Here is a 138,114-nt window from a genome sequence, read left to right on the forward strand (position 1 = left end):
ATGTAAATCAATGTAAATTATTTAACGGTCATGAAATAAATTTAAAGTTATCATTCTCAGAGACCACAATATTTGTACAGGACATTGCTTAACTGTTATAAAACGCATACATTTGAAGAAGCTTTCGTTTTGTTATTTGTATATTTGCCAGCCAACTTGCCTTTAAAGCTGCATTCCTCCAGATGAGCCAAACCTATTTCAAGTAAAAAATAACATAATTAAGCAAAAAAGCACCAGCACCAAGAAAAGTAAAAATATTCAAGATTAAAGTAATAATTTGCATGCTAGGTGCAATTAAAGACTGATTTTGAAGTATTTATCACCATATTTCAACTGCGTGGCTAGCGCAGTAAGGCTATGTTGACCTCGTTTTGTTTTTGTTTTTTTTGGTAATTTACGTGGATTGCAAGTACCGTTTGCAATTTTAAAATTACTTTCTTTGTTTTTCTTCACAATATTTTACTTTTAAATACATTTTCCAAATTTTAATGAAAAATTAACATGAATCTGTAGGCATGCTGCTTTAACTTTGCTTATCAACAGTTTATTTGTTTTTTTATTATGTGCTATACTTTCGATTGATTTATTATTGAATGTCTGGAATATATGTTACTTTGTATGCATCTTTCTATAATAACGGTCGTAAACAGTGTATATCAAAATGTAAGTTAAACATATACACAATTCTATTGTTTATATTCATCGTATTGTATTGTATTTTAATAAGATATTATCAACAAATAAAGTTATGTAAATTATATTAATTTTAACGACATAGTAACCGATTCTATACCTTTGTCTCAGGCCGTTACTAGATTAGTTTTTTATTAATTAAATTTTGACTTGACATGTCAATATACTCTGTAATTTAGTGTACATTTTGTATAACTATTGACACTTAATCATTTGACATCTAATGTGCTGACATTTTTTCTTATTGATTGACGTAGCTACGTAATGATTTCAATGAAAAGGAGGCATAAATGCTTAGACTTGTGAATGTAAAATCACTTTTACAATAACGCTTTACTAAAATGGTCCGAGCGTGTAAATATATTACATGATGTCATGGTAATTATCCGAAAAAAAGTTATTTTTAAATTGTGACTGCAAAAGTGCATTTGCAAAAACAGTTAGATTTGATTATTCTTGTTAATAATATTTATCAAAAATTCGAATCAGCCATTTTGTCATAAGTGTACCTTTGTCATAAAATTATATAAGATATAACTATATTGAATAACAAGCAGAAATGAATGTTGCTCAACGATTTCCAATATCAACATTCAGCCTAGCTATACATGTTTTTTTTAAATGTCAAATAATGTTATTTTCTTTCTAAATGATCATTTGCGAAATACCTGCATAGAATAGAATAACAAACATCTCTTACAGTGACTTCTGATATCCTACCTACGACAGATGTCTTGGATTTAGATGGTAAATTTACAACAGTCGAAGGACATTCTAGTTTTGTTTCAAACCAAATTACTGAAACAGAAACACCCACGTCTGTTACAGCAGGAAATATAACAACAGCGAAATATTCAATATCAAGAAATCCAAATTCAAAAGCTGTATTATTAGCACAAGCTGCACCGCTTCTACCTATATTACGAAAAGGAACAAAGCCAGGTGTTGTAAACATGCTAGACACCACTACATCGACAGAAGTGCAAGATTTAATAACAGTTATGAATATGATAAAAATACCAGAAAGCAAATTACATCCAGATTCAACATTAGACACAACAACGTCACTGTACATTACAACCGCAGAAATATCAGAAACAACCCAAGAAGTAACGAATTCATCAGACGGTACAATAGAAACCAGAAAAGTGAAAACATATCCGAAAACAACAGCAGTGTATCCGAAATCAACTTCAGCTTTACTTGAATATTCTTTATCGCCGAATACATCATTGTTAACAACTTTGGAAACGGTAAACGAAACAGCAACGTCATATTCTAACACAACCAAATCTTTATCAAAAACGTCATCAATGGTGTCTGAAATAGATTATTCTTTTTTGAATACAACCAAAACATTACCAAACACAACAAATCTTAAATCAGAAACAACATCAAAATTACGGAACGCAACGACAACATCATTACCAGATATAACGACAACACCATTGCCAGATGAATATACATCTGTGTCTCCAACAACACAAAAGTCAGCTGTAAAACCCAAAGGTTTAGCAAAACTGAGTTCAACTCCATTTCAAGCATTAACAACGACATCAGTTTTGTCGGATTATAAGACAACTAGATGGAAAGCAAATCTTTCAAAAACAACAACAGAATTTCCAGAAATTACCACAACATTTACAGAAATAATCACGGCAGTTCCAGATAAACCAACAGCATTTTCAGAAACAACCACGACAATTATAGAAGCAACCACAACAATTCAAGAAACAACCACGTTATTTCCAAAAACTACTGTGAAATTAACAGAAAAACAAACGACAATTCCAGAAACAACCACAACATTTCCAGAAACTGTCGTGCCATTTACAGAAAATCCAACAGCATTTCCAAAAACAAACACGACGTTTCCAGAAACTACTACAATATTTCCAGTAACAACCAGAACAGTTCCTGAAACAACCACGACATATCCAGAAACAACCACGACATTTCCTGAAACAACCACGACATTTCCAGAAACAACCCAAACATTTCCAAAAACAACCACGACATTTCCAAAAATAACCACGACATTTCCAGAAACAACCACGGCATTTTCTGAAACAACCACGACATATCCGGAAACAACCAAGACATTGACAGAACCAACCACGACATTTCCAGAAACAACCACGACATTTCCAAAAACAACTACCACATTTCCAGGAACAATCACGACATATCCAGAAACAACCAAGACGTTGTCAGAAACAACAACGACATTTCCAGAAACAACCAAGACATTGCCAGAAACAACCACGACATTTCCAGAAACAACCCAAACATTTCCAAAAACAACCAAGACATTCCAGAAACAACCAAGACATTGCCAGAAACAACCACGACATTTCCAGAAACAACCACGACATTTCCAGAAACAACCACGACATTTCCAGAAACTACTACAACATTTGTTAGAAAACTACACACATTTTTGCTAGAAACGATCAACTACACTACCAGAGATAACAACACTGCCAGAAAACTATAGTAAGTTTTGAATAGATAGAAATATATGGACTAGAGGATCCTGCTTTATATAACATATACATTTAACTATTGATATAATCTTTAACCGAAATACTTATTGGAGTAGTATATATTAATCATAAAAACCGAAAATATATAGTTCTGATGTGCATTGTAAAAAAATAATCTCCTTTATTCACATTTTTTTCACACGACAGTTATTTTATAATTAGCGTTTAGTGGGTAAAATTTCGGCTTTAGCATCGCACGGCAGTCACTTGCAATTCCTACAAACAATATTAATATATCCTACCTACAAACTTCTCGGCCAATTTAATTAAGTATTATTGAGAACTCGTTTGTTAATAACATAAGCAATTGTTCATCTAAATTTACTTGTTGATACGTTAACTCCAATGACGATGCATTATATCAAAGTAATAGTTTGAATAATGTATCAATGTTCATTATTTTTGCAATAAATATCAATTGAGATAAAAGGAAATTCGCTATCTTTTTTAAAGATATTGTTAAGGCGTTTTGTTCACATATCTGAATACATGTATGTAATAAAGTGCATGGTTCATGTGGCGCTTACTACATTTATATGCATTATAATATTATTGCGTAGCATGTTCATTTTAGAATATATATGATGTATAGCATGATGATCTATATTACAGGTATAGGATTCTGGGTGTGTTTTATAGAAAGTCTCAAGTATATCCTAAATCCTAAGACTAAGGATAACTTTAGGACTTCAATAAATATTTTCATCTTTAATCAAAGACTTGGACTTTAATTAATTTCACTCTTCAGAGAGGAGTTAAGAAATACAATGGCACATGCTTCAACCCACAATTCGTGCTTATCTACATGACTATTAAGAAATCCAACAAGTCTTAACATAGAAGTCATATGTTAGGATATTTCTTTTAATCACAAAACTGTCTCTGTTTTGGTCTTAAGACTGATTTTAGACTAAGGACTCTCTATGAAACGCAACCCTGATACCTAATCATAAATCATGTTCGACTATTTTTATAAAATATATACATGTACATCGCAAACGTGTCAGTTGAAGATTCCATAATCATCGCCGTAATGATGATTTAAATTGTTTTCATAATTATGCATGAGCCGGTGCCTGGGTGAGGCACAGACAAAACCTTCAACTTTATGACAAAGAACCATCATATCTATCATTCCTTTTTATGCTTCTGCAGATATATGCTCTGTAGCATTATAAATTTTCTTTTTATCATTCTATGATATGTCTTAAACATCAATTAAGTATTTTACAATGCTATCAACTGTTGGAGTAACGTTATCACTATAGTCGTCGCTGATTTAAAGCGATAGCGTCTATTATGACTACGTAGCAACGTGATGTTATAGTAAGCTATAGTCAGTCCGCTGTCATACAATTTTCGGATGAGTTCACTCATTTGAGTTAACGTAAACAATAGCTTGCATTGTTTTTTTAAGTTGAAGATAAAACTTAATTTTAGTAGACATGTGTCATTCTTGCATTATTCTCTAAAATATATGTCCATATATAAAAAACTTGTCATAAAAAGCTTTGTCTGAAATTTATATGGGATTTGTATTTTTTGCAAAATCTTATAAGTGAAATTTTAAATCTCTTTGTGTAAAGTCCAGTTTTTACATAATTAAAACATGCATTTAAATGATTTACAACTTTTACTTTTTTGCTAGGAATTAAAAAAAATCCAACATACAATTGTGTTGTTACTTTTTCTCTTTCTGTGAACACACACTTAAAATAAAATATGTGTTTTTTATATCTAAAACTGTCTCTGGTGCTTAAGGAATTGCTTTTCATTACTTTGCAGTGTTTTTGTTGCGTATGCACGAATAAGTTATAATTGTGCATACGCTTACGTAACAGTTTTTTTTTCAGCTTACTGTAATTGTATTGGGAACAGGAAATTGCCTTTTTATAAGTTAATTGCACCCTTTTATAATATTTTATTGCATTGTTCATCTATACAGTTTTTATTGGACTACAATTTATATCTGACAAATTTATTGTCTGCAAAATATTAGCTTTATCTGAAAGCCAGAATGTCGGTTTTAGCTTTATCCTTATAACATTTATAGCATAAATATAAACTTAATTATAACATTTAATATAACAAAAGCGTTCTTATTACAAATTGATATGTGGTCTAAAGATGTTGTTGGGTTTTTTTATATTCAAAAGCAAATGATAGAAGTATAACAAATAATTAAACAGCATAAAATTGCACTTTGTTTGATCAATCTTTGTAGATACAGTTGAAATGTCTGATGTCACATCTTATACTTTCGACAAGGCAATACTGTGTTGTGAATGTTTTGACACGCAGTCAAATTTTGGAAATTTACTTTTGTAAAAATGATCAAGCAGGAACCGTTGAAGCATTTTTTTTCCTTTCCGGGGTTGTAAAAAGGGGAAAGAGCGAAGAAAAACAGGCCAAAAGTCCATGTTTGACTAAAAAAAGCACGGATGGGGAAGAAATAAAATTACGTTAAATTTGGATATTTAAAAGACGTCCCCAATGTCGGATGCAAAAAATTTTATTTGTAGTCTCAAGTCATCGATAGAAAATAGAACAGCAAGAAGTCGCCTTATCGTAGTGGGTGAGTTATTTTCTAATTAGGTGTACACTATGTACTCTTAAATTCGTTAGGCGTGATATTTTTAATGACTTATGTTTTCTCTCTTATGAAAATTTTGAACAAAGGTGATCCCCGAAAGCACTAAAAACAACAAAATTACCTGAAAACTGCAGGATCGATTTGGCTGAGTCTGTACATAAGGGATAATGAAAAATTGAAACATCCCTCATGCCCCCACCCTAGCACCGTCTAAAGAGGTACTCAATTTTCAACACTTAGTGTGCTGCATTCAATGATCCCGAAGGACAAGAAATATATAACAACATTAAAGTGTAGTGGGGGCAATATTTTACAGCTGCCACGCGGCATTTGAATGTTCAACCAAATCTATTAACATCATATTTCATCGTCAGTCAGTACGATCTTTATTGGCCTGTTTGTTAACGGCATTACTTTTTGCCTGCGTTGAACTTAAAACAATAAAAGGTTTAGTTAAAATAAATTTATTTCAGCTCGGTTGCGGAACAAATTCTTGCAACTTATAGCAATCACTTTCAAGTCCGCTCGAACTAACCACTACTAGTTCCATTTGACCCAAGAAGGTCTCAAACCAATGATCCCTGGGTTGAGAGGCAGACACCTTATCACTAGGCCATCGTTCCCCTTCAAAGATAAAACATATATTGAAAACACAACTGTATAAACTGTTATGGCATCTTTTCCACTGTTCATTCAGGGAAACCAAGCAAGAAGATTTCGTTGACACTAGGACCTTCTGTAATAGAGGACAGGGCCTTCCGTATAACAGCATCATGGCAAGGTGGCTACCCCATACCCTGGGCAAATATGTCATGGACCGCCTTAGATGCCAATAATAAAAGGTAATGAAATATAAATGTGATTCGTTGTACGCGGACACTAATGCTAATCAATGATCCTGACAAGCCTGATGTATTACAACAATGAAATGAACTAATTCGGACTAAATGGGCAAACCTTTTATGCATTTAACGGATATTCTTCATCCAAACATAGATTGAGATTCATCATTACTATGTTCAGTATCTTATTCAAACAGGCATTGGCCTGTAGGCACTGGTTTAAGTTGTTCTTGATGTTAAACACTGAAAGTGTTGAGAAATGATCAGAAAAAAAAATACACCGATAATAAAAAATATGAACTAAGACGCTATAAAGAAGGAAGTCTATACGTGTATTAAATTATCTTTTCTATCATATTTACATACTCATATATACATGTATTATTTTTTATTTACAGTTATAATTTGGCAGATTACGGTGAATACAGAGATTATGAACTACACGTGGATCACAAATTTTGTCAAACTACACTTAAGGTATAGAATACAATGGTATCATAACACAAATAAGTTCTTATGACAACATTTAGTCAGGTCCACTGTTGCATGATGATGATGATGATGATGTTGTTGTTGTTGTTGTCGTTGATGATGATGATGGTGATGATGTTATGATGATGATGATGATGATGATGATGATGATCTGCTTGACGAAAGCATAAATCTGGGCATATATTGTAATACAAAGTGTGCTTTTTAAATTAATATGATGTTTAACATTTAATACGTATGCAGTATACATGTTGTGTTTTTTTAGAAACATGCTTCCATTTTGTTTAAACTGAAGCTGACTTTAATTAGATATTTCAAACTTATACTGCGCAGTATAAATATTCAAAGGATTGATACGTTAATATCTGAAATATAACTTTAACATTGAAAATACATACTGATGATTCTATGCCATAACTTCCGCATGGTAAGGAATGCAGACTAGATAAAATTATGTTGTTTTTGTTAGTGTCTTATTCAGTGAAAATACTGGTGACCTAATTTGCATATCAAACTGTTTCATCAATAATTATTAAATACTACATTTTACATAATTGATGTAATCATAAAAACTATATTTCAGCATTCCATAGTGGTCTTTCCGAGAATACACTTGAATGACACAACCGTTATAGTGAAACCTAATATCGAAACTAAGAAATATTTTGTTGACAAATCAATGGAAAAATATCTCACACAAGTCCAGCCTGGTCAAGATAAAATTTTAGTTATACCATGTAAGTGTGCATACTGTGTTTGAGGTTATATATTATGTAAGTGTACATTCTGTGTATGGTTATATATTATGTAAGTGTACATTCTGTGTATGGTTATATATCATGTAAGTCTACATTCTGTGTGGATGTTATATACCATAAAAGTGTGCATACTGTGTTTATGGTTATATATTATGTAAGTGTGCATTTTGTGTGTATGGTTATATATCATGTAAGTATACATTTACTAAAGTATGGTTATATATCATATAAGTGTGCATTCTGTATGTATGGTTATATATCATGTATACGTGTATATCATGTATGTATGGTTATATAAATATTTTGATTGTATTAAATATGATAGGTAAATTTCCTTATTGCAGTAAGAGAAGCCCATCTATATTGACTTCAGCTGTAAATCCATAAGATAATAACAGCCTGTAAAATTCTTATTATTATTCTTTAACTCATAAATACAAAAACAAAATATTATTGTTGTTTGTTTCAAGTCAAGTTGTTTTACTGCAAATAATTTTTAACCCCCAAAAAAGTTCTGACATACATGTATAATTACTTCTCTGAAAATTAAATATTTTATACACTATATTGTTTTCAGCAGGTTGTTTTGTTTTTACTGCTATTGCTAAATGATATAAGGTACACAAATATGTTCATATTAAAACTACATGTATATGTATTTAGATTCCTTTTTATTAAACTTTCGTTTTGTGCAAAAACATGAATGAATGAAAATATTTTGAATATATTTCAGTGAATTATTGTAAGAATGAGGGAAAAGAAATGAGTATTCCTCATCCCTATACACCATGTCGAAAGTTTGTGAGATGTCTACCCGGTGACATGGTGATACAACTGTGCCCTCGTGGCACGTGCTTTTACGAGGGAAAACAGGAATGTGGTTAATAGAAGCATAACTATTTGTGTGTTTCAAATAGCGTCATACATTTTGATGATGTCATCCAGAGTACAAAACAAATAGTACCCGAGTGTCCGTTAATTGGACAGTAGTCTAGCAGAGTACAAGAGCAGTTGTTTGTATAGGAGTGATCATAAAAATAAATAAGCCGCCTCACGACAAAACCAACATAATGGGTTTGCGACCAGCATGGATCCAGATCAGCCTGCGCATCCGCGCAGTCTGATCAGGATCCATGTTGTTCGCTATCAGTTTCTCTACTTGTAATAGAATTGGTAATTATAAGCGAACAGCATGGATCCTGATCAGACTGCGCGGATACGCAGGCTGGTCTGGATCCATGCTGTTCGCAAACGCACTATGTTAATTGGTTTTGTCGTGACGCGGCTCAAATCTTGATATAAGTCAGTTTACATGTTAAATGATGTCATACATATGCAGACGTACTAGTATTATCTACTTAAGATTCGAACAACATTCTAGTAGGCGTCATGGCCTATCCAGTTCTGATGTCATACAAGGAACATGACTAATTTGCTGTATGATTGTTGTTCAATCGTTGATCAGATGATCGTGTTGTACTTATAGTGAGGAGTGACATTAATTTTGTTTCTTCTAAAAAAGGCAACGGTTATTGACAAGCAGAGTTCTTTATGGATCCAGCATTAAGACGTTATACACCTTTAATAAATGATGCTTGTTTATTGTGACTATGAATGTAACATTTCTTTTTGCATTGAATAAAATCATGAAGTGGTGGATTAGTTTTCTGATCCAATTTCAAAAATGAGATATTCATATTTCGTATAATATGTGTTTATCGGAAAAGATATAACGCATAATTAGCAAGTGCAATACTGTAAGCGGATGGGGTTATTATAGTCCAACACTAGATATATTATATAAGATAAATGAGCCGTTCTGTGTCAATATGGAATATCTTATAAAGATCTCATTGCATTGCAACAATAATGGCTATAAAATAATACCGTTAAATTTCATAATACGTCTATACCTCCAACTGTCTTCTGGTAACGTTTGTAAGAAGACACTTTTGAAGAAAAACTTGTAATGTATCCAATACATAAATGAATCGTTCAAATGTTATAAATGTTGCTAATTGGTGATATACTTCTTTGTTAAATTATGTTTTCGAGTTTCCTTTCAACACATGCATTACTTCAAAAGTATTTTACATGTTTCATTTCAACAGATATTTTTTTATAAACCCAATGTAGCCAAATGACGTTATTAAAAAGAACTAAGTAGAACATTCACCGCAGAGCGTTTGCTTGTTGACTTAAATTGTAACTTAAATTCCGACGTCCTCTTAACTGGTTTTCTTTTAGTAAATTTACAGTTTCAATTTCAAATTTACATTTGTATTTATATATTTACGTTTTTTGTATTTGCACAGACTCGATCCTGTTAACGAACAGACACATTTAATGGCATCGTCGGATACCCACGATTGATAAACATGTTACATAACATGAATGATAATGGTTCGGCCGTGGGTATCCGACGATGATTTAATGGTGGTTAACGCTGAACTGTATCTTTACTTTTAACTTTAACGCTGCACGCCTCCAGATGAGTCAAAGTATTTCAAGAAAATCAATATTGAGATAATGTACTAAACTTTTAAGAAAGGTAAAATCATCTAAGAACCATGTTATATTTTACAGTAAGGGCTGTTTTTTGCATATGTTGACTACTTTTGGGTAATTTTCTTGGATTGTATACAAGTACCGATTGCAATATATAAATTAATTTATTTCTTCACCTCACAATATTTTATTTTTAAATTCATTTCCAAAACTGTCATGAAAATTAACATGAATCTGGAGGTGTTCTGCTTTAAAGCATAAATACAGGCCTGAGGTGTGTATATGCGGTCCACGCGGGATGACGCCGAAACTCGTCAATTTACAAACATAACACATCGGAGTAAGTGGTCAAGAACTATTTCTACTTCATACATTGATCATATAAGCACAACAAAAGTGGCAACGTTTGACGCGGACACGACGCAACAGATGGTTATCCTTTATGTTGTAATTTAGGATGTGAACTTTTATATATGTATATAATTATTTTTCTAAAACGATTTCCAAACACCTAAGAATATGTTAAATATGAACTGCAAGTGTTAAACGCATTATAACTAATAATTGAAATATGTGCAATCATTTCTTATTGAAATATTTGGCTAAGCCTTTATCGGAAATAAATTTCTAATTACCTCCCTTTATTTTCACGAAATGTAAATTCTGTAAAATCTTTACAAATAATGTTTTTTGGAGCTTACAAAATTGATAAATCTTCATTTGAGTATCACATTTATGATATAAAACAATAATGCTGAATGACACCCATTGTCTTGTTAAAAAAAAAAATAACAAAAAATGTGAAAAGGTAACAAAATGCATTGCGATCGTTGGTATACAAGTGTCTGTACCAAAAACAATATCGTTTAATTAACCTTTAATTGTTTTACAAATAAATTAACATAAAATCTGAATTACTTAAAGCTTTTATTAATTACATGCTCAGGGTCTACACAAGCAGTGTTGGAATAGTGTAAAAAGAAAATTCAAGAAAGAAAAAAAACATATACTGTATATATAATATATAGACCGTGTCTATATATTATATATACAGTATATGTTTTTTTTCTAGAATTTCTTTTTGCACAATCCAAACATTGTGCTGAGTGATTGTACATGTACATGTAGCATCTCAATAAAGTCACTTTCTTCATAATTTCAAGACATTGACAATAATAAACAATCGTCCTTAAAACTTTATCATTCAGTCTTTTCAATATATATCAATTATGTTTAACCAAGATAACGTCGATTTGAGTAATAATCTACAAGTCGCCGGTTTTTCCGGGGACCGTCAAAGACCGGAGGCCGGAAACCGTCGATTAGTAAGCCCAAAACATGGAAAGTCAAAAGTTTGATACAATAATTATTGGAGCAGGATTAAGTGGCAAGTAATTTTCTGGCTATGGTTTTATACGTTTATACTAGAAATGTAAACTAAACTATAAAATATGTTTGAAAAATTATGTACAAATTTGAAAATATCAAATTTAATGTATTTTCGCGACATAAACATATCCAAAATTCATAGTGATTTGATCACAGGTGTTCGACAGTTAGGCACACTTGTCCTGCCAATCATGTTTAAGTTATCATAAAATAATCTTCCTTTGATTATCAAGAAGAAAATTGACTTCACAATATTATCTAAGTTTGCCAAATTATATAAGATTGCAGAAAGATAATATGAAACAGAATAAGGCAAACCCTCAAAGCAAGCTCTTTGACAGAAGTTATATTAATTATATATGGCTACACATTTTATGTTTTCAATACACTGAAACTGTACACTTTCGACCACACAATTCACTCGACACAACCACACACTATACAGCCATTTCATGTTTTATATATCTCAATTGAATCCCGAGACCCATCGGAGTACATACATGTATTGTAGATGGGAACCATGATAGGACATGGAAATAGATTATAGTTTGGGTAATATTAAATTAGACGAAGCCTATAAATGTGATTGTCAGTTTTAATAATCTTTCATTTTTAGCTCGACTATTCGAAGAATATGAGAGCTATTGTAGTCGCCCCGGCGTCGGCGTCAGCGTCCGTGTCGGCGTCTGCCTTGGTTAAAGTTTTTTGTAAAGTCAAATATCTCAATTATTACTTGAGATATTCAATTGAAACTTACAATACTTATTAATAGTAACAAGGTACATCAGATAGACAAGTTTGATAACTCTGCCTACAATATTGACAGAATTATGCCCCTTTTTAACTTAGAAATTTTGGTTAAAGTTTTTTGTAAAGTCAAATATCTCAATTATTGCTTGAGATATTCAATTGAAACTTACAATACTTATTAATAGTAACAAGGTACATCAGATAGACAAGTTTGATAACTCTGCCTACAATATTGACAGAATTATGCCCCTTTTTAGCTCGACTTTTTTTTTTTTGAAAAAAAAAGTAGAGGTATTGTTATAGTCAGGTCGGCGTTGCCGTTGCCGTTGCCGTCTCCGTTGCCGTTGCCGTTGCCGTCCGAAAACTTGTACCTGGATCATAACTTTTTTATTTCTTGGTGTATTTTCTTCATACTTGGCCACAACAACCCTTGGGACAAGACCTTTCAGTAGACCACACTAACCTTGACCTTCATCCATAAATGACCTTGACCTTCAAGGTTAAAAGTCCAATTTTTGCTTGTTCATGCTGTTATTGGCTGTTACTTTGTTATTTTTGAATGGATTGTCGTCAAACTTGAACATAATAATCTTCAAGGATATCCCTTAAAAATAACCAGTCAGACCTTGACATTCACTCATCAATGACCTTGACTTTGAAGGTCAAATTATTGAAATTTTCATTTTTTTGGCTATTATTGGCTGTAACTTTGTTATTTTTGAATGGATTGTCTTCAAACTTGAACATAATAATCTTCAAAGATAACTGTTAAAAATATTCCGAAAGACCTTGACCTTCACTCATTAATGACATTGCCTTTGAAGGTCAAATTATTGAAATTTTCATTGTTTTGGCAGTAACTGACTGTAACTTTGCTATTTTTGAAGGGATAAACTTCATATTATAACAGAACATTCTTAAGGACCAGACCTTGTTGTTTATCAAACCCAAATTTGCTTGGGCTCTTTAATGACCTTGACCTTGAAGGTTATATTACTGAATTTTCTCAGATTGTGCATTTATTGGTGTGTGTGTATGTATAGTATATGTATTATATATATATATATATATATATATAAATGTGTGTGTGTATATATATACATATATGCAGGTATATATATACATAAATATATATATATATATGCATGTATATATATATATATATATATACATATATAGATATATATATATATATATCAAATATATATATATATATATCAAATATATATATTATATATATATATATATATATATACATATATATACATGTATATAATTGCGTCATGTTTTTCTATTTTTTAGAAATTGCGTCATTTTTTCTATTTTTAGAAATTGCGTCATTGTTGCTATTTTTAGAATTTGCGTAATTTTTTTCTATTTTTAGAAATTGCGTCATTGTTGCTATTTTTAGAAATTGCGTCATTTTTTTCTATTTTTAGAAATTGCATCATTTTTGTTCTATTTTTAGAAATTGCATCATTTTTGTTCTATTTTTAGAAATTGCGTCATTGTTTCTATTTTTAGAAATTGCGTCATTTTTTCTATTTTTTAGAAATTGCGTCATGTTTTTCTATTTTTAGAAATTGCGTCATTTTTTTTCTATTTTTAGAAATTGCGTCATTTTTTTCTATTTTTAGAAATTGCGTCATTTTTTCTATTTTTAGAAATTGCGTCATTTTTTCTATTTTTAGAAATTGCTTCATTTTTTTTCTATTTTTAGAAATTGCGTCATGTTTTTCTATTTTTAGAAATTGCATCATTTTTTCTATTTTTAGAAATTGCGTCATTGTTGCTATTTTTAGATTTTTTTGTCATTTTTTTCTATTTTTAGAAATTGCGTCATTGTTGCTATTTTTAGAAATTGCGTCATTTTTTTTCTATTTTTAGAAATTGCGTCATTTTTTTCTATTTTTAGAAATTGTGTCATTGTTGCTATTTTTAGAAATTGCGTCATTTTTTTCTATTTTTAGAAATTGCGTCATTTTTTCTATTTTTAGAAATTGCGTCATTGTTGCTATTTTTAGTAATTGCGTCATTTTTTTCTATTTTTAGCGATTGCGTCATTGTTTCTATTTCTAGAAATTGCGTCATTTTTTTTTCTTCTATTTTTAGAAATTGCGTCATTGTTTCTATTTTTAGAAATTGCGTCATTTTTTTCTATTTTTAGAAATTGCGTCATTTTTTCTATTTTTAGAAATTGCGTCATTGTTGCTATTTTTAAAAATTGCGTCATTGTTGCTATTTTTAGAAATTGCGTACTGTTGCTATTTTTAGAAATATGCTTAATGTTTCTATTCATATATATACAAAATATATAAACAAAACTAATGTGACAAGACAGACCAACTAAATTTATAAAAAGGAAACATCAATATATGTTCAAACCTTTCTATGTTTGCGTTTAGAAAAAGTAAAAAGTCGAGCGTTGCCCCCGCCCGGCGGTGGCTCTTGTTAACTTAGAAATTTTGGTTAAAGTTTTTTGTAAAGTCAAATATCTCAATTATTGCTTGAGATATTCAATTGAAACTTACAATACTTATTTATAGTAACAAGGTACATCAGATTGACAAGTTGGATAACTCTGACTACAATATTGACAGAATTATGCCCCTTTTAACTTAGAAATTTTGGTTAAAGTTTTTTGTAAAGTCAAATATCTCAATTATTACTTGAGATATTCAATTGAAACTTACAATACTTGTTTATAGTAACAAGGTACATCAGATTGACAAGTTGGATAACTCTGCCTACAATATTGACAGAATTATGCCCCTTTTTAACTTAGATATTTTGGTTAAAGTTTTTTGTAAAGTCAAATATCTCAATTATTGCTTGAGATATTCAATTGAAAATTAAAATACTTTTTTATAGTAACAATGTACATCAGTTTGCAAAATTGCATAACTCTGCCTGCAATATTTGCAGAATTATTTGCCCCTTTGAAACTTAGAAATTTTGGTTAAAGGTCTTCAAAGATATTTACTTGAAACTTTACACATGCACTTAGGGTCATAATTGGAGGGTCATAATTGTATGTCACTGACCAAGTTCCATAACTCTATCTTGCATTAAGGCTGATTCATATCCCCTTTTCTACTTAGTCTCTTGGTTAATGTATACATGCAAGTTTTACATATCTCAATAACTATTAAAGATATTTATTTAAAACTTCACATATGCATTTAGGGTCATAATTGTAGGTCACTGACAAAGATCCATAATTCTATCTTGCATTTAGGCTGATTTTTCTCCCCTTTTTCAACTTAGAAATTCATTTGTAAGCTGTTATCTCAATAACTACTAAAGGGTTTGTGCCTTTTTGGGACAATTTTATGCATTCATAATAATTAAGCAGTGATTTACTTGATAAAACATCTTAATAACAAGCCTTTGTACCTTTTCTGTCAAATTTATGTATTCATAGGTAATTAGTATTATTATACTCAATAAAACACCCTTATGACATTACCTTCCGAATAGTCAAGCCAATACTGTTTAATTAGACTCTCTCTAAGGCCTATAACAAGAATTTATAAAAAAAAATAGCCCTTTTGCAAACTTAAAAAATTTAACATTTAATCAAGGCTCTTTTACTATCAAGCACTTAGAATAGTCGAGCGTGCTGTCCTACAGACAGCTCTTGTTATTTTAAAATTTTCTGTTTTTAAAGTGCCAGTAGGTATTTTATGCACTGCTTCGGTTTATTCTGGTTCCCTATCCTATTAATTATTATTCCCATAGAAGTGCGCAGGAGACTAGGCATCCATTTTCAGTCAGAATCCCTCGTTTTTTTATCCTTAACTTGATAGTAGAAAAGTTGGGATTGGTCTATTACCCATAATTTTGCGGTACTAAAGGCGAAAATTTTCAAAAACTTCACTTTTTTAATTTAGCAGGTACTCGAATAATGCCAAGTATAAATGCTTTTTGAGCTCAATATTAATATTGAACATAAATCATTTACAAAGTTGTAAACAGCCAGTTACCATTTCTGAATATATCATCTGTCCTACATTTACTTATTGAAGGACTACATGTAGGTTCACATTTCATGATAATTTACCCCTTTCCTGAAACAGAATTCTTAATGAGCTTGGCACCTTTTCCCAAAATATGATACTTAATGAGTTGGGTTTCTTAGACTTGATTAATATATACTTAGTTAGAATATGTTGTTTTAGTAAATTTGTATGTGAGCTTGCTTTGAAATTTTGCTTTATTCATATAATTTCATAATACTGCACAGTAATTAGACCCAAGAAAGTTTAATTCTAAGCACTATTCACACTTAGAAATTACACACAATCTTTAAAAATTATAATGAAGTCTAAATAAAATTTTATTATATTCTTATTTCTTAATCTTAATTAAGGTCTTTCTGCTGCAAGACAGTTACAGAAAAATGGTGAAAAGGTTTTAGTGCTGGAAGCCAGGGATAGGGTTGGAGGAAGAACATATACTTTAAAGGTAAGCTGCAGAAATGCTGTGGTTTATATGATGAATTTATACAGCAATGGGCTGTACATAATGCTGAATAATGGAAAATAAAGTTATAATGGTGGATAGAATTGTGATCCCAAGATTATTAGATGTGTTTATGAAAAGAACTCTTCTTCAAGCAATTATTCAAATACATTTCAACAACATAAATGTAAAGCTGAGAAAGAGTATATTAATTTTACATCAACAAACGACGAAGACTATAATTCCCTTTTCTCTATTGATGACTTAATTTATTCAATCAAAACTGCAAAAGATAGTGCTGCAGGCCCGGACGAAATTTACTACCAGTTTCTTAAACATTTACCACCCCAATCCTTAGACTTGCTTCTTGAAATTTTTAACAACATTTGGGTATCTGGTGAATTTCCCAATACTTGGAAGAATGCGTTGATTATTCCTATCCCTAAACCTGGAAAAGATTCAACTGACCCTACAAATTATCGTCCAATTTCACTTACAAGTTGCCTCTGCAAAACATTCGAGAGAATGATAAATAATCGGTTAGTTTGGTATCTAGAAAATAATGGAATTATCACTAATTTTCAGTCAGGTTTTCGTAAACAGCGAAGTACAAACGATCATCTTGTACGACTTGAGACTTTTATTAGAGAAGCCTTTGTAAATAAACAACACCTGGTATCAATTTTCTTTGATCTTGAGAAGGCTTACGACACTACTTGGAAATATGGTATCCTAAAAGATCTAAAGGATGCTGGACTTAATGGCAGACTTCCTCTTTTCATTTCTGGATTTTTAAACGATAGGAACTTTAAGTAAGACTTGGTTCAACTTTTTCTCAAGACCACCAACAAGAACAAGGTGTTCCTCAAGGAAGCATACTTTCTGTTACACTTTTTGGTCTTAAAATAAACAATATTGCTAGCGCTCTTACACCAGGCATAGATTGTTCTCTATATGTAGACGATTTTCTTATCTGCTACCGATCGAAAAGTATGAGAACAATTGAACGGCAACTTCAACAAAATTTAGATAAAATTCAGAAATGGGCAATAGAAAATGGGTTTAAATTTTCAAAGTCAAAAACTCAATGTGTTCATTTCTGCCGATTGCGAAAACAACATAATGACCCTGAACTTTACATATCTGGTTCTAAAATTCCAGTAGTTGATGAAGCTAAGTTTCTAGGAATTATATTTGATAAAAAACTTTCTTTTATACCGCATATTAAACATTTGAAAACTAAATGCCTAAAAGCTTTAAATTTACTTAAGGTTTTATTAAGTACAAATTGGGGATCAAATTCTTCCACATTACTGAAATTATACAGAAGTCTTATCCGATCAAAATTAGATTATGGTTCTGTAGTATATGGGTCTGCAAGAAAATCATATCTTCAAATGCTAGATACCATACATCACCAGGGTTTACGTTTAGCTTTAGGTGCTTTTCGCACTTCACCTGTAGAAAGTCTATATGCGGAAGCTGGGGAACCATCGCTTTATCTTCGTCGTTAAAAGCTATCACTTCAATATGCAACTAGAATTTCATCTAATAGGAAAAATCCAGCTAAAAATATTATTTTCAAACCAAGTTATACTGAAAAATTTGTTAACAAACCAAAGGAAATTAAACCATTAGGCCTTCGTTTAAAAAATGATTTAGATAAACTTAAAATTAATCCAGACCGTATCCTTCAAAATGACGATGAGGATGTTCCCCGGGAATAAATATTAACCTGTCAAATATAAAAAAGGCATCAAATTCACCTGAATATTTCAAAGAGAAGTTTCTAGCAATTAAGGAAGAACATGAAGATTTTATACATATTTATACGGATGGTTCAAAAGAAGGTTGCAAAGTAAGTGCGGCTGTGTTTGAAAATAATTTTACATCTAGTATGAGGTTACCAGATAATGCATCAATTTTTACTGCTGAAGCAAAAGCTATCGATTTAGCATTGTCATACATAGCACAGCATACCCACGATAAATTTGTGATATTTTCTGACTCGCTTTCTGTTTTAATATCCATTAAAAATAAAAAATCTGACAATATCATGGTAAAAAAACTTCTTTTACGATTTCATGATATACTAAAAACAAAATATGTTAAATTATATTGGATTCCAAGCCATGTAGGAATACGAGGAAATGAAAAAGTAGATGCTTTAGCTAAACAATCATTAAATTTTCAAAAAACTGACTTATTGTTACCTGCTTGTGATTTTAGACCGGCTATAAATAAACTCGTATCATCTGAATGGAAAGCAAATTGGGACAATGCCGTTTTTAATAAACTTCACGATATAAACCCATCTCTTGATATGTCACCATCTCTATCTCTGTCTAACCGCCGTGATCAAACAGTTCTTCTTCGATGCCGAATTGGACACACTAAAATTACCCACTCTTATCTCCTCACAAATGACAATGCCCCTTTCTGTGTAGGTTGTAATGAAAATTTTACTGTCAAGCATTTTCTTCTTGAATGTCATGATTTTTCACAAGCCCGTAATAGATTTTATTCTGTAAATTCACTCAAAGAACTTTTTAATACAATTCCATCAAAAAACATAATTGATTATTTAAAAGAGATAAATTTGTATTCTAGGATCTAATTGGCTCATTTCTATTGTCATTTACAATGTTTTACATAATATTTTAAGCCTATTATAGCATTCGGCACGATATGGCCAGTTATGTGTTGACGTGCCGTAAAAATCCAAACAAACAAACAAAAAAAATCATAGAAAAATCATGTTAGCACACAGTGAATATAACTAATGAATTTAGCATGATTTTAATGAAGCTTGGTCTGATATGAATTGCTTTCTAGTCCACTTAAAGCAGTCTTACTTTGACTGCTAATTTTTATGATAATTTGATTACATTTTATTTCTCTGCAGGATGCTGACCATGGAGCTATTGACCTGGGTGGGGCATATGTCGGACCTACTCAAAACAGAGTATATAGAATATGTAAAGAGTTAGACCTGAAGTTGTACAATGTTGATGAAAATGACTACACCGTTATGGATTTAAGAGTATACATTAAATTTTGTAGATTACAATGTTAAATTTGAAATGCATTTCTAAGGGGTAGATAATCATGAATGCTATCATTGCTTTATTATTTCTCTCTTTTTTTTTTACATAGAACATTTGCCATTTTCTCAAAAGGGTATTCACTTTAGACTTAAATATCTATTCACTTACAAGGGAAGATAAGCACATTTGCAGCATTATGTCCCCTTTTCTATGTTGCTTTATTTACTATCCAGCACTGAAAATAGTGGAATATGCTGTCCGCGTACAGGTCTTGTTAGCTTTTGGCCACTTGAATGTTTTCCTATGTTTTTTTATTTTAATTCCATTTTTTTTGTCAATTTGGATTTTTCTTTAAACATGTATAATGAGTTTATGTAAGATATACCTATGTATGTACATAATATATATAATATATGTATTTATTTACAGAGTTGTTGGGCAAAGTTTAAAGGAAGTGTGCCACCATTTTGGAATCCATTTAAACTGCTAGATATTAACCATTTTATCAGAACATTTGATATCATGGCTAAACAGGTAACAGAATATTCAGTTATTGTGTAATTTTATTACATAGTTCATGTAGTTAATCAAACTTCAATGCAGAATTTTATTAGTATAAACATTAGAATATATATTTTTATCCCCCGCCGAAAATTTTCGGCGGAGGATATAGTAATAGTCTCCGTCCGTCCGTCCGACCTTCCGTCCTTCCGTCCGAAATTTTTGTCCGGAGCATATCTCTAAAAGTATTTGAGTTATCAACTTGAAACTTCATAGGTGGATAGACCTCATTGAGGAGGAGTGCAGTGCACAAGAATGATAACTCTACCTTGCATGATTTTTGAGTTATTGCCCTTTGTTATTTTTCAAAATTGATTTTTGTCCAGAGCATAACTCCAAAAGCCTATGAGATATTAACATGAAACTTCATAGGTGCATAGATCTCACTCAGGAGGTGTGCAGTGCACAAGAATGATAACTCTTCCTTTCATAATTTTTGAGTTATTGCCCTTTGTTATTTTTCATACCTAATTTTTCACCTGAGTGGAGCATAACTCAAAAAGTGTTTGAGATATCAACATGAAATGTCATAGAAGAATAGATCTTATTGAGGAGAAATGTTGTGCGCAAGAATGATAACTCTTCCCTATACAATTTTTTGAGTTATTGCCCTTTGTTGTTGTTTTTCATGCTATTTTGTCCAGAGCTTATCTGAAAAAGTATTTGAGGTATCATCTTGAAACTTCATAGGTGGATGGATCTCATTGAGGAGGAATGCAGTGCTAAAGAATGATAACTCTGCCCTGCATTATTTTTGAGTTATTGCCCTTTGTTATTTTTCAAAATTAATTTTTGTCCAGAGCATAACTCAAAAAGCCTTTGAGATATCAAAATGAAACTTCACAGGTGCATAGATCTCACTCAGGAGGTGTGCACTGCACAAGAATGATAACTGTACCTTTTATAATTTTTGAGTTATTGCCCTTTGTTATTTTTCATACTTAATTTTTCAATTCAATTTTTTTCTCAAAAAGTATTTGAGGTATCAACTTGAAACTTCATAGGTGGATAGATTTTACTGAGGAGGGATGCAGCACACAAGGATGATAACCTACCCTGCATTATTTTTCAGTTATTGCCCTTTGTTATTTTCAGCCATCAGTATTCACATAGGTTTCAAATCTGTAATCACTATAGCCATCAGTTTTCATTACCAAAAGACCTCTTAAAATGGAATTATTCTGCTCTACTACATATACATTCTTCCAATGAGCAAACACATTCGGCGGGGGATGGCCATGTTGACATGGCTCTTGTCAATCTCGGAACAAATAAATCTATCAGATATATAAAAAATAACTGTTTCAGGTAGCAGCTACATTTATGTACATTGTAATAGGGTTGTTTTCAAAAGACATTCAAGTAGTTAAAAAGTTGTTGCATTGAGTACAATTTAACAATTGTCTTTTAGAAAAGAGTGATAACTAGTGACTATTTGTCTTTGAGCATCTGCAAATTTCCCAGTAAAAACAAAGAATAAAAGATCAATTTTGTGTGCTTCATATTTAAATTATTATTTTCAATCAAGAACTAGGAATTTGTTTCAGAAGAATATTTTAATAGAAAAACATATAGTTAGAAATATCTCTACATATTCAAAGTCATCTCTTTACAGGTATTAAATATTTGAATCACAGATGATTTATTTTGAATTTCTTTAATAATAAATGCTTTATTTATAAATCTATCAGGAAAAACTTTTATTGTGACAAATTCAAGTATAAGTTGTGTGACTTTTTGCAAAGAAATTTTGTTTTTACTAATCATTTATGCTAAACAGTCTCAACCTTAGAAAAAGTGCTCAGTGGTGAGCTTTTATGATTGCATGATATCCTTTGTGCAATGTGCATCAAATAAACACTTTCTTAAAACAAGGTCTTCTGCTTAACAACTTGATCCTTATGTTCCCCATTACAAAAGTTATACAAATGGTTCCAGTCTGATGCATATACATTTTGTAAGTACAAAATGTAGATCACAGAAGCTTATATTAAATAATAAAATAAAATCTTGAAAAATCTGTTAATGTTCAGATACTACTAATTTTTAAAACCTGAATTGTTACTAACTTGTTAATCATCTTCTCCTTTACTACTTGACCCTTCAGAAATACAAATGGTTTCAGTCTATCACAGAGCTAATTTTATGAATTTTATGTTTGAAAAATGAAATCATTGGAATTCTTGTTCTAAAAACAACTGATGATGATACTCACTTGGCTGTATACAGGTAGTTAGGTCAGTCATTGTCAAAACTGATGCTGAAATTGTTATGTTTTACATGTTTATAATTGTTATGTTTCACAGGTTCCATGTGAAGCACCATGGGCAGCCAAAAAAGCAAAACAGTGGGACTCAATGACAGTGGCACAGTTTATAGATAAAATTCTCTGGACCCAGTATGTACATTTTATTTATTTATTTATAATAATGAAGATATAACTAGGGCTGGGGCGAGTATCCAAGTACTCGGATAATCATGAACCGAAATGAATAATCCAGTATGAATATTCTTAAGTCCTGAGATCGTGGATCATGATATTATTTGTTTATATACATTCACTGTTTCTCACACACTACAAGTCGGGGAAAAAATACAATTTTAGTATGAATTATGCGATCTTTACCTAACTTCCACTAGCAAAATTTACTTCCAATGTTTTGAATACTTTTGTATTGTAGGTTGCTCAAATATACATTTAGATACTCATGCGAAGAATAAAAAAACAAAAACCTAGTTTATATTTGCATAATTTTATATGTTTAATGTTTAGAATTGTTTAAAGAAAAATAAACATGTTTTTAGAAATAAATGTTTATATTTTAAAGGGTGTCTTGATAACAAAAGATTTATGGTTTGATTTGTGAATTGTAAGTGCTGAATCGTGGATCAGATCTTCACTTATCTGACGATCCACACCCCTAGATATAACCACTTTAAAACTGTATGGCAAAAGTGTATTTCATTCAAATCTAAATTAAATTCTTTTTGATAGATTGGGGGATGAGAAAAGAAAGAAGTTAACATTTTCTGGTAATGCTTCTAATTATGTCAAATTAAAAGACTGCTAAGAGGAAAATACATTTGTATTGTAACTAATCATTATCTACAATAAATATTTCAGATCGGCAAAGGAAGTTGCAGGAATTCTTATGAAAGCTATATTTTGTGCAGAATTGTCAGAGATATCTCTCCTAGGTGCCCTATGGTACTTCAATTGTAGTGGGGGAGTACTCAGAATTAGCTCAATAACAAATGGTGCTCAGGTAACATTAAACTCTTCTGTCTTGTATTAACATTACCATAAACATCTCATACAAAAGAAAGAGTAATTAAAAGTTTTAAACAATATTCTTTGTCTCTGCAATTGCTCCTAGTCTTAAAGATACAGGTACATATATCTCCATGATTATGTCTGTATTTCCTGTTTCACTTATGAAAAGCACTTTGTCATCTGGGTATCAAGCTTAAACTGTTTAGTAAGCTTAGTTGGAAGAGCTTGAAATCGTTGGAACTGCTGTCTAGAATTATGTTTGATTAAATCACTATACAATTGTATTACAAAAATCTACACCTAAATTAAATTAATTAAATATGCTGTCTTTGGAATAATTCTTTTGTAGTAGTAGTTGCCAGTAGTAATCACTAAACAAATAACTAGTGTGTGGCATTTATCTAGTGTACTGAACACATAACTCTGTGCTTGCCAAGATACACTTTCTTGCTCACCCATTCCAACATCAACCATGTGTTCTCTATATAGACAGGATGTTTTTAGAATAGAGTCGCAGGTTAGACTGTAATCTTGTGAACAAGTTTTATACACCAATTTGAATGATAATTGACACTTTTTATGTAACAAACATCAATGGAAATAAAATTGAGATCATTTGATTCCCCTCTGATCTTTCCATAAGTAGATTAATTATTTAGCCAATTAAGTTAGGTTTAGTAACATTTATTTGTTTTATTGTAGGAAAAAAAGGTTGAAGGAGGAACTCAGCAAATATCAGAAGGTCTTGCTAAACTGGTAGGGGACTATGTGAAACTTAGTTCTCCAGCTGTTTATATAAAATATAATGATCATACAGTGATAGTTAAAGACTCTCACGGCAATGTTTATGAGGTAAATATACATATGTTTAGCTTACTTTGTAAATCATAATATGCCAGAAACTCTGTTTTTTTGGTAAACTGCAACAGACCATAGAAATGTACCAGCAAATCATGCTTTAATTCATTTTTAGCTCGACTATACGAAGTATATGGAGAGCTGTCCTACTCGCCCCGGCGTCGGCGTCCGCGTCCAGATTTTAGATTAAAGTTTTGGTGCAGTAAAATATTTTTCACTATAACTTTGTCATTTCTTAAGGTATCAACTTCAAACTTCAAATATATGTTCCTTATCATCAACCACATCTTATGTGACAAGGTTCATAACTCTAGCACCAATATTTTCAGATTTATCTCCCCTTGAACTTAGAATTTTCCTCAAAATATACTATTTCTTACTGTTTCTTCTTTATTTCTTAAGGGATCAACCTCATACTTCAAATATATTTACGTTATCATCATCCCCATCTTATGTGACAAGGTTCATAACTCTAGCACCAATATTTTCAGATTTATCTCCCTTTGAACTTAGAATTTTCCATAAAAATATTATTTTTTACTGTTACTTATATATTTCTAAAGGGATCAACTTCATACTTCAAATATATTTACGTTATCATCATCCACATCTTATGTGACAAGGTTCATAACTCTAGCACCAATATTGCAAGAATTATCTCCCCATAAACTTAGATTTTTTTACTAGAAAAATGTTATTTTTTATTATAACTTTTTTATTTTTAGAGGTATCTACCCCTAACTTCAAATACTTTTTCCTTATCATCAATTACATTTTATGTGACAATGTTCATAACTCTTGAAGCAAAATTTACAGATTTATCTCTCTTTGAACTTAGGTTTTACTTTAAGAAATATACTAACTTCTTTACTTTTTAAGGTATCTACTTCAAACTTCAAATATATATTTCTTATCATTACACAAATGTTGTGTGGCAAGGTCCATAACTCTAGCATGACTATTTCTAGAATTATTCCCCTTGATCTTGGAATTTATGTTATCAAATGTTATTTTTTTACTATAACTTAATACATAATAATACATAATTGGTTTTTCTTTCATAGTTTTGTCCTCCTTACTGCGTCCAGTATTTTATTAGTCGAGCTTCGCCGTCTCCTGTGACAGCTCTTGTTATGCCCCCGAGCATGTAGTAGTTGAACCGTCCATCCGTCCGTCTGTCCGAGCAAATATTTTGGGTTTAAGGGCTATATAACAGTAAAGAGAACAAAAGAGAACAGTAGGTTCATTCCGTGATCAAAGGGTTTATGGGCTAGAAGCACTTAAGAAAACAAAGAAAATAACAAAGAAAATAGCCCCTAAACCCAAAATGTTGGAACGGACGTCCGTCCGTCTGTCCGTATGAGGTTAACCTAGAACGGCAAGTTGGATTTTTCTTAAGTTCTACCTGTACCAATGGCTTCATAATTTACACACTTACTAATCTATACAAAGTATATGATCTGGGCAAGTTACATAACTATGGCTTCCATTTGCACCAAGTTATGGCCCTTTTCAGCACTTATAAAATGAATAATGGTTAACCTAAACCGGCAAGTTGGAAATATCTTATGTTCTATCTGAACTAATGGCTTAATAATTTTCACACTTACTTATCGATACAATGTACATGATATTGCCAAGTTATATAAATGTGCCATCCATTTTCCCAGTAATTTCCCTTTTTATCACTTTAAAAATAGGGCCTTGTATGGTTAACCTATTCTGCCAAGTTGGATTTATAAAAAAAAATCACCAAATTACTTTATTTATTTAATGATATCTTTCATATTTGGTAGGTGGATACCTTTAACGGTCCTCTAATTTTTTGTGGTGTTAGGTGTCTCTAGGTCAAGGTCACTTGTGTAAAAAAATAAATCTAAACATTTCTGCTTATACAGCCTTTATTTTTAAGTTAATGTCTTTCATGTTTGTAATAGTCATACCAAAGGAGGTCCTCTTCCTTTTCCTTTAGTAAGGGGTCATTTGGGTCAAGGTCACCAATGTCAAAAATAGATTTTTTACACTTTTACAGGTGTATTAACCTTATTCTATCGACAAATGTCTTGTATATTTTGAAGGAACATAAAATTGAGGTATTCTCATTTGGATGGAGGTAGGGGTCAGTTGGGTCAAGGTCAACAGTGCTAAAAATAGATTTTTACACTTTTGCTCATACAGCCTTTATTTATTGACAGATTTATTTCATATTTGGTGCATGATATTCTTCCTTTTGATAGAGGTAGGGGTCAGTTGGTCAAGGTCAAGGGTGCCAATTACAGATTTCTACACATGATTAGTTTTCTTCATGAACTGCGATAATTTGCTTGCATCTCTTAGTTACAAATTGTTCTTTCTTATCATTTAAAAAAGTGTTGAAAATTAATGAAGGCATTTACTTACCGAGTTTAATAGCTAAAGGCTTTTGAGAGAAATAATCAAGATGAAAAAGCTAAGATGGAAAAGAAACTGAAGGATAGAGTAAAACATGCTCAGGTGAGAAGACACATACAAATTAGCTACTTCACTCTCTAAAGTTAAATTATTGACAACAGTGAGCGCGGGGGCATTTGTGTTTATCAAACACAGATTCTTGTTTTTTTTTAAGAAATAGGTAAATTTCTGAATTTTAGTTACTATTTCAACAAATATTGCATCTTTATTTCATTATTTGATTTTTTTGTACTTTAGTCTTGTATGTATTTCCATACACATGAAACATATTTCATATAGTGTTTTGTAGGATTTTTTGCAAATGTTGGCTAGTATTTTTGCGTATTTGAGCAGTATGGAATTATGCAATTTGGTAAGGACAACACTTTTTTTCTGTAGCAAGATGTTCACGGTGCATGCTATTGAAAAATAAAAGATGTATAAAATTGAAGGGTAAATTCAATATTAATAAATACCAAATCCTTATTATTTGTAAAGCATAGGTATTTGCTTTATGACTTTTACAAGGACTAATATTAGGTTAACATGAAAATGTAAACAAGTCATTTTGGAAACAGTCTGTGCTGACTGTGCATATACATGTATTTCAAAATTTCTAAGTTAATTACTGGTGGAAAATATGTTTGTGCTGTTGTAGTAGAACAGACTTTGAAAAAAAACATCTAATGAAATTTCTTACATGTAATTCCAAATTGCAAAGTAAGCCAACCAATCCAGTGATTTCATTTATTACAGTAAACAATAATGTGATTTAAAAAGAATATCAGCATCAGAATAAAATTTTTACACAGTAATAATAATAGCTGTAAGAAAATAATAGATAACCAACTGTCTTAAATTCTTTCAGATGTAGAGATATCAAGATTAAAACAATAATTTGTAGACTTCTCAGCTGCAGACTGCTGTCCTGCATAAGATATTTTGCTGTGTTTAAATTATATCATGTCCTTTTGATGAAAAAGTAAAAGTATTTTACAATTAACATGTGTAAATGTTGTAAAAAAGAGTAAACACAAAACAACAAAAGAAAATTATACTTTACAGCATGAAATTTCAGAAAGACCAGTAATGTAACATATTTATTTTCTATTACTACATGTTATATCTCTTCAGTTCTTATACTTGCAGCAACGGGTTAGGTATTGTAAAAGTATCAGTATCAATAAAATACCCATATCGTTTCGTCAGTACCGGTATCGGTATCGGACCGTTTCGTGAAGAACGATATCCAACCCTATTTATTTGATTTTTTTGTACTTTAGTCTTGTATGTATTGTAGGCTAGGTATGTGATAAGTTCAGTGCCTCCACCACTTCTCAACCGGATAGAGTTTGATCCTCCGTTACCATGGGAACGATTACAATTAATGCAAAAAGTGCCGATGGGATCAATAATTAAAACAGTGATGTATTATAAAACACAGTTTTGGAGAAAATTAGGTAAATGTGAATGTTGTTCTTAAATGTTCAGAAAAATTGATTAGAATAGTTAAGAATGTCCAGAAAAAAATGAAAAGAAGTGAGCTACACTCGTGCTTATGAATTTGATTAGTATGATTATGTTGTTTTGATTGCCAATGGCTGTCTATAATTATTTGACAAAATTTAAAGGAGACTTATTCATTTGGGAAGGTGTTTCGTTAGTTTCCATAATTAGTTTGGATTTACGTATCTGCTTGAAAGGATAGTATAGTTCTTGATACTTAAACCTACAATTACAACCCAGTGTCCTATCGGTTAAGTACTACAGAATTGAAATCTCGTACATGTAGTTGCAAGTTTGAATCTTTGACAACCATTTTACAATTTTGTTTTTGTTTTATTTAACAAAAGATTTCTTGCTCTTTAAAGTCACACAATGACTTGATTCTTATGCACTATAACATATTTTAGTTTCCTAAAATATAATAAGAAAAAATGATATTGAGAAAATAAATATTTATACTTAATTTAGTCTAGTAGTTAGTTATTGGGGCAATTTGTGCACATACAAAATGACAGAAAAATCGGGTGTGAGTGTTCTGTCTCGTATAGCTTTTGTTAAAGACATTTAAAACTGACTTTAATAAATGAAGGAAAAAAACAAGAAAAAAGCTTTTGTACACTAGTAACTGGTCACATGATTTGATTGTAGATTTGAATGGTATAGCCATGTCCTCAGACGGTGTATGCTGTTATTGTATAGATGATACAAAACCTAATGGTGGTCATCCAGCAATAATGGGGTTTATATTGGCAGATAGAGCTAGAGCAATGGCTGCTGCAACACCTCTCGTACGGTAAGAAACTTGTATGGTGGCTGTAAAATCTACATAATTATGATGATAATTTATTTTCTGATTTTCTGCCTCACATCCATGTCCGAAGTTGTTAACTTTAATTTACTTCAAACCCCTTAAATAGCGTCCTTGGCCGAAGTTGTTAATGTTGTTTACTTCAAACCACTTGCCTTTCCTCCATGGCGGAAGTTATGTAACCGATTATAAAAATTTCTGCCTGATTTACATACATGTATGTATCATGCGTAATTTGGATTATTGACCTCTAACACTATTTTGTTATTACAGGAAAGAAGCACTATGTGCTCACTATGCCTGGGTGTTTGGGACGGATGATTTCCTACACCCTGTAGATTATAGAGAGTATAATTGGATGGCAGATCAGTATTCTGGCGGGTGTTACAGTTCAGTGATGCCCCCAAATGTCATAACAAAATATGGAAGGTATAATATAAGAAATTTATTTCTAAAGAATTGTTCTATATTGTTTTTGAAAAATAGATTAATGTGATATGTTTGTTGTGGTGTTGCATACTTGATTTATTACAATTGCTTAATTAGGGCATACCTCCAGATTTGTACTTAATGACACTTTATAAAAAAGTTCTTATACCATTTGCCAGTATATCCCCGTTTGTCTCTTTGGTCTACAGTTGGCACATTTTCTATAAGATTTTCCAATCTTGATATAAAATTAGTAATTTATCTTAAATGATTAAGTATGAATATTTTATGATCAATAATAATAAATATTTTGTTCTAGTACATTTTATAAATAAATATATGTAAAAATGTAATATCAAGTCTTGTATCTCACACAACACACATATATAATTCTTTCGTGGTTTGATTATATGTCAGATATCAAAAACTATCAGTGTAATTATTTATGTATTACAGACCTTCCATTATAGCATAGACCAATTCACTTTAAGGTCACACTTCCAAAAGTAAAATTCTGACAAAAAAGGCATGTTGTGTATAAACTATATTGATTTGAGAGATATTATAAAATGCCATAATATGCAAGAAGTATGTACAATGTGGCAAATATGTTTTTAAAATATTATGTATCCACACTGGCCATAGCTTTCGCAGAAGCAGTGGGTCTACCGGTGCGGCGATGGAGATTTCGTCGCAGATGCGGTGGAAAAATATGGCTGTCGGATAGTTTTTTGTTGTTGTCGGTAAGTTTATGACTTATTTGTACGTTATGTTTTTATGTTCTAGTGATAACACCTAGTGAGACTGGAGCCCACATATGTACTCTTCCAACTTATTACACGCATGGAGTGCAAATCATGACCAGTTATGCAAATACTTCTGTACAGTTTGACGAGGGGACGCCACTTTTGCTTAATTTTGTTTATAACACTACATATGTACTCAAAACTACCCCTAGATACACTGGCATCGCATCGTATGTATGATAATTACACAAAACAACCATATTTTGGAACTTTTGGAAATTGATATTACTATTTTAATAAAAGAATTGACAAAAATTGATTACAACGCAGACGGCGGTGGATTCGATTGCAACGCAGTGCGGTGGGCCCGATATCATTAGTGTCTTTTTTTTAACGTTAAAGTCACAGATACTTAGGAGTTGAGCTCCAAACGCCTAAAATACAAATGAAATATATAGTTGTTAATCCTAACACATATAGTTGTTATATATATCAATGAAAGTAAATATACGCTTTTTTGAAAACAAAATGACTCTCAGATATGCTGTATATAAATGCGCTTTGAACCAGCCTTGCTATAATCGGAGTCATTCGGGATAATGCGGGTTCTCACATTCATAGCGCACCGCAATTTAAATACGACAGAGCTGAGTGTCACGCTTGAGTTTGTTGAAATATTTTGTAAAATAAAAATAAATCGGCGATAGTTTAAAATTTTTTCTCATAGTGTGTTTGTATATTGAAGATGAAGTTTTGATATTTCTGAAAAAGAAAAATATGATGAAAATATATAATAAGTACCAGTAATATATGTTTAATAGATGACTCGTGTCACCTGTTGACAAAAGGATAATGCGAAAATATTGGAAATAGAATCAATTGGAAGGTGATTTGAAGGATGTGCGATTTTTTTCTAACACATTTTTTTATTTTGTGTATATTTTTGACGTATAAATATTTACTTTTTCTTCAAAACAGCATATATGTAAGTTTTATTGAAATATATGATAAGTATATGGGCTGGAATTAATAAATATACAATTATTAGGTTTTAAGGCCTCTATTTGTCAAGGCGACAATTTAAATTCTGACTTTAAGATTGCAATTACAATTTACAAACAAAAATATACGATAATTTGAACGCGTGCATGTGCAATTCGCTCATAGGCCAATAAACAACATTTTCGTCTACCTTTTTTTGTCAGGTATATTGTAATATTTTATTTCAAAATGCATTCTATAATTTTTTATATTACATGCAGCCTATTTATAGCTTTGTACACGTTAAATAAAAATTTGATATAATTTAATGTTAACATGTAAAGTTATATTAAAAAAATGAAATAAATAAAATAAGAAAATAGATAAAGCAATAAAGCTTAAGTTAGTGTCACTATCAACAGATCTCATCTCATCTCATCAATGTATTAAAATTTTATCACAAACTGTTCATAAGTAAAAATAAAGTTCAAAATATATTTATGACCAATGTGTTAGTAATACATAGTTAATGATGACTCTTGTGTGTTAAACTACAAAAACATTTTGATTTGTTAAATTGAAAGATTAAATTCAATATACGAGTTAAAGCTATATATAGTTAACATATACTTCAATATGTTGAACTAGTGTCCAAACTGGAATTTAATTTGTCAAGACATTTTATAAGTTAAATGAATGCATAGTTTGTAAAGAAAATACAAACTTTTAAGAATATTTTAATTCAATTTATAAGATAAAATTACCATTTAAGCACTTCATAGTTAACATACACCCCAATATGTTAAACTAGTATCTAAAAAAGGGATTGTTTTATAAAAACATATTTATAAGGTACATGATGCAAAAAAGCGTATATTTACTTTCATTGATATATATAACAACTATATGTGTTATGATTAAAGGGAGACACAGGCAAAATTTTAATTTCTTAGTTTTGGATCTTTCTTTCATTATTCTGTAAATGTCCTCAAAATGAATACACTAAACAGTCAAAGGAACAAAACTTTTCTCCATATAAAGAATAAAATGGTGTTTTCCTAACTTGACCCACGTGGGTCAGGTTAGAGTGCTAAGATTTCACAATAGTTGTCACTGTGTACTCTGGAAACATTAAAAAACATGTCGAATCAATAACTTAGACTTGTTTCAATCATACAATATCCGCAATACCTGTTATTGTAACTTCCAGGGTTTGTTCAAATCACATGACTTGTTTTTAAACTATTCGGTGATTCTGTTTGCGTCTAAATTTTGTTCAACATATATAGATATATTTAAGTTTCAAACCCAAAATATACAGAATTTATACAGAAATTCATGCTGGGATTTTAAGAAATGTCATTTTAGGGTGATTTGAGTACAGAAGATCATTTTTGTATTTTTGTCATTATTTTGCCTGAGTATCCCTTTAACAAATATATATTTCATTTGTATTTTTAGGTGTTTGGAGCTCAACTCCTAAGTGTCGGTGACTTTAACGTTAAAAAAAAGACACTAATGATATCGGGCCCACCGCACTGCGTTGCAATCGAATCCACCGCCGTCTGCGTTGTAATCAATTTTTGTCAATTCTTTTATTAAAATAGTAATATCAATTTCCAAAAGTTCCAAAATATGGTTGTTTTGTGTAATTATCATACATACGATGCGATGCCAGTGTATCTAGGGGTAGTTTTGAGTACATATGTAGTGTTATAAACAAAATTAAGCAAAAGTGGCGTCTCCTCGTCAAACTGTGCAGAAGTGTTTGCATAACTGGTCATGATTTGCACCCCATGCGTGTAATAAGTTGGAAGAGTACATATGTGGGCTCCAGTCTCACTAGGTGTTATCAGTAGAACATAAAAACATAACGTACAAATAAGTCATAAACTTACCGACACCGACAAAAAACTATCCGACAGCCATGTTTTTCCACCGCTTCTGCGACGAAATCTCCATCGCCGCACCGGTAGACCCACCACTTCTGCGAAAGCTATGGCCAGTGTGGTATCAGATAAGAACCAAGATGTGTTACATCAGAAGCAAGAAAGTATATCAACTTTTTATGCCCCCGCCATATAATGGCTGGGGCATATAGTGTTACCTTGTTACGTCATTCTGTCATTCCTTCATCATCAGTTTCCGTTTATTATCTTAGTTACAGTTGCACACATTCAACTAAAATTTGGCATATGAATATGTCATGAGAAAATACAGGTCAAGTTTGAATTTGGTCATGGTTCGATGATTTTTGGCAGAGTTATGCCCCCTGATGAAATTTTCAGTTTCCGTTGGTATTACACATTCAACTCAAATTTAACATATGGATACGTCAAAGGAATGCACAGGACAAGTTTGAATTTGGTCATGGTTCAATGATTTTTGGCAGAGTTATACCCCGGTCACATATTCACGGAATACGCCCACGGAAGAGCCACGGATTAATTCCGGCATCGTCCGTAGCTACCCGTACTGGTCTGTAGCTCTCCGTATTGTAACCGTAATCAATCGTAGTAGTCCTTGTATATCCGTAGCGATCCTTGACAATTTTTGAACATGCACAAAAATTTGCTACGGAAAAATCAACCGTAGCGTATCCCTACTAGTCCGTATTAAACCGTTCTGATACGTACTAGTCCGTACGGAAACCGTACTAGTCCGTACTGATTCGTAGGCCTCAACCTGCTACGGATTTCCACGGGTTGGAACGGAAAACTACGTATTTGTACGGTTACCCTACGTATAAGGTACGGTTTTAATACGGATTAATACGGCATTGTCACGGAAAGCTACGATCGTAATACGTTGTACTACGGAGAGGCAGGGATTAGCACGGTCTTATACGGTTTATTGCGTTGCAACACGAAACGGTACGGAATGGTACGGTCCACCACTGTTTAGTACGGATAAACACGGATTTTTATTACATACGTGGGATAGATTAATAGTATCATGTGCTTTTTCAAGGGTATAAATACTACCTTCTTGTTAATATGGACATATTTTCGTAAACATTCAATAAATGATAATTGCCATTTACTGGCTGCAACTTTATATTGAAATAGCTCAGAATGCGGAGGCAGTGGTCGAGCTGCTTGATGACATGCATAGAGGTAAAAATATAGTAATATCATACTACAATTCATAAGTAATAGAATAACATTTGATGTTACATATTTTACAAACATTAATTTGGATCGTGAAATTGGAGTAAATATGTACATAAAACAAAGTGTCTCATAAGCCTCGGACGCTGGCCCTTGAGTGATAATAAGATTAATTAACAAGCTTTTACATATTTTTAAAACATAAACATTCACAATAATTAATGTTATTGTAAAATGAACAGCAAAATTCAAAATCAAAAGATCAACATTTTTCTTTAATGAATACTACCTCATATCTAATCAGGTAAGAGGAGATGGTGGACTCCAGATGGGCTATTACGAAAACCCCTTCATGTTTAGTATGAGGCTCTCATGGCCGAACCTGTTGAGGATCCGGCGTTCTTCACGAAATTCATTTTAATCGGACCTGATATGTCTCGGGGTCGGACGCGATAAGGGCGAATCCTCTCCGCCAAAATCAAACTCTGCAATTCGTTAATATGTGAGGCATTTTGAAAATGAGCATGCAAGAGGTTGTGGACGGATATAATAGGTCCGTATAGGTCCGTGGCAATACGTTCTTCTCCGTATCAATTCGTTCTTCTCCGTATCAGACCCGTACTAATTCGTACTAACCCGTGCTTATACCGTAGCAGACCGTAGTGTATCCTTAGTGCATCCGTCCTGATTCGTGTCGCTCCGTACCAAAACGTGTCGGTCCGTAACAATCCGTGTCTCTCCCGGGGCTTTTGGTGGTAAATCCGTCGAAATCCATACTCATACCGTTGTGTGACCGTACTGGAACCGTAGCGGACTACGGAATTTCACATTTCCGTAGTAATCCGTGAACGATTAGACCGTAGCTCTTCCGTGGCATTATCCGTGAATATGTGACCGGGGCATTACAAATGTATGCTCCTTTCTCATTGAAAATAATATAAAATTTTCAGTTTCCGTTAATTATCTCCCCAATGGTATTACACATTCAACTCAAATTTGACATATGAATATGTCAAAGAAATGCACAGGTCAAGTTTAAATTTGGTTGTGGTTCGATGATTTTTATATGCCCGAAAGGGCATATTATGTTTTACCCCCTGGCGTCCGTCTGTCTGTCCGTCCCCCCGTCCGTCCATACGTCCGTCCGTTAGCAATTTGGTTTCCGGAGCATAACTTAAGTTCAATTTGGCCCACAATGTTCAAACTTCATAGGATGATTGTCCATATTGGGTAGAAGACCCCTATTGATTTTGGGGTCAAAAGGTCAAAGGTCAAGGTCACTATGACCTTAAAACTAAAAACAGTTTCCGGAGCATAACTTAAGTTCCATTCGACCCACAATGTTCAAAGTTCATAGGATGATTGTCCATATAAGGTAGAAGACCCCTATTGATTTTGGGGTCACAAGGTCAAAGGTCAAGGTGGCTATTACCTTAATACTGAAAACAGTTTCCGGAGCATAACTTAAGTTCCAATTGACCCACAATGTTCAAACTTCATAGGATGATTGTCCATAGTGGGTAGAAGACCCTATTGATTTTGGGGTCAAAGGTCAAGGTCACTATGACCTTAAAACTGAAAACAGTTTCCGGAGCATAACTTAAGTTCCATTCGACCCACAATGTTCAAACTTCATAGGATGATTGTCCATATTGGGTAGAAGACCCCTATTGATTTTCGGGTCACAAGGTCAAAGGTCAAGGTCACTATTACCTTGATACTGGAAACAGTTTCCGGAGCATAACTTAAGTTCCATTTGGCCCACAGTGTTCAAACTTCATAGGATGATTGTCCATATTAGGTAGAAGACCCCTATTGATTTTGGGGTCAAAAGGTCACTATATCCTTTAAACTGAACACAGTTTCTGGAGCATAACTTAAGTTCCATTTGACCCACAATATTCAAACTTCATAGGATGATTGTCCATATTGGGCAAAAGACCCCCTATTGATTTTGGGGTCACTAGGTCAAAGGTTAAGGTCACAATTACCTTAAAACCAAAAACAGTTTCCGGAGCATAACGTAAGTTCCATTTGGCCCTCAATATTCAAACTTCATAGGATGATTGTCCATATTGGGTAGAAGACCCCTATTGATTTTGGGGTCACAAGGTCAAAGGTCAAAGTCACTTTTACCTTAATACTAAAAACAGTTTCTAGAGCATAATTAAAGTTCCAATTGGCCCACAATATTCAAACTTCTTAGGATGATTGTCCATATAAGGTAGAAGACCCCTATTGATTTAGGGGTCACAAGGTCAAATGTTAAGGTCATTATTAATAACTTAAGTATTAATCAACTTACAGCTGTAAAATTTTATAGGATGAACAGCGAATTCCCATGTCTTACAAATGCTTCATCCTTACTAAAAAAAAAAACACTTTCGGGCATATAATGCTCCGCCTAGCGGTGCTCTTGTTGGCAGAGTTATGCCTCTTTCTCTTTGAAAAAATGAAATTTGCAGTTTCCATTCATTATCTCCTCAACAGTTGTACATATTCAACTCAAATTTAACATATGGATATGTCATAAGAATACACTGGTCAAGTTCGAATTTGGTCATTGTTTGATAATAGCTGGCAGAGCTATCCCTGTTGAACTTTGAAAAAAATAATCAGAAATTTTTAGTTTCCGTACATTATCTCCCCAATTATTGTACAAATTCAACTCAAATTTGACATATACATACGTCTTAGGAATAAGCAGTTCAAGTTCGAATTTGGTCGTGGTTCAATGATTTTGGACAAAGTTATCTCTCTTGAATGTTGGAAAAATTTTGATTTTTAGTTTCAGCACTCATACTTTTGTAGAAATGTATGTAGTTATTATTTTGGCTACAAATGTGCAATATGCAATTTACAAAAGGTTAACACTGAATAGTTTTAGTACCTTAAACTTTGTATAAAAATGGTTTGTGTTTACATTGAATAGTTTTAAGGACTTTGAACTTAAAATTAAAAACATAGTTTGTGCAAACAAATTTGGAACTAAATAATTATTGTAACATCTGAAATTTTGGCTGCATGACGGGGCACCTGTGGCTTGACAACACATTTCTTGCATATCAGACTGGCGTTTCCGTGAGTTTTACCCATGCCGGAAATTTCATCTGGCATGGGGGATGCCAGATGAGTCGCTTGCTGCACAATGGCACGCTTAGGATGACGTCATTTGACCGTTATGAATGAAGTTGTAATTCATACGCTGTTGTAAGAAAGTAGTTACGGTTGTTATGATATAAATTTCCTTTGAAATTAAAGATAAAGAATTTAAAATATAATGGAATATGGTAGAATATGCAAGAAAAAATATCTCACATATGTTTGCTGTTCGGATCGGAATATCCGTCCCTCACCTTGGGACGGATATTCCGATCCGAACCGCAAAATATGACAGATATTATTATTATGCCCCCATTTTGAAAAAAAGGGCAGGGGCTTGAGGTTTTATTGTTGGAGGGTTGGTCTCCTTGTGTTGTGTGTTTGTTTTTGAGCGAAGCGGTTTTCTTAATTTGCTTTGCACTTGTCGGTCCGATCGGTCTGTCCGGTCGCGTCGTGTTCCGTCGCGTCCAGTAGACCAACATGGTTTCCGAAGTGATAACTTATAAAGAACCCTAGGCCTAGGAACTTCAAAACTTGCATGGTGTCAGCATTCGGTCGCGATGACCAGTTAGATGCGACCCCTAATTATTTTGGGGCCAGGCCCGGCGTCCAAGGGGGGTCAAAGGTTTTTCTAAGGTTCACATTTGAACTTTGTAGGTGTAAAAAAAAAAATACTACCCGGCGTTTCCATATCACTAATATAAAGAATCCCTTTTACGGCCTTAGTACAGAACTCTTCCAAACTTGGATGGGTGATTGGTCATGACCAGTAGATGACCCCTATTGATTTTGTGGGCGTCAACGGGGTCAAAGGTCAAGGTCACATTGACCTTGAAAGCAAAAACGGTTTCCGATCAATAACTAAAGAACTTAAGGCCTAGGAACTTCAAACTTGGGTATGGTGATTGGTCATGACCAGTAGTATGAGCCCCTATTGATTTTGGGGTCAAGGGGTCAAAGGTCAAGGTCACATTGACCTTGAAAGCAAAAATGGTTTCGATCAATTAACGTAAAGAACCTTAAGGCCTAGGAACTTCAAACTTGGTATGGTGATTGGTCATGACCAGTAGATGACCCCTATTGATTTTGGGTCAAGGGGTCAAAAAGGTCAAGGTCACATTGACCTTGCCCAAAAGCAAAAACGGTTTTCCGATCAATAACTACAAAGAACCTTAAGGCCTAGGAACTTCAAACATATGGTGGTATGGTATTGGTCATGACCAGTAGATGACCCCTATTTGATTTTGGGGTCAGGGGTCAAAGGTTCAAGGTGGGACGGCTCACATTGACCTTGTTTATATAGGTAAAAAACGGTTTCCGATCAATACCTAAAAAAGAACCTTAAGGCTTAGGAACATCAAACTTGGTATGGTGATTGGTCATGATCAGTAGATGAGTCCCCTATTGATTTTGGGGTCAAGGGGTCAAAGGTCAGGTCACATTGACCTTTTAGGTAAAAAACGGTTTCCGATCAATAACTAAAGAACCTTAAGGCCTAGGAACTTCAAACTTGGTATGGTGATTGGTCATGATCAGTAGATGACCCATATAGATTTTGGGGTCAAGGGGTCAAAGGTCAAGGTCACATTGACCTTTTAATTAAAAACGGTTTCTGATCAATAACAAACAAAAGAACCTTAGGCCTAGGAACGTTCAAACTTGGTATGGTGATTTGGTTATGACCAATCAGATGACCCCTATTGATTTTTGGCGTTAAGGGGTCAAAGGTCAAGGTCACATTGACCTTGTAGGTAAAAGCGGTTTTCGATCAATAATGAAAGAACCACTTAGGCTAGGGACTTCAAAACTTGAGAATGGTGATTGGTCATGATCAGTAGATGACCCCTATTTGATTTTGGGGTCTAGGGGTCAAAGGTCAAGGTCACATTGACCTCTTAGGTAAAAAACGGTTTCCGATCAATAACTAAAGAACCCTTAGGGCCTAGGAACTTCAAACTTGGTATGGTTGATTGGTCATGACCAGCAGATGACCCCTATTGATTTTGGGTTAAGGGTTAAAGGGCAAGGTCACATGGGCGACCTTGTAGGTAAAAATGCTTTCCGTATCAATAACTTAAGAACCCTTATTGCTAGGAACTTCAAACTTGGTATTGGTGATTGGTCATGACCAGCAGATGACCTATTGATTTTGGGGTCAAGGGGTCAAAGGTTCAAGGTCACATTGACCTTGTAGGTAAAAACGGTTTCGATCAATTTAACAAAAAACGCTTTAGGGCTAGGAACTTCAAACTTTGTGTGATGATTGGTCATGACAGCAGATGACCCTATTGACGTGTTTTAGGTGAAGGGGTCAAAGGTTCAAGGTCACATTGACCTGTTTAAGTAAAAAACGTTTCTGATCGAATAACTCAAGAACGCTTTAGGCCTAGGAACTTCAAACTGGTGGTATGGTTGATTTGCTCATGACCAGCAGATTACTCCTAATTGATTTTTGGGAATCAAGGGGTCAAAGGTCAAGGTCACAATGACCTTGTAAGTAAAAACGGTTTCTGATCAATAACTAAAGAACGCTTCGGCCTAGAAACTTCAAACTTGGCATGGTGATTGGTCATGACCAGCAGATGACCCCTATTGATTTTGGGGTCAAAGTCGAAGGTCACATTGACCTTGTATGTTAAAACGGCTTTCCGATCAATTAATAAGAGACCCTTAGGCCTAAGAACTTCAAACTTGGCATGGTGATTGGTCATGACCAGCAGATGACCCTATTGATTTTCGGGGTCAAGGGGTCAAAGGTCAAGGTCACATTGACCTTGTAGGTAAAAAAAACGGTTTCTGATCAATTTACTAAAAACGCCTAGGCCTAGGAACTTCAAACTTTGTATGATGATTTTGGTCCCGTGACCAGCAGATGACCCCTATTGAGTTTTGCGGTCAAGGGCCGTCAAAGGTCATGGTCATGACCAGTAGATACTTTATAACCCTTATTAATTGTTTGATCACTGGGTCAGAAGTCATGCATAATAACCTTATCACATGACTAATTGGCTGCTGATAGGGGGCATACATGTTTTACAAACATATCTTGTTCTAGTTTGTAATGGATAAAGCAGGAAATATGATTTTATCATTTCAGATGTTTGAGGGAGCCAGTTGGTCATGTATATTTTGCTGGTACAGAAACTGCCACTATGTGGCCAGGATATATGGATGGTGCTATACAAGCAGGAGAAAGGGCAGCTAACCAGGTGAGATGTCTTACCTGCTGGAAACAAAAAGGGATGAGCATTTACCACCAGTATAGAGCCATGCCAGTGTGCAAATTTGTAAAGTTTGACAAGGCTCTATATTGCTGGCGGCCTAACTTAAAATTTTCATCTTGATATTTCTGAAAGTAATAAAGGACAGTTTCTACAATGGAAGCTGGAAAAGGCCACTTAAGAAATACACCAGGTTAAAGGTTATGGAACTTTTCCTTTCCTAAGTTATTCAATGGTGTGTTGTTGTTGTTTTTGAAGATGTTTCAAAAGTTTGTTTTTTCTATACTCCTTTGGATTCAGTTTAAAAGCAAAACTTTGATGTGATTCAGAATCACTATATTTTCCATTTTACAGAGGCATGTTTGTATAGCCATTTTAAATATATTGGCTATAAGCCTATATTTTAGCAGAACTGTGTAAAGGCTCGTATGTAAAGGGAAAAGATTTTATGTTTTTAAGATCATACATATTTTAGTAGGATTCATATCCAAAATTTTGTGGTGTCCTTAGCCAAGTGGTTAAGTTTGTTGACTTCAAACCACTTGCCTCTCACTGCTGTGGGCTCAAAATCTGCGATGGACTTTGGATTCTCTCATGTGAAGAAGCTGTCCAGCTAACTAACAAAATGTTGGTGGTTCTACTTTGGTACCAGTTCATGCCTGAAATAATGCACAGAGGGTCACTTGAGATCTTCCTCCACTTATAAAACTGTAAAACCCTCTTAAGTTAATTCTCATGGGGATTGTAACACATCATTATATATGTTGATTCTTTAACTTGTTGGCCTTAAATTGTTTTATTAATAAAACTTTTAATGTGCTATTTTCAGATTCTCTATGCAGATGGTAAAATTTCATCATATCAAATAGATACAGTTGAACCTGAATCCCTAGACTACCCAGCAAAACCAATTCCCTTCAGTTATATAGAACATTATCTTCCCAGTAACACGGCAGTCCTACGCTTTGGTATAGCTATCACGTTGGGTTTTTTCGGATTTAGTGCATATGTGTTTTTCTTCAGCTGGAAAGGTGCATTATTTTGGAAGTGGTTCCAATGGAAGTATGACCTTGATGAAAAAGACATGTGGAAGTTGTCCAAATATTTTAAAATACCATCTCGTTTTTACAGGCATGTTAAAACATAGATTTGACATGTTCATTAGAATTATATGTTGCCTGTATTTTTTGTTTCATATATTATCAAAAGAGTAATGTATCAAACTTTAATTTTAAGAATGATTACTTTGAAACAACATGTTTTATTATTTACGGAAAATTTTATGTTTGTTTAAAAAAAAAAAAAAGAAAAACCTACCCCATGTACTAAATGTACATGTGTCTCACATACATGTACTTCTGTTTTAAAAAAAATAAATTTGAACCTTTAATATGGTTCATTCAAGGCATAGTTTTAAAATATGTATTTGTTGATTTAGTTTACTAGTATTCATATTTTCTGTGTTTAACCTATATGCATTTCTTTATATACATCTATGTAGATTTTATGTAACAAACAAAACAAAACAACAAACAAACAAAAAAACAGTGCAGACAACAAAATCTTTTTTATACTACCCCTTAATTTATTATTATCAGGCTGGGAGATTGTGCCAAAGTTTTGAAATATTTTTATTAAAAAGGGGAGTAGGTGCTGTGACCGGGTCCTACCCCCACTTTGAATGGGTGGGGAGGAAATTTTTGAAGATGAATCCAGGTCAAGATACTGCCCCTTTTAACCCATGACATACGAGGGATGTCCGAAGTTATATACTTTTCATTTTTTATTGTATAACAATAATACGTTTTACAATTTTTTCAGAAAAAATACATATTAGGAAAAACCCTTTTTCGAAAAAATTACTGAATTTTACTGCGTTGTATTTTTAAAGATTTTCATACAAAATATAATCGATGGAGAAATTTGAAAGTCAGCGGTCAATTTAATGTATTTTTTCCCCCTATTCAATTTTTTCGTTTAAAAAAGCCCTGGAATTTGGCGTATCTTTTACATGCTATTAAAACTTGCTATTAAAAAAACAACAACAACAAATGTGTCACTGGTTCCCATACAGTGTGTGATATGTCTGTCTTTTTCAAGGATTGTTGTAACGCAATCATTATCTACGACATTTCGGCCATGCTACTTTTGGTAATCTGATACGTTTCTTATACAAAATACTGTCATCACCGCTTCTTAATCGTGTTTGACAATTAAACACATGTTGTCCTTAACAATTTATGGTTGATTTTGTTTTTCAAGTAAAGATTATAATCATTATAAGCATTGCTTTGAAGTAAAATAACATTACGTTGCTCCGTCCATGAATTTGAGGTCATTTTTGCGACACAAAACTAACGCAACGTCATTGCCCATAATCGTCGTTAACAAGTTGTTTCTTTGCGTATGACGTCGTAATTTTCACTAAATATCAAGCAGTAGTACCCTTTGATGTCACAACATTAAAACCAGAGTTTGCGTTAAAATTACAACTTTTAGCAACTTTTTATTCGAGTAGCTATTGTCATGAAATCAAAGTGCTCCGTGATTCGTTGATCATGTTGCCATGGTGATTGGCGATTTGCAAATACAACTTTTATCATGTTTTTTAATTTAGGAATTTGTAGCAGAATGAATACTTAAGCAAAATATTTAATCATCATATTAATATTACTGCTTATAATAATTTTATAGCCTTGTCTACGAACTTTCCGGACAGCCCTCGTATAACACAAATTAGAGGTCTAAATTTATAAGTGACTGTCATAATAGAAAAAGGAAATGAATTTTGAAAATTATAGATGCGAAAAAGGCACAGGTCCTTTCTTTCTGAAATAAACTCATTTCATGTACTTATATGCAAACAGAATGATAATATACAGTGAATCAAAACAGAATTAAATGGATATGCTTCATCGATTTGTTAAAAGTCCATGTTATTTGTTTCACTTACTAAGACACTTTTATATTTTTGCTCCAGGCTGAACATAACCCTGAAAAAGAAAACAATTGTAAGAAACAAGTATAAAACATTCTGTGTAATATACACGTAGTTGAAAATATTTAATTATTTTCGGAAATTTCGCATCTAAAGGGCTTGACAAATAAACCTTGAATGCCTGCTTTTACTAAAATAAAAAAACTTGTGCACTATTGCTGCCGAAAAATGTAACTCCCAATTATTTCTTTATAAGATCGAAATACTAAGCTATGGTGTATGATTCCGACAATAAATACATTACTTAGTGCTTTGATTTTGATACTTAGACCAAACGTTTTAACAGTATTTTTTACAAATTTAGCAGTTTTATAAAAGTTTTGTATGAACATAATTTTTTAGATTTTTTTTTTATAATTAGATTTTGATTTAAATTGTGTTATTGTGTGGAAGTGAATAGTGAGTGTATTGGGTCTTGTTATCTTGACTTTATAAAGAAAAGTGGGGCTCACCCTTGCTTCTGCCATACACTTTAGTTAAAAGTTCTGTATGCAACTTGTTGAATGTTGAATTCTGCTTAAGCTGGTGCTATTATTAACAGTACTGTCCATGAACAACGTCAATCAAACTGAGCCTGCAATATTTTCAATCTTGCCATTTTAAGCTACTTTGTAACTAAAGAAGCTTTAAAAAAAAACATATAATGAAGCCAATTGTTCAAATATATTTTTATGAATTTGTATTGTATTTGTTGATAAATTGTGTGAAATGTTTACTCAGTGATTTTATCTATTTGATATCTTTGTTGTTGATTTTTAAAATAAAACAACTACCAAATTCAATAACCTGGTTATGTTGGGTTTTTTATGCTCCCCGAAAAATTTCGGGGGAGCATATAGACGGCGCCTTGTCCGTCCGGACATCTGTCTGTCCATCCGTTGTCTTGTCCGGAGCATAACTTGAAAATCCTTGGAGATAATTTGTTTAAACTTCATACAGTGGTAGAGGGCATTGAGGGGGAGTGCAGTGTCGAAAGAACCATAACTCTAATTTGCCCGGTTTTTGAATTATCTCCCCTTATAGAAAAATCTTGTCCAGGGCATAACTCTAAAATTATAAGAGATAGCAACATGAAACTTTGAAGGTGAATAGATCTCAATGGGTAGATGTGCAGTGCATAAGAACAATAACTCTTTTTGTCCTAATTTTGGAGTTATTGCCCTTTGTTAATTTCAACACTTTGAACTTTGTCCGGAACATAACTTTAAAACTATAAGAGATATCAAGATGAAACATTGTAGGTAGATAAATCTCATTGAGTAGAAGTGCAGTGCAAAAGAACCATAACTCTGTTAAGCCTCATTTTTTAATTATCTCCCCTTTTAGAAAAATCTTGTACTGGACATAGCTGTAAAACTATAAGAGATATCAACATGAAACTTTGTAGGTAGATATATCTCAATGGGTAGATGTGTAGTGCACAAGAATCATAACTCTGCCTTGCCTAATTCTGGAGTTATTACCCTTTGTTTATTTTTACTTTTTGAAGTTGTCCAGAACATAACTCGGAAACCATAAGAGATATCAACAAGAAACTTTGTAGGTTGATAGATCACAGTGATTAGAAGTGCAGTGCAAAGAACAGTTACTCTGCCTTGCCCAATTTTGGAATTATTGCACTTTAAACTTTTTCCAGGGACATAACTCTGAAACTACAAGAGGTGTACTTTCCTGTGTCCAAAACCTATTTGGGGAGCATCACCCGGCTCAAACCGGGCTCTTGTTTCAGAGTTCAGTATATCATAGACAACTGTGTCTAATTGATGAACTAGTCCTATACAGCCATTGCAACAGGGTGATCTAGCCGAAGGAGATTTGGAAGAAACTATATGAATTTCTACAATCTCATTAATTGTCTGTCATGATTAGTTTAGTTTAGTTTAATATACTTATTTTAGCTTGATTATGAAACAAGTTCTTGCAACTTATATTAATTACTTTCCAATCCAGATCCTGGAACTAACCTGGTGTCATATGAGGGAATATTATTCTGACAAAGGTAGAGCTGACAGACACATGATCCCTGAAATGAGAGACAGACAACTTAACCACTATATATGCCACCACTCCCCTCTGTCATGACTGGGATTTTATCAGGAATTTGCTGTCCCCATAGTTAAAGGTAAAGTCTCCTGGCAACTATGTTACAAAAGGTTAACTTTTTTTCATCACTATGGATCATTATATTTTATTTTTTGCAAATGTCATTTTCACAAGAATAATGGTTAGTGGTTGGAAATCAGGGGAGATAACTAAATACAGCTGCTGTACAATATATGGCAGTTTATAGTCACATTTTATTTCTAAGTACTGGTTAGTAGAGATCAAATCCCTAGTTATTATCCAAGTCAAATATTTATCACAAAATTATTTCCTGATATATTTTGAAAAAACTCATTGATACTGTAAGTTATGGTCACTCTTTTTCGGTAGATGAATCAAACGGGGTGTAAACCTTTAAAAAACGTAATTGTTTTGAGACGCTCCCTACTTTCGTTCTCTATTATTATCATTTGAAACATGGCGGCTACTTTGAAAACACCAAAACATTTTCGCTCGTGGAAAAATGAAGATTCTTTTGATCAGAGTGATGTTGTAAGATTATTTGATGCAGAAAAAGTGAAAACAACAAAATCTGTAAATTGTTGGAAGTACTGGAGTATATATTGTACTCTTATTGGATTTTTTACTCTATTTTTCCTCGGAATTTTGATTGGATTTTTATTGAGGGTCGATTCAAAAGTAAGCAGTTGCTCGGATAAAGAGAAAAGAGCCGATGGATTCGACAGAGATAAACTGCAAGCTGTTCACAATAACATTGTATTTTACATGTCGGAAGAAAATATAGCAAAATATTCGCGGTAGGTATTTAATTCACTGTTTATACGGCTATATCCTGGATTAGATATATCTTGAACACTAAAATTGCTAAAACTAAAATTGCTAAATCTATTCAAATTACCTCTGAATTATCATATAAACCTGTGCCATAACTAATAAGTGTAGCCAAGTGTAACACAAAATTTTATTGTCAATCTTTAAAAAACGAAAAACATAACATTTTCAAAAAAATCAAATATTTTATTTTCATAAACCTAAAATGAGCTGTTACTCTCTCATTCATATCTGATTCTGAATGGTCAATTTTAAGAAGTTATAATATTTTCATGACATTTTTTTGTATTTTATTAATTTCAAATATTCATACTACATGTAGGCCTTATTCCCATTACATCTCTTAAAATTCTTACAAGAATAAATTATAATTAATGATTTGTTCATTTGATATTTTATCCTAATTTTTTTTATTGCTTACACTCATACTTTTCAACAATGTTAATTTTGTGTTATTATCTGTGTAAATGACCCTGTGGAATTTTTTTTAGTTGCTTAACCATATCAGTTCTAAAGATATATTTTACACTCTTAAGGTGACAACGGAGTCAATTATCACTGAAAAAACCTAAAATGAGATTTTTTGCTTAGTCGATTTATCAACCATTTCTGAACACATTCGTGATTTAATTTTGGAAGCAGTTAGTCCAAAAATGTGTTTTTAAACGTTTTTAAACGGTACCTGTACCATTTTTATCTGCTATTCGCGTAACCTGTCAATTATCGATAACGCTCCGCCCCTGTTGAGGCGTCAATGAGGGAAATCGGTAGTTCCATATATCCGTGAATTACCGGTCCATACTGGTCCATACTACTCGTAATTCATGTATTGTACAAATACGTACATCTTTTATGAATATCGTCTACCTTTTATTGAGCATTTTTATAAAATAAGAAATTGTCGGCCAATGTACGTAACATAATGTATAAAACATAAACAATTAAGCATAGCGGCAAATCGCACGACCACGGGGTTGTTTTAAAAATATGGTTGCTGAAATATCCATAATGTGTGAAATAATTTGTCTGTCCCGTTAATCTGATAGATATTACATTGAGTTTATGGACTTTTGAACGGATTCAATGGCTTGCTTTACATTCAACCTCGTTTTCTAACAATGTCAAGTAAAACAACAACAACAGACAACTTTTTTATGTGAACGTATATATGACTGGCGGAACGGTGTCCCTGACAAATTTCTAAACCATTTTAGATTGTTTAAGGATGATTATTTCTCTATGAATCAATAAAAAAAATATTGATATATATTATCAGTGTATGCTTTGAATAAATTGTTCGCCAGTAAATCGAACACAGTACTAATAAACCTGGGACAAAGTATGGAATTATTGTATACCCCAGTAGAAACTGGATCTCTATGCCGTGCGTAAATGATTTTCATGATAATAGATGTCAAAGAAGATCAGATCATAATTATCGAGTGATACCTTTTATTTCTATTAAAATATGTCAAGCATTTATATCAATTTGGAGGAAAAAATATATAATATCCCGTTCTAATTTGTACATCTACCATGGACTTTAAAAGACCGTCAGAAGCTAAGTTTTTTGTTATTTTAATTTATATTTTAACGGAAATTCATACACGAATACACAGACAGAGTGACACTGGTATATATAATATAATAATAATGCTGATGATAATAATAATAATCTTCAAACGTGAAACAATTAAATACCCCGCTAACGGTGTGCAAATACGTTCCATTTTCCCCCACCGAGTGCCTCAAATTTTACCGAAAGTCACGTGACATGTGAGACCGATACAGACGAAAAGTAAATCACGTTAAGATTTGAAGAAATTTCTGTTATAACCTGATATTAATCAGCAAATTTTTGATTGGTCAGATGACACTGGGTCATAAAATGTTTGTTAGAGTATGTTACCGCAACAATTGTGACCCTCTCTGGTGCGATATTTGTGTATTATGCAATTATTTAGCGTGAAACGTAGGGGTCCGAGAGAGAACAGCCGATTTATGTCACTCTTCGTTTGATGGGGGTCGGACTAACTTTGAATCGGCATAACTTTTTTAATAATCAAGCAATTAACATGCGGTTTAAAGCACATGAAAGGGAATTTATTTACGGAGGGAACCGTGTCAGGGATTTTTGTTTGCTCAATCAGCGACTTAATTATCTTTAATTACGTAATATGTATGGTGAAAAAAGTCGTATAAAATGTTTGACGTTACGTAATATTTTTTTGAGAAAAGATAGAAAAAATTTGAGACACGGTTCCCTAGATATTATAAGTATGTTTATTTTCCAAAAGTTTGATGACAAAAAAAATAAAAAATGACTTTGATATGACGATTTAAAATTTTAGGATTTTTATTAAAAATCAATCATTTACAAAGGCATTTTTTTCAAATATGTTATTTTTTATGATGATCAACGACATTTAATGCACAAAGATTAAATAAATAATAATTATTACTAAAATAAGTTGGTTTAAATGACATTTATGTGAGTACCACGGAAAGTGTCTGTTGTCACCTTAAGTTTTCAAGTTATTTTACAACTAGGCAATTAATTCAAATTCTGAGGCCAACTGGCAAGATTTATTTTCCTGAATCTTTCTAAAAAAATGTGTAAACTGTAATATTAAGTCTTGAGTTTGTTCAATGTATCCAAAGCATTTGAATTACAGTACCACCAAAAAAATAGCTTATAAATAAGTTAAGGCAATATAAAAACATAAAATAGGTAGTTTTCAAAGTTAAGTTCACATGTATTGATTAACTGTCATAAACAATACATTAAATATTTGACTTGCAAATGAATGACAGTTTCAAAAGATTATTTTACACTTAAAATCTTATCTTTTAAAGTAATCTTTAAACAAAATAAGGATTTAATTTAACATTTTACTTGTCGGCGGAATTTAAAATTGATTTTTGACTGTGTTAGGTTATCATTTTATGTATGAGATTTGTCCAGACCACCCATTTGTCATCGCTGGAAAAATATTATGGCAAAATGTTTATTTATATTGTACAATTTTTTTTTATTATAACCATATTCTTAAGGAATCTTTTTTTCTGAAACTTGTACAAAAACCATTTGACTGCTTGCATTCTTTTAAATTAATTCATGAACTGAATATTTATCAATTTAAATTATTCTTAACTAATAAGATCTTAAGATGGGGACAGGTAAAGGAACCTGCTAAAATTTCTTAGTCTAAAAGGTGAGTTCAAAAAAACTTTCAAGAATCATTTTCATCAGTTAACCAAATATTTTATTTGAACTTGAAGTAAGGCAGTCTCGAATTTTCCCCCAAATGCCAGATCAACTCAATTACACTGATTTATAAATATTGATCAATTGTCTGAGATCAGATATATATATATCTTTTATTCCTCCATTGAATGAAGAGCAGAACAAGCATACATATAAATATCACACATATATACAAAATTATGACAATTCAACAAACATAATACAGTAGTATGTCAACAAACTAATCAAATATCAATAACATTGTACTAATTTTTGAGAGTTCACAAATGTATTTTGATAACACGTACACATATTTAACAAATGCAAATATTTAGTGTCAGTAAAGAGGCCAAAGACTACGGACTGAAGTAAGATTTCATTACTTAGTAGAATATTTATTTAGTTACATTTGTGCTACCTATACCAGGGTAACATTTAATATAACTCTTCAATAATAATAGTCAAAATATTGAAGATAAGTGAGAACATAAGAGACACTACTTTTTGGTGGTAAATGCAAAGTTTTATTTGATAGAACAGTCTATTTCGAAATTATTGATCGAAACTTAATAGACTGAAACAAACAAAAATAGCGTCAATATAGTAATACCTTTAACAACAGCCTGCTTAAGTACGAAACGAAAACATTAAGCTGGACAGCAAAAGGATGGGATGTCTGAGATGTTTCTTTATATGAAAAAATTTCGACAAACATAATGTATATCAGAAAAAGAAACTTAATATAGCAAAATCATAAATGCAAGATCGTTTATCTGTTTGTGACAATGACATTTAAGTTTATATAAGCATACATCGTTAATTTTAAGGCATAACAATACAGACGCAAAAATAAATCAGACTACATGTGTGCACTCATAGCACATTGTAAACTCTAACATAAAAAGAAAAAAAATTGCGTAACTACAAACTAAGTTTGAGACTTAAGGCAAACAGAGGCAAAGCTAAAAGTACAATTTACAATTACAGCATACCTAAAACATGTAAAATAGAATATATTATAGGTTGTCACATAGTTTCACTATAGAACCTAAGTTAATGTTTGGGGTACCATGGCATTGATATACCTCACTAGCCAACAATTCAAGAAAGCGTTATTACATACCATTATTGCCGATCTGAGCAAAGTAATACATTGTTCACGAGGGCTCTGCGACCTTAGATTTGAGAATAGACCTAGCCCAAACACAGTAATGAAACGATTTAACATGGCACTCCGTAAATTTTCATTTGCATTACAGAAGATAATAAAATGTACAATAATATCATCTGACACACATGAACATTTAGAACACGTCTGTAAATAATTCGCAGAGTATATTTTTCCAGTGATAGCTATCATTTTTTTACAGAGTATTGTCATATATGAATTTCCTCTAGCAGTTTGCCATAATAAGCAGTGACTGTTCGGTTTCAAAATTTCGCACAATAACGCAAATTCATCCTGTTCTACAAGTCTTAGATATCTGTTTTGAACATCAGGGTTAATTACATGTTGTAACAAAGTTCGCTTCCACACATATTTTGAAGGAAATGTCCCTTCATTTAGATAGATCTGGAGTACATGAGACAGATTATACTTTTGCAAGAGTCTGAATATATCAGGAATGAATCCCAGATAACAAGCATCAAACTTCATAAATCTAATAAGTCTGTTGTTAAACACATTCTTTGCTAAATATCGGTTAGAAAGCCGACATAACTGACCAAGAAACTGTAACTTCCTATATTCAATTATTTTTTCTAAAGCACTTAGATTTAAAGTACTTAAAGCAAAGTCTGTACTTATACTTATATGTAAGGACTGCATGTATTTTATACAAAATCTGTGTGATCTTTCTAATTTTATCATGTCAGTGTCTGAAATGCAACTCCAAAGCTCACATCCGTATAAACTCTTCGGAATGACTATTGAATTATACAATATCTTAGAAGAAACCGGATTTAATCCATCTGGATGAACTCCACTATTACATATATTCAAAAAAAGTCCCCCTTAGTTTATTACATGCATCTGCAATACAGGATTTCGTAGAGAGAAAAGAGTCACATTTTATGCCGAGATGTACATAACTATCTCCTTGATTAACATAATTGTCACCGAGCATATAATGTCGTATTTTACTGTCAGGTTGGCGTTCATTGAATACTATCACCGAACACTTGTTAGCATTGTATTGGAATCTCCAACGACTTGCGTATGAATAACAAATATCCAACATAGACTGCAAACCATTTGAAGAGAATGATATCAATACCATGTCGTCTGCTACTGTGGGTGTTCCTAGGTCCAGTCCGTACATACAAATACCTAAACCACTACCCTGTAATTCGTTGATAAGTCCATTTATGTACGCAAGATAGAAAATTGGCGAACATTTGCCTCCCTGCCTTGTACCTTGTAGAACATCGAACCACTTAGAACGTAGACCTTGATATTTCACACAACTTTGCATGTTTGAGTACATAGATTTGATCGCTCTAAACGAAGTTGAGTCAATTCGAATCTCATTTAAAAGTTTAAACAGCAACCCCGAATGCCAAACAGTGTCAAAAGCTTTGCGGCCGTCCATAAAACAAACATACACTCTAGAGCCATACTCTCTTGCAAAGAAAATGCTTTCCCGTAGAACGAATGACATCATTAAACATCCTAAACCATCTTGAAAGCCGCCCTGTTGTACATTGATAGTTTCTAGAATATTATCTTGACATCTTTTTAAAAGTACCATTTCAAAAACTTTCATTATTACAGAAGTCAATGTAATTGCACGGTAGTTATCAGGGTTGTCTTTTCTTTTGTTTGACCCTTTATGAAGTGTGACAATTACACCTCGTTTCATGTTATCGGGTACATATCCATGACGTAACATAAATGTGTATACGTTAGCTAAAAATAGGCGATATAAATTCTTTTGCCAAAATTAGGTGTTCATATTGTAGATTGTCATCTCCACCCGCTTTTCCTCTTGGGCATAAACTTATGGCATCATTCACTAATTCCGGCAAGACGACGACATCCGGATCCGGAATGATGGTATTTTCAGTTGACTGAATTTCCCGATCAACCATATTTTTCCAATTTTCATCAAACATCGTATTCGAAGTTGGCATATACAATGATTTAAAATAATTTCCCCATCCTAGAGTTATTTCACTACGATCTCTAACTGTACACCCCAGCACATAAAGAAGAAGATTCAATGTTTTTTCGTCTGGCCTTGATTTTTTTCCAAAAAGTGTCTGAGTCCAGTTCTGCAGTTCGATCTAACTCCTCGTTCTGTTTCATGAGATATTGCTTAACAACTTTCCTATGAATTCGACGGAAATTACATTTGGCTTTTTTGTAATTATGGAACGCCGGGTGAGAGTCATTTCGCGGTCTACCTTCTTTTGTAGATTGTAGACTCTGTACATAGTGATTTCAAATGTACAACTCACACTCTCTATTATGATAGTTCAATTTTAAATTATTTGTATAAGAACAGTGTCTCTTAATTACATAGAAAATGTTCAGTATTTTTAAGTGTTTAGTTTATTAATACTTTATTGTACAAATTTATAATTTAATTTTACACACATAATCATCAAGTGTACATACAAAAGAGTTCCAGGGTCAAATGTTCTAACAACATTATCATGGGCCCTTCCCTGGTTCCCTTCACTTTAAAAATGTTTAAAATACCCTGTCTGTCGGAGCATTAGTTACATGTAGCAATGAAATAGAGAAGAAGACAAAAATCAGCAGTTAGGAATCTGTGTAATGGGTCATCTATAGTATTTAATATATGCAGAATCCTGGATCAGGTGGACTTTTTGTTTTGTTAACCACTATAATTGTCTCCCTCTCCTTCTGACAAAAAACATCTTCATTCCATTCAACATGGTTTCATTTGATAGCCCTCTATTCTTGTCAGTCATGCATTTTAATTTAAAATGTAATTTCAGAATTTAATGAATGTCATTACAAGTAGAAGGGACCACCTGATTTGTACTCCCCTATCATCACCTGTTGTGGTTTAGAAATAACTTTAATGGGCTTTATCCCTTAAAGACCAGTTTGACTTTTATAGGGGTCAGGACTTGGTGGGAAAATAGGGGCTTCTCTATGAAACTGCTGTGCTGTCATGTTATTTGAATATCAACTTTGACCTTTTGTTGGATCATGCTGTTATAGCTGTATTAACAAAGACGAAATTAGAAAATAAAATAATGTGCTTTAAAGTTTGACATTTTAAAATTTCCTTTTTGACGTTTTGTTCCGATTTCCTGTATATGTTTAGTAAAAATTTCTACAAATTACTTAAATCTTATGTCATTTTGCTATGGTTTCAAAACAAATTACTTAAATCTTATGTCATTTTGCTATGGTTTCGAAAAAACTTTGCATAAAATTTACAGAAAAATATTTGTCCTGACCCTCAGAGCTTTAAATGGATTCATCAGTCAGAACTTTGTAACTGCGGCCACATCACCCCTGTATTACAACTATTGTCGAGTAACCCCAACTATACCAGTTATAACTGGTCATTGTTACTCGGTATCGAAAAAAAGATAAAATAAAATAAACAGGAACTTGTGTCTTTTTCATAATTGCTTTGAGTATTATCTAAAATGGGTTTCTTAACTATTTTCACAGTTTTTGTGGTATTTTATCTCAATTGCTTTAAAACCTCTAGTCACTTAAACTGTTACCACATCTCATTTAAAACACCTCAGAACTTAAAATGTCACTTTTCATGTCCTTCAGCAAATTGTGGTTTTTGGTATTAGTTGAAATCATTATAAATTAAATTCAAGTAGTTAATTTTTAAAAGGTTTAATTTAAGTGGCAGAATGTTGAAAACAAGATTGGTAGTACTGTTCTAAAATGTGTTCAATATATAAATTTGTAACATTAAAAATTTTGAAAACAGTATCTATAGATTGACTAAGGCATTAAAGTTATCTAATACAGGGATAAACAGTGTGTATAGGACTTAAAGCTACAGATGTATGACACATTTCTATAAACAAGAATTACAAGATCATGAATAAGTCTGGTTTTCAAAAACTTAACAAAATGTATCATTTTATCACACAAGTGAATTGTAAAGACCCATCATTCTTTCTCTATGGCAATTTTTACCAAGTACTGTCTATTTTTTGTTGATAAAATCTAATTTATTGTGCTACCTCTTTTCATGCTGTATAACACTGTTTTGTTAAAGTTACAGTAGTTTGTTTGTTCAGACAAATCAAGCATCATCTTTTTAATCTTACTGCCCTTTGAAATAAGATATATAATTTTTGGTCATTTGAAATTCAAGTGTTTAAGCTTGACAGGGTACCTTCAATAGGATAATTGCCTTGCTGTCCAGTATGTGTGAAGATGTATAAAATAATTATAGATAAAGTCTGAAATAAATAATTAACCACTTACGGCCTTACAGTGAAACATCCATCAGGGCTTCTGTTTTCTTTTGAATGTTTCTTTTTCCAATAGCTAAGTGTCATTATAGGTGTTCATGAGAACAAAGTAAATTTATCAATTATGTACAACCTAGAAGCTGTCTTGTACATGATCAAAGTAAATTTTAAACTAGAGCTATCACTGAAGGTGATTAATACCCCCACCAGCAACTTTGACTTTTTGAAAATAAGTGGTCTAAAGAAATTTCAACATAACCTGTAAAACTGTGTATAAAGAATTATTTCAATTAATTGCAATCCCAACCTGAGAATCTTCATATAAGCTTGCTATACACCAAATTTGATTACAACATCTCATTCCTAACTCTAGTAATTCCTCGGAAATTTTTTTCTATTTTTAGTTACAGTGACCTTGACCCCAGGGGGTCCAAATGCAATACCAGCTGGGGTTCATATATAAGCTTGCTATACACCAAGTTTGATTACACTCTAGTTATTGTCCGGAAACCATTGTTCTATTTTAAGCAATGGTGACCTTGACCCCATGGGGTCCAAATGCAATTTCAAGTGGAGTTTCAATATAAGGTTGCTATATACCAAGTTTGATTACAGTACCTCATTCAAAACTCTAGTTATCATCTGGAAACGGTGATGTAGACCGATCGGTCGACAAGCTGACTCCTATATACCCCCTAAACTTCGTTTTTGGGGGTACAATGGTCATTAGTCTTATGATGCATGATTTTGACATCTAAAGTTCAAGGGATTTCAATATGAACATGAAAGTAAATACAAGAATTGAGCAGACCAGTCAGGTTAAGAGTATGCTTGACAGGTTAAGGGTTATTGGTGTTAAAATACAGTAATTTGAGACTTGCATGTGTTAGCATTTTGTACAGTTTTATGCAAATTAATAATGCCGCAGCATACATGTACCATTGTATGTTATATCTGATGAAACAAGTGATTCATTACAGCCTGAATCTGTGCAATTACTTATTTATGAAACCATTAATGTGGATGGACATTAAACTAAATGCTCTAGCTTGACTGGAAGAATTTAACCAGATGTATTATCATTGTATTTCTTTATTTATATGAAGAAATTTAGGCTCTTAACGCTCACTGAATATTTGTAAAATAAGTCCATAATTAACTCTGATCAATAACTTCAATGAACATTTTAATAATTTGGCATCAAAATAAGATAAGTTATTCTAAATACATACTTTAATACTCTTAAAAAAGAAAGGCATAGCAATAGAATTTAGGCTCATTCTCAATGTACAAAAATATGTACAGAAAATTGTTTTGTGTCATTATAATAAATCTGTAGTTACGAGGGGTTTTTATTACAGCATATTTTTTTATCTAATACTCTATCTATATACAAGGGAGGGACAAATAAACCCATTATGTATTCAATAGCTTCTAGAGCCTGTAATTAATTCTTTATATAGTTTGTTTACAGCCAAATAATGGCCCGAATAATAGCTGAAAAACCACACAACAAAGTGATAATTATGTGTAAGTTCACACCAATTATTTTCACATTTACAAGTTAAATAGAGAACATTATTGTATTGGCTACCCCACAATGCACTTCTTTCCGCTGCTGTCACCATGCATTGATGATAGCTCTATTACCAGTAGAAAGTTTTACCCTATAATTATCTGTGAAAAATCTGATTAACATTTTGACTTTATTACAACATGGAAGAAAGCCTCGTGTGTCATATTTCAATAATTAAGAGATTTTTTTTCATCACCATGAAATACCTTCACTATATCGCAAATATAAAATGTAAAAAGATTTAATAGATTTGTTCATGTAAGAAAATTTGCTTGTCATTCTCATAAATCGTGCATATATCACATTAAAATTTTAATTTAAAGCACACACAATAAATCATTAAAGGGACTTGAACAATGATAGATGTTCCATAATGATATGTTGGCCTATAGACTTAATTAAAGCTGCATGCCTCCAGATGAGCCTATCTTTTTCAAGAGAATCAAACTTGAGAAAAATGTGCTAAGATTGAAACAAAAAAACCAAAAATATTCATAATTCAAGAATAAATTTATATGACTTGTTAGATGCAATTAAAGGTGATTTTTAGTATTTATTACCATATTCCTACTGCATGACTAACACAGTAACGGCTTTTTTGCATGTTCTGGCATATTTTTTGTAATTTTCATAGATTTTAAGTGCCGTCTGCAATGTGTTAATTTCTTTGTTCACTTGACATTAATGTTAGTAAAAAGGTACCACATAGTTTTTACTTTTAAATACATTTTAAAAATTTTCATAAAATTCGTTTGAATTTGAAGGCATGCCTTTTAAAGGTAGTGTGTACAATGATGACAGATGTGTTGACTTAAACAGTGCATTCATATTTTGTACATGCTTGTCTTCCTTATTTTTGCTACCTGCCTTGAAATCGTTAAAAATACTTTTAACTTAATAATTTAAGGACTTATTTATTTTGTCACTTCCAACTTTGTTCTATGTTACAGAAGGCAGAAAAACTTGACATATGACGCAATTCTCAGTAAGATTGCTCCTAGACTGGAGAGCTTTTTTAATTTTTCAGGGAGTTATCTGCTCTTTCATCTGATGGCTTATCAGCTAGTTCTGACAGAGACACAAATGACAAGAAGTCAGCAGAATATGTGGCGAAAAAGTTCCGACAGTTTGGATTTGACACGGTTGAAACTGAAGATCATGAGATAGTAGTAACCTCCCCTGATCCCCTACATCCAAATAGACTAGAAATTATGTCCGCAGACGGCAGCAGTAAAAACAACTACACATTTCATGGCAGTTTTGAAACAAAGGGAAGTAACTCTGGTAAATCTGAACCTCAAGAAATTGAACTGGACTTTTTACCACCAGGCACTGCAAAGGTAATGGAAATGAACGTTAGTTGTCTTGATAAAACAATTGACAGAAAATGTAACGGTGAAATATATTAACAATAAAACATATATATGAACCTATGGTTCAAATCCTTGCTCTGGTTTATGAAAATATATGCAATTTAGAAATTGTGTCTTGTCAAGATCATATATTAAGATCCTCTCTTTTGATTGTATCTATATTTCTAAATTTCATGAAAAATGTTAGCAAATTTGAGTTTTATCAAAATGTAGATGAACACTGGTCACTATATCTTGATATCTTTTGAGAATCAGTTTTAGAAGATGGGAATATTAATCATATTTGTAAATTTGTATGCCATACATGTATTTAATCATTTGGATAGCCTGTACACTTCTGACCTGGCACAAACAATGTATCTTCACCCTATCTGCAGCATCATTAATCATATTTTTAATGTGGTTTTTTACAGTCCCATCATAATTATAATTAACAGGAAAAAGTGAAATTATTTAGATGATGTCCAGCTTGTCAAACATAGAATAAAGATGTAGTAACAAGATAAACAACTGTTACAAATATGAACCTTTGATGGATATTTCACATGATGGGGATAGAGGTTTGATAATTAGTTTGTGATTTGCTTACAAGGTGGTGCAGATTTGTGATGATGATGATTTAATTATAAAATGATTTCATTTCTCTTTTTGTGTCGCCTCTACGGAGTAGTGGTGACATATAGGGATCACTTCTCCGTCGTCTGTCTGTCTTACCGTCCGTCACAAAACTTGTCCGGACTACACCTCATAAACTACTGGTGCAATTTCATCCAAACTTTACAGGAATGATCAGTACCAAGCCTAGTTGTGCACTGTCTGTCCGTCTGTCACAAAACTTGTCCCAACATGAAATTGCCCATCATGAGGCGACACATGTGATCACTGATCGCTCTTGTTGTATCAATTGTAGGGACCTCTGATGTATGGAGGCTATGGTAGAAATGTAGATTTTATGCAGCTAGAGGCCAGTCGTATTGTTGTACAAGGGTCAGTCTTACTCCTGAAAATTGGTCATAATTCTATTGCTGAGAAGGTAAGATTCTTGTGAGATTTATATAGAAGGTTGGATCTTATTACTACATGATTGTGTTTAAGGGTGTTGATGGTTCTACATGGATACCTTAGATGACTGAACTTATGCATGGAAGTGCATATTTGGGTCTTAAAGTCCGAAAGTAAAAAAATGGCATAAAAAACAATATTGGTACACATTACACAATAAAAACCCATAATTATTTTTAATAATGTTAAAGATCAACATGTTCACTATACACTGTATGAACCTTGCCAGCCAGCTGATCATGTTGTGTTAAAAAGCTCAATCTTAAGATTTTGATAAAACATGAACACTACAGACTACTATTAGACTGTGTTAACTTTGGAATAAACAAAGTTTTTGACACAATTTCATCTGGGTAAAAAATAACATTACACAATGTAACCAGGAACAAGATTTAAAGAAGTTTGTTGATTCTACTCCGTTGATTACTTGTACCTTAAAAATAAAACACCACAACTTAATGGAGGAAAACATTTTTTTTCCTTTCTTATTTACCTTCTGTTATTATCTATAATCATCTATGATATATATATAGTGACAGAAAGTTATCTATTTTGTAAGAGTGTCAGTATTTGGTGACAGCGTAATTGATATCAATTGGCCCATAATCCCACGATCAAAAAGTCTTCCAATTTTACGTGAAATTTAAAACGCTTCAGAACGATAGCCAAGGTATGCGGGTAGTTAAATCATAACCAATTTTAGCTACTTTAATGCATTTTAATAGAATGCAATCTGTTTATGTGTAATAAAATATTGAATAACACCTTTGTTTCTTTGTCCTTTTGTAGACCAAGAAAGTGTTGACATAAGTGCAAAGTTTTTTTTGTAAATTTGTGAATTATTAGCATGACTTTCCATAAATTATCCTTGAGTAATATTTTTGTAGAGGGTTTACAGTAATTGAGTGCATGAGTAAAATAGAACTAGCTTGATTGGCAGCATGGCCAAGTGGTTAATGCTTCAGACTTGTAATCTAAAGATTGCTGACTGCGTAAGTTCAAGCCCAATCAAAGCAAACTGTTGTTTTCTTTAGCAAGAAACTTAACACTCATTGCTTAGTACTGGTTTGTCCCAGGAACGGAGTTGAGTGTGTCTATGCACTTATTATAAGCTATTATAAGCTTCCTACACAAACAAAGTGGGAAAAAAATCTACAGAAAATAAAATGAGAGGAATACATAGGTGCAGATTATGCACTACCCTTTTTTCAAGATGAAATAAATTTGTATAGGCTATTAAATATAAATACATGTAGTTCAAAATGACAGGAATATTTCTACCTGTACAAAGTCATCGTGGTTAAAACTCATCAACAGTAAAACTATAGGACACTTTATCACATTTTTGCAGTAAGGCGATGGATGATAAAGCTTTGTTTATGTCATTTTGTCTTCTAAATCAGAGGTCAAAATTTTTGTTTTAGTTTAAAAAGGATTTAGAGAGATTTATAACTGAGCTTAAGGTTAGCATTATAGGTGAGATTTACAGGTACGTCACTGTTATCTGCTATGTGTACCACGTGATACACATTTTCCCAGAAGGTCGTACAAACAGTTGTAAACAATGGCAGCTTCTGATAAGATGTATGCGGTAAAATTGACAGAAAATGATGTACCTGGAGCTAAATTTCGCTCATGTGATATATCTGAGCATTCAGTTGTTGAATTACAGAGATGGTTACAATGTCGAGGATTAAAATTGTCCGGAAATAAACCAGAACTAATTGACAGGTAAGATATAGATCTACACTAGAGTATATAAAAGTCATGTACTCTGTATATAATACTTTCTTAATTAATAAACATAAAGGGTATGTTAAAAATAAATACTGTATGATATTTTTATTTATATATAGATAATAAAATTTGTTCTGAAATAGGTTTATCCAAATTCATTTAGTGTTATTAAACAACTCTCCTAAGTGTAATAGTTTGACTCCTATAAGTTAGAGGGATAAACCATAAATAATCAGACACAGGTGCAGGTCATAGATTTTATCTCATCTTTATAGATCTTATGCACATTTTACCTCTGGTGAGAGGGATATTGATTATTTTTGTTTCTTATTTGCCAGTATAACAATGTTAATGGGTCATTTACTTAATTTTTTTCAGATGCAAAGCCTGTCTTGAAGCTGGGGGCAAGAATGACATTGTGGTTTCAATTGATGAGGGCAAATGGTTTCAAAAAAAAGTCCAAGAAGTATTAGCCAATGTCCAAAGCACAGACACATCAACAGTTCCTGTTCTGCCAGTGACTGGCTGGAAAGACTTCCCTTCTGCAAGTCTTCCAGAAGGATATTGCTATGGCACTATATATTATCATGTCATTACAACAGCTAAGGTTGACTACGGCAAAAATGAGAGTGAAGATTTAACAGATTTTAACACATCAAAACCATTAATGAAAGGAAGACAATACTTTCGTAGTGGACATGTTAAAGATATAAAACACATATCAAAAGATGGCATTCAATTCATTAAATGCATAGTGCAAGCTTCATATTCTGTTAAACAACACTACAATGTGTCCATCACCCTACATGGAAATTCCGGGAAAGTGCTTGATGCCTCATGTGACTGTAAGGCTTCTGCTATGAGTAGATGTAATCATATTGCAGCTTTATTATTTGCCGTTGATGACTACATTTTGGAATATGGTCATCACATAGCTTCAACATCTAAACTGTGTAGTTGGAACAAGGGGAGGAAGAACAAGCGTGATCCTCAGCCTTGCCACACAGCCACATATAGCAAAAAAATGAAACCAGACAGAATTATCCACTTTGACCCAAGACCTGAACAGCAGGATGACAATTCCTTTATCAATAATTTTATTACAACACTACCTTCCTGTCATTCATCAACTATGTTTCAACAAATTCTTGAAATAAATTATGAAGACTATGAGGTGGATAAAAGTCAGTTAACATTAAGATCTGAATCTGCATTGAAATTATTTAAATCAACAATAAATGGCAGTGAACCCTACCAAATATGTAACACACAAACTCAATCTGAGTCAGAGGAATGGCACCGAAGTAGACTGTTACGCATCACAGCATCAACAGCAAAGGAGGTAGTACACGTAAAAACTGACCGTGGAAAGTATCACTTATTAAGGCGATTACTCTGGGGTAATACTCTTCCGGACCTGAAAGCATTGAAATATGGAAGATCAAATGAGCCAAAAGCGTTGCATCAGTACAGGGCAAGTCTAGATAAGAATAAAACTGTGGCAGCTACAGGACTCTGGATTAACCCGAAATATCCAGAGCTTGGATGTAGCCCTGATGGCATTGTCACAACTGATGGAAAGCTTACCAGTGTTGTTGAAATAAAATGTCCTCTGGTACTTGAAAACATCCACCCATATGATATAGATGAATTGCAACCAAAACAGAGATATGCTCTCTGCTATACTGTTACAGATGGGAAAATGAGTGTCAAGAAGACTCATGCTTATTTTTATCAGGCACAAATGCAAATGGCAATTTGTGAGACTGATACATGTGATTTTATCGTCTGGTCACCGAAAGGCATAATTGTTGAAACAATCAAACGAGATGTTGAATTTTGGGAAAAAATACTTCCTAAAATGATTGCTTTCCATAACAACATCCTTTTACCAGAATATTTGGAAATGAGGGTACCCCGTCGTCTTATGCCATGTGAACTAGCTTTAGTGTAAAAACTGAGAACAGACATTGTGTAAATAGGTTTACAATGTTTTATTTAGTATATAGCATTCACTTTTTGTAAGATGTACACAATATATACATAAACATATATACAAAAGTAACTTGATCAAGTAGTATAAAAATTTGTATTATATAATATTCAAGGTTTAAATGAATTATACATACACTATTTGTAATTTTAATTAATACTTTTTCATTTTATATTGAAAATATTCTATTTATGATTAATAAATATGTACATGTTCCAGAAACACTTTGTTTTTCCCTTTATTTTACTTCACTAATGGTTCCTGATAGTTAACAAGAAAGCCTATTATTTTTACAATCTGTGTAGCCATTGGTTTGAAGCATAATGGCAAAGTTGTGCCAATTATCTTAAATTTTTTCATGCGTTCAATCGCACGTTCCACGTGTATTCTCACACGTGCAATTCTTTTTGTCAGTATTTCTTCTTGTGGAGTTAATCTATCTCTACCACCTAAAAATGGAGGGATGTTTAATTCGACTTTGTTTTTCTGCAAAATGTCTTTAATAAGGAATCCCCTGTCAGCTATTACTAAATCCCCTGGTTCCAGAATTTCAGCAAACTTTGAGGAGATTACAATATCCCTGTCACTTTTGCTCCCTTCGTATACATCCGATAAAAAGGTAATTGCACCAGTGGGGGCAATGCCAACCAAACATTTTAAAGTTGTATGGTTTTTATATGATGAATACATATTTCCTTGTTCTGCGAAGTCACTTGAAGATTGCACAAATATCTCAAAACAATCGATAATTACCCGCACATTTTTAAATGACCTAAATGTGGCAGGTAAATGTTCACGTATCAGGCTTTTTGATGGGAACATCCTTTTCCATAATGGTTCTATAGTCTTGTACAAAAACTGAATCCATGTGATAAAAATTCTGGAAACCATACTTGCACTTATCCCAAACCTGTAGGCCAAATCTTTGTTAGGAAATGTGTGTCGTAATTTCATCAAAGTAAGTAGAAATTGATTGTCAGGGGTAATTTTTTTTATTGTTTTTCCTTTTCTTTTTAATCCACCCCAAAATTTTAATTTATGCACAGATTCACCAAGAGACTTGTATAAATGATTGAATTGTTGAGGGGTAACACCCGTGTAGAATTTAAATAACTTTGCATCAGTCTGAAGCTGATAGCAGGTGATTTTAGATTCCAGTTTTGTTGGTTTATCAGAATGCTTTTTCTGTTTTTTACTCAAAGCTATTGATGATTTATTGCTCTTAATGCGCCTTTCTATTTTATTAAAAAGCTGGTCACTGCATGTGAATTGAGTTTGGGTTTCCTTATCATCTGTAGATCTAATCTTTGTGGCAAAGTATATGTCTTGGTCCTCGAGCACATCTGGCTGAAATTATATAACGTGTGATATTATGGAGGCATTTAAATGAGATTTTTATCTGCAACAACAAATTAGATACAACCCCCCTATTGACCCAATATCAAATTTATCAAAGAATAAAATTAATACAATAAATGCGAACAAATATTTTGAAATGTATTTAACAATTAAGGCATTTACCTGTTTATTTTGATCTCTTTGGTTTTCCTCATCAGAGTTTGCATTCTGCACTGAGTTGTATTTTGTATCCTTTAACTGAAGTAGAGCCTCTGAAACCTCAAACAAAGTTTTTTTAGATACAGGTGCTGCCCTTGGAGTTGGTGCCTTTCTTTTACGTGAATACTTTTCTACCTGTAATAAATGTGTGGTTTTAAAAGTTCATATAAAAACACAGAATAAAATTGTAAAAGACAGATTTATTTAGAACAATTTCTTATCACAATAAAAATATTTACTACAACATGAGCATTTATTTATAATTTATATGGTCAGTTCCCAATTTTATATACAACAAATAATTATTATCATAATGTTCATACCTGAAGTGGTGTATATGTGGCAGGGAACAGGATCTGGATGATTTTCTGTAGGTCCTTTACCTCCAACAAAATGTTTGCTGCATATGTAAGTCCACTTTTTAATGTGGTTAACAGTAAAGTCTTTTCGACCACATGCATTTATCCACTTATTACACTTTAATTCGTTTGATTTTGGTTTTGGAAATGGTATGAAAAAAACATCTTGCATATGTTCTCTGTCATTGTACCTTGAGTCACTATTACATACACCATAACAACAATGTTTTGTTGTACCAGAGCTTATTTTTGAAGATGTACTAGGTAAATCCATACTCAAGCATGTACAAATCTATAGTGTATCAGTGGGTAGTACAAACACAGTTTGTACGACCTGCAACAGTTGCTATGGTCAGTGCTTATCAGTAAATCTATTTTTAGCATATTGACTACCTGGTAAATCTCTCCTATAGTATCATGATAGTATAGGAAAAAGGTCAGAAAGAAGTAGAAAATAAGGTTGTCGTGTGTTGTTGAGAAAAATATTGTGTCTCATATGAGTTAAATTATACTTTTTAGGAAAAATATACACATCCCTGCTTTAAGGTTATTTTCATTCTTTATCAATGATATATTCTATACATGTAAGCAAAAAAAACACCAAGTCTTCGTGACTTTTGGGACATATACAAACTCTTATAGTTTTTCAATTGTCCTGTGAAACATTGAATGACATGGGTTATCAAAGACCCAGCTTTACAGGGCATTTTCACCATATCATCAGGGTGGAAATAAGGCCCTATTCCCAAAATCTTAGATTTCTCAAAAGGTCGAATATTTTTGTTAAACAATTTATGCTAGGGGCCTTTTCCCAAAATAGCTGTAGATTAATAAACTCCTGAAGAATATGCTGCCAATTTTGAGCAGTCACCATGATAATGTATGAGTGAAAATAAAAAAAATAAAATAAAATCAAGTATGATCCAGTATACCGGTAGGTGTCCTGTACTTGCTGCCAGGAATAGTTACAATGTATGTGACATAGATATAGAATCTGCAGAAGCTAAAATGTGTCAGAACTTCACAAATAAACAATATGTTGTGTGTACAAAATAAAATAAGGATATCAAGGCATGTTTAAACATTGTAAAGAAAAAAAATTGAATAAGATGAGTTTAGAACATATTTTGATTATGATAATATCATTTTTGAGTGACACTGTTATAATCTTGTCTAGTTGATTGACATACCTATAGAATATCAACAAAGATATACAACTTAACTCTTTACCGGAGAAGGTAAAAATAGTTAATTCCATTTGGCAAATTTACTCTTCATTGGAGAAGATAAAATAAGATGATTCGATTTGACAAATTTAACAGAAACTTTTACTAAAATGATTTTGAATGGGGCTTAAGATTTAGAAAAAAGATATTTTATTGAATTTCTGTACCGGTCTGTAACAGTTTGTTTTTGAAAAGTATCAAAAATAATCTTTAACAAGATTAAACTACACTAAGATTTTTTTAGATATTTGTAAGATTTCTGTTATACCAGGTAATAGATAATGTAAGTTATAATTTATGTTGAAGAATGGAGTGTTTAGAAATCATATATTTCAGAAACAGCTTTGGTATTGATTCATTCAACAGGAAGAAGTCATTAAGATTATCTAAGTTAAATATTGGTACTCCAGGTTTTATTGTACAATTAAACACTCCTGATGATTTATGACGGTTGTATCTAAATGTTGAATTTAATATCACATCAACAATATTCAGGTCATATATGGTAAAATTCGAACTTTATTGATGGCAGGAAATTACCTTTGTTTCCCATCTTTAAGATACATGCATCTGTAACTAGGAATAGCAGAATTCTTGAAAAAAATATATAGAATATTTTGTTGTGAATAAAAATGGACATTCATTTATTTGTTTGAGTTTTAGTCACAAATATTCCTACATTATAAAAGTCATAAGTATTGGGAACTTCTAGCTTTACTGGTAAAGGAATACTTAAGAAGCCCCTCTGTGTCATATTTCAGGCAAAGTGGGCACCTAAATAGAACCACACACGTTTTGTAAGCTGGCTGGATAGCTTCCTCACATGAAATAAGTCCCTGGTAGACTGGTGGGGATTCAAACCCACAGTGGTGAGGGGCAAATGTTGGAGATCAATTAACTTAACTACTCAGCCACATGGGGCGTCCGTGGCCAAGTGGCTTCAAACCACTTGTCCCTCACCGCTGTGGGTTCGAATCCCAACAGGGATCTTTCATGTGAGGAAGCTATCCAGCTAGCTAATATGGAACATCGGTGGTTCTACTCAGGTGCCTGTTCGTGCCTGAAATAATGCACGGAAGGGCACCTGAGGTCTTCCTCCACCAGTAAAGCTGGAACGTCGCAATATGACCTATACTGTGTCGATGTGACGTAAAACCAAAAAAAAACACAAAAAAACACTCCGCCACATCAATGTTATAAATAATAATATAAAGTGACATGTACCAAAATTAAGTTCTTTTGCACTTATATGCAGTCATAGATAGATTGACGCCAAGTGCATGAAAGCTAAAAAAATTATCTATTCATTGCATGATAATGATTTTCAATCCAGAAGAAATAAAATAAAAAAGAAAGCCATGATAAGATACACATAGTGTTTTTTCTCCCTGTTTTTCAGATATTATCTATATTGTGAGAGGTCATGAGTATCATAATTGTTATGCATCAAATGTCTAAAGTTGGTTTTTGTTGGGTTTTTTAGCTCACCTGTCACAAAGTGACAGGGTGAGCTTTTGTGATCGCTTTTCGTCCGGCGTCCGGCCGTCCATTGTCCGTCCGTAAACTTTTACTTTAAATGACATCTCCTCATAAACCACTAAGCCAATTTCATCCAAACTTCACAGGAATGTTCCTTTGGTGGTCACCTTTAAAAATTGTTCAAAGAATTTAATTCCATGCAGAACTCTGGTTGCCATGGCAACCGAAAGAAAAAACTTTAAATATCTTCTTTGAAAAAACCCAAATAGCTAGAGTTTAGATATTAAGCCTGAAACATCTTCTAGTAAGTGTCTACAAAGTTTGTTCAAATAAAAGCCCTGGGGTCAAAATTGGCCCCGCCCTGGGGGGTCATTGATTTTCCCTATATGCATATAGTAAAAACTTAAAAAATCTTCTTTTAAAGAACCAAAAGAGGTAGAGCTAAGATATTTAGCATGAAACATGTTCTAATGGGTGTCTACCAAGTTTGTTCAAATAAAAGCCCTGGGGTCAAAATTGGCCCTGCCCCGGGGGGTCATTGATTTTCCCTATATGCATATAGTAAAAACTTAAAAAATCTTCTTTTAAAGAACTCAAAGAGCTATGGCTAAGATATTTAGCATCAAACATGTTCTTATAGGTGTCTACCAAGTTTGTTCAAATAAAAGCCCTGGGGTCAAAATTGGCCCCGCCCCAGGGGGTCATTGATTTTCCCTATATGCATATAGTAAAAACTTAAAAAATCTTCTTTTAAAGAACCAAAAGAGCTAGAGCTAAGATATTTAGCATGAAACATGTTCTAATAAGTGTCTACCAAGTTTGTTCAAATAAAAGACCTGGGGTCAAAATTGGCCCGCCTAAGGGTTCTTGATTTTCCTTATATGTATATAAGTAAAAACTTAAAAAATCTTCTTTAAAGAACTCAAAGAGCTATGGCTAAGATATTTAGCATCAAACATGTTCTAATAGGTGTCTACCAAGTTTGTTCAAATAAAAGCCCTGGGGTCAAAATTGGCACCGCCCCGGGGGTCATTGATTTTTTTTATATGTGTATAGCAAAAACTTAAAAAATCTTCTTTGAAAAAAAACCAAATAGCTAGTGTTAAGATATTAAGCATGAAACACCTTTTAGTGAGTGTCTACAAAGTTTGTTCAAATAAAAGACCTGGGGTCAAAATTGGCCCCGCCCCGGGGGTCATTGATTTTCTTTATATGTGTATAGCAAAAACTTAAAATCTTCTTTGAAAAAACCCAAATAGCTAGAGTTTAGATATTAAGCATGAAACATCTTCTAGTAAGTGTCTACAAAGTTTGTTCAAATAAAAGCTGTGGGGTCAAAACTGGCCCAGCCCCAGGGGTGTCATTGTTTTTAACTATATATGTATAGTAAAAACTTAAAAAAAATCTTCTTTTAAAAAGCCCAATGAGCTAGAGCTTAGATGTTTAGCATGAAACATCTTCTTATGGGTGTCTACCAAGTTTGTGCAAATAAAAGCCCTTGGGTTAAATTGGCCCTGCAACGTTGGGGTGTGTGTGGGGGGGGGGGGTGATGGGGGCCTATATACAGGTGAGCGACCTCAGGGCCATCATGGCCCTCTTGTTTTTTTAATGACTTATTTTAGAAAAAAAACTGGTAGGAATAAAATTATATTGCCCAAGTATACTAAGTTCAATTGATCTTTAATTTTTGCTTTCCTGTTTGTAATATATGAGATTTTTGTGATTTCAACACGTCTCACAAGCCTGGGGGGTTTGTAGTAAAATACTGTAACAATTCATTTTGACAGATAAAAAATCTCCGATCCTTTGATATCTAGTGCATTGTACTTGTTACATACCTGAGGATTTTGTTTTTATATCTCCAATCTAAGTGTTTATTTCAGATTTTGATAAATAATTAAAAAAACAGTGACACATATATTTTCTTTAGTTAAAGGTACAGATCAGATATAGTTTAAAGGTAGTTTTCTGTGATAGTCATATGATTAGCTTGATATGAGATAGTTATTATGATTTACCCTTTAGCTGTTGAGTACAAAAAAGGGAGGTAATAAGGTAGTCAGTCCTTTCTGTAAGTAATCATCTCACTTTGCACCTTTCCAATAAACATGTGTCTGATTGTCCTGAGGATATGCATACAATAGGTTTTATGTTGTTAAATTAACTAACTTGCCCCTTGTGAACTTTAGCTATATTTAAGTTTCGAACAGTCCATTAGTAGGTAGTGAGATTTGAGTTCTGGTGAGACTGCAGGCATGTGCACTAAAATGGTGTCATAGTTTGTTACTATTGGAGCTCCTGCTGGAAGGGTTACAATTTTATGCTTGACAAATGACCAGACATAGTATATAATGGGTAATATTAGACATGTTTTTTCTGTTTCAGGTGAAGTTGGCAGAGAGGCATGGCTGTGCTGGGGTGTTACTGTTCTGTTACCATGCAGATGCATGTAACTATAGCAACAGTGGCAGACATTTTGTGACAAATGTTAGAGATTTTACAGGTAAATTTGTTAGCATTTATAGGATAAAGGTCATGTTTTGGGGAAGTTTGAATTTTCGGGCTTAAAAAGGGCATATGTTGTTTTTACGAAGGTTTTTAAGAGTTTTTCTCCTTTTAAAAATAGTAAACCACAAGAAAACCTTATGGAAACCCAATTTAAAAATAATGCCCAATTTGATATTAGTAGAAACCCTGTCCTCCGATTTTCTATTCCCCTTTGACCATAATTTTCATTAATTTTTATAAATTTATAAAACTTACTAGACCATCTCCCAAAAAGACCCCCTTTTCTTTTTTAATTTTAAGGCTTGTTAAAAAAAAAACCCCAAAAAAATTTTCCCCTTTTTTAATGTGGTAATTAGTAACATGGTTAAATTTGGTAGTCACCCCCTTTTTTTGAAAAAGGATTTGAACCCTTTGTATCTAACCTTTTTTTGTTACCTGCCACCTGACGTACAAAGATTTTATGACCATTATAAATTACTTTAGTAGGGATAATAAATTTTGTGAACTGCAATGAAAAAAGTATAATTACATCGCAATAAAATTGTCTCTGATTATACAGATCGTGGATGTTTGAAAAGAGAAATATGATAAACTAAAGATAGGACATAGAGAGTGTAATTTCAGCTCTATACATTAATAAATGAAATTAGATGTACTCAAAAGCTGATGAATAAATGCAGTTGTGAAATGATTTAGTGTGTCACATAATTGAAAAGAGAAATTTTAGAAAGTATTTTATGTAATTTATTGTAAATATGCTTGTGAACTCGAGCTGGGAAGAAGAAAACATGCATAAATTAACTTAATTTTTTATTTTCAACTTCTAATCTTTTCATATTAAATTCATTTCCTAGTTGGTCTTTATTTACAATACAGTGTATTAATTTCATGAATAAAAAGGGACGTCCATGGCCGAGTGGTTAAGGCCGTTGACTTCAAACCACTTGCTTCTCACCATATTCAGACTCTTTCATGTGAGAAAGCTATCCAGCCAGCTTATGGAACGTCTATTGTTAATCTCCACCAGTAAAGCTGGAAAATTGACATAGGACCTATACTGTGTTGATGCGACATAAAAAAAAACCAACCCCCCAAAAAATATGATTCTTCTATCTTAAAAAATTTATTAAAATATTTGAGTTACACATGTAATTGTTTTAGGCTCAACTATGTTCTACTTGCCTTAGTGTCAGCTGAAGTATTAATATGTGGGTGCAAGTATTCAAAAATGGTGTTACAATGATAAGACCTAGCAATATTATTAATTTATTTAACTTCAATATGTCTAGCCTGTATATTATTAGAATTAAGGCCCTTTGAAATAAGAGTGAACATTTAAAGGCTGGTTAAAGATTTGCAAGTTTTGTATTCTGTTCAGTGTTGCATCCACTAACATGTATTGTAGGTCACTGGTCATGACCCACAACTCTGGCATGCATTTTTCATTGAATTGTTCCCCTTTGCTTAAAAAGAAAAATGCATTCATGGGGTTTAAAATAATCTAGCATGCTGTCATAGGACAGGACTTGTTTATAGTTTCAGTTAACCTTTAAACCACAACAACACATCTATTTATTTGAGTTGAACATTTTTTAATAGCACTGGCTATCTGTGATATAGCATGTTTATGGAATTAACACTTCTATACAAGTGGGTTAACCAGGACACATTAAGACAAGCTATGTACACTTCTTTTATTGTGTCTTGTTTGCATAAAATTGTAATAAAAACTTTTATTAACTATATAAAATGGAAATGATTAATTTATGAGGTGATATTTTCAAGCTTGAGAAAATTGACTGTCAGAAAATAGACATAATGTCACTCACTTGAAATTTTCCCAACGTTCAAATTAATACAAATTTTAAACTATTTATAGCTTTCTCAACTTAAGTAAGAAAATAATGTGGACCTATGTACATAATTGAGCCGTGTCATGACAAAACCAACATAATGGGTTTGCAACCAGCATGGATCCAGACCAGCCTGCGCATCCGCGCAGTCTGATCAGGATCCATGCTGTTCGCTATCAGTTACTCTACTTGTTATAGGGTTTGTAAACAAACAGCATGTATCCTGATCAGACTGTGCGGATGCGCAGGCTGGTCTGGATCCATGCTGGTCGCAAACGCATTACGTTGGTTTTGTCATATTAAATTCCTTAGTGGCATCAGCGTTTTCAAAAATCTTTTTTTATTTGCAAATTTATTTCTGCCCTCTTACACTCATTGTCCTACTCTTGTGAAAGTATTTATAGTTTACATGGAATTTAATTTAAGTATGAAAATGTAGGAAGCTATAAACTTAAATACACACTCTCAGATCTGTTACTGGAACCTGTCAGTACTAGGCAATGAGTGTAAAATTTTCCTGATCAGGGAAACAACAGCTTTCCCCTGACAGGGTTTGAACCAATGCAGCCAGCAATCATAGAATATTACTAGTATGACATGTAAACCACTTGGCCGTGCAGCCAAGATGTTTGGATATTAAATTTTATCTCTCAAAAACTTCTCAAGCATTTTGATTTCAACATTGCACAATATGTTAACTTTAATTGTATTAATGAGAATCTGTTGCAAAACAAAGTTCTTTCTAAACTTTGTGACTGTATTACAGACAGCTCTACTTCCCAGATACCTTTTATAATCAGATTTTGATTTGCTTTGAATTTTGAACATTTCAGTAGTAGTTTAAAGTGTTTTGAATGTTAAAAATGCGAAAATTTAACTCCCAAAAGTATAGTAGGGCAAGTATTGTGCTGGCAGGCCCAGTGGTTCTATTTTGATGGCACCCTGGCACCTCTTAAATACATGTATGTTACAAAGTAAGTGTTAAGATCTTTAAATATATTTATACAGTTTAGCTGTGCTTAAATTGTCCTAAACTTTCACATAAAAATCAATTTTTGACTAAATTCTTTCACAATGAAGACATTATAATTCTATAATTTATTATTATGTTTTTAAAATATATCCTGTTAAAATCTTAATTGGCCATTATAGAGAAATATAAAATGTGTGAAATGAGCTTTGATATGTAAAATGATATTTGCTTGTTGTCCTGAAAAGACATTTTTTATATCAGATAAAACATAATACAGCAGATCACATGCAGAAAATACTTTCCATTGTGTAAGTGGTGCATACACTTTAGAGAACGAAAATGATTTAGGGGGAAGCTTTTATATAAAATATATTCATGCATGCATGTTTGGAGATTAGCAAATGCATTATTCTGTTTGTTCAATGGTTTTATGGCTTGTTGACTCGGTTATAGGTTTTTATCACTCTGCCTTGGGTTATAACTATTAAAGAGGATCAAATGAATTTTCATTTTGGGGGACCGTCTCAAAATTATTGATATTTAAAGGGTTTGGATTTTCAGATAAATTGTTACATTTGATGTAAAAGAATGTTGTAAGGGTGAAAATACTTTGAAAAACCTTGGAAATATCCTCAGCACCAGTGTAATGAAATGAAAAAAGATAGACACAATGGTTTTATCATTCAGCTAAAATATGTGGCTAAAATACCCTCAATTTATAATACAAAAACTTTGTTTTATATTAAATGTACCTTGATGGGATAAACATTCCATTAAACTCTTTTCTTATGTAAGAAATAAAATTATAAGGATTTTAATGTATTCTGATACAGTAAAAAATAGGATTGTAAAAAAAGTACAATAGTTGATTTTTTTTCTTCCATTTTAGTAGAACTATTATATTCTGTAATTCAAGTACTACATAGAGTCTGGTACAATAGAAATAAAGAAAACAAGCTGTGTTCAAAAATGTAAGAAAATCTCTGATTTCTATCTTCTATTGTTATCTTTGTTAAAGTAAACATACGCAAAAATGCATTGTAATGGTTGTCTAGAGAAATAAGAAACCCCGTCAAAATTGCAACGGTCCTTTGAAGTATTTTTTTTCCTACTCCTAAATATAAATCTTGGTATTATAAAGTGACATTTAATCATATTTTGCTTAACATAAGCCTGTTTGACCTCATGACCTGACAACTCAAAAATGTTATCAGGAGCTGTAATCTTAATTGAGTAATCCACTGCCATTAAATCACAGATAATACTTTAAGATCAAGGGAATAGTAGAACAAATCGCAGGCAATTATATTACACAAAGTATCAGAAATTTAAACAATTGTTGATAAATTAAGGGCATGACTCTTTAAGCCTAATACCTGAAAATATCTCTATTTTAAGTGTTTGTTTTCCTTAAAGGTACTGTCAAAGTTGATCATTTTTAGCTCGACTATTCGATAACAATAAGTAGAGCTATTGCAGTCACCCGAGCGTCGGCGTCCGCGTCGGCGTCCGCGTAACCACTTATGTTAAAGTTTTTGTAATAGTTCAAATATTTTCAAAGTCCATTGACATATGGCTTTGAAACTTTGCACACTTGTTCACCATCATGACCCAAACCTGTAGACAGGAGGAGGTAACTCTATCAAGCATTTTGACAGAATTATGCCCCTTTTTCGACTTAGAATTTACGTTAAAGTTTTTGTAATAGTTCAAATATTTTCAAAGTCCATAGACATATGGCTTTGAAACTTTGCACACTTGTTCACCATCATGACCCCAACCTGTAGACAGGAGGAGGTAACTCTATCAAGCATTTTGACAGAATTATGCCCCTTTTTCGACTTAGAATTTACGTTAAAGTTTTTGTAATAGTTCAAATATTTTCAAAGTCCATTGACATATGGCTTTGAAATTTGCACACTTGTTCACCATCATGACCCCAACCTGTAGACAGGAGGAGGTAACTCTATCAAGCATTTTGACAGAATTATGCCCCTTATTCGACTTAGAATTTACGTTAAAGTTTTTGTAATAGTTCAAATATTTTCAAAGTCCATTGACATATGGCTTTGAAACTTTGCACACTTGTTCACCATCATGACCCCAATCTGTAAACAGTAGGAGGTAACTCTATCAAGCATTTTGACAGAATTAAGCCCCTTTTTCGACTTAGAATTTACGTTAAAGTTTTTGTAATAGTTCAAATATTTTCAAAGTCCATTGACATATGGCTTTGAAACTTTGCACACTTGTTCACCATCATGACCCCAACCTGTAAACAGGAGGAGGTAACTGTATCAAGCATTTTTTTTACTATCAAGCACTAAGAATAGTCGAGCGTTGCTGTCCTACCGACAGCTCTTGTTGAGAGATGTTTTGCTCTCTTCTACACTCTGTTTATATATTTGAGCCGCGTTACGACAAAACCAACATAGTGCGTTTGCGACCAGCATGGATCCTGACAAGCCTGCGCATCCGGGCAGTCTGATCAGGATCCATGCTATTCGCTGTCAGTTTCTCACCTTGTAAAAGGGTTGGTAAGCGAACAGCATGGATCCTGATCAGACTGCGCAGATGCACATGCTGGTCTGGATCCAGCTTGTCGCAATCGCACTATGTTGGTTTTGTCATGACACGCTCATTTATTTAAACTGAAGCATTCTTGACTAGTGGTAGAGAGGTCAGGGAGTGCAGCATAATGTATAAGGTTGCTATAGTTTGATCCTCTATCAGCTGATGCCAAAGGAAGCTCCTGATCAGGAGGCACAGATGTCACATCGGATGGTTCCCTTACCGCCAGCAAGCTAAAGTTAATAATTTGAAGTATTTTAGCTAGTAGTAGAGCTCCCTTTTCGTTCATTCCAAAATAATTGTGGTCTCTTTTAAATCACAATGAAAAAGATCAGGATTATTCTGTGTCAATACAACAGTACTAATGTAGATGATTTATCATAGATATTGACAGAATAAAATGGTGGAAAACATTCATTTTATATAGCTTTAACTATGTCATTACCTAAAAGTTTTCAATATCCTAAGTTTACCTGTGGTGCTACAATGAAAAATCCTGCTCAGTACAGAAATTGATATTATACCCCACCCACTTGCTCTTTACTTTTCTTAAAATCTTAGTACTATTTTCTCAAGTTTAATTTTCTTGAAAAAGTTTGGCTGATCTGAAAACAAATTGTCTGCCTATCATAGGTGTTCTAACATGTAATCAGGCCAGGTTAGTTACATAAACTTAGGGGAGAAAGATGAAGTGAATTTAGTTATGAATTAAATGGATAGTTACTTTAACTGTCTGGCAGTCTGTGTCCAGCATTAATAGAGATAACATTACTATAGTAACCTGGTAATATTACATTGTAGCCTTTGTAAAGTCTAGTCATTTGATCCTGACCAAACATTGTTGTTAGTGTTTTATTATGCTGTTTATAATGATATCAGAAACTTTAATCCTCACTAACATTTGATTTTTATTTTGTAAAAGTTACCATGGTTTTAAAGTTGTATAATAGAAACATTATAATTGTAAGCCTTTCTTTGTGTCATAAAGACATGTTGCAGTGACATCTGTTTGATGGTTTTGATAAAAGATAACAAGTAATCCCCCTGCCTTATTTAACACTTGACCAGTTGAATTTTGAATTCCATGTCAAGGAAGTATCAAATGTTTTGTCTTATTACTATTATTACTAGGTGATCTTTAAGAGCATAATTATTATGCCTCAAAAACAAATAAATTTTACCTTCTGTAGAAAGGGCAAACATGAATCTTAAAATGTTTAAATAATGGTTTTAGAGAATGTTTAACTTGTATTCACTATAACTGTACTTAGTTATTGCCAAAATGCAACAAATGAAAAAGGATGGTTCAGGTAATTGGCCTCTGAGTTTTTTTGGATACTATTAATTACACCAAAATAAGAATAAAAACTTTTTATAAATTAAAGTAAGAGCATTTTTGAGGCATAATGAGCAACAATTAAGTCTGACACAGGATGACTGAAACATTCGAAAAATTTATTCCCTCTGAGTCCTTATTTTATGACCAGTCTACTGATTTTCAAATTTGACAGAATTGAACCTGTTCCTAAAAGAAGTTTATTTCTATTGTGGGTAAGTGATCTCTTTGAACGTGTTTAATTAAAGTTCCATTTTGTACTAATCATAATTATCAAATATTCTTTCTCTTTCAGATTTGAACAATGATGGTTTACCCACAATTCCAGTACAGACTGTGTCCAACAATATAGCTATGAATCTTATCGAAAGTATTCCTGATTTCAGTCTGCCATCACCTTGGCAACAGCATAAAGAACAAAATAATAGCAAAGTTTATGGTTAAATATTTTAGCAATTATGTTATTTCAAAGCATATTTTAAAATTATGTTTTACATAAGGAAAATTCTCAGTTCTTTACCTGTATTTAGACTTGATTTATATTACTTTATACTTCCTCCCATTGGATATGTAACATAATACATTTTTTTTTTCAAGATATGAAAATATGGCAGAGTTAATTTTCTAGAATTTGTAATACATGTACTTGGTGCTCCAAGTAGACAGTCCAAATTGAAAGTCAGCAAATATTGTTCTGTGAATTTTTTTTAAAGTTTTGTGATGTAAGCCTTTCTACTGATAATATTTAAATAATCAACAGCAAATACAAAAATAAGCCTAACGTTAAAAGAAGGAAAATTGTTTTCCATTTAAGATATAAAATATTCATATAATTATTTTTCATGTCAGTATAAAAATGAATAAACTGTTCAATCATTCTATTTCTACATTAATTTTGTAGATTCAGTTAGTGTATACCTGCAAGTAAACAACAAGAAAAGTACAAGGACAATCAATAATGTGATTGCTACAATATATGGAAGCAACGAGCCAGGTAACGTTTCTATAACACAACAATTTTATTTTGTCCCTATTCTTCAACAGACAGCAGTTTTCTGCCTTTTCCAACAACCTGACCAACTTATTTGAGTCATGTAAGGTTAAGTACAATTTGTGAGACAATAGGAGCTTTTCACATGGTAATCATTACCTCCCCTGGCTGCCATTTTGAGAGTCATTTCCAATATATCATATGCTTAAAGTGACATTATGCCCATCCAAGTGTAAATGGTTTTTGCAGAGGGGAAAGTCAAATTAACATTAAATTTTGCCATTATTGTGTTAAATTTTAAATCTTACCATGTTAAGTTAATCAATAATACACAAGACTCACTGAAATTTCAAAAAATATTGTTCGGAATGTATCGGTAATGTTCAATTTTTAAAAAGAGTGGGGCAGTCTTTTTGAAATTTAGGTAGTTTTTATATTTTATCCGAAACAATTTTCATTACTAATAACTTGTCAATCACCATTTTAAAAGTCTTTTGAAATATATTACTAATTCAGCGCAACTTGACAGAAACAAAATGAGCATGATGTCACTTTAAAATAAAATCTCTCCTAATTCTATCATCTTCATGAAAACTGAGACAAATTTTAAACATATTGGTGCTATGATAATATATACCCTCATATATAACAAATAATTTGAAAATTTACCTCAATCAGCAATTTATTTTGATTTTTTCATATTTTGTCAATTATATTACCCAAAATGACTGCCACTTTTGGCAAGGGAGGTAAACATTGTAAAAATAAGAAACTATTTGTGCATGTAGTATTCCAGTTGTGTTTGCATGGGAATTAAAAAAAAAACAATGCTTCAAAGATTTTGTACTTACACTGTACAAACTTTCTTGCACTTTAATTAATCTCAGGAATCCAAACTTTTGAGGAAAAATGACATTAAACATTTCTTATTCCTACAAATCCTGTATGTATAAAACGTGCTACAATTAAGAATCCATTTTACCATATCTCATTGTGTAGTCATATTCTTGTTCATACTGCTTTGTATTGAAAGGCATCATCAATAAACTGAACTAGCTGTTAGATTGAGGTAAAACAAGAAAATGTAAAAATACATGTATATTATGCCAATAGCAAATTACATGTACATATAAATACATAAAGCCAAAAAGAAGTCTATATTCACATACATAAAGCCAAAAAAAGTCTATATTCACCTGCCAATAGCAGGTGTCTTTTTTTCTAGAAATTTAAAATGTCAGATGTCTGGATCATTGAACAGGAATAAAAAATACCAATAGCAAGTGTCTTTATTTATGTACAGAAAATATATAATGCCAATAGCAGGTGCCTTTATAGTTTATTTATATACATGTACAGAAAATATGAAATGAAAATAACAAATGACTTTATAGAGAAAATAAATAATGCAATACAAATAACAAGTGTCGGGATCTAAATACACCAATTTATTGTCACACATAATATAAGTTATACTGACCCGGTAATTGATGTGTACACTCTTGTGTATCACTATCCAGTTTATTTGTTTATTTTCAAGTGCATTTGCTCTGATTTGTAAATTTGTGACAACTTACAATGTTGTTTTCTTTTAACACCAGATCGTCAGATATTACTTGGTAGCAGACGACATACAGAACAATCTGCTGAAAGTGACCTTGACCCTGCAAGCAGTACTGGTTCCTTGCTTGAGCTAGCTAGAAGTATGGCATATATCAGACAGTGGGAACTATGGAAACCAAGAAGAACACTTAAGTTTGTGTCATTTGGAGGTCATTCCAGAGATGTGGGAATGTATAACTATATTAAGGTACTGTTTATAGTTACAAAACTTACTATATCTAAACATGTTTAATTAAACTGAACTAAGATGAAAAGTTCATTATGCTCCCCCTAAAAATGTGGGAGTGTACTGTGATGATGTTTTATATGCATATATGTATGTCACTTTTCCCTGTTTTGATTAAAAAATAACTTGAGGATGAATAAGTTGAGGTTTATGTTACTTGGTAGGGACATTACCAATAGCCGGTGAAGAACCACTATTGAATTTTATGTCAGAAGGTCAAAGGTTAAGGTGACTTTATTGTTTGACCTATAACTAGGGAAGGCTTTGGCCTGCAGATTTGGGTGCAGAGGTTGGTCCATCATGAAGATGGGTTGGCTCAAAAGTCAAGGTTTCCTTGTCCTTGACCATTCAAAGCTTGTCTGAGAATTAAGATTGAGAATGGTTTGACCTACAGTTTTGACTGTGCTTACTACTTGCTCTTTGTCTTTAGACTGATTTAGTATAGCAATATTTGAAATAGGTAAAACCTACTTTGTAACAATGGCCCATTTGTTACAATGTCCCTCTCCTATTATTTATACATTACTCTTAGATAACTTTCAATTAATGTTCGTTGTTTCAAGTGAAAAATATTTATTTTCCTGAACTTTCGTAGCACTAAATATTGATGGCTTCTGTTGTTAAGTAGTCAAGGTTGTAGACCTCGAATCAACTGCCCCCTACTGCTGCAGGTTTGAATCTCTGTAGGGATGAAAACAACTGATAAAAATGAGTCACCAAAAACTAGGCTAGCTAGCTTATGTACATTTGAGATTTCCCATGCATGAAAATATACCACAGTCAGTACTGGGGTAAATTAAAACCAAACAAAATTTGATGGTTAGCCTTCTGGATCTAGACACAAAGTCTTAACTAACAATTTCAGCAAAGTAACTATTACACTGCTCTATAATGTATTTTTCAACTATGTTTTCAACAAAAAATTGTTTGAAAACAACATAAATGCTATACATACAAATGTAAATATTAATTTTCAACAATTTGTATTTTCAGCACAACAGACATATCCTTACTCAAGAAGCTGTGACCTACATTGACCTTGATGCAGTATCTAAAGGGTCAAAGGTCATGGAGTTTAGGTCAAGTCCTTCTGTAGCGAATCTTTTATTGAGGACCTCAGATATGGTATTTATGACTTATCAGAATCAGTTTTACAGTAAATATGTTTAGGCTATAAACTTGTTCATGTTTTGTCCAAAAAGAATGTACACAATTGCAGAAGTTTTAGGAGATAATTGCTGAAGTTTAGGAGATAATCTGTCCATTGCTCTCAAGATATTATTCCTTTCCAGAATTTTGATTATAATTTCATGTAGATGTATACGTATTAATTAAGGATGGGAAAATAGAACAAAAATATTGGAATATGAAAGTTGTATTGAAATATTCATGTTAAAAAGGAACTTTGTATCGGAATTCTTTTTTTTTTTTTGAATTTGAAAAATTATATTTTAACAATTCATCATATGCAGGGTATTTTTTCAAACCTGATGTACACATGCAAAACTTACATACATGAGACAGATTACTTTTTGGATTTAGCTCAATACAGGATTGGAGCAGTACCTCTGGACGCTTGCAGAAATCATGATCACAAAATAGACAAATATCGTTTTTTTCGCCGATTTTTATATTTTTCCTTCATTATCGTACTTAATTCGGTGTGAAAAGATGAATTAGACCTGTTTAAGTTCATTCCGTTGGGTAAAAAGGCGAGATTTTAGCATTTTATCATTCAAGCCCCTTGTCCAGTATATACCGGAATACGGTATTTAGTGTGGTGCTCCAATCCTTTTTTAGCTCGACTTTTCTATGAAAAGGGGAGCTATCCTACTCGCCCCGGCGTCGGCGTTACACCTTGGTTAAGTTTTTCGTATCACCCCACTTTATTTCAGAAGTATTACAAGTATGGCTTTGAAACTTACCATACTTGTTCACCATCATAACCTCCATCTACAGACAAGAGTACATAACTCTGTCAAGGTTTTTGACAGAATTATGGCCCTTTTTTGACTTAGAAAGTGTATTGAGCTTGGTTAAGTTTTTTGTACCACCTCACTTTATTTCAAAACCATTGGAGGTATTGCTTTGAAACTGACCATACTTGTTTACCATCACGACCTTCATCAACAGACAAGAGGACATAACTCTGTCAAGGTTTTTGACAGAATTATGCCCCTTTTTGACTTAGAAAATACATTGAATATGGGTAAAATCCACTTATTGCCTTAACCCTTTGAGATATTGCTTTGAAACTTTTAATGCTATTTCACATCATTACCCCCATCTGTACGCAAGAGAAGGTAACTCTGTCAAGGATTTGTTTTAAAAATTAAGGCCTTTTATCGACTTAGAATCTTGGTTAAGTTTTTAGTACCAGTCCACTTTTTGACTGAACTGTTTGAGATATTAATTTGAAAGTTGGAATACTTGTTTACAATCATGATTCCCAAACATGTCCAGGAGAAGGTAATTCTGTCAAAGATTTTATTTGAATTATGGCCCTTAACTGTCAATGTTTTGTATTATAGGCAAGCACTAAAAAACTTAAAAAAACTAAAAAAATTCATTCCTATCCACTTGTTCACTTTACCATAAATTATGTCATAATAAAATAATTCTTCACTAAATATCTTAATGCTCATGGCCATTGTTCACTTTAAAAATACAGAGATTCTTGTATTGCCTTTTACTGCAAAAACTTTTTTTATTGGCAAGCAATAAAAAAGTCGAGCGCGCTGTCTTACGGACAGCTCTTGTTTAGTCACAGCCTTACTTTTTTATGACATAGACATGGAGGATGTTTTTCATGTCCAATAATCAAACCTGACAAATCTGAGGTCAGTTTACTTGTCACTGCTGAGCTGATGTATGAAATTCACTCTCCATTTATCTTTTCATGGTACTAAATATATGTATTTTATTTTTAGATTCCAGATCCTTTGAATCCTGAATTTTCATTGGTCGAAAGATGGCCCAAACTGTCACATGACTGGTATTTATCTAATGAAAGTGCAATAAATATGTACAGTTCGGGAGAGTTTCCATTATTCCACCAACTTGGAATTCCATCAGTCTCTTCACATGTATTGCAATCCATGGATGCAGAGGTCAGTTTTCCATACTGTATTCCTAGAAAAGATTTCGCGCATTTTATGTTAGCGCTTTTCGCGGTAGGCATGATTCCGCGAATCTTTATAGCCGCGAATATGTCACTTATAACAAATCCGCGAACATTTCTAGCTTCAACTAAATATAACATAAAAAGTGCAGAATATTTATTATAATCTACTGATACAAAAAAAAACAAACATAAAAACACAGGGGCTATAGAAATGTGTAAAGAATTATTTATGTATGTTATTGATACTAGTTTGCACGCTGAAAAAGAAAATATCAATTATTAGTAATTATCATGCTTATTGACGGTTAGTCACGGCGTTGACAAACGCATTTACAGTTTGTGAACATTGAATGACTTGGATTTTATTTGCTTGGAGTAGGTGTAATCCTTTGTTAAAAGTACAATAGCGATCAAGTGCTACATTGATAAACAACTGTTATGTTGTTATAATGAAAGCGATGCACAGCCCGATAATGTGTAAAAATTACGTATCGACATTTTGAAGAAAAAGTCAGCTATGATTCAAATGAGAATAAAAGCTAACGGGTCTGACTAAATCTTACTTAATCACATAATGAAAAAGGTAAGGAAACATGAAAGTAGTCAATAGATGAAAATGTATCGAGTAACGTTGCGCTTTAGGCGCGACTTGTCAAAAAAATAAAATAATTAAAAGCACCCAACAGGCAAGGTCATGCATCAAAAACGTAGCCTCCAAAAACTGTAATTTAGGCCGTAGCGACTTAACATTCGCGGAATTCGCGGTTACTACATATCCGCGAAAGTTTGTCTCCGCGAAAATGCCGACGTTGTGAAAAACGCGAAATATTGTATCCGCGAACATTTCTAGGAATACAGTAATAAAATCTTCAAGCTATACTTTTTTAAGCCATGTATTACAGTAATATTATTGAGTAAATGGGTATGTTCTTTCTTTCAATATTTCAATGTTTTTGGGGTTTTTTTCTGTTAAATATTAACTTTAATGTGTTGTAATTAAATGTTTATTAACTTTAATGTGTTGTAATGAAACAACCTTAGTTTCAAGACAAAAATGAATATGTTGTAAGCTTATTTCTCTGTGTAATACACAATGTTATATTTCTCTTTTTCAGTTGCAAAGGGAAAATACCATGTATAACAGCTATCAACTAGCATCAGCAAGAGTTGTTTCCTTAACCACAGTAAAACTGTTGGATGATTTGATTATTCCAATCAACACAAGTTTCATATTACAGTTTATTAATAGCTCTATAAACCATTCAGTTGATGTATTACAACAACATATTTTGGGTTATAATTTAAACACAGGTAAATACTCCATGATTTATCATTTTAATTCTGAATTTTTTCTATATTTTTAGAATATTTCACATTTTATTCATGTGTGGAAAGCAAAAATTTAAGCAAATTACCTTTGTCAGCCTTTCATCACTGAATTCCTTATGGTCTTTCCATTCTTGAGTCTTGTGGTCAGTTGATTTAATGTGTTTTAGGTAGTAAAGTCTAAAATAATGACTTGATGATGATATGAATTCCTTTCTGACTTAAACGCCAGTCACACTAGAGCTTACAATTACTTGTGACCACTGGCAACTTGTAAAACTGATGATCATCAGCGATTGTCTTTGACCAAAACCATTTTTGCATAGATAAATTTACTTCTGCGACTATCGTAAGACAAGTCATCATTGACAATCGCACAACAGGTCATAAGCAAACATACCATGGTCTCAAGATTGTGTGGGATTACTTACGACTACTTGGAACTGTCATGCGATCACCTACAACTTGTCCTACGACCATCGCACGATAACTCCAGGTTACTCAAGATTATCGGTGACTAGTGGCAATTTGTATAGACTGTCGTCAGATTGTCTCACTTCTGAACGACCATCGTACAACAGCCTAAGACCTTATAAGATCACTAGCAACCTGTTTGATCGCAAGGAGGTTGTTGTGCAAGCTCAAAACCTCTTTACGACTGAAATTGGTTGTGGGACCTAAATAAGATAACCTGCGACTATCAAAGATCACCGATGACCATCATAAGATGTTTAAAAGATTGTCTGTGACCAGAGGTCACTGGTGATCATGAACTGGTCTTCACTGGTCGTAAGCTCTTATGTGACTGGGGCTTTAGTTTATACAAATTTATTTAAGTTTGATAGTTAGTGTTGGAAGCTATAAACTTATTGAAACACTCTAGAACTCTTTCCTGGAACCAAACAGTATTAAGCAATGAATGTAAAGTTTCTTGCTCAAGGAATCAAATGCTTGCCCCTGACAGGGTTTGAACTCACGCGATCAGCAGTCTTTAGATTTCTAGTCTGAAGCATTAACCACTCGGCCACACCTTCAAGTCATTAAGGACAATCCTTTATGTCTAGCTGTCTCTAGTTACAAGAAGTAGTTATTTTTTGTAGAATAAGATATCATTGTGTAATTTCTTTTTGTTTTTTATTATATTTCAGAGAAATTATTAACAGTGTTGAATCAGTTAGTCCTGCTGGGAGATAACATAACACATAATGTTGAGGATTGTTCTAGTACAAGGCAGAAAAATGATTTCCTGATGAGATTTGAAAGTGTATTCATGGATGACAGGTATTTCTTTTCTTTTAGTTCTAGCTCACCTGATTTATTTACAGCTGTTGGTCCACACCTTTTGACCTTTTGTGTGTGGGGGGGGGGACATTTTTTTATGTCAATTTAACAAACACCTGTTATGAATTTATGAATAATTACTTTTATTGATGGATATATTTTTCTTATCAGATGAGATGAGTGGTACAGCTTGAATATACATGTAATAATTTCTGTGTCAATATAACATCAGTTCTCCGCAAGAAAGAAAAAAAGAATCATAATTGTTACATGAAAAAGTATATATTCAATGAATCCTTTTGTCAAATAAATCTTAAAAAGGGGAGATGCAATGAAAAACAAAATTTATGTTGCATTTAATTACTTTCTTAAATGCTATTCTGCTTTGTATTTCAGTTTTGGTGATTCATTATTATCAGTTTCCAGACAGTCTGGTTCATTATCAGCATTTACAGATGTGGAAAACATGTTCCTACTGACAAATAATAGAGACACAGTCAGTTTATTTCTCAAGAGAGTTATGGAATTGTTAAACGAAGCTATAAAAGAAATACATACACTTAAAGACAGATAGCTATGATTGGAAAGGGAGATAATACAGTTTGATCTCTGGATGTGCAAATACAATATGGTGCAATTAAAACAGTATTATACTTATTATGTTAGTCAAGTTGAAGTTGAAAATGTTATTATGTTAGTACTGGAGAGACAAAGATGTTATTGTGTTAGTCAGGATGTGAGGGAAAGATAGTATTAATTATTAGTGTTTGAGAGAGAAAGAAGATTTTGTGTTTGGAATTATATGAAAAAGTTATTATGATTGAAAAGAAGTGGAAACATGTAATGGAAAATGCTAAATGTTTCTTTGTTCTTTGATAAAATGTTAAACAGTCCTAAAAAATGTAATGGATTTAAACAGTGTAAGGGATGGACTTTAGAAAAATTTCATGAATGAGTCTCTATTTTGATTGAAAAATTATATTTGATTCTTTTAACAAATGAGCCGCGTCACGACAAATTCAACATTATGTGTTTGCGACCAGCATGGATCCAGACCAACCTGTGCCGCGCAGTCTGATCAGGATCCATGCTGTTAACTATCAGTTTCTCTAATTGTTATAGGGTTTGTAAGCAAACAGCATGGATTCTGATCAGACTGCTCGGATGCGCAAGCTGGTCTTGATCCATGCTGGTCACAAAGGCATAGTGTTGGTTTTGTTGTGACGCAGCTCATATATTGATTCAGGTATATTTTCCTTCTTTGTCATGCTCATGTTGTTTGTATTTTAACATTACATGCCTTGAATTATGAAGGAAAACAGAAACATAATATGGAATATTTAAAAGATGTTCAGTGCTAAATTATTGTAATGAAATACCAGAAAAATGTTTTTTTAAAGAAGTATTCTTTTTTTGTGAATATTTGGAAAAAAAAAAATTTTAACACAGTAAAATATTTTGATGGAAACAAAAAAAGTGTTTTACACATTGCAAACATCATTCACAATCCATGTAAATTACCAAAGAGGTCAAACTATGAATAAATAACCACATGTTAGTCACGCAGTAGAATGCGGGAGAAATATGGTGACAAGTACTGCATTAATCCCACAAAATATGTAAATTATTACTTATATCTTGAATCGTTTCACTTTTCTCACAAGTTTGATCTTATTAAAATATTTTTGTTCGTCTGGAGGCATGCAGCTTTAAATATGAGAATGATTGATATTGTTTATCTGTTTATAAATTTTGTGTTTGTTGTTTCTCTAGTCATCATGTACAGAATCTTTTTTTTCTCAGTCACTGAGTTTATTTGTTTGTCCACTTGTAAATAGAATAACACTACATTTGTATATTTGGCCATATTTGATGTTTTCATATAGAATTTGATAAAAAGATATTATGCTTTGGATTATTTTTTTTCCATTATAGTTCTTTGGTATGTCTTATTTACTGTATAAGTGGTTAAGTTAGCAATGCAGAAAAGTTGGCGAATTTCATGAAGTCACAAAAATCGCTAAAATTTCCTCAGGCAAGTGTAACCAAAGTTGTTTTCAGTTTTCAGGCCACTCTGAGATCAGAGATTCACTATTTCCACTCGCAATTGTCTAAAATATTAATTTCCTAACTTTTCAACACATGTAAATATCCACTTATACAATAAGTTCTTTGAAAAACATTTGAAAAAAGGCATCTGTGAGCTGTCCAATTAGCTTCTAAATTAAAATTACTTGGTGTTTACTGCTGTAGGCTATAAAGAAAAGAAGGTTAATGACTTTTTCATGTTAGGAAATTATCCAGCCATCTTATCAAGGAATGTTATTTTTGACGTAAGATTTGTTGTTTGGGTACTAGGCATTTTGTTGTTGTTTTTTCCACCAACAGTTGCAGCTGAACATTTGCTGCTTCACATCACAGTGACAGTATGGTTTAAAACCATTACTGGTAATAATCTTGATGCTTATGAAAATGATCTGACATTTTTGAAAAACAAACAACATTCTTTACATTGATAGGACGAGTTAATTCTGTAAACATTTTCTGCTATTTACTTTGAAAACACTACAACAGGAATAATGATAATCTACTGCAATGTTATCTTTTCAATAAAAAAGTATGTTTGTACTATTTGTCAGTAATATCTGGTATGATGTATAATGTATTGAACATTGTTATAACTACATGTAATTTATAGAGAACAATATAAAGCTGATGCACTTAAGTGTTATCAGATATATTGAAAATATCAACACATGCTAACCTGTTGAAAAGTCTTTTGTCACAAGTATAGGGTCAGGCCAGGCTGAACAGTTTTGCAGTCTTTGTATTGTTGGTAACTGGTAACATGTTTTTTTTATACTGAATTTCCCTGGACTAAATAAGGTACTGCTCCAAATTATAGGAAAAATTCATTGCCAATTTAGTGTAGCATGGTTAAGTCACAGTTACTTATCAAAAACCATTTGATTATCACCTTTTACACTTATTTGTACTTTTGTAACTATTTATACAGTGAAATATTAAAAATGACATTTCAGTAAGCAGTCGTTTCTTCTCATTCACGAAATGGACCTTAATTGCTTGCCTTGGTAAGGACAGTGTTACTCTGGCATCGACTTCGATCATCAAACACCCTAATTGTTTGTTTCATTTAACGCATTTTTCCAACAGTATTTCAGTCATATAGGCGGGTAATTTCCTAACCATCGTTCCTGGAGAGTTACACCAGTACTAGACTACCTTCCACCGCGCTAAACTAACAAAGCTTCGCCCTTTGTTGCGACCAAATTAACTAAGTGGCGACATGGCCATGTGGTTATAGCTTACTTCAAAACAGAAGTTGAGATCTAAAATAAATTCTGTTAAAACTTAATATGTAGCAAACTAAGGATGAAGTATTAAGGTGTTTTTAAGAAAGTTTGATCGCTATATGAACATTTGTTCCTGTCGTGTAGAGTGAACTAAAATTAAAACTAGTATGAAACGGCTTCCATGGTAAATGTTCATATTTCACTTCAGTATTGTGAAATTTTCTCTGGTCCTTCAGGATTATTAACGCCATCATGTTAGTGTTTGACCATACGCCGCTTATCATGGAGTGGCACTAACGTTCTGTAATGAACACGGATGTTTCTAATTTCAAAATTTCACCATTTTCATGTTTGGATTAAACCAGCGATGAAGGCGTGGACAGTAAATTATATTTTCCTGTACCATGAGCACATACAATTAAAGCAGCACGCCTCCAGATTAAGGTTTATTTTTATGAAAATTTGGGAAATGTATTTAAAAGTAAAATATGAAGAGATAAAAAAAAAACAATTTACATATTGAAATCGGCACTTACAATCCAAGAAAATTACCCAAAAGTGGTCAAAATATGCAAAAACAACCCTTACTATACGTTAGTAACGCAGTAGAAATATGGAGATAAAATACTGCAAAAGCAGTTTCAAACCGCACATAACATGCAAAATATCACTTGGATCTTGAATGTTTTTACCTTTCTTAAAATTTTAGAACAATTTTCTAAACGTTGATTGTCTTGAAATATTTTTGCTCATCTGGAGGCGTGTTGCTTTAAACTAAGCCTGCAATATTTTCAAGTTAGGGTATTTTGCATTTTTACAACAGCCTCAAACCGAGTCTGCATTTTCATACAATCTGATTAAAATCAGCTCTAAATAACGCTCCGCTTTTAGATCTGACTGTGACCAATCTGACAAAAGGTCAGAACTACTTAGATCTGATGACGTTCGGATTTCCCCTATTTTTAAGGTAACACACCTCTAATGGACATCATTTCAAACTTGTTTTTCCATATTATTCTCATAATCTGTCATTTCTTACTCAAAAATGTTGATATTACCACCAAACTTAGTATATATGAATCAGAAAGGGTCATTTTATCATCAGGCTTAAAATGAATCTTGATGGACGAAAAAGAAAGAAAATAACTTGTACAAAAATGGCCGCCATCAGATCACGGATTCATATGTACATGTACTATAAATCCGTGATCTGACTGAAGACAAAAAGCTCCAACTCCCAAGTATAGATTTTTTTTCCAAGTACATATGTTCATTAAAACTTTAGCGCTTATTTTTCTTCAACGCCCTATTACTAAGGGAAAAAAAGGCCAAATAACTGCATATAATTCAGACTGTTTATGGTTAACCAATACGATGACGGGGAGCTTTATTCGCCGAAGTGACCCATCATTTCTAAATCGATGCATGTTGTTGAGTAAAACTCCTGGGAGCTCCAATCGGTCGTGCTTCACGAATATAGCTTTACACCGGAACGAATAAAATATGTTCGTCGAGAGCTATATGTGGCGAAACAAACCGGTTTAATGAGAGTTAACAACTTGAATATATTATGCATATTATCTCAGATTACTGCATAATTAGGGTTTAAATTTTTACAATTTAAATCAGTGCAGACATATAAGTGAGAGGGGACATTGAATTTTCGTGATTTAAAATTTCATTTGACTAATTAAGGTCATCACAATTTTTATCTTGTGTTCCTTGGATCATCCATACCATATATGATGTAGCAGGTTTGGTGAAGTAATGCATAGTAATGCACTTTCGTTACCTGAATTTTGCATTCCAGCACCATTACAAGTAATGCAAATTGACATGCAGTCAGTAGGTGCAGAAAACTTGCCCGGAAACGAAAGTTTGACGGACGGATGGAAGGGCGGACAACAACAAACATCATTCCCCTCTCGATTTGGCATGCATCCTTTAACAATTTTAGCAACGGTAGAAATTGTTCACTATTCCAAAGCAATTTAATCCCGGGCAAACAATTTCTCAAACTTAATAAACCAGAATACATTACCTAAATTAGATTATATGACCGGTAACCATTACTTTCCTATAGAAACAGGAAGATGAAATCGAATAGATTTACACGGCAGAAAGTGCTTGCTCTGCAATACTAATGACATGGGTGACGAATATCATTATCTCCTGAAATTTTAACAAAACAGGAAAATCAAGCAGGATTACTGTAGAAGACTCAACATGCTTAAATTTAAGAAACATTCATCGAACAGTTTCATGCATATGCTTGAAAGAACATGTAATATACATGTATATAAGAATTCTAATTAAAAGTAAAAAAAAAAGTTAATCAAAGATAGCTTAAAGTTTTTGAAAGCAATGTCGTAGCTCTGTATTTCTCTGCGCACCAGTAAAAAAAATCCTTTTTCTGATTTGTTACTTTTTACATTGTTATTTTAGATTTTGCTTTCTTCACATTATATTATAAAGATGACAGTCATACTTACTTAGCCTTTCTATGCTTGTTTTATCAGGGCCGGGGTCTAGAACCTTTCACCTGCGGAGTAGGAACGATCAAACTCCCCCTTTTTAGAGGAGGCCCGGGGTCCCCTACAGATTAAAAGAAATGAAAAATAAAATTCACATGTTAAAAGTGGTTTCTGGTGCAGTTTTTGTGTGATTTTGAAATATAAGTATTGATATATTTTTCACAAAATTGCAGACTTAAGAACAATGCTAGGGATTTAAAAATTCCAGTCGATCTCTTCGAAAATAATCTTCAAATAAATTGGAGGTTTCTGGTGAATTTTCACGTACATTTAGAATTTATGTTTCTATAACATATCTCAGAATATTCCAGAGGAAGAGCGTTAAAGCAACACGCCTACGGAATTATGCTATTTTCATGATAATTTTAAAATTTATTTGAAACTAAAATATTGTGAAATGAACAGCAGAAAAATCACATTGTAAACAGCACTTACAACCCATGTATAATGTAAATCAAGAAAATAGGTCAAAATATGCAAAAATTGCCCTTACAGTGTTAGTAACGCAGTAGAAATGGGGGAAATCATAATCATAAATCGTACATACTAAGTAAGATGGAAATAAATACTTCTATCTTGAATCTTTTAACGTAAAATATAATTATTCTTATATCACAAGATCAAAATAAGTCCCATTTTCATAGAAAAACTTGAATTTTCTGTTTATTCTATACTTTTTTACTCTTCTATAACCTTATGATTAATTTTGTGTATTGGCTGAACTTAGAAGAAAGTCCGGCAAGACACTAGTGAAAAATATTTTTCATCACATTGGGAATTCGGAAAATGAAATTATGAATTTTATTTCATTGATATTTCTCAGCATTTTATTAAAATAAGTTTACATTTACAGCAGATAAAGTGTTCCGGAGCAATAAATATTATTATTCATCATATATATGTTAATACTTAATCACTTTAGAACTCTATAAAAATTCTGTATACAGAAATATTCATTAAAATATCGCTCTTTTGATTTTAAAATCTTTTGAAATATATATATGAAAATATGCCAACTATAGGACAGTCGACTATAAACAAAAGAGCCGGTAGGTAACACTCAGTTAATGAACTTATCAGTATCTGGGACTTAAGATGTCCAAGTTTGTGTGTACCAATTGTCAAACATGAGAAATGCTCATGTTATGGCAAAAGGTGGATCTAAATATAAAACCTGTTCATCTAATCAATATTTTTGTATCTTACCATTATTAAGGAATAGGAAGGCGACATAGCAAGTAAGATTTTATCATTTATAAATTTCTCGAGGAAAATGCAATTGTACGTTTTCATATTATTATTATAGTCTGGCATTATATATGTTTTGTATATTAATTACGCATTAAACTCTTCAAATAAAATTGTTCATCTTCTTCTGTAATAGTGTTATTGGCTTGCGGCCATTTGTTATGGAAAAAGTTGTTCCGGTCAGGTGGTTTGTTAGTGCATGATGGAACGGGAAACCAGTCTAGATTTCCGTGACAATTTGGGCGATTCCGTCATTATGCGGAATCATACGAAGTAACTTTACGGAAATCTAAGCTATTTTGTAATCCCAGTTTGCTTCTATAAATAGGATTTCTACTTTTACTTGATTTATCGGTTTAAAGAGTAAGTAGAAGGAAGAAATGAATAATAAAAGAAAATGTTCAGTTTTAATTCGTTTTCAAGACGCAAAAGTTAGTTTCTTTTTTGATTGATTTTTGTCTTTATATTAGTTTTATACAATAGAGAATGGCTACTGTAGTAGTATTCCGTCTCCAAAGGACGGTCCTATTTACCAAAAGATCGTGACCGAATCACACAGAAAATAAGTGCGAACAAGTTAAAATTGCATAGCTCTATCAAATTTGTCTGCGATCGAGTTATATTTAGATCTACTGTGTCTTATATTTAAATGCAATTCTAACGTGGAGTTAAAAATACAGTATAACGTCTTGGTGATCGGTAGTCTAAAATAGCCTAAGCATATCATTAACCGTACAACGTCCTGATCTACATATAGCGCATCCTGTGTTGTCGGTATATCGGTGATCAATAGACAAGTGACATAGATATTTTAGGTGTAACATAGTTGATAGATGCATATTGATTGGTACCTTTAATGTTTATTTATTTGTTTCATTTTACGCCTTTTCCTAACAGCATTTCAGTCATATAGGCGGGTAGTTTCCTAACCATCGTTCCTGGAGAGTTACACCAGTACTAGTACTAGAGTACCTTCCTCCATACTAAACTACCAAAGCATCTCGCGGGGATCGAACCCACGCCAGGGAGGTAATTGGATTAGAAGTCATCGACTCTAACCCCTCGACTACAAAGGCGGTTTAATTGGTACCATGTAACGCACGTAACGAAGTCTTTTAGTGCATTTACTTGTCCATAAAACTGCTATTTAAATAAAAATAGCAACGACTTTTTCTGCGAAAAAAATGAAAAATAAAATGTGCACACTTGTTTCCCTTCAGTTTGATATAGAAAGATACTTTTATTTCCTCCACGTTGGGGAGCCAATGTTAGTATTTTTACGATCGATTATTTTCTTTACTAGTTTTATACAATAGAGAATAGATTTCGAATCGTTTTTGACAAAAGTATATGCGTTTTTACAAAAAAAGTTGCTACTGTTATCGTCAGCATGTTCTGGTTCAGTTATAATCAGTGTACTTCTGGTCCTTTTCTGTCGCAATTTGCACCCATAACACTGGTGGCACAAATGGGCACAGATGCTCGTCCAGGCTTGGGGTTACCCTACCCTCCCCATTTGAAAGTGAAACATTTTATGGCACAACTGGGCAAGTCTTTCCTTTTAAAAGGAAACTTTCTTTTTACAATAGGTTTATCTCGTGCAATTTAATTACGCTTGTTTTAGTTGAGTCTATTATGTTTTGTTTAGGGGTGAGTTGTCATATACGCATATTGACAATTTATATGATATTATATTTTATGATTTTGCAATGATTTTAATTATTTTTTAATGTTTCTGGGATAGTTTTCTTAAATTTTTTTGTAAAAAAAATTGTTATATGTCCGATTAAAGGCCTTATTTTAATGACCATATGAAATTAGTTAACATCTTCATGTGAAGTAATCGCTTGATTGTTTCAGCCAATGAAAAAAATCAACAGAGCCGAGCAGAGAAAAAGTTTGCAAATAGTACTCGTTGATAATCTTGATGTAGCAAATAAACTTTGAATTGCAATGATGGATTTTTTTTTGTCAATATCATTTCTTTTATCTGTGACTATGTTTTACAATGAAATTCTACCTTTACTATTTTCGAAAGTTTTTTTTATGCTCTTCAAGATAATAATAATAATAATAATAATAATAATAATCATTATAATAATAATAATAAACGAAACCAAAAAACACAAACAAACAAAAAACGATCGTGTCCATGTTAGCTATGTTAAAAATAAAAAGGTGATAAGACTTACGAGTTCAAGGAACAAAGAAATTTATGGAGGAAAAATGGTTTTTATTGTTTTTATTTCTATTTCTGTGAGTTTGCACGATTTTCGTATGTTCTGTTCAGTGGAAGATGTGTATCTTTTTTGTGTTTATATTGGTCGTGCATTGTTTGTTTTAATATTTGATTTCCTTGAAAACGTTGTCTCATCTGAAGGCATGCAACTTTAATATTATGATACATTCCATAAACATGTTTAAAAATATAAAATATCTGATGACATGTTTGTTCATTTTACATTACACATTTCATGCAGCAAGCATAAAAAGTCTTCTCTAATCGTGCCTGTGTTACATACGTATGCCAGTAATAGTAATATTTTTCTTGTTTAAAGCATGTTCCTGTCTGTGTTTTCCGTGCTGGTTTACACCGGATGGGTGGTACAAGGTAAATATTATTTTTTTTACGTTTGAAGTATGAATTAGTAGAGAATACTTTTTCCTTGTATATTGATAAGTCTCCGCTAGGGGGAGTATGATTTTGCACGAGATTTTAAGTTTGGCGGGTTATAGTAGTCATTCAGCGACCAGTAAACACGTTAATTAAGTTTCAACTTTAATTATTTCCAATTCGTAATAGCATGTATATTTTGGAATAATTGTAAATTAAATATTTTCAAACAGTATCATGTGACTAAATGCTTCATACATTTTGAAATTATGAATTATATGTTTAAATATATGATTTGTCATCGTGATTTGTGAATGTGAAAAATGGTTAATTTAAAATGAAATATTTAAATAATGCTTTGACAATGTTATGAATTCACTAGAAGGTACTTTTTGAAAGACAATGAATTATTATTTGACTTCTTGAATAAGAAATAGTTATATTCTATTTCGAAATAAGACTTGAATAACAAATAAATAAATCTATTCATAAATGATAAATGTTTTTTAAAAAGGGGAGCTATTAATATTCCAGTTGTGTAAGACATTGAGCACCTACAGGAAAATCATTGTCCGATGAGCAGCCTCACACTGCTGAAATCTCCAAACAGAAGGGACACCATTCATGATGAACGATTACCTCCCTGTATTAATTCTTTAGAACGACTCCGTCTTTTGATCATTCGTTCATACAAATGTTACTGTATATATGCTTTCTTTTGAAAAATACACTTCGCCATCTATTCATACTCGCACATAAACAATTCACAATTAACCAAGTCAAAACACTTCCGGTGTACGATATCGACTGTACATATAGCAGTTTAAACCATGAATTACTATCATAGGTACCTAGAGTAAAATCGAGAACATCAAATAAAGTTTTACAATTTTTAAATGAACACATTCATATTTTAGGTGCAGAAATATGGAGTTGGAGTCATGAAAGTAGTAATAAAGACATAAACTCCGTGTTGAGAGACGCCTTTGACTATCATGATCATAAAGGACAGTTCGGTATCGGAGCTGATGACTCATTGTCCCTGGCTGAGGATCCTGAAAGTTCGGGACAGTTCGTATTAAGGGTATTTTATAAGAAAGGTAATATAATAAGTATTAAGGTGCTGAAATTTGTTTCATGCCAATTCAAGATGCTATAAAACATTGAAATAAGTAGAATGTATGTCACATTCTGGAATTCACGCAGGGGGTGAACTACATATGTATCTCAAAATTTAGCATCTGTTGATAAACGTATGTGAATTTCCGTTGATCCAGATGTGCACTTAAACCCCATATATGAAGGCAAAAGAAAGTCATCCACAGGGTAAGTTTTCAACTATTTCAATTTCGAAGCTTTTTTGAAGAAAATCGAAATGCTATGCTATCCTCCCGACTTTCCTCTATATTTACCATTTTAATTTTGGATTTTCAAGCAGTCTTTGTGGGGTATTTTCTCTGGCGTGAGTCTTGGTGTGTCTTAAACATTGAATACGTGTGAAGAAAATGTTACAAAAAGGTCAAAACATATTTTTTATATATCTAACAGCAGAACGATGCTAAACATACAAATAAATCCTTATTTAAACATATATTTATATTCAGCTTCAAACAAAGGAATCGGCAGTTAAAATTCCATTTGAGCTTCATGTGTGCTGAAGAGGTCCATAGGTGCATGATATGAAAAGGCATCCACATAAATACGGACCACTTAAAACACACGATCTTTAATTCTGTTGTGTATCATTTTGTAATTTAAACTAATATTTGAAGAAAAAATCATTTTGATCGATTTTCTTTGTCACACTTGAAATATCTATTTTTTTATTAAGGACACGGCATATTTAAGATACTGATTACAACTATCGTGGATAGGACATGTCAATTTGAAACGTTCTAAGTATGTGAGCTTGGTTGGATATCGTCACTTAATGCCGAGATTAATTGCTTAGAAGTAAAACATTTTCCATTATAGCAAAGATATTCAGTTGATGCATGAACTGATAAACAAATATTGTCTGCTGATGAGAAGGTTATATCGGTTGTAATTAGACATTAAACAAAGATATATATTTGAAATATAAATAAAGTTAAATACAAAGTTAACCTGACACTCTGCATTTGACACTACAATATGAGGTTCAAATACACCTTGAATCAGCGGGAATTTCACATATTTAGTGCTACCGATGCTTAATTTTGTGATCCATATGTAATTCAGCCCATTCATAAGATAACAGAATAAACAGAATAAATGTGAGTCTGAACGTAAACCCGAGTCTCGAATCTGCAATTGCGCATTTTTTTTAAAATATGAATATCTTAAGCTAATCTCAAATTATTTTATACAATTAAATTATGTAAAAGTTACCATGTTCGAATTATTTAAATGTATGAGAGCATTTTAAATGGAATTGTGTAAAGCATTAATTTACGAGTCATCCAGGATCAACACTTACGGAGCATAGTCTCTACCTATACGATATTATGCTTTGTAATGGTTCAGTTTATAAAAGATTGAGACGATGAATGTTATGTTTACGTCAATATTGATGGAAACAGATATTGAAAGGAAAAGACTATTCGAGCTATGGATAGGGTGTATGCTACAATCTCTTAGTATATGATATTAAAACCCCTTAATTGACACCATTGACACTTTTATTTCGTAATTACGAAATAACTTTTGTAAAAAAAAACAAAAACAAAACGAAATTATGTTTCGTGAAAACGAAATTATGTGTCGTTAGAACGTAATAATATTTCGTGGAATGAAAACTAACATTTCGTAACAAGAGCTGCCAATTAATGGTTAAACAGGAGTATAGGCATTAACGAAAGGAAGATTTCATTAAAGATACATAGCAAAGACTAAACGTCGAAAGCTTAAGAAAAGCGTTTGTTTTCATTGAGCTGATTATATATTGAAGATAGTTGTGTGGATTGGAAAAGAATGTTCTATGTTCAGAAAGAAGAAAAAAATCCACGTCAGGTCTGATGAAACTCCCTGTTAAGATACTTGAAAGAATATGCGATTAAAGTTTCGAGGAAAATTTTCGCTATTTCTAAATTTTGATGTTGAATACAATACTTTTAACAAGAACATGTTAAGTTTAAAAAAAGATTAGGATTCCACGCCAACAGTTGTGAGCTTGGAAAGTTATCACCAGTCATAGCCATTAAAACATGAAATTAAAATAGAACAAAAAATCTTCTGCACTTTCAAAGATTGATGTTGCATGCTATAATTGAACGAAGAATTTTGTAAGCACACAAATGGCAATAATTCAGTCAAAATCCATGTTGGAATATATGCCTTGGAGAGTGACCCCCATTTGTGATCCTAAAGGCATTTATAAAGTTTCAAGTTGATACCTTAAGCAGTTTTGAAGAATGATTTTTCATCAACAATTTTCTAGTGTAAAATAGCTATAATTCAGTCGAAATGCATGGTAGAGTTATGGGTCTTGCAAGGTGACCTTACAATATGATTCCGAGAAGATTATTTATGTTTAAGTGAATATCGTCAAAATGTTTAAAAAAATGATATTACATACAAAGCCATTACAAAGAATTTTCTATGTTCATAAAAAAAGATGAAGATTTACAACAACAAATGATAATAATAATTATTATAAAAAGTGACAAACAAATTATAGGATATTACAAACAATTCATTATGTACGATTGCCCTCTGATTAGTTCGAGCTGTACTTACAAAACAAAACTCCCTCGACAACAACATCAATCACGGGGTTACCGCGGAGTAATCAGAACGACTGTGAAACAACACGTAGGCAAACTTGTTTATCCACAATGTTTTTATTTTTGGTTTAAATATTTATCAACACTTTGATATGGTATTTTGTCGATGCGTATAGGTACATGGTCCGGACACAGGAGTGATGGTCACTCATGCAGCTCTGGAGAAAAGTGTCATAGAGGGGCACAGTTTTATGCGTCACCAAGTGCCATGTCTCACCACAGCTACACTACTCTCACCCTACAATACGAGGTATATTTCATGTCACTTATTACATTTTGCTTTAATCTAAAATTGTGATTTTGTTTGTTAGGGTATCATATAATTTTAAAGATTTTTTTCTATTATTATTTTTCTAAATAATTGTAAATAGTAAAGGTGCATTGTCTAGGCAGATTTAAATTTAATAAAACTTTAAAGAAGATAATGATTATATTTTTAAAGCGTTACATTAGAAAATATGGTTTTCACTTTAAAATTGTTACCTTATAGAGATATTTTTACGTAAAAATCTATCATTGTACATGAAGATAATTAAGTAAATTTTATTTACCTGTATAAAGTATCATGCTCGTATACAATAATAAATCATTATGCAATTTCAGCTTATGTTGAGTAGTATTATATGTACATTTGTTATTTATTTTCTCAATTGCCGTAAATTTTTGTTTGAGTGAACGTTGTAAACTACCAATTCTAATTTTTAAACCTCAAAACTATCATTTATTATTTTTCCAAGGTGTATTTCCCCGATAGTTTTTCATGGAACCGTGGTGGAAAATTGCCAGGATTATGGGGAGGCACGCGTGATTGCTCTGGAGGGAGAATTAGAGACACGTGTTTTTCTACGCGACTAATGTGGCGCCCCCTTGGTGACGGCGAGGTATATGCATACGTTACACACAATCAAGAGGGTTCTTGGCACGATTGGTGCTCTAAATACGACACATCAAGCACTGAATCATACCGGCACATTCACTGCACTCCAACTTCAGGTATAGAAATGGGACGGGGAGCTTTCAGGTTCCATCACCATAAGTGGCACAAAATACGCCAGGAGGTACAACTTAACAGAAACGCGGGCGAGAAAGGCTACATCAAGTTATGGGTGGATGACCATGCAGAGTTACATGTGACCGATGTGATCATGAGAGATAACACTCATTTCGACATTGACGGCATCTTCTTCTCCACATTTTATGGCGGCGGAGATTCAAGTTGGGCGTGTCCTAGAGACACTTATACCTATTTTAGAAACTTCCGTCTATCAACAGATACAAAGACGCCATCACACAGCCAACTTGTCGGTTAATATGCATGTGATGTATCATAAATAAGAACGAAAATAATAAACGTATTTTCCTTCTCAATTTTTTTTCTTATCTTTAAATACTGATAATTTTAAAATGTCACTTATACAAGTAAAAACAAAAGTAGTATATAGAAAATTTAGATCTGTTTTAGATAAAGATATTCTAATTTCATCAAGTGAACACCTGGCCAGAAAGTAATATTTTCATTAAAGGCGGCACATCTGCTTGAAGTATTTATCTGCTTGAAGTATTTTTTCTGGTGTCCATATACATGTTTTAGTTTGTAAATTTAACCTTACATGTAGTCATGTTTCAGTCTATGCTCTCATTTATATCTCTTCTTTAATTTTATACCCCCTCCCCTCCAAAAAATCAACAACAAAAAAGCAAAAACATAACAAATCAAAGCACTGAATGTACTGATGGGGAGGCTATGAGAGAATGTTTCAGACTTATAGTTTCTTTTCTTTTTGCTTAAAATATGCTGTTATTTCAATTATTACCAAAATAAAAAGATATGCACATTGCGCTATTTATCCTTACTGTTGTGTTCAACCATTCATATATATGGTTCCTTATCAAAATATTCTAGGACTGTTCATCATAAATACTTTATGTCATTTTAATATTATTGAATGATAATAACAACTGCAAGTGATGCAACATTTTTATTGAACATAAAAATTATACACGTTTAGATGTACCATAATTGAGATCAATAAGATACTGTCTTGTAGTGAGTATTAACATTCATGCTCTACGGACAGAAGGTTGTCTTCTCCAGAAGCAAATCTCGAATAAAATCACGTTTCAGAAAATTATTCCCATTTCATTACTGACGGCGTCAGATAATATTAAAGCTAAATATTTCTTGAAAAAATACATATCTGCAAAGCTTATTCAAAACTGAATCAACCTAAGTGAAAATTGATCAGGAAGTTATATCTTCTTTTTTTACCGCCAACACTCAACCAACTTATGGTAGTTAATCGATAGATTCTACGTGTATTTTTAAACCTCACTAGCTTGAAATATATACTGCGGAAAATCTGTTGTTAACAGGGTGTGCGGTTATTACGTAGGGTTTTCCCTGTCGACCATTTCCCGCAAATAGATGAGAACATCGAAGCCGTCAGTGCTATGAATGGTGTTATAAATGGCGTGTTTTGGAAGTTTTTGTTGAAACTTCTCCAATTTCCTCCAGAGGCGTGCACGTCGCGGAGAAGTCACACGGAAGGTCATAGTCAAGTCATCATAAGTACCAGAGGTGATTGGTTGACCTGTCGTGACTTACTCTGGAGGTTTGGCGCTAATAGATGCCGTTTTTGTTGTCGTCAGTCAGAAAGTTGATGCCTTGACGGTATTGTCGTCTCCTTTACCACCAAAGAACGAAGAATGGGTTTCCAGGAAGAATCTGCTTGAAAAAGACGTCCCAGATGCTATAATCTCGGACATATGGTTATTCCGGCGCCGAGTATAAATAAACTTAAAACACACTCACTTTTGTTGAAAACAAAACAAAAAAAATAACAACACATTTTCTGTAGTAATTTTTCAAGTGTTGAATAAGAAATTCCTCTTATGCCGCCGATTATTTTTAGAACACAAACATAAAAGTTCTTTTTTTTTATTTTTCAAATAAACATTAATCACTTCAGCGCGCGCAAATATCGTTTTCAAATTAAAGTTTCGTAAGATATGTTAATGACTTCCCGATGCTCGACTGTAAGTAATTTGAATATGTATGCAGTTTTTTTTTTGTTTTTTGTTTTTGTTTTTTAATTAAAGCTTCTTATTCTTTAATATTTTTTATGTATCTCATAATCTGTATTGAAAATTTGAATTTTATTACACATGGACTATCAAATTATGATGTATGCCCTAGAATTGAATAAACTTTCTTATTACACAATACGGGGTCATACTGATCTTTGCGTCTTTCTCTGAAATAATTATTTCCTTGTTAAAACATATTTGACCACATATTTCTGTCAATTAACTGTTCACTTTACTTCCGATTTTTGTTGTACGGAAACACATGTTTCTATTTGTGTTTTCTAATCAATTCGAATCTATAATCAGTTTAATGGGATCACCACCGGGTAAACGACTACTAGGTACTTTGGTCATGTTTTTTACCCCAAATATTTGAATGTTTCTATTGGGATTAAAATGAGCATAGTTAAGTAAACAACTGGTTGTATAAATCCCTGACCTGTCTAATTCTAATTATGAGATCAGTGAATATATAAGACTTTCACTACAAAATATTCCTAAACAAAAGAGCACATGTTTAAATTTATTCCTATTTGATTTAAACATATTTTATTGCCAAAAATAAGACATATACATACATGTAGACAGTTACAATACAATGACATGACATATTTGGCAAAAGGGTTGACCCACAAGTTCTCTCAACATTAGCAACGGGTCTTCCCTGATGCAATAAATTACAATAACTTATTTTACAAGAATGACTATCAGTTAGATAGAAGTAACAAAACTCACACATATATAGTACTTGGCTTTAAAAATGATTTTAGGTAAGAAAGAACTTATTAATGTATTCCTATACAAATAAAAGATCAGAGTAGGGATCTGTCAATTGCCAAATATACTTTTATGTTAAAAGTTTGATTAATGAATTATGTAAGATGAAAATATAAGTATTGCTTTTCTTATTTTGCTAATGTAAAATGTAATATTGTGCTGGAATTTTGTCGGAAGGTCCTTATAGGGGTTTTGTAAATAAATAGTTTTTTTTTCGGCGATAATGGTTCAAAAATATAATGTTTTCAAACTATATGTTCATCACCATCAGTGAATTTTTAGTTAAATGTATGCAAAATATTTACTAACAGCTATATGATATAGCGGTTTATGACCGTTTTCCGCGTACAGCCTCCTGGGGTGTACTTATAAGTTAGTTTTCCTTAGTTATCACGCAAGCATGATCCATGTCTCTGATGTAAGCGACAGTTTACAATTATTTGTCTTTAAAAAATATTAAATACTTTTAATGGTTTATAACAACAAAAGAACATGCATGATATTGAGAATACGGCATTGTATATACACCGGTCTCAAATATCGTCAGTAAGACCGGTGTACACAATGGAGAATACGGTGTTGCAACGTTCTAGTTAATGACCCGTCATAAACAGTTGGTCGCTGCGTAGTAATTGGAAAATTGTTATCAAAAATAATAAAGAATATTTGCCACTAAATTAAAGCATTTACTTATAAATTTTCATTTATGCTTTTTGTTAAAAAAATATTGATAAAGTTATTATTTTGAAGGGTTTTCATACCAGAACTATTTATTACAGACGTACGTATGCCTAAACCTGATTACCGCGGCAGTATGACGTCACGGAGTAGTGATTTAAACAAAAATCAAGAATCGTAGTCTCAATATCATGCATGTTCTTTTGTTGATATAAACCATTAATAGTCCTTAATATATTTTAAAGACAAATAATGGTAAATTGTCGCTTACATCAGAGACATGGATCGTGCTTGCGTGATAACTAAGGAAAACTAACTTATTAGTACACCCTAGGAGGCTGTACGCGGAAAACGCTCATAAACCGCTATATCATATAGCTGTAAAGTGAACAGTTAAATGACAGAAATATGTGGTCAAATATGTTTTAACAAGGAAATAATTCAGAGAAAGACGCAAAGATCAGTCTTCAATCAAATGAATGATCCCGTATTGTGTAATTAGAAAGTTTATTCAATTCTAGGTCAACGCATCATAATTTGATATGTGTAATAAAATTCAAATTTTCAATACAGATTATGAGATACATAAAAAATATTAAAGAATAAGTGGCTTAAAAAACAACAACAAAAACAACAAAAAACGCATATATATACGAATGACTTACAGTTTAGCATCGGGAATTCATCAACATATCTTACGAAACTTTAATTTGAAAACGATATTTGCGGGCGCTGAAGTGATTAATGTTTACTTGAATAAATCAAATAAAAAAACTTATATGTTTGTGTTCTAAAAACAATCGGCGGCATAAGAGGAATTTCGTATTCATTTTACAACACTTGAAAAAATACTACAGAAAATGTGTTGTTGTTTTTTTTGTTTTGTTTCAACAAAAGTGTGTGTGTTTTAAGTTTATTTATACTCGGCGCCGGAATAACCATATGTCCGAGATTATAGCATCGGGGACGTCTTTTTCAAGCCGAATCTTCCTGGTAGCCCATTCTTCGTTCGTTGGTGGTAAAGGAGACGACAATACTGGCAAGGCATCAACTTCCTGACTGACGACAACAAAAACGGCATTCATTAGCGCCAAACCTCCAGAGTAAGTCACGACAGGTCAACCAATCACCTCTGGTACTTGAAATGACTTGACCTTGACCTGCCTTGTTCCTTCTCCGCGACGTGCACGCCTCTGGAGGGATTTGGAGAAGTTTCAACAAAAAACTTCCAAAACACGCTATTTATAAATTATAACACCATTCATAGCACTGACGCTTCGATGTTCTCATCTATTTGGAAATGGTCGACGTAATAACCGCACACCCTATTAACGATAGATTTTCCGCAGTTATATTTCAAGCTAGTGAGGTTTAAAAAATACATGTAGAATCTATCTATTAACTACCATAAGTTGGTTGAGTGTTGGCGGTAAAAAAAAAGAAGATATAACTTCCTGATCAATTTTCACTTAGGTTGATTCAATTTTGAATAAGCTTTGCAGATATGTATTTTTTCAAGAAATATTTAGTTTTAATAAATATCCGAAGCCGTCAAAGTCAGCGACGAGTAATGAGATGGGAATAATTTTCTGAAACGTGATTTTATTCCAGATTTGCTTCGGAAGAAGACATCTTTCTGTCCGTAGAGCATGGATATTAATACTCATCACAAGACAGTATCTTATTGATCTCAATTATGGTACATGACATGTAAATATGTATAATTTTTATGTTCAATAAAAATGTTGCATAACTTGCAGTTGTTATTATCATTCAATGATATTAAAATGACATAAAGTATTTATGATGAACAGTCCTAGAATATTTTGATAAGGAACAGTCAGTTGTAAAATGTTATTGTTATCTTTTAATGAACAGTCGTCATACTTTCTGGTATGTCATTTATTATTGACAGTTTAGGTTTTTCAAAATTTGCAGGATTAGCAGTCCGAATGTAGACCTCAATGAAATGTTCTGGAATATTAACAAAATGAATAGTCAACCATATTAACCATATATATGAATGGTTGAACACAACAGTAAGGATAAATGACACAATGTGCATATCTTCTTATTTTGGTAATAATTGAAATAACAGCACATTTTAAGCAAAAAGAAAAGAAACTATAAAGTCTGAAACATTCTGTCATAGCCTCCCCATCAGTACATTCAGTGCTTTGATTGACTATTGAACTAGAAACTTCTAGTGGTGCCTGACGAGAATATTTCAAATTACATTCACTAAAAAGCTGATTCATTTATAGCGCCTAAAATTTACCCGCGAGACCAAACAATCAAATATTGTGATAGATACAAATAAATCAGTATATCATAGTCTTTTGAAATAGTTAATTGACTATGTAATTTTGAAGGTTTAAAGATTACTTTAAATATTGATTAAGTTTGGTAACGTGCCTGCATTCAAAATATTTTGTATCTAAAACAAATAATGTCGATGTACGTATGTTAGATATAATAGACCTTCCAGAATAAATCATTTATAATAGATCTTCAAATGTTCTTGTAATACAGATGCTTCTGAACCCACGTACTACTTGGTTTTTATCTACATAACGCTGTTGTGGGTTCGATCCCCGGGAGGTGCTTTGGTAGTTTAGCGCGGAGGAAGGTAGTCTTGTACTGGTGTAACTCTCCAGGAACGATGGTTAGGAAACTACCCGCCTATATGACTGAAATACTGTTGGAAAAGGGCGTAAAATGAAACAAACAAACAAACAAACAAACATAACGCTGTTAGTTAAAACGGGTTGTTTTCGGAATTTATACATGTATATACACGTGAGAATATACGAGGGGTGTTCAAAGATGAATGCTACTAGACCAGCATCTCGCACCACGTTTTGTACGAAATATGTACATGTATCGCACAGATGGTTGTGTAAGCTCTCAATTGATACAATACATGTGTAAATCAGTTCAGTCTAGTTTTGACAATATCTCAATTGACGCTATCTACTCGTGTATACTAAAGCTTTCACTGATCAAATACGGTCCTATATCAAGAAGCTCTGTATTCTTGGTTTAAGGCGAAAGATATATTTAATGAAATATGTTGTATTTATTGTATTGTTTCAATGAACTTTATTTTTCGTCTGTCCCACAGTGGTGTAAGAAATCTTAAAGTGGTGCAGATTCAGTAAAAAATACAACCTCATGCACACCGTCCGACTACTGCAACTTCGCCAAAAAAGTTGAAAAAGTAAAGGATTTGATTGCTGCTAATGCAAGATTTACAACTAAGTATATCGCTAAATGCGTTGGTATCTCTGTAGGAGCCACTCTTACAATTCTCAGACGTGATTTGAAAATGAGAAGGATATGTGCCAGATAAATAACCCATCTTTTTACAAAAGAGCAAACGCTTGCTCGGGTAAGAATCCATAAACAATCTCTAAATACAACAATCGATCTTGCGCAAATATCATCACTGGCGATGAGACGTAGATTCACTTTTATAAGCCCAAGCGAAAGATAAATAACAAAATATGGGCAATATTGGCAACCAAAGGAAGTCGAAGACCTTGCAAACAAAACGCACCATAAGCGTCAAAAAGGTCATGAATGTAATTTACTTAACCAGTCTAGGGCTACTATTCGAATTGTCGTACAAAAGGGTAAATCTGTAAATGCATAGTTTTACAAAGACAATGTCCTTCATAAATTAAAACTGTCGACCAGCAACTGGTCTCCGCGGTGTCAGGTTGTTGCATGACAATGCTTTGTCTCACAAAGCGGCTATTGTACGAAAATATCTGAAACAGAAAAAGGTTATCGAGCTTACTCACCCTCCTGATTCGCCAGAACTTGCCAAATGAGACTTTTTCCTATTTCCGAGGCTCAAAAACACCTTGCTGGAAGAAAAAATACCAAAAGCGAAAAAATCTCGGTTCGGCTATTTTCCGATGTCTGAACAGTATACCTCGTAAAGATTATGAAAAACAGCTTTCTTATACAGAAGGCAAAACAAATATGCTCGGCATCAGATCTACATAAAAGAAGCTTTTTTCAGATTGAATGACCAATGACCGACATCTGTACTGCTAGCAATGGTCTATCTAGAAATCCTCTTGGTTTGTACAGAATTTATTTTATATCGACTGTGTAGGAAGCTATAAGCGTATAGACACACTTACTTATCCGTCCCTGGAACCAACCAGTAGTGAGCAATGAGTGTAAAGTTTCTTGCTCAAGGAAATAACGGTTTGTCCCTGACGGGGTTTAAACACATTTGGAAGACTAGTCTTGCACGTTAACTGCTTGGCCATGCGGCCTTTTGCGTATCATCGCATGATAAACAAACACACCAAACAGAAATGTGATAATTGTAACATTATTTTTCAACATAAGAGCAGTTTAGACCGCCATAAAAAGACTTTAAATGATAATCACAATTATTATTATCACAATTATTTTAGAATTTTGAATTTTACACAACAACAAGATGTGTTTTAAGCATATGAACTCAATTAATAAATATTTGGTCATCAATCGTGAAGATTAATAATAACTTATCTTAAATAGAAGTTGCATTTTGATATTATATATATATGTAGGACTCGGGGTACACAATACAAGTATACATTTGTGACAATTTAAGAATACGACAATGTGAATTTGAAAAGATAAAACATACCAATCAATGTTACACTTAAATATAGCTTTGTATATTGCCTGTTTAAACCTACTTCTCTGCATCGTGTATACATGTACAGTTATTGCTGTATTTTATTTTATTTTGGTATTGCTGAGCAGGTACACTTGGCATTATTTTAATACTGTGATCATATCTGATTTTCTGTGATTTATTTATTTATTTATTTTTACCATTTTCTAATGTCTTTTTGATAATACATGTATTACCATGACTTTTTTTTATTTTCAACTAGACTCATTTTGTAGTAAAATGTAAAACTTAAGTTGTAAAATGACACACTGGTTTATCTTTGCCGTAATGTCCATTATCAAAATTTTACATTCCGTTTGAAATGTCAATATGACATGAAACGACGAAACTTGCCCTTGAACAGTTTCAACCCAATATTCAAGAATAGCTTTACATCATTTGAATATCTCATTTTCTTTGAAGATTCCAAAGCGAGTCAATGTTGGTCAATAACAATTTTCTATCCGCGAGTAAGGACGTAATTTCGTATACATCTCCAATTGTCCTTCCGAATGGAGATAGTCAATTACAGCAGGTATTTTCTGTATTATGTTGGCTAATGTTATTGTTGGAGCTGTTTGAACAGAAACTTTTTTTCAAATACGCCTAATTGCATGTCTAAGATCATCAGCAGTCGCCTCAACCATGTTTAAATTTGGACAATCATGGATGCTTTTTATTGGTGTCGAAGTTCGAGCACACTTGCCAATTGAAGAGGATTCATGAATTCTTGAAATTTCTACTGATTTCGTTTTCTCCACAGGAATTATAAACTTTTTTTAGATTTCAGTTTATTGGGAATGATATTGAAATTTTTTGAGTATGACTTGACACTTTGCCCCTCTTTGAAAATAATTCTTATCTTCAGGTTCTCGTCAGGATGTCCTATCATCACATGATCTATTAATTCACAGAACTGTTTACACTCTTAATCACAATAGATGCACATACATGTCTCCATGATTAGTACTTACCTACAAAATAACATTAAATATACGTTGAACATACATGTCATGTAAATATGTTACCTGCAGTTAAATTCAATCACTTAAAGTATATATTAGACTCGTAATTTACCATCACAAGGTTTGACATACAAAAGTTATTAAACAAAAATATAATTGTTTTGGTTTAAATGCATGGTCAATGCTATTGTAACCTTTGAAATGGGCAAACTGCTCAAGCATTGTGTTTTAGATTTTAACCAGGTAACCGTACAGTTTTTTTTTTGGTCCACATAAGCAACCGAACAGAGAAGTAGCAAGCAACCGTACAGTTAGGGGGAACATCAACAGTTGCTAATATATTGTCAATATCTTCGCAACCAAGACGTTTTTAATTTTCTGGTGCTTAGAACATAATTCTGGATAGCACCAAAACAATTTGTTCAAATATTAGGTTAAAGCTTTGAAATCGTCATTTGATGCAAACAATTTTGATTTTTTTTTTCGGGAAATCTGAGTGAAAAACCGTATTTTGTCTGAAAATACATGTTCTAACATTAGAATATTGATCAAGAAAAATTTAGTTTATGTGAGTACCACTCATATACGTAAAAAACAATGATTTATTTATTTTGGCAAGTTTAACCTGTTTTTCAGCCTTGCTCAGCGTTTTATGGTGTTTATTTAGCTCGCAAGCGGAAGTCACTGTGGACGATGGAGTGTACGATGTGCTCTTGTCAAAATAATTCGTGTAATATCCGTACACAAGGCCTATAATGAACGATAAGATTTAAATACTGATAATGATACTATTTATTCTACTAAATTATTTTTCTTTGATTTAGTTTTGTTGAACCTGTTGTGTTTTATCGACGGGCTCGGCGTTGATAAATTAGTTAACATAATTTGATATATATTAAATTTTTGCTTACATTACACTTTCTCCATCAGATTGTGACTTCATTGAACTAACTCAATTATGTTTTGGCCCATTGCGTCATTTGGATTTTATTTAACAAAGGTTCTTGGTTTAGGATATTAGGACACGATGGATATTCTGGTGTCGGCCGTCGGTTGTCTTTAGATCAATACCTTTGCACAAACTGATCATGTAATAGTATAAAATCATTCATGTGTCGTTTACAATCAAGGGTTTTCCATATAAAGGCATTTGACACCATTATGAATGGCATGAGTTAAAACAGAAGAATTCTTTTCCTGTATGAACAAATAGACGACCTCTTCATTCTAATACATAGAACTTTTTAACTTCACATCGCATGTTAAAGTCATACGTCTTATCAATTTGACTATATGCACAACAGTCAATACCAATATGTGTTGTCGACAGAAACTAATGATTTCACAAAAAAAGAGTACATAAGTATCCCCCAGAGCTAAATAGATATTAGATTATATAGATATCGGAATTTCTTTCCATATAACTATGGTGGCTGATTTGGTACATTGTGAGTTGCGTTGTCGATAGCGACAACGCAGCCCATATCGTTATCGCCCATATTCGTCTTGTCGCTAGCGACAAAGCGCCAAACAGCGTGTTGTCGCGCTGTCGCCTTGTGATGTCGCCATGTCGTTTGGCTTATAAGCCAAACCTTCAATTTGAAGCGAGCGACAATGTGAAATCGCGACAACACGCCGCAAGACAACGCGCCGTTTGGCGTACGTCGTTAGCGACAAGACAAAAGTCCGACAACGCGTCGTTTGGCTTTGTCCTGTTGTCGCTAGCGCCAACACGACACTGAAAAGCGTTCCAAAACAGCCACCATATATAGCCACTGATATGGCCTTTATGATAAATGTCGCTCCAAATGACTTACCAGTGTTCACAGCGTTTGCCAGGAATCTGTCATTCCAGCTAACAAAAGGTTGATGGTTTTGTATAGGTGTTCGCTTGTGTCTGAAATTTTAACACATAAAGTATACGAGTGTCAAACGGCCTTGACATTTTCGAGGTCGCTAAATATCCATTAATTTTAAAAAAGGTAAAATACTGTCACGTATAACAGCTTTTATTTTGTAATAGCCACCAATATGTAAATGTTATTGATCGAAAATAAAGTAGAAATGGTTGTTAGCGTAATAGATGTGCAGCAATAGGATTCTTTGATCAATTTTCTTAAAATGACAGAATTTCGATTCTTAATTTAATTGATTGTCCAAATAACATGTACAATGTATACGTTATTTATTATTGAAGATAATTTTAATAGGATATTTAACTTTTAAAAACGCCCATTATGTCCCAGAAATCTGTGCATTTATCTTAACATTTCAAAAGCTTTCTATTTTTGATGTCCTATTAGAGTTTCCAAAAGGCGACTTGTTGGCCAATTACCTGATCCATCATTTGCCCACGTCGACTTTTTTGAAAAATAGTACAGTTACAGTGATTATTATTTGTTTTTGTATGGAAGTAAGAATACTATTCTGTTTACATTTTTTTACTGTAATGAGAAATAATTTCACATGCAACTCTACTTTTTCATGTGATAAGCATTAAACTTACTTTTAACGTTAAAAAAACTTACGTATGCCCTTTCTAAAGGTTTCTCGTTTCTGAGGCATATTGTGCCTTTTGAGAAACATTACGGCAAAATAATTTTTCATTTCTTAGTAAAAATGATGTGGATAACAAAGGAGCGGCACAATTTTCATTATAACTTGTCATTTTCCACATGTCCTTAATTGGTACGGAATTGTTCGATTTTGGGCAAAGCTACGATAGTTATAAATACTTGTATTAAAAGTGTTCTTTGCCATTAGTTAAGTTATTGCAATTTTTGCATAGAAGTCAAAATACCACTTGATTCACGATTTGCTACACTAATTTCTGGAGTATCTTGTGCATTTAAAAAAAGTGATTAAAGTTACAAATGGGCTACTTTTATTAATAAATTAAGGGGAAAAATAATTTTGAACAACTTAGAGAAATAAAAATGAAGCAAATATCAGCTTATTAAATTTAAAAAGAAATTATTGCAAAACTCGTGTGTTTTTTTCGGTTTTTACAATGTTACTTGATCATAATTGCGAGCAGACATTATATTTTGTCTTAGTTTATATTTTGTCATTTGGTAATTATGGTAATAATTCTTTGATTTTCATTATTTAAATGCTAAGACATTTAATAACTACATATTTCTATAACATGTATAATGGACATTAAAGCAGCAATACATTATCATTTAATGTACATTAGTATCATTCATGTTTTGATTTACATAATTATTAATCATTTGACCTCATAATAATGATCTCTTTCCGTCCCCTATCTAGATCTAGGTCCGGTGCAATTAAGTCCTGCTACTAGAAGCTTACAGCTTTGAATAAATCATTTTTTAAATCACATATCCCGAATCAATGATTGAAGAAATAGAAAAATATATTTATAAAGCACTGCAACAGAGAATTTACTTGTGCTGCGTATAGTTATAGTACTAGTAGCTTACACAGTATATCATTTATAAATCACATATCCCCGACTAATGACGGAAGAAATAGTAATATATATTTATGAAAAACTCCAATAGAGAATTAACTTTTACAGTGGATAGTTTCTAATATGACGGAGTTAAGTCACTGTGACACAGAATGACGACTTTCTAGTTAAAATATGTTCTAGTTCCTTTTAACACAAATTTTCAGATTTAATTACCTGAAGCCGCTTGTTATGAAGCTGTACCTGTCAGGCTATACCAATATCACTGATTTACGGAGAAGAACCAGACGATTATCAAACCACAGTTTTATTGGCTTTATGAAACGTTCCGTGCGCTAAAAGAAAACCATAGGCTAAGTTTTAAGTAAGTTAACGTTCCATTTTGTCATAAATGAAAACTGTATATAACTGAAAATAATGATGCACGCAGAGGCACATGGGATACTCCTGAATAAGGTCAGCTAGAAAGTCATCATATAACCTTTGTGTGACCTAAAGCCCAATCAAGCACTCATCTTGAAATTTTATCTATATTTAGTCAACTTGTTCGTGAAACGTTTTGACATAACATGTAATACATAAAAGCTAAATTGATGCAAACATTCATATATTAGCGCCATATCCAGTATAAATCTATAACTACATGTATTTAAAAGCACTTTATGCCTCCGAAACAAATATGTTTTATCTTCTTTAGAAAGGTCAAACATGAATTTTATAATGTTTAAATAATGGTTTAAGTGAATGTTAGATGCTTGTTACATGAAGAAAGTAGCGAGAAATGTGAAATAAATTGCTATTAATGAAGCAACGTGTAAACAAAGTAGTATTGTAGTTATCTGAAATTTGCAACTATAACTGTAACATAACTGAACTGCATGAACTCAACTCCTTACCTTAATTGACTTGAACTTGAGAAATTCGTTAAACATAGTAAATAATGTTCTAATCTAAATTGAGTTTTATATATTCTATAGTTTAAACACTTAGCAGAATCAAAAACATCACTATTCCATACTTGTAAAAACTGATCACGTAATCGTGATTTTATTACATATTAAAAGTTATTAAAATTTGCAACATTCTGAGTTATCCAAAAATCGGAACAACCAATAATATTCAAAGTAGATTTTACTTTCTCGATCCACTGACAATGTAAAATACCCTTTTCATGAAGATTATACATAGTGCGGTACAAAGAAGCACATATTTTATCATTTTTACCATTAACTAATTTACTCCAAAAATTTAACATTCTGCAAGTAATATCATTTTCAATAGGAAATGCACCTAGTTCTCCCAAGACCATAACCGAAGGAGTTGACATCTTAAGTTTCAGTATATATTTATAAAATTTCAACTGAAACTGAGAAATAATAGAGTTATTTTCTGATCCCCACACCTCCGACCCATACAATAATATTGGCTTAACCATACTATCAAACAACTGTAACTGAATATCAATTGGCGAACACAATTTCTTAATTTTAGTTAAAATACTAAACATAGCCTTCCTCGCTTGATCTATCAAGTGCTTTTTTGTTTTATTAAATTTACCATTAAAGTTGAATATCAATGTTTAATTCCATGTATTTTTGTAGTTATGATCCGTTTTCTTAGAAAAACGTGCTTCCACTTTCACTTGAAGATGCCATTTTGTACTGTTTCCGGTACGTTACTAGGGACGACCGGCTACAGCTAATTTATTGACGAAATTCTGCGATCGGATTTTTGTGTATTTTCTTCATTGAAAAGGTATAACTTGTTTAAGATAATGCCATAATATTTGTATCAAAATGTTCTATGTCCATTTTTATTATTTCATAGGTCTAAGAGTCTATGTTTAAATGTTTAACCGTTTTGGTAAATCAACCAATATTTCTTGGTCGGACCAACCAATTTTTGGCTCCAACCACAACCACTTTTGTAAACCAACCACTTCAACCACTTTATTTTGGTTGGGATTTGTCTGGGTATAAAAGGGCCCGGATTTTTGGTTGAACAGCTCAGTCTTGACCAGAACTTCAGAGGCAAAACCCCGTTTTGTTGAGATACAAATTTGAGCGGAAAAAAGTGCCGTCTGCAATTTTACGTACTAAAGTAATTAAACTATTCTTGATAAATAACGATTTATTTATTCAGATTAAACAGTTCTAAGCTATTTTCTAGATATTTAATCTTTATTACACGTTTTTTATTAACACTTCACTGTTTGAAATAGATTATTTAACTGCTTGTTAAATTTGGTCACGGTTCACTAGTACGCTATTTTTCCGTGTTGACTAAATAAAGGAAGGTACACGCGTTAGACATTATTAAAGATACATTAAATTAAGGGAGATATAATTTAGAAAACGGTTTTAACATTAATAGGACTTGCAACTCTGATGATTTCTACTACAAACTTTTACTTATTAATACATTATCGTATAGAATCTGTTGCTGAATGATAAAAATACAATTGTGCTCATTTGTTGACAATTTATTATTTTGTTATTGTAACTTTGTTTTATAAACAAAATAAACTTGCAATATACTACTGGAATAAACAGTGTTTAAATGTTATAGAGAATTTATTTATCTATGTAGAGCTAGTGTTCCGTTAAAATTATACGTGAGCAAAGTAGATATAAAATAGTAATCACTATAGAAGTAAACTGTGTGGAACCAATCAACTCCCTTTACAGACTACTTAAATAAACCTCTACTGAGAGACCTCACTACCCAAGGTTTTACCTCACGGCCTAGACCGTGACAGTATTTTGACTTCCATACAAATTACATGTCCCGCGTATTAGCTGTCTGCAAACGCTCGTTTAAAAGACATTTATTTGTAATAAAACTATTACCAAGATGCACAGTGTGTTGTTTCCCAAGTTTTATTTTAGTTCTTTATAATGCACAATTTAAATATTTGAATTTGGACATGAGGATATAATGCTCGAGTAGATATCTAGTCGAAAGCATGTACACCGTTTAGATACAGGCTTGACAAGCGCTCAACGCAGAGCCGGGCTCAGGTCTCGTATTGGTTGGACAGAACGCAAAATTTACTTTCGGTTTTAATTAAATGTTGATTTTCATATTACAAGGAGATGTATAAATGTTTATTCTGCTTGCATCTAGGAGATAATTCTTTTTTCTATTGATTTACACCGGAAAAGCCACGGTAAGGTTCATTTAATAATGATTTATAAAGGTTTTATTATACAAGGGTGATCGTGTTTACATTTTGGAGTCTGCAATCTTTACTTTATTGAGACTTGATGGTATACGGTCTTTTTTCATATACGTAAAAATTGTTTGAAAACCATTTTTATCTTTGTAACAGATGTCAATTCGTGTTTAAATATTAAAATAATTTTGGTAGAGTGTTTACAGGGGCGTATCACGTTGGGGGCAGGATCTGACCCCCAAGCGTCTGTGTATCACAATACTAAGCATAAAATTTGGAAATCCCGTAATTTGACATACAGTTTGGATATCACATTCAATTTGAATACCACATAACTGGACTTATAATTCGAAAACCACATAACTGGATTGTTTATATCAAAATTTGTAACTATTCCTTCGCTGGGTACTTTGTTGATCAGTTGGTCTATTAGGTCTAACATATTGATTTTAACATTTTTTCTACATGTTATCAAGTATATCACATCAGATGAAATACTAAGATAACAAGATATGTTGCTGTTTGTTGCAAACAAATTTTTAAACAATGGGAGTGACCAGTCATGCCCTTCAAGGGCTAATTTTGAAGCACAAAGTGGTGATTATTTACCTCCATCATGAAATTTCCACACAGTATTAGCCAGAACATAATGTACAGTAACCTTAAATAAAATGAGAAGAAGATAGACCTAAAAATGTCTGTTATGCCTGCAAAGGGCTTGCCTGTCAGTCTGTCTTTTTATGTGCTAGGGGCTCACATACCATATTACACTTTCCTCGACGTCCCTGTCGCATTTTAGGGCCACTCCTCTCGGCTTAATTACTGACACCGGCAGCTAACTTCATACAAACTAAGTTACTTGCCGTCTTACACGTTGCAGTGGATCTTTTAACGAAAAAATGTGCATCAACTCCCTATTGGTGCATATTTATTAAGGTCAAATAATGGACAGGAATTCTCACTTGTAAACAATGAAATTGTGCATGTTGATAAAATTCGAGTTTATACTTCTGGATTAAAGAAAAAAAATGGATGTTTTTTAGCGTGAGACATAGTTTAATCAAACACTCACAAGTTCTGTTAAATAATTAAAATAGAATTATCATAGCAATTTCCCATTATAGTACGTAGGTGAAATATTGTAAATGTGATAGATCTGCTACTATAACTGTTTCTTCTACAGGACTTATTGACAGTGTATAAATGGCTATAATGATTGAACAAATGAACGAAAAAACGGTTAATTGTACATTATTTATACCTGAAGCCATCAATTACAAAGAAACGAGACCAAAGTGCCCAATTACGCATGCGTATTTTATGGGAACATTACCAATGTAATTGGACACTGTCTTTGATGGATCTGACAGTTTCGTTATGGGACACGCGTCTTGTGTAATGAATTATGATAAGTAGGGAAAATGATTTTTTTTTCGTTAAGTACATTAATGTCGAAATTGTCTTTGCATTATTTAGAAACGTATTATTACGGAAGCCCATTGAGGCCGTTTTGAGATAGAAGTTAGAAGTTAGATCTTAGATCTTAGAACTTAGGTCTTAGCTTCCGTATAGGCGGGAAAACACCATATTGAATGCAAGATAGACAAGAAGATGTATGTGAGGTAAACTTCTATTTCTTTAATTCATATCTTATCTTATAAGAATTGCAGCGATATAGCTATTATTTTAAAAAGATTTAAGCCGCGTCATGACAAAACGAACATAGTGGATTTGCGACCAGCATATTGATCCAGGCCAGCCTGCGCATCCGCGCAGTCTGATCAGGATCCATGCTGTTCGCTTACCAACTCTATTACGTGGGAGAAACTGACAGCGAACATCATGGATCCTGATCAGACTGCGCGGATTCCAGACGCTGATTTGCCACACTCTTTCCATACATAGAATTTTTCAACCCTTATACTTTTCATGTGCCGTTAAAGCAAACAATGCTAGCGTTTAATTTTCAGTTCCTCTAATGTGTCTGCGTAGTATGACGCTATCACTGCCGGCGAGTTGTCGCTGTTTGAAACATAAAATGAGTCGACTGTACAGATCGCTCGAGGATGCAAAATCAACATGACTTTAACTTGTCGTATCCATTTACGTGGCATACAGAGTTAATCAGTTCTAGTCTTGCTAAATGTGCACCTATAAGAATGACAGTTAAATCTGTGATTACAACTTGTTTCTGATGAAGTAACAAACAAGCAAACAAATTCCAAACACTTATGCTAATTTAGAGTCCATTTTTTATAATCCGGAAAATGTGTGAAAAAGATTCTGCAATTGGAAAAATAATCAAATTATTTTAATGCACATTAGAAAACCGACATTTTTTTAATTATTATATAACTATCAGATACACAATTTTAAATATTGTTTCAAATATGATAATTGGGCAATTACATAAATACAGGCATCAGACATCAGTTTCAAAGCTTGTGTCTCTCACCGAAGATTTTTGGTAGCCAGATTTGGCTTATATAGCTAGAACTGGCTAAATAGCCACTTATGTAGTTAATTTGTCCCATATTGTTGAAGATAGCTTGGCCGACCTTTGTCTCCTATTGAAATTGGTTGTTTTTTACCCGGCCCTTATATATATATATTTAAGATATTATCTCTAAATCTTTTAACGTTCTAGCTATATCTCTGCAATTCTTTATATTAAAAATAGAATTTAATAAATATAACGAAAAGTTTATTTCACTTACCCCTTTTTGTCTATCATGCAGTCAATATGGCGTTTTCCCGTCTATACGGAACCTGTAGGTTCTTCAATCTAAGTTCTAAGATCTTACATCTAAGTTCTAACTGTTTACTCAAAACGGCCTCAATGGGCTTCCGAATATTATTGATAAGGTCTATCTCACTTTACGTGGATTCACTGTTCTAATTTCTCCAAACAAAGTAAAAGAATATAGTGTACTTGTATAATATTAACTTTTTATTTTAAAGATTATTCAAAATAAGTAATAAATATTTAGATATAATTTTTGCCCGTTTTTCTGTCGTTCTTTATAACTATAAAGACATTAAAAAAAAGGAATTTAAGACCATCAATTCCAGTTTAGAGTTCAATTTACTTTTTGATCCATCAATCAATATTTTCCTTTTGTTAATTGTAGCTTAATACGAAGAATGAATTTGTCTGAATGATTGATGCAACACAGTCATCACAATGTCATGTCAGTTCTAGCAGGTATATAAGTAAAGGATATGTATTTCTAAATACGAGAAGTAGATCTGAGAGAGGAAACACGAGAAAGTAAAACAACTCACTAGTTGTCAGGTATGATCTTTTCTATTTTGTTTTAATTTAGAAATCTAAATCAGTGCGTTTCTGATTAATATTCTTGAAAGATATAAATGCAAAAAATTGTTCTGATACAGAATATGATAAACAAAACTCTGATAGTTCATATAAAGACGACTTTCTAATCTACGTCAAACTAATTTGTAATAAAAACGCCAATTTAAATATTTCTTTGATAATAGTGACAAGAAGAACGCGACACTTTGAGAACTTTCAAGTAGCATCTTTAAAATTTGCATGCAAAAAGTTGAACATATTTCTGATTAGATTCCATTGATTTTATTCCAATAGTTTCAGCCAATTTTTGAACTAACGACGTCAAAGTTTACTATCAAAGTACGTTTTTGAACATGACGTCGTTGCGTATCCTTGGCAATTGTATCACAAAATATCTTAAATTCTACAACATTCGACGGAAATTATTTTGTCCTTTAAGCTGATATAAAATTTATCGTTTTAAGCCGAAAATATGTTTGAAAAATTAGAAAAAAATGTTAATTTTGTGTAAAATTTGACTTTCAGCTTAGCCGCATTTTTCAGCTTCAAAGCTGCTTATTGAAAGATTCCTGAAATAAATTTTTAATTTTTTCTTTAAACGTCAATTAAATTGTATACTCACTCTAAATGCCTAAAAAGATAGGGGGTCACCGACTCAAATTTTTCGGTAAGAAATATCAAACAGCCACGCATTTCATGTATGATATGTAATTTACAATCCTATGCCTTTGCAATTTGCCTAAACTTAGGAACAAGGTCCAACAGCATTTATGTGTACCTGCTCGTGACAAAATAAAGCTGATCGTCTTCTATATGATTTGCCAAAATGCATATCAGAACTTTCCCATTCCTTTAAAGAAATTGAATTACTTAATGTGGTGTGATGAAGTATTTAACGATAATATAAGTGCAATATTAAAATTTAAAATATACAATACATATACCTTAGACAAACGTTAGCATGCTTATCATTTAAAGGAACACTTTTTTCTACGTCTGAAATACCCCAAACTTACTTACCATTGTTTTCCGTAAAATTTACCACAGGACATTGTTCAACAAAATGTCGGGTGAACCCGTGTGCACATTCGGAATACATCGTAACTGATCCATACATATACTTAGACTGTCACTTAGCAGTAGGCAGCGAGCAGCAGGCTGTCCAGTTAGCAGTAGGCAGTAGGCTGTCGTTTATGAAATTTCGTACTTACCTCAATTTTACTACTTTTACCGAGCGTTCATTCCGCAGTGGTTACTCCGCAATAGGCTTATGACTACAAACTTGAATTCCTTTTGATGCATTGCGCAGCGTTCGCGTAGCAATTGAACTTTCTTAACTCAGAAATTATCCGGCTCTTATTAAAACATTAAAATTGTTTACTTGATAAATGAAAAGATTTTTTATTGTTTTTCAGTGAATATGCTATATATTACGCGCTCTTGAAGATATTGCTGTTTTCTCTCTTCTCAGTGTGATATATAACATATTCACTCAAAACAAACAAAAAGTGTATATGTATAAGCGATAAAGCTCGCATGCACTCAATGTTCATGTAATTTATCCAGACCATGTATAGCTTAATTTAACATTTTGATAACTAAAATACCATAAATTTGAAATGTTCATTTAAATACATTGTGGAGCAAAACACTTATACAAATGCAACTGACTAAATGGATAAAAGGTCGAGTTATATATTTCTTTTCAGTTTAATATTTCAGAATTTCCAGAATGTTTCTTTGGCTAGTGTTATGCTGTACTATCGTATGCAACGTCAATGCCAATAGTGCCAGACAAAGTTTGCAGCGTGTCCCACCTCCAGTGCCCGACTTCAACGCCGAAGCTGTAAGTCAAACATTTTTACAGTAATTTGTTACATTTTAGAATTATGTTTGAATGCCATCAAGATTTACTGATTCAGCATCAATGAGTGAATGAAAAATAACATCATTTTGGACGTGTCGTTACTAAATAGTGTTACACAATTTAACAAACAATGTTGTGCTTCTTTATGCTCGACATTGAAAACAAATGTACAAAATATCAGCGCATTCAAATTTTGTCTATGAACCACATAAAAAATCTTGTACAACTTTATTTTCAAGCTATCTTTACGTTTTAAAGCACACACACATATATTACTTGATATTAATGGTAGATAATATGCTCATCAGCAGCTAATCAATATATAGCATATTTCTATTTAATATGTTTTAGAGTGTTTCTGCTTTCAATATGATAGTTTCAAGAGAGTTTCAAGAGATGTCCATTGCTATTCAAATGATATAATGTGAGTGTAATATGACAAGAAAACAAATAAAGACAATTATGAACAACATTTGAGAACAACAAGAATAAACAAAGCAATGAGAATGGGATAATATTAAGAAGACAGTAATTGTACGAAAACTTTTATTGATCATCCAAATAAAGCAAAGTTAAAAGCAAGAAAAGAAATATCTAACTATATAAAAGTTAAATAAACCTGAAAACTGCTAAATCAATGCGATAGTAAAAGATGTTGCAATGTTCATTTTAATCTATCGGCGAAAAAACAATTAGTTTTTCCCTTTATCGTTTCCCTATTATTTTTAAAAAAAGTTTAAAAGCTTTTAATTTTTGATTTATTTTTTTTCCCCCAAAGACTGTTACTTACCCCTCAAAAAAGCTTTTTAAATTGGGCCCTTATTTTTAAATTTAAACAATATTTTTAATCAAAGTTTAAAGTTTTCCTTAATTTTCAGGGGTATGGTTTTGGTACTCAAGTAAAGAAATTTTAGGTTTCGGGTTTCGATTTGCTTGACGTTTACCAAAATTTATGTTCCCTTATCGGGCCAAAACTAAAAAAGGACTTGTTGGGGTTTTTTTGGAAAACTGGGGTAAAAATTTATTAAAAAAACCCCTTCTAAAAAAATTATTGTGGGAACAAATTTTAAAAAAAAAACCCCCAAATAGAATAAAAAACAAATATTTTGTTCTGAAAAGGGGATTTAAATTTAAAATTTAAAATCAGATATTTGTCTTTTTTTACTTTCGTGAAAAAGTTTAAATAAAAACTTTTATTTATACCCTTTTGTTTAAATTTTTAAAGGTTTTCCCTATCCCCTTTTTATGTTTTTTCACGAGGTTTGGTTATTTTTGCCAACCTAATTCCTTGGGAGTTTATAACCCAAAAAACCCAACCTTTGCTTTAAAAAACAAATTTGAAATTTTAAACTTATATTTTTAAAAAATAGCGGGGATACAAATGTGCAATACTTTACAAATTTTTTTGGGAACAGGCACACAGGGGTATTCCGAATCAAAGGGTGCCCTAGGTAAATTAAAAAATTTTAAATTTTTTAATTTCTTTTTAACAAAATTTAAGGTTCATTATGTGATATTTATATTTTGCATTGTTGAAGTAACTGATTCCAATGTTTAAAACAAAATAGAGTGACCAAAATACTTTAAAACTAAAAAGGAACACTTTTGTATTTGTTTTAGTGTAAGGAATTGTTTTGTGTAAAAGGGGAAATTTTTTTTAACAGGATTACGGGGTAAAGTTTTTAGTTTAAAATAAAAGACAAAAAATAACAGTTTTATTTTTTAAATTTAAAAATTTGGGGGTTTACCCTTAATCATTTATTCAAATTTCCTCAAATATGATAAAAATTTTATATTTTTTTAAAAGTTTTTATAAAAAAAATCAACGTGTAAAATGTAAAAGGAAAAATAAAAGCTTTGTTTAAAAAACCTTTAAAAATTAAAATCTACTTTAAACTTTAATTTTTAATTTTTTTTATTTTTTTTATATCTTTCCCCTTTTTTTATTTATCCCTTGATAAAAAATTCATTGCAAATAAAATTTTAAAAATTTTGAAGTGTTCTGGGTTTAAACCTTTTATTTCCTGTCTCTATGCGTTTAGGTTTTCAATAAAAGCTCTCTTGCTGAACAAATAGAATTGAAACTGTGCATTACAACCCACACGCTAAAATTATAATGAAAAAAGACATATCCTGAATTATTTATAAATGAATTGCATTACTTATTTTAGGATCTGTATGGAGCGGGTTGGCTATCTACACTGCTGTCGACTCTAAGCGATATAAGATATTGTATGGTTGCTCAAAGATGTCAGCCGTGGGCGATCTTTGTGATGATCCTTTCTTAAATATATACACAAGAATGCCAAAACCTGACCCTATGACTCTAGCAGAAATTGATGCTAGATTACGACAGATGTTTGGAATCTCTCTCTCTAGTATCCCAAGAACATTTCATGGAAAGCGTAAGTTTCTGTTGATGATTTTTGTGTATTGTGTACTCGTATTGTGACAATATGAAACTCTTCTTTGTGTAGATTTACGATAAAAATGTTTTTAAAATTAGGTGAAAAAGGGGTTTTTTTTTCTAATTTTCCCTGCCCCGCCCATTGGAATAAAAATCTCTTGACCCTTTTTAAAAATTTACATACTTTAGTGTTTTTTAAAAAATGGGTTCTATTTTTTTTTGGGGCCTTTGGGATCATTGATTCCCGTTCATTAGGTTTGAAGTTTTTAGTAGCTCAAGCCGGTGCTATTTTGGAGGGTTTTTTTTTCCTCATTTTGAGACTTTTTATTGCTTTCAATTTTTTATTTTGTTTTTATTGAGTGAATTTTTACAAATAAGTACTAAGAATAATTCTAAATTTTTGTAGTTGTTTGTCATGAAGTTTCATATACAAAAATCATGCTAGTATTTTTACATTTTTCTATCAAATTTGTATTTTCTTCCATTTATTTTGTCTAACTTTTGATTCTGCACTTAATTACTATGAACACTTCTAACCACAGTAAATATTGTTAATTTCAGAATGTCAGAGGTATGGCGGAAGTGGGGCATATCCAAAATTGGGTTAATAATACCATTCAAGAGTGAATCATGTATGTTCTTGATATGTAAAAGAAAATAAATGTTTGCAACATATCTTTCCTGTTTCTCAAATCATTCTTTCGCCAAGCAGATTAAGGGTTAAAACATGGGTTTCCTTTATTACAAGAAAAACTTATGTATGTCCTCCGAAGTATCACTCTCAATTGCAAACCTGAAAACTTATTTTTCATATCATAATACTAAGAAAATGCTGATATTCTTATCAAACGATCATTTCTATCTTATATTTTAAAAAGGACTAGGTTATCCATAGAGTTAACACCTTTATCATTATTATCTGTAAAAGTATTTTCCCCCAAACATTTTGAATCGCTTTGATCGGTCAAAATATTTCTATTTTAGCACTTTTTTCTTATAGTCGCGTATGAATTTACAACTACATTCATACAAATTCATAAAGGCAAATTGTCGTCATTCTAAAAACGCAATTTAGAAATACAGGTTTTTTTCTAGCACCGGTGTAAAAAGTTTTTAATCGTATCTGGTATGCAAGAATGACCAGTGTTTGATTGTTTTGCTTCAAACTGACCGATGGAAACGAAGTGTTCGTTTATATTGAGATAGGTAGAGTTACAGCCATCAGTTTCTAGCGTGCACCCAAGTAAATAAACACATGCTTCAAATTTTCAAGTTTATAAATTAGATATTTTAATTTGTTGTTATTCAATGCAATTTTTGGTAATATTTTGTCGTAAGGATATGTTTAGTTGAAAGGTTGCTAGGCCATTTGTACTATATTACATATTGTATTTAATATTTTAGTGTGAAGTATGTTTGCATTGTTATGTATTTGTTATTGTATACATGTATTTCTTCATTCTTGGAGGAAATAAAGAAATCGTATCTTATCTTGATTATAGTCACAGCTTTTAATACTCTTATGTTATCTGAGTGTTGAACTTGTCGCTGCGCGCATTCCATCCGAAATAGAATTGTATTCAAGAAACATTGAAATAAAAATTAGATTGTAAACCCGAGACTTCCTATCAGACACCTTAATATGTACACTTTATGATTATGGCTTTGATTTTTATAACGTACTTTGGATTGCATTCCATGTATTTAAAAATGTTTAGAGCTTTTTCTACTACAATATTCTTAGGATTTATTTTGCTGTAATAACATGAAACGCCTCAGCATAAAATCTCCATAAAGTTATTATTCCTATTGAGTCGTATTGACATGAGCTCAGAACTGATGCTGCTTACGATGAATGCGTTTAGCGTTGTTTTATTTTATTTTGCGAAGTATCCGGGCTTGCATATATCATGTGATGAATAAATGAGTGCGTTCCTTGATCGTTACATTCCCTTTTCGATATTCACGTTCTCGAATTAATATCAATTTAGCAGTAACAGTTTAAATAATAACGTTGAAACTTTCCAAAAAATCATTTTCATTTAAAATATTGTTGTAGACATGGTGAGGTTCTGTAAAATGATTCTATATATAAAAGCACAAATCATTTACAATTCAAAATACTCAACTCTCAACTCTGTAAACCCAAATACCTTATACTTCCTATTGAATTAAAGACTTATGACAACATTGAACAGACAGATTCGCCTTTGATAAAGTCGATTAACAACAGTCTGTGTGTAAATGCATAATAACATAAGAACATCATAAATGTTATCTCCCTCAATGATAGATAATAAAAATCAGCTGAAAATTAAGATTGTTGAGTTGTTGTCTATAAAGTCTTTACATTATGACCACGTATATAAAATACGTGAGCTGTGTCATGATGATGCTGAAGATTGCTGACTCATACTGTTGCAAATTCTTCATATTACTGGTGATGAGACATGGGATTGTTTACTTTTCTACTTTTCTCGCCACAAACGAAATATTTCAAACCAAACCAATAATGGGCAATAAAGTCTGGCGAAATATTATGCATTGCCAATTCAACCATTATTTGCTAAGAAAGTAATAATGACATATTCTTCTCAATACAGGGTTCTGCAGTTTTACAAGACTAATTTTCTTCGTAAACTCAAAGAAACATTTTTAAAAAATCAAGACTCGCAAAACATTTAGACAATGCGAGGTTGCATGATGAGACTTCGTCATCGCACAAAGCTTCTATTGTTTATAATTTTCTGAAGCAAGAAGAGCTTTATATGCTCTCACTATTTTTATTTGCCCGGCTCTGCTCCGAGTGACTATGTTTGTTCTTAAGGCACTTTAATACCATCAATTTGTTAACAGAAAATGTGTTGGTTTCGAAATAGTCCAGTGTCTTATAATATATACTCAACATCACTAATTCCGCGTCATCACTTATTTCACGGTAATGGCATATTTTCATGTTGCCAGTTTTAAATTTAGTTAGAATTGATATATTTGATTCATACACCTATGCAACAAAGTTTTTGTGCAAAATATTTTAAATCTCTAGAATATTACGTAAAAAAGAACATTTTACAAATTTCTGTAAAAAGCAATGACAGTCCATTAAATTTATGTGTATGTCTGAAACAATCATCACTTTCTAAATGTTCTTGTTAGTTGGAAAAATAAATTTTGAGTTACAAAGTAAGGATAATTTTAATATTTAAAATCAAGCAAAGAAATATGTATAAATTTAAACTGAAACATGAAAAAACTGAAATGTAACACCATTACCGCGATTTACATGATGACATACTGTTTTCAAAATAGCCGACATATGGTCTACGTTTGGTCCATTAAAATTGACTGAATATATAATTGCTGTTTCCTTGAGTCATTAAGCAGAAAATACCTATATGTTATAGATTATGACAATTTTTGTACCATAAGTTTCATTTGTTGTTTTCTTTCTGGTTTCAAAGCGTTAAGTACCGTGAACTAAGAGGAGCACAGTATACCTAGAAAAGACTAATCTTCAAGAAATCGATCGGAAACTTCGCAAAGCTGTTGATTTTTTGTTGTGAATATTTCGAAGGGACCAACTAAAATATTAATTAAAATCTGTCATCTTTTTGAAGGATATGTGTGTGCAAGTGTAGGTGTTTAGATGCATTCCTTTTTGAGTATACCTTATTTGTAAAGCCATACACAATTTCAACTAAATTTTGATATGACTGTTATAGCAATGATAGTGTGTAAAATTCTATCTGAGAAAAAGTTTATTAGGCTTAAGATAAACATATCAAAAGAAAACAACACTACAACAAAGTTATAGACAGTATAGAGCTTTTATTTCTTTTTTTATTTCCTAATGGATTACAATAAAGAAGATTGTAGTATTTTAAGCACATGTAATGAATATAATAACACATCTAAAGCATAAACACAATTTCTTTTAAGGTGATAAATATTTTCTTAATAATATATAAAATGAAATTTAGACGTAATGGTGTTTTGATATACCTTCAGATTTAGATGAACCTTTTTCACATGAATAACATTGAATTTAGATTATACAACATGATATATATACAAAGATAAAACAAGAAACAAATATATCTAGCATAAATATCAGAAAGTTTTGTACCTAAATAAACAAAGCAATACTATACATTCCTAAACGACAAATCCAAAAAGAATTTTTCTCAATGCAGCTCGTCGGATTTACAAGCCGTATTTCATTTATATTCAAGTTGGATTGTCAAATACACAAAACAGAATTGAAATTAGTACTCAATAAATATATATTAGTCCTTCCATAAATGGCCTATCTATAATTTATAAAGCCAAAAAGAAAAATCTGACATTGTACAATTATTATCAGGTGATCGCAAAGCTGTTGCAAGTGAATATTTCGAAGGGACCAACTAAAATATTAATTAAAATCTGTTATCTTTTTAAAGGATATATGTGTGCAAGTGAAGGTGTTTCGATACATTCTTATTTGGGCATACCTAATTTGTTTTCTTCCAAAGAGGCATATAAAGTCATACACAATTTCAGCTAAATTTTGATATGACTGTTATAGCAATGATAGTGTGTAAAATTCGATCTGAGAAAAAGTTTATTAGGCTAAAGATAAACATATCAAATATACTATTTGTAAAAGAAAAGAACACTACAAAAAGTTCTAGACAATATAGAGCTTTTATTTTTTTTTTATTTCCTAATGGATTACAATAAAGAAGATTGTAGTATTTTAAGCACATGTAATGAATATAATAACACATCTAAAGCATAAACACAATTTCTTTTAAGGTGATAAATATTTTCTTAATAATATATAAAATGAAATTTAGACGTAATGGTGTTCTGATATACCTTAAGATTAAAATGAATCTTTTTCACATGAATACTATTGTATTTAGATTATACAACTAATTAAACTTGCAGCAACGCGTATAAATTCTTGGCTAACATATATACAAAGATAGAACACGAAACAAAATATATCTAGCAAAAACATAAGAAAGTTTTGTACCTAAATAAACAAAGCAAACTATTCATTCCTAGACGACAAATCCAAAAAGAATTTTTCTCAATGCAGCTCGTTCCAAGTCGGATTTACAAGCCGTATTTCATTTATAATTCAAGTTGGATTGTCAAATACACAAAACAAAATTGAAATTAGTACTCAATAAATATATATTAGTTCTTCTCATCCATAAACGGCCTATCTATAATTTACAAAGCCAAAAAGAAAAATCTGACATTGTACAATTATTATCAGGTGATCCAAAATGGATCGCAACATGTGACAATGGATTAATGTTACAATTCCTGATACCAAACATAAGTTTATTCATTTTGAATGATACATTTTGATTGACCTACATACTGCTTATTACAACTTTTACAGTTATAAAATGTGAAGTGCAGTTAACATCATTATAAAAATCAAAATATCGACCTGTAATTCTGCTATTAAATTGTGAACTTACAATTATATTGTTACAATGTGTTCATGTACTTACATTTAAGTTTAGGATCAAATTAGAAAATGCCCTATATTTATGGACGTCTATAGGCTAGAAAAGACATGAACTTGTTATGTTAAGATTTAATACTTTCTTTAACAAACAAAAGCAATAGATCCAAATATTTTTTAAGATTTCAATAATATTAGGCAGAGATGTATTAAAATATACAGTAAATGGTATTACTGAACAAGTACTTTTTTGAACAGGACATTTTAATATTTAGCTATAACATTTCTATTGTACATAACCGTTCAAGTTAACTGTCGCCTGTAATTGGAACATATAAAATAAACATTGTCACTTATAGATGATTGGGTGTCTTTAACTATTCATCAATTGAAACAAAAACACAATTTTTAAGGGCTTTTAGAGTCACATTTACACGGTGAAAAATAATGATAGACTAAGTAAAATAGTGAGAAATAGTGTGTTAAAACCTTTAAATTTCAGAACTACATAATGAAGAATGAATGGAAATTAAAGTAAGAAGTTCAAACTGGATTCACTCGTTAGATAAGTTTCCTTAAATAGGCTAAATGATGTAATGTTGTAAAGTTTTGAGTAAATAGTTGTGTGTTATAATAACACTAGTGCATTAGTATATACATTACAATAAGTGTTTTACTTTATACGTAAATACTTAGATGTTATTTATTATTTGAATAACCTAAGGACAGGTTCGTTTATGAGAGGATATTAGGTGAACAGATATTACATCTTTGTGCACAGGAATACAGAAACCCGAGATCGAGAATCTTGGCATCGTCGATCGTATTTAGAGTTTCCGAGGAAAATGTTATAGCTGCTATTTAAGAATAAGTGTTCTTCTTGTAACTAAAGATCAATCAAACAACTTCGGGAAACACGGCAGATTACCAGGGCCCCCAGGCAATGAATCATCAGGACACGTTTTAGTGCACCTTAGTTTTGAGTTTAACGCCTCAATGGTTGTTTTATTACACTTCGTTTGATTCATTTCAACTATGGATTCTTTATTTTCTATTTTGTAGTTAGCTGCTTGTTCTGGATTTTCAATGCTGGTTATAGGGAAGTTAGGTGTAGAATTTATGTTATTGGAATTACTTTCAAAATCGTTATAAATTGATAAATTGATGCTTTCAAATTCCAAAGGACATTCAACAACATTAATTACTCTTGGCGGCACGCTGAAAACTTGCCTTTGTGTGTATTGGTAAAAAGGTGTGCCGTTGCGCTGAAGAACACAACTTCTCTGTCCAATTTCTGTCTCGTTTGTCGTCTGTATACTTCGTACATATCCTTTTATATTAAAGAAATCCTGATTTTGATTTTGATAATATTCCGGAAATGTACTATTAATACTGTCCGCATTTGTTTGCTTATATTTATTTGCAGGTTCACATCGTGCGTATGTTGCAAAATCCGCCCCAAGTGCAGATTCTGTTGATGGTGATATCAAGTTTGGTGTGAAGCCAACTTTTGGTCTTACTTCATCGATTTTTGATTTAGGCTCCGTCACTGGCATACACTCAACTAAAATGATTTACAAAAAAATCATTTTATTTTCTTTGAAATACTTTGAAAGTAAAGTACGTTATGCAAAATATAATATTCTAACACTATCGGAAATTTTCTATAGAAACAAAGAAGGCCTGAAGCGTGCACTATTCTACAACAATGCACTCGCCGTTCTTATTATCTACCTGTGTTTTTTCACATTGAGGGCGCCATTTTGTTTGAAAAATCTAATAAATCAAAAACAATTTTTTGTTTATTTTGTTGTGAAAACTATCTAGAATGAAAGAAAATGATCTAACTAAGAAAATTAATCCGAACACCAATATCTTTAATTCAGTCGTTAACGCTATACAGACGTTTAAAATGTTGTTTACGTGACGTCACAATGTAGCGTCAAACAGCACGTGCAAAACAATCAAATCAAGTACGCTATTTTAATGTCGCAAACGAGTTAAGTTTTACATTTATTTCACTTTTGATAATTTGTATTTCACTTGAAAAAATTATAGAGTGAAATAAAATAAACAAACAAAGTTTTATCAACGTTTTCAAAATTCGTTATTCTCAAAATGTTTCTACACACGGTAGATTTAACGACAGTTTTTTCAACCCACTGGAACGGCCTTTAAAGCACGTTTCTATTGGAAACTCTGAGGCGAAAACAAATTTAACAACCAAACATAAAGTCCAACTTTAAAATAATAATTATATTTTTTCTTGACGTGTTAGAATGGAAATAGATATTAATTCTTCGTTCAAATGCTTTGTAATTAATCACTCAGGCCTATCGGCCTTTGTGATTATATTACTACGCCGTGCATTTTTCTACAACAATGCACTCAGAATTGATGTCTATTTCTTAAACAATTTTAAAGAGGTTAGAAAACGACGTTTCCTTACCACAATTAATGTCAGACATTTCTTCGTTAGTTGATGTGGTCGACTCTTCATCTATACTTCCTGACGGGATCATTTCAGTATCTGGTTCATTTAAGTCCTGGAAATTGATATTTAGACTTAAACATATTTAAAAACTTTATATATTTTTATAGTATATATTTTGTTTTGAAGTGATACACTTTTAACATTGAAGTGGAAATCTTATGACCAAACAATCAAAAAGTTTAACTTATTGTCATCTTAAGGTATGAGCCCGCTAATAGGCACTATAAGGAACTATAAAATTGACAACATAGGTCAGTTATATACCTTAAAAGACACAAAAATGCAAAATTTAAACAAAGTTTACCGTATGGTTTACGAGTTATTGAGATTTTTCTTAAGTAAAATTTGGCTATTAGAAGGGCTCTGTTTCAGAAATGAGAAACTCTAAATATTCTATTATATAATCATTATGAAAATATGTTTTCCTATAGAACATTTTTAAGAAACAAATAATAGCATTCAGCTTACAAATGACCCAGCAAAATTATTTTTTCTACTCAAAATGTTTGAAATATGTATATAAATGTTACCCTACCCCACCCATTTTAAGTAGTTGTTTGATCATTTTTCTACTTGGAGGGCCTTATTCAAAATATCCCTAAAATTTACTCAAATTTTCTTAAACGTATATTGGTTGTGCTTGTCAAATATAAAATGCTTTTTCCGTCTTGTTTTTATTTTATTATACTTTGAAAATATCAGGTTCCATATTTGATAATAAATTTGGCACAATTTAGCCAATACATACCAATTATAATGGAACACTTTTTTCTCATCAAGAGTGTTCTGAGAGACACAAATACTTTTCAAAGAAAAAAAAGAAAAAAAAGTTGCCTCTTCTGGGGCTTGAACCCGCGCCCCTCAGTTTCAATGCAGTTGACAGCAGTTCTAGCCTATTTGAGTACTCTTCAAAGTGGAGGTAATGCATTAGGTGGGTCATACCTTAAATAATTATTATGATTTATTTTATGCTTTTGAGTGGTGGATAACTGATTTATCCGTGAACATTATATTTGATTATTTCGGAGTAAGATTTATCAAAATATAATTCGCACTATTCAATAAAGAAAGTACTTTTTAACGATTTTGGACATGTGGTACCTCACTTTCTGTTTGTTTTACAATTCCGACATAATCAGGAAATTGATAAAAACTTAAATTTCAACTCTATCAAGGATAAAACTTCAATTCATTCAATCTACTGATCACCAAATATCGTTTTGATTTAATTCATAACAGTCTAAAAATTACACTTACTTCAACAAGCCATAACGGTAATGCAGTATGTAAAAGCCATGGCAGTCAAGATAAGTAAATAACCCAGCGTTCGTAAGACAGCCTTTCAAAACAAACCATGCTTTTCAAATTTCTAGTCGCTTTTTCAAACCTTGGATTTGTTTCTTTCTTATTAATAGATGTAAAATTGTCGGATTGAATTAAATTACCTCCAATAAACACATTTTATTCTTTCCTTTAAAAAAAGGTGGTCGCTTACATGGCTTAATATATACTTCCGCCATTTCGCGGATCTGAGGTCTGCATTGTTTAACTTTTCATCTTCTAGAATTGTTTGTTTTCATTATTAAAACAAAAACAAGCGATCGTTTAAAAAACATAATATTATCGCCATTTAACTCTGATTCTTGAACTTATCTTTTAGCTTTATACCATGTATTTATGAGAATTTGTTTGAAATTGAGGCTACCAGTGGGGAAACAGATTTTAAAATTTAAGCCGATATTGAAAAAATTTCATTTAAACTTGTATTTAAGCATGAAATAAAAAGGATATTTGTTTGCATGTTGTATAAGATGTAATTTCATTTCATATTGTAAACTTCAAAAACAGTCGTGAGAATATTGTTTTCAAATCTCACTCGATGAAATAAGATTTATTCTCACTCTCAGAAACAAACAAATATCTCTTATATAATATAGGGAAAATCATTTCAAGAGACGACGTTCAAAGAAAATGAAACTTATTGCTATCGTTATACATAGCTTCAATGATATCTAGATGCAATTTTAAACATTGGTTCAAAACATAGAGGAGGTTTACACCTAATTAGTAAGTTGGTAAGGTATCCTGTTATTACTAATTTTACAAAACGTTTGTTTAAAGCTGCAATTTTTTCAAACATAGATTTGTTCTAAAACAACGAAGAGAAAAACAATTATTTGATCAAACGGAAGAAACAAATACAAGAAAATTCCAGTCAAGGATTAAAACCACATCCCATGTTCACTCATTGGATACTGGTTTCCTAGCAGTTTCCGGCCACAAATCGCACTATTTAACAAATAAAATAAAAATCAGTCTACGGAGGGGTATTAAACTTTGACAGGACAAAACTAGGTACCTGTTCAGCATTGCCATGTGTTTAATGTTGCACTTCCATTTTACTTTTAAATTTGAATATAGGCCTGAAATGTAACACCTTTTTTCACCTTTATTCAAAAATTCATAGCAGTTTTCCGGACCATTTTTATTTTGAATATAATTCAGTTTACCATAAAGCAATGTTTAGATGGTTTAATCAGTCAAACAGAACTTCCCAACCTTTTCTGTGTCGTCTGCAAAAATATTTTCTGAAGTATTGATTTACCGAAAATGGGGTCTTAGTTATTGCGCATGGATACTCAAACTAGAATTACTCAGGTGTTGCTTATTTTTGAAAGTCGCAAGTTCTTTTATGTAACTTTAGATAACAGGCAAAAATTCAAAACAAATAAATTGTTGTACTATTTTAAATGCTGTTTAGCATAGAAAACAAATGTCTCTCTGATTGATAAAGTAATGTTAATGCCTTACTGGTAAAAATAGACTCTACTGGACGAAAATGATAAACGGCCGGAAAACTGCTAGGGGACGGAAACTGCTAGGAAACCAGTATATAAATATTATTAAGAGAGGACTTTTTACCTTAAAGTATATTGTATCTTTTTTACTTGTATTTGTATTTGATTTACATATAAAAAGTTACCTTTTCTTGTGATAGTTGAAGCAACCTGTAACAAAGAAAATGATCATTTCATTATCCGATCCTACATAATTATGCGACTTACTTGCGATTTGTACAATATATTTTAGAAGCAAAATGTGATTTGTCATTTGTTACCAACATAAACAAATACCTCCAGCGTTGGAAATTAACCTACATAACGACATTGACCGCCGGCTAAATCACAATGGCTCTAAACTTCATAGTTAATCGTTACCTTTAGGCTTAAATGTAACAACTAACTCACACAGGTAACAATAAACACAATTTCTAAAATTCAAAAAATCTGATTAAAGTTGAGATCTACAGTAACTTCTCTTATTTAGATTGATTGCTTCCATATTTGTTTCGCCTTCACTGGGATTCGGATTTCCCGAGAAAACTATTTAAGCTATAAAAATATCGCTGTCCGTGGAAGTAAAACAAATTTTGTGTTAAAATAAATTGTAATATGAAAAAAATAAATTGGAAATATAGACTCAATTTTCATTGGCAAGATTGTTTTGCCTGTTTACCTGTCGGCTATACAGACAACGCCATGTATATTTTCAATTTTGTGAAAATTACCTACTCAGTATTGTTTTCCAAGCATTTGAAATTAGAAACAGCATCGATTTTGACATTGTAAAAACTCGCAGGCAGATGACTGTTTAAAAGATCACGAGAAGGTAACCTCATATTGTGGTCCATCAGATCCTAACGTGTACCGTTAATTAGAACCTGATTTTAATCAAACTACTGTGCACTGCATTCATTGAGAAGAGCCAGATAAAATGCTACCTTTACAAATGTCTATTTAGATCCGCCAGTTGTGAAAATTGAAATTAAAGATGAAGCGGGACGATATGGAAATTCCATCATGTCCATACTACTACTCGTTTTATCATGAAACAGGACGGGTACGCTTAAGGAAAGCTTACCAATAATTGTGCTACAGTACGAGCCTTATTTAAATAAAGAGAGGATTATTATGCCTAAGTTTATCATAATGACTTAGATATTAATCATTCTATAGATAAACGATATAGTAAGAAAATGATCAACAATAAAACCTTAATAGGACTCAACTGAGGCATGACATGACTACAGATATTTTCCCGAGATTTTTTCATCATTTTATGTAAGTAACTTAAGTGTAAACTATGAGATCATTTCATCAACCCGTTTTTGTCCAGAATCGTCATTGATATAGCGCACAATGACCCAAACAGAAGTGTTGCAACGCTTTTAATTTCAAGCAAATCGAAAGAATCATGCAAAAAACAATTTCCATTTATTTCAGTTAATTTACTTGTAATCTTTTGAAGACTTTTCCATTTTAAGTGCTTGACTTGATCTAAGCAAATATTTTAGGCTTTTTTGACCTCGGAGGAGCTCCTTACAATTTAAGCATAAACACCAATGATGGGGTATTAAAATATGATAAACACAAGGAAAAGCGGCGTTTAATGTAAGCAACCCCCACACGACGACCCAGAAACAACTACCAGTGGTATGGAGCCCAGGAGGACCCAAACAAAAACAGGACAGTGTGCATGTCAGATCACGGACTGGCTAATCACTTAAATAATACTTAAATAGAAATAATAGTAACCGACAAGGAGGAAATTAAAGAAAACAAATTAATTGATTGATATGCCCACAAAGCATCTGGCAGTTCCTCAATATAACCAAATAAAACCGCACACGTGTGATCTCGCTTTCATATATAAAAGACGACTATTTACGTTTTGGAAGCCGGTCAATGTCCGCACAACACCATACCAATCATCTCAAAAGATAAATACAAAACTTTAAAAGATATATATGTTTGAATTTCTTCAAAACAATTTGTTTTTCTAGTTTCTGAAGGTAATCAATTAGATAAATTAATGTTGCATGACAATGTAATGTAACAGCTCTGACACCGATGCGTTTTGTCAAAAGCAAAACAGTTCCCTTTTAGATAGAGACGACCTGTTTTTCGCACGATTCAATTTTAGCCATGTTCCACGATATAAAGTGTCGGTGAACTACTCTCATTACACTAAATCAGAAGTATAGTCCATTTTTGTATACCATAATGTCGAAGTGACAAATAAAACAGGCGCTCTCCGATTTAACAATTTTTACATCGTCGGAGGCTTTTAGGATCATGCAGATGATGCTTCGCAGCCGAAAAATGAAAAATTAAGACACAGACTTATTTTAAGTTAATTATATCGTACGAAGTCTGAAATTAATGAAAATTGAGAGATGCGAATGTTTGGTTAAAAAAGATCATAGCATTAATAACCAATCAAAAAGGATTTAAAATATACATGTAATTGAAAGGAAGAGATGAAAAACTTGTCTCAAAGAAATCATTATGTTGCTGCGAATATAAGTGAACAGTGTTTTGAAAATTCTGGTATAATCGATTTCAATTATCCTAAATTTCATTATCATGTTTAATAATTATGCAAAATTTCCCCAATTTCATAAGGATGATTGCAAAAATGAGGAAAATTTAGGTAAAAGAACCCACTATACACAGCTCTAATTAAATGATTGAACAGGCACAGGACTATGTCATTTTATATGACATCAAAGCTTTTACTTCTTGAAATAACATGTTTTTTTTAATGTTTATACATATTTTTATGATTGTATGATAACAAAGAGTCTTGGAAAGAAAAAAATCTTAACAACTCCCATGACTTTGACTATTATATAACAATCATAGTAAAATGTGTTTGTAGTAAAATATAAAATTACTTTACATAATGCTTTGATTTTAAAGCACCAAGTCGCCGGATAAAATTATGATTATTTCAAAAATATAAGCAAATATCAGTTTAATGGTTCGGGTATACATAAAAGAGACACAATATGTTGAGTAATGCCTATTCATAATGAAACATCATATTTGAAGCAAACTTGCTTAGCAGTATTGTCAAGAAACTGTAATCATTATTAAATTAGTAAGTATTGTTTGGCGATATTGACCTTAGACTTTTCGGGAGGTTTTTCGTTAGTTTCCGTAACTTATTATGATTAATGTAAAAGATTTTATTGCAAGTATAATTATATATTAATCAAAACTGCTTGATGGCCTGGTGGTAAGCATGACGAAGTTGTAACATAGTAGGCGCAATTTTTCGAATCATAGACAAATCCTGTGTGTAGTTTTCATAAATTAATTTTTATCATATCTTTTAATTCTACTTTATAAATATACCGTTGTAACATACATGGAAATCCGTATGGTTTACTTCAGAATTCGATAATTACCGACAAATAATTACCGATCATCGACTATTTGCAAAGTGACTATGAAAATATATATGGTTAATTATTGCATAAAAATGAAATTCTCTGAAAAGGGTGTCTGCATAAAAAAGTATTCTTATGCACAATCGAAAAAATATATAATTTAGTTGAAATCAATATTGTAATGCCCTAGAAATTTTACC

General features: G+C 32.3%; 8 protein-coding genes across 8 annotated transcripts; 6 read left to right on the top strand and 2 right to left on the bottom strand.

The window, feature by feature from the left end:
- Positions 1-1,393: 1,393 nt before the first annotated feature.
- LOC132716149 (mucin-2-like) lies at positions 1,394-3,140 on the top strand (the record flags this gene model as incomplete). The annotated part of the gene is given in 1 exon segment (XM_060699350.1): positions 1,394-3,140. A coding segment is annotated over 1 exon segment (1,494 nt).
- Positions 3,141-5,732: 2,592 nt separating this feature from the next.
- LOC132716228 (uncharacterized) lies at positions 5,733-9,580 on the top strand. The gene is made up of 5 exons (XM_060699458.1): positions 5,733-5,814; positions 6,530-6,674; positions 7,073-7,151; positions 7,750-7,903; positions 8,658-9,580. Exons 1-5 carry the CDS (start codon positions 5,733-5,735, stop codon positions 8,807-8,809), a joined length of 612 nt encoding a protein of 203 aa, XP_060555441.1. The 3' UTR covers positions 8,810-9,580.
- A 2,100-nt stretch (positions 9,581-11,680) lies between these two features.
- LOC132716220 (amine oxidase [flavin-containing] B-like) lies at positions 11,681-42,683 on the top strand. Its single transcript, XM_060699446.1, has 12 exons — positions 11,681-11,819; positions 16,944-17,038; positions 19,941-20,078; positions 20,512-20,616; positions 22,950-23,041; positions 23,768-23,909; positions 24,620-24,769; positions 28,506-28,665; positions 29,360-29,504; positions 29,793-29,948; positions 40,985-41,096; positions 41,938-42,683. The coding sequence occupies exons 1-12, from the start codon at positions 11,771-11,773 to the stop codon at positions 42,253-42,255; spliced, it is 1,662 nt and encodes a 553-aa protein (XP_060555429.1). The 5' UTR covers positions 11,681-11,770; the 3' UTR covers positions 42,256-42,683.
- Positions 42,684-46,564: 3,881 nt separating this feature from the next.
- LOC132716157 (aminopeptidase NAALADL1-like) lies at positions 46,565-88,893 on the top strand. Its single transcript, XM_060699361.1, has 12 exons — positions 46,565-46,967; positions 58,279-58,591; positions 59,535-59,657; positions 70,423-70,540; positions 77,574-77,717; positions 78,180-78,272; positions 79,871-80,079; positions 81,112-81,243; positions 83,049-83,228; positions 84,358-84,553; positions 85,717-85,849; positions 86,246-88,893. Exons 1-12 carry the CDS (start codon positions 46,627-46,629, stop codon positions 86,421-86,423), a joined length of 2,160 nt encoding a protein of 719 aa, XP_060555344.1. The 5' UTR covers positions 46,565-46,626; the 3' UTR covers positions 86,424-88,893.
- On the top strand, positions 61,236-63,483 carry LOC132716166 (uncharacterized). Its single transcript, XM_060699375.1, has 2 exons — positions 61,236-61,417; positions 61,802-63,483. Exons 1-2 carry the CDS (start codon positions 61,251-61,253, stop codon positions 63,375-63,377), a joined length of 1,743 nt encoding a protein of 580 aa, XP_060555358.1. The 5' UTR covers positions 61,236-61,250; the 3' UTR covers positions 63,378-63,483.
- On the bottom strand, positions 63,403-65,737 carry LOC132716175 (uncharacterized). Its single transcript, XM_060699385.1, has 3 exons — positions 65,297-65,737; positions 64,938-65,108; positions 63,403-64,763 (listed from the first exon to the last, which is right to left on the bottom strand). Exons 1-3 carry the CDS (start codon positions 65,432-65,434, stop codon positions 63,660-63,662), a joined length of 1,413 nt encoding a protein of 470 aa, XP_060555368.1. The 5' UTR covers positions 65,435-65,737; the 3' UTR covers positions 63,403-63,659.
- A 3,954-nt stretch (positions 88,894-92,847) lies between the features above and the next one.
- Positions 92,848-100,691, top strand: LOC132716141 (uncharacterized). The gene is made up of 5 exons (XM_060699337.1): positions 92,848-92,935; positions 95,504-95,556; positions 96,477-96,659; positions 99,440-99,573; positions 100,061-100,691. Exons 2-5 carry the CDS (start codon positions 95,505-95,507, stop codon positions 100,631-100,633), a joined length of 942 nt encoding a protein of 313 aa, XP_060555320.1. The 5' UTR covers positions 92,848-92,935; position 95,504; the 3' UTR covers positions 100,634-100,691.
- A 27,411-nt stretch (positions 100,692-128,102) lies between these two features.
- LOC132716184 (uncharacterized) lies at positions 128,103-134,708 on the bottom strand. The gene is made up of 3 exons (XM_060699394.1): positions 134,663-134,708; positions 131,635-131,731; positions 128,103-130,749 (listed from the first exon to the last, which is right to left on the bottom strand). The coding sequence occupies exons 2-3, from the start codon at positions 131,705-131,707 to the stop codon at positions 130,079-130,081; spliced, it is 744 nt and encodes a 247-aa protein (XP_060555377.1). The 5' UTR covers positions 131,708-131,731; positions 134,663-134,708; the 3' UTR covers positions 128,103-130,078.
- Between the last annotated feature and the right edge of the window lie 3,406 nt (positions 134,709-138,114).

This window comes from Ruditapes philippinarum, unplaced genomic scaffold (genome assembly GCF_026571515.1).
Source record: "Ruditapes philippinarum isolate M1 unplaced genomic scaffold, ASM2657151v2 ctg1714_1_1_1_1, whole genome shotgun sequence".
Lineage (NCBI taxonomy): Eukaryota > Metazoa > Mollusca > Bivalvia > Venerida > Veneridae > Ruditapes > Ruditapes philippinarum.

What these genes read in the sequence shown, in the direction of transcription:
- LOC132716228 (XM_060699458.1), top strand. Translation starts at nt 5,733, where the DNA reads ATGTCGGATGCAAAAAATTTTATTTGTAGTCTCAAGTCATCGATAGAA. An exon ending in AAGTCGCCTTATCGTAGTGG is followed by an intron (nt 5,815 to 6,529) that starts GTGAGTTATTTT and finishes CTGTTCATTCAG; the next exon opens with GGAAACCAAGCAAGAAGATT. An exon ending in TAAAATTTTAGTTATACCAT is followed by an intron (nt 7,904 to 8,657) that starts GTAAGTGTGCAT and finishes AATATATTTCAG; the next exon opens with TGAATTATTGTAAGAATGAG.
- LOC132716220 (XM_060699446.1), top strand. Translation starts at nt 11,771, where the DNA reads ATGGAAAGTCAAAAGTTTGATACAATAATTATTGGAGCAGGATTAAGT. An exon ending in ACAGTTTTGGAGAAAATTAG is followed by an intron (nt 28,666 to 29,359) that starts GTAAATGTGAAT and finishes ATTTGATTGTAG; the next exon opens with ATTTGAATGGTATAGCCATG. An exon ending in GTCATAACAAAATATGGAAG is followed by an intron (nt 29,949 to 40,984) that starts GTATAATATAAG and finishes TTATCATTTCAG; the next exon opens with ATGTTTGAGGGAGCCAGTTG.
- LOC132716157 (XM_060699361.1), top strand. Translation starts at nt 46,627, where the DNA reads ATGGCGGCTACTTTGAAAACACCAAAACATTTTCGCTCGTGGAAAAAT. An exon ending in ATAATTCTATTGCTGAGAAG is followed by an intron (nt 59,658 to 70,422) that starts GTAAGATTCTTG and finishes TTTCTGTTTCAG; the next exon opens with GTGAAGTTGGCAGAGAGGCA. An exon ending in AAATAATAGCAAAGTTTATG is followed by an intron (nt 77,718 to 78,179) that starts GTTAAATATTTT and finishes TTAATTTTGTAG; the next exon opens with ATTCAGTTAGTGTATACCTG.
- LOC132716166 (XM_060699375.1), top strand. Translation starts at nt 61,251, where the DNA reads ATGGCAGCTTCTGATAAGATGTATGCGGTAAAATTGACAGAAAATGAT. An exon ending in AAACCAGAACTAATTGACAG is followed by an intron (nt 61,418 to 61,801) that starts GTAAGATATAGA and finishes AATTTTTTTCAG; the next exon opens with ATGCAAAGCCTGTCTTGAAG.
- LOC132716175 (XM_060699385.1), bottom strand. Translation starts at nt 65,434, where the DNA reads ATGCATGTGGTCGAAAAGACTTTACTGTTAACCACATTAAAAAGTGGA. An exon ending in CCACATATACACCACTTCAG is followed by an intron (nt 65,109 to 65,296) that starts GTATGAACATTA and finishes CATTTATTACAG; the next exon opens with GTAGAAAAGTATTCACGTAA. An exon ending in AAAGAGATCAAAATAAACAG is followed by an intron (nt 64,764 to 64,937) that starts GTAAATGCCTTA and finishes ATATAATTTCAG; the next exon opens with CCAGATGTGCTCGAGGACCA.
- LOC132716141 (XM_060699337.1), top strand. Translation starts at nt 95,505, where the DNA reads ATGTTCCTGTCTGTGTTTTCCGTGCTGGTTTACACCGGATGGGTGGTA. An exon ending in CACCGGATGGGTGGTACAAG is followed by an intron (nt 95,557 to 96,476) that starts GTAAATATTATT and finishes TTCATATTTTAG; the next exon opens with GTGCAGAAATATGGAGTTGG. An exon ending in CTCTCACCCTACAATACGAG is followed by an intron (nt 99,574 to 100,060) that starts GTATATTTCATG and finishes TATTTTTCCAAG; the next exon opens with GTGTATTTCCCCGATAGTTT.
- LOC132716184 (XM_060699394.1), bottom strand. Translation starts at nt 131,707, where the DNA reads ATGATCCCGTCAGGAAGTATAGATGAAGAGTCGACCACATCAACTAAC. An exon ending in AATGTCTGACATTAATTGTG is followed by an intron (nt 130,750 to 131,634) that starts GTAAGGAAACGT and finishes AAATCATTTTAG; the next exon opens with TTGAGTGTATGCCAGTGACG.